The 104,827-nt window shown below is 34.4% G+C and overlaps 12 protein-coding genes and 1 pseudogene across 17 annotated transcripts; 5 read left to right on the forward strand and 8 right to left on the reverse strand.

The window, feature by feature from the left end:
- Nucleotides 1–6,593: 6,593 nt before the first annotated feature.
- Nucleotides 6,594–11,303, forward strand: LOC125056317 (myrosinase 1-like). The gene is made up of 6 exons (XM_047659360.1): nt 6,594–6,653; nt 6,824–6,960; nt 7,400–8,064; nt 8,802–9,110; nt 9,182–9,423; nt 11,121–11,303. The coding sequence occupies exons 1-6, from the start codon at nt 6,631–6,633 to the stop codon at nt 11,281–11,283; spliced, it is 1,539 nt and encodes a 512-aa protein (XP_047515316.1). The 5' UTR covers nt 6,594–6,630; the 3' UTR covers nt 11,284–11,303.
- Nucleotides 11,304–14,290: 2,987 nt separating this feature from the next.
- Nucleotides 14,291–16,902, reverse strand: LOC125056194 (myrosinase 1-like). Its single transcript, XM_047659196.1, has 6 exons — nt 16,672–16,902; nt 16,463–16,596; nt 15,654–16,315; nt 15,069–15,383; nt 14,665–14,903; nt 14,291–14,544 (listed from the first exon to the last, which is right to left on the reverse strand). The coding sequence occupies exons 1-6, from the start codon at nt 16,692–16,694 to the stop codon at nt 14,382–14,384; spliced, it is 1,536 nt and encodes a 511-aa protein (XP_047515152.1). The 5' UTR covers nt 16,695–16,902; the 3' UTR covers nt 14,291–14,381.
- Nucleotides 16,903–18,798: 1,896 nt separating this feature from the next.
- On the reverse strand, nt 18,799–24,075 carry LOC125056195 (myrosinase 1-like). The gene is made up of 6 exons (XM_047659197.1): nt 24,035–24,075; nt 22,477–22,604; nt 21,459–22,096; nt 20,431–20,739; nt 19,640–19,878; nt 18,799–19,008 (listed from the first exon to the last, which is right to left on the reverse strand). The coding sequence occupies exons 1-6, from the start codon at nt 24,055–24,057 to the stop codon at nt 18,900–18,902; spliced, it is 1,446 nt and encodes a 481-aa protein (XP_047515153.1). The 5' UTR covers nt 24,058–24,075; the 3' UTR covers nt 18,799–18,899.
- A 2,494-nt stretch (nt 24,076–26,569) lies between these two features.
- Nucleotides 26,570–32,607, reverse strand: LOC125056278 (myrosinase 1-like). Its single transcript, XM_047659307.1, has 6 exons — nt 32,584–32,607; nt 31,055–31,223; nt 29,697–30,361; nt 28,679–28,972; nt 27,745–27,983; nt 26,570–26,727 (listed from the first exon to the last, which is right to left on the reverse strand). The coding sequence occupies exons 1-6, from the start codon at nt 32,605–32,607 to the stop codon at nt 26,586–26,588; spliced, it is 1,533 nt and encodes a 510-aa protein (XP_047515263.1). The 3' UTR covers nt 26,570–26,585.
- A 653-nt stretch (nt 32,608–33,260) lies between these two features.
- LOC125056279 lies at nt 33,261–34,084 on the reverse strand (annotated as a pseudogene).
- A 739-nt stretch (nt 34,085–34,823) lies between these two features.
- Nucleotides 34,824–60,182, reverse strand: LOC125056105 (probable G-protein coupled receptor 158). 2 transcript variants are annotated; one of them, XM_047659043.1, is made up of 11 exons: nt 59,910–60,182; nt 49,785–49,925; nt 47,327–47,842; nt 45,537–45,767; nt 44,967–45,035; nt 43,704–43,871; nt 42,677–42,880; nt 40,532–40,735; nt 39,791–39,988; nt 38,273–38,293; nt 34,824–37,247 (listed from the first exon to the last, which is right to left on the reverse strand). In XM_047659043.1, exons 2-11 carry the CDS (start codon nt 49,905–49,907, stop codon nt 37,104–37,106), a joined length of 1,878 nt encoding a protein of 625 aa, XP_047514999.1. In that variant the 5' UTR covers nt 49,908–49,925; nt 59,910–60,182; the 3' UTR covers nt 34,824–37,103. The 2 variants fall into 2 exon arrangements, with proteins under 2 accessions (XP_047514999.1, XP_047515000.1); XM_047659044.1 differs by lacking the exon at nt 38,273–38,293.
- Nucleotides 60,183–61,499: 1,317 nt separating this feature from the next.
- LOC125056241 (rab3 GTPase-activating protein catalytic subunit) lies at nt 61,500–90,746 on the reverse strand. Its single transcript, XM_047659274.1, has 4 exons — nt 89,412–90,746; nt 88,996–89,180; nt 63,494–63,755; nt 61,500–63,281 (listed from the first exon to the last, which is right to left on the reverse strand). Exons 1-4 carry the CDS (start codon nt 90,660–90,662, stop codon nt 62,520–62,522), a joined length of 2,460 nt encoding a protein of 819 aa, XP_047515230.1. The 5' UTR covers nt 90,663–90,746; the 3' UTR covers nt 61,500–62,519.
- Nucleotides 64,225–88,908, forward strand: LOC125056240 (leucine-rich repeats and immunoglobulin-like domains protein 2). Of its 3 annotated transcripts, XM_047659271.1 has the most exons (6): nt 64,225–64,428; nt 85,333–85,500; nt 85,853–87,409; nt 87,479–87,815; nt 87,894–88,019; nt 88,124–88,908. In XM_047659271.1, exons 1-6 carry the CDS (start codon nt 64,426–64,428, stop codon nt 88,384–88,386), a joined length of 2,454 nt encoding a protein of 817 aa, XP_047515227.1. In that variant the 5' UTR covers nt 64,225–64,425; the 3' UTR covers nt 88,387–88,908. The 3 variants fall into 3 exon arrangements, with proteins under 3 accessions (XP_047515227.1, XP_047515226.1, XP_047515228.1); XM_047659270.1 differs by having other exon boundaries at nt 87,479–88,019; XM_047659272.1 differs by lacking the exon at nt 87,894–88,019.
- On the forward strand, nt 68,261–70,192 carry LOC125056244 (myb/SANT-like DNA-binding domain-containing protein 3). Of its 2 annotated transcripts, none has more exons than XR_007118025.1 (3): nt 68,261–69,139; nt 69,337–69,569; nt 69,784–70,192. XR_007118025.1 is itself a non-coding variant. In XM_047659278.1 (3 exons), the coding sequence occupies exons 1-3, from the start codon at nt 68,960–68,962 to the stop codon at nt 70,176–70,178; spliced, it is 786 nt and encodes a 261-aa protein (XP_047515234.1). In that variant the 5' UTR covers nt 68,261–68,959; the 3' UTR covers nt 70,179–70,192. The 2 variants fall into 2 exon arrangements, 1 of the variants encoding a protein (XP_047515234.1); XM_047659278.1 differs by having other exon boundaries at nt 69,359–69,569.
- On the reverse strand, nt 70,193–72,057 carry LOC125056242 (putative nuclease HARBI1). The gene is made up of 2 exons (XM_047659275.1): nt 71,389–72,057; nt 70,193–71,009 (listed from the first exon to the last, which is right to left on the reverse strand). The coding sequence occupies exons 1-2, from the start codon at nt 71,689–71,691 to the stop codon at nt 70,227–70,229; spliced, it is 1,086 nt and encodes a 361-aa protein (XP_047515231.1). The 5' UTR covers nt 71,692–72,057; the 3' UTR covers nt 70,193–70,226.
- Nucleotides 90,747–90,823: 77 nt separating the features above from the next.
- On the forward strand, nt 90,824–95,651 carry LOC125056243 (CBY1-interacting BAR domain-containing protein 1). Of its 2 annotated transcripts, XM_047659276.1 has the most exons (8): nt 90,824–91,088; nt 91,196–91,355; nt 91,948–92,097; nt 92,878–93,102; nt 94,405–94,443; nt 94,655–94,777; nt 95,072–95,176; nt 95,426–95,651. In XM_047659276.1, the coding sequence occupies exons 1-8, from the start codon at nt 90,952–90,954 to the stop codon at nt 95,477–95,479; spliced, it is 993 nt and encodes a 330-aa protein (XP_047515232.1). In that variant the 5' UTR covers nt 90,824–90,951; the 3' UTR covers nt 95,480–95,651. The 2 variants fall into 2 exon arrangements, with proteins under 2 accessions (XP_047515232.1, XP_047515233.1); XM_047659277.1 differs by lacking the exon at nt 94,405–94,443 and having other exon boundaries at nt 90,826–91,088; nt 95,426–95,643.
- A 1,910-nt stretch (nt 95,652–97,561) lies between these two features.
- Nucleotides 97,562–98,329, reverse strand: LOC125055928 (heat shock factor-binding protein 1). Its single transcript, XM_047658686.1, has 2 exons — nt 97,983–98,329; nt 97,562–97,818 (listed from the first exon to the last, which is right to left on the reverse strand). The coding sequence occupies exons 1-2, from the start codon at nt 98,076–98,078 to the stop codon at nt 97,666–97,668; spliced, it is 249 nt and encodes an 82-aa protein (XP_047514642.1). The 5' UTR covers nt 98,079–98,329; the 3' UTR covers nt 97,562–97,665.
- Nucleotides 98,330–98,449: 120 nt separating this feature from the next.
- Nucleotides 98,450–104,409, forward strand: LOC125055927 (cell division cycle protein 23 homolog). Its single transcript, XM_047658685.1, has 8 exons — nt 98,450–98,574; nt 98,728–99,174; nt 99,378–99,726; nt 99,941–100,120; nt 100,457–100,621; nt 101,162–101,408; nt 102,692–102,878; nt 104,210–104,409. Exons 2-8 carry the CDS (start codon nt 98,755–98,757, stop codon nt 104,396–104,398), a joined length of 1,737 nt encoding a protein of 578 aa, XP_047514641.1. The 5' UTR covers nt 98,450–98,574; nt 98,728–98,754; the 3' UTR covers nt 104,399–104,409.
- The last annotated feature ends 418 nt before the right edge of the window (nt 104,410–104,827 follow it).

The raw sequence follows: 104,827 nt of genomic DNA on the forward strand, positions 1-104,827 counted from the left end.
TAGAAGAAGGCATCTCAGTTATCGTGATCCGGACGAAGAGGCAAGTTTATATACTTCTTATCAAGAAGCAAAAAGGGCTCTTCGGTTGGAAATAGCTGAAGCAAAGGATAGGGCATGGAAGGAGCTCCTGAACTCTTTGGATCGTGATCCTTGGGGGCGACCGTACAATATTGTCATGAGTAAACTCCGTCCCTGGAGGCCGCCGCTAACATCCACAATGGAGCCGACGTTTCTGGGGATGGTTGTTACATCGTTGTTTCCTTGTGATTCTACTCCTTTTATTAATGTTGACTTCGATCATTCAGAAGATATTCCTGAGGTGTCAGAGGGTGAGTTAGGGGCTGGTGTTTTTAAAATTCAAAACAAAAAAACCGCTCCTGGTCCAGATGGATTGCATGGAACGGTTTGGGCGCAATCTCTTAATAATGGCTTATTTAACAGATTTCGAGATCTCCTTTCTGATCTTTTGAGGAAAGGCATATTCCCTAATAGCTGGAAAGTTGGACAATTGCTTCTTCTTAGGAAGTTCGGGAAACCGGTAGATTCACCTTCGGCCTATCGACCTATTGTTTTACTTCCTGAGGTGGGCAAACTGTTTGAGCGAATAATTGTCTCGCGCCTCGAGAAGCATCTTCAGACTATTGGTCCAAATCTGTCTGATACTCAATTCGGTTTTCGGCGTGCTCGCTCTACAATTGACGCTTTAGCTAAGTTAAGGGACTTGTGCGAAGAAACTGTCTCTGGGGGTGGGGTTGTGTTGGCGGTTTCGCTAGATATTGCGAATGCGTTCAATACTATTCCCTGGAGAGCGATTATGGATGGTCTCCTTTATCATGGTGTGCCTGTGTACTTACGTCATGTAGTAGGAACTTATCTCTCTGATCGATCGATCATTTATCCAAGTCGGGAAGGTTGGAGATGCTATCAGGTTCGATGTGGAGTTCCACAGGGGTCTGTTCTTGGGCCCTTTTTGTGGAAGGCCCTTCTTATTCATTATTGAAGACTCGTTCATTTGTAATGTAAACTGAAAAACTAGAAATTTGTCCCGTACATAAGTTGTTGTGGCAATTAATATAATGTTTAGCTTCAAATCACTACGATGACATCATATCTTGAACCGCGCTAGCAAAGTTATTCAGACCGCTAAGAATATATACAACTTTTCAACCTTAGATCCTAGGCTCTGTTCTGATTAGGCCGCCTTCACCGGCAGCTCAGTCCAGTGAGTCTGTCCGTGGGGTGGTCCGTGGGGACTCCCTTGACCTAATCGTAGGAAAATCCCATTTTTAGGCAGTGCTATGTGTGTAATAATATACGTAATATATTTACGTAAAATAATATTATAGCCGATAGGCCTAGGGCCAGCCGGTGGCCGGCTGCAACAGTAGGCAGACGTAATCGTGAGCCTAATGGTAAAGGTATAATTTAAATAAATATTGCATTGCATCGTGCTTTATTATAACATAACTAATGAGATGCCATAAATGCATAGAAATTAATGTATGCATTAATTAATACCCGTTAAAGTAAATCCCCCGATAAAAGTAATGCCGATTACACTACTTAAACCATAGTTATTATGTAAATGTTAAATATAAGTAAAACCACACGAATCAAACATAAATGTATAAAAAGGTCTTTAAAATGTGGCTTTGTTCGAAATGTATGTAGTCCATTGAATGAACACTAACGGCTCATGCCCACGACCCGGTTTTTAGCCGGGCCTAGATCCGGCGAAAAACCGGGACTATGTCCGTATGACAGTCTTGTATCGGACACTATGACGCCATGCACACAACGCCGGCGCTAGCTCCGGCTTTCCGCGCAACCGGGCACGGTGCTCGCCGCGTCTACGCCCGGTGCGCAGTGGAGTATGGCAGTGTATGAGCGCATGTACACGAGACTGGGCCTACACCCGGCGCGTGCCGACTACCTACGCAGTACGCACAACGCAATATTATATTATATAATTATTGAAGTCGACCAGGAATTATTAATTGAAGATATACTACGCGCATATTTGTTTCTTCATGTTTTAAAGTTTGGGTTCCAAAATATGTAACATTTTTATAATGTTTCTTTTTTCATTCGAAAGTACTTCTTAAATTTCTCGTCATAGTTGCTTCTGAATGAGCGTATGAAATGTACCATGATCTTCTCTTTCTGTTAACATGGGAGGTACCCAATGTCGTCTATGTATTTTTTCTCGTCTTTTTTTAGCTTTTTATACATGTACCACGCAATAATACGTTGCCTCTTTTTAACACTCAACATTTTATACGTCCACAATTATTCATTAAATGAAAAGAGCGTATGAAGACGGCACCTCGATGAAACCGGGTCGTGTACAAACCGTCTTGCATGCAAGCTCGGACGGTTTCTACCCGGCGGCGGGCAAAAACCGGGCCGTGTTGAAACCGTCTCGTGGGCATGAGCCCTTAAGGTAGATTAGTAACTGTAATGTATCAAAAAACAGTGCTTTGAGTTAATTGACTGATTAAAGGAAGCTTTAGTCATAAATGTAAACTAAATAAAGTAACCGTTTTAATATGTACCATGTAATGTACGTTTCAATGTGCAGTACCAAGTATTATTAATTAACCACCACTATGTGCTATACTGGTTGTTAGGCGTGCCATCTTTCAGTGGTCGAATCCAGGCTATAAACCGATTTCACTTATGTGTACGAATTTAAGACTTGCTTGTAAAAATAAGAATAATATGGGGATATATAAAATAGGAAAATCGTGAGGGAATAGAAACTCCTTGAGGTGAGATTCAGAATGGAGACTAGAATTATGACATGACAATTATGTCATTTATTACGTACGAGAGTCAGACTTAACGTCGTCTTGTTCTTAATGTCGCAAGAGAAACTAAAAGAAAAAAAAAGTCAACTTATGCCGTAATGTGTAGACAAGATCCATAAAGCTGTGCCATTGGATGCCTGATTTTTTACCATGCCACTGTAGAGAATAAAGACTACACTATGTAGGGACATAACTATTATTTATAATAAAATTATACAATAAAACACTTACCGGACATTTTAGACTTATCTCGTGTCAGGCCATATTAAACAATCAATTATAAATAAAGTCAGATTTCGGTTCCTTTTGTTTTTTTGTTCACCAGAAATCCGTTGCCACGTTACACGACACTGCGACATTTTTACCACAACAAAAACAAATGAATTAATTTCAATATGGAAGCTGACGTTTCCAGGTCGTTATGTGAAATCGTTGTCAATGTACAGTTTTATCGATACATAGGAGAGGTAGGAGTTAAGTAATTTTGGTTGTGTTACTAGCGTGTTCATATTACAAACTCTTCAACCTTATAATATGAGTATAAATACAGTAAGGGAAATGCTATTATGTTATCATTTCCCTTAAACTTATCTTTTATTTAATTATTATACATTATTACCTTTACTAGATCGAATTTTCAATGAAATTCATAAATAAACAATTTATTACGTCATTCGTGATGCTTAAAAGAGATAGCATATTAGCCAATAATAATATATATTACAAGCAATATTATTATATAATATAATAATACTGCTTATAATCTGGAAATATTATATTTTGTATTTTTTATAGACTTTAATAGAAATAAACGTTAAATCGTTCTTTATCACGAAGATCCATTTCTTGTCAATTTTTTTTGTAAATATCGAATTATCAATCTTCGAAAAACACTCAACTTATATAATAGATTATGTATCTTTTTAGCTATTCTTTTTAGATGAGATAAAATGTTATATAATTTTGTTTTTCTTGATAGGGGTTATCATGTATATCTTGGTATCAAAAAAGTGCCAATTCTTTTCATATCTAAGGTTTAGTGTTTTATTTGTGTTATTTTATCTGACAGGAGGTAAACTAAGAGGCCACTTAGAGTTTGGTGATAACCGCCACCCTGCAACACCTGCGACACAATAGGTTGCTTGCAAGTATGTTGCTGGCCTATAGGTAATGGTACGCTCTTCAATTTGTTCAATTTCAAAAATAAACATTGTTTCATGTATGACTAGAGCAGACCTTATCGACTTCAGCGTGTGAGTCTCTCCCCTGAGGTCGTAGGTTCGATTGTGCACCAATGGACTTTCTTTGTATGTGCGCTTTTAACATTCGCTCGAATGGTGAAGGAAAATATCGTGAGGAAACCGGCTTGCCTTAGATTAAAATAGTCGACGTCGTGTGTCAGGCACATGAGGCTGATCACCTACTTGCCTATTAGATTGAGAAACGATCATGAAATAGATACAGAAATCTGAGGCCCAGACCTAGATAAGTTGTAGCGCCACTGATTTATTTTATTTATTTGTTATTTTATATGAACTTTAATTTTAAGAAATAAACGTTTAATCGTTCTTTATCATTAAGATCCATCCAAAAAGACAGATCCCAAGTCAATATTATTTCTGTATAAATATCGAATAATCAGTACTTTAAAAAAACCACTCAACTTATATCAAAGATTATGTAATCTTTTCAGTGAACTTTATCTTAAAACCCCAAACAAATACAAGATGAGATAACATGTTATATAATTTAGTTTTTCTTGATAGGGGATAATATTTATGGGGGGTATTAAAAGAATGTGAATTCTTTAAAATATATAACATAACCTCCATCTTTTTAATTGAGGTGAACATGCGTATACACAGTCCCGCGGCAAGGATGTCCAGCTTGACACGGGACCTGTGGGGCTGGGTCTACATTCAAATCCTCAGCCCTTCACAGTTCACACGCCCTTAAGATGGGCCCTCGGGGTTCGCCAGGCATTCTACCCAAGACACCCGGGCTTATCCGACATAGAGAGCTCATTCATGACCTGCGGTTCCGGGCTACTCGAGATCGAGACCCCAGAACAAAACCTGCCTATCGTTACACTTTACCATTGGGATTTACCTCAAAAATTATCAGACCTGGAAGGTGTAGCTAACCCTTACTTTGCTGACTGGTTTGGGGACTACGCAAAGGTTTCATAGGAACTTTTTGGTGACAGGTTAAAATACTGGACCACGATTAATGAACCGCATCAGATTTGTGAATTTGTATACGAAAGCAATTGTATAGCGCCGGATGTGGTTCTAAATGTTATTGTATTGGTATAAATGTAGTAAAAATTTACTGCTGGCACATGCTAGGTCATATCGGAATTATGATGAAGTATTTAGACAGAAGAATTTAAGATTGTTCAAAACAAACCAAATCAAATCAAAACGTCAAAAAGAAACACATATTAAATGCTTCTAATTTTACACTTACTGCCAGTTCCCAAATCAAGGGCGTGGGATGAGGTTTACTATGCGTTTGTTTATTATAGCATAGAAACAATGGTCTTCAGAAGATGCCTCCTGCTGATAGAGGACAAACCTAGGTTTTTAATTTATTTTATTATTATTAATTTACTATTTATTACTTAAGATATCATGTGGAACATGGTGTAACGGTTGCAGAACCTTACATACGTTGTGTAAAACAAAAAAACTTGGCGATTAAAAAGAGTGGCGGAGAGTTTATTCCCATTTCTTACGCCCTTGATTTGAGAACTGGCAGTAAATGTAAAATTAGAAGCATTTCATATATATTTATTTTTGACGTTCATAAGGTAACACACCTTTATGAATAAATGATTTTGAATTGAATTGAATATAAAAGTTATTATCCATCAATTTATTATTGGGGAAACGGATCAAGGTGTAAGAAGAATTTTATGTTTGTATTCGTGCCAGATATTTACATGAGATACTTAATATTCATTTAGTAATTAAACAGCTGTTTCTCTGTTAATACAATGTATTTAAATAATACTTAATACGATAATATATAATGTTTTGCAAACACATTGGGCCGTCGCGTTGGTCTTTCATGCATCGGATATAGGTTTTGTGAATTGAATCTTTGCCGATATTTGTCCTGTTTTTCAGTTGCTGAATCTTAACATAACAAAATTATTACATATTAATTTCATTTTATTATTATTTTTTCTTAATTAGATTATATTATTATTCATAGTAGAATTAATAATATTCAATTAGAAATGAAATATATTATTAAGAAGTTAATACTTGTGTTAGAAGATATCTGGAAGTACTAATCTGTATACAAAATATTGTAATATTATTTTAATTTATATAACAGGGGGGAAAACGGGCCGGAGGCTCTTCTGATGTTCAGTGATAACACTGCCCATAGACACTGTCATTGCCAGGAACTCGCAAGTGCGTTATTGGCCTTTTAAGAATTGGTACGCTCTTTTCTTGAAGGACCGAATTGGTTCTTAATTAATTCTTTAAAAAATACTTCAGTGGCCAGCTGGTTCCACACAGTGGTAGTACGCGACAAAAACTGCCTTAAAAACGCTCATCTAGGTGATACGGGTGGAATTTTGGTTGATTGTATTGTGTATTTATTAAATTTTTCTTAGTGAATACAAAGATAATACAGGAAATAATCTTAATGAATAGTATCAACGAGTTATTAATAATAAGACACGGGTTTTTATACATTAGATTTAGATATGTCCATCATGAAAATATATCTATAATATTATCAGACCTACCTATTATATAAAAGAATGTCTTACATTTATTAAAGCACTGTTTCAAAAGCAACGATGGCTCGATTAACAGGACTCTTGTAAGTACAAGTAACGATTAAATAATGATTAAGCATCTTCTTAACTATTAAATAAACGATAGTACTACGCACACAATTTCTAGTAAATGTATATACTTCATCTTTAATTTTGCTTTATTTTGTTTACACGTAACGTAATTTAATTACTTAATTATTACTATCCGTTTTAGTTTGGTCCTGATTATTGCCCTATCATATGGAAAAGATTTAAAAAATATTCGCCATGAAAAAAGAAAGTTCCCAGAAGGATTTCTATTTGGCACGGCCACTTCGTCGTACCAAGTAGAAGGAGCTTGGAACGATGACGGTAAGGAAATATTCACAAATATGATTTTGGAAGTAGGTATATTAACCAATTTTAGTTTCCAATCATTTTCTGTAAAAATCTTACTGAACATCTTTTGCATAGGGTGCAAGTAGCTACCAGTGGCGTAACTATACCATCTGGGGCTCGTGGCAAATTCTTTTGATGGGGCCCTATGAGTGCGTTCCGTTTAATTTTAATAAACTTCGAGATTTTCAGCGTACTCAATCACACGTCGAATATGTCCCACTAATAACCATAGGCCTCCTCTCTTAGGCGAGATGGAATGGTCTGTAGTCCCCACGCTAGCAATGCTTATTGAAGACTTCACATTTATCCATAGAACATAGACCCTATTGGGTTGGGGGCCCGTGGCATTTTGTCAGCCCTGTCACCCTATTGTTACGCCACTGCTAACTACTTACCTTTACCAATTTTTTAGGAAAGGCCGAAGGCATCTGGGATCGTTTGACGCATGCGAGACCATGCGCAGTAAAAAACTGTGATACTGGCGACATTGCAGGAAATTCCTACTACAACTATAAAAGAGACGTAGAAATGATGAGAGAACTTGGACTCGATTTCTACAGATTTTCTCTCTCCTGGCCAAGAATTTTACCGACTAGTTTCTCAGACCAAGTCAACGAAGCTGGCTTAAACTACTACAATAATTTAATCAACGAAATGCTTAAGTATAACATAGAGCCAATGATTACGCTGTACCATTGGGATTTATCCCAAAAATTGCAGGATCTTGGTGGTTGGACCAACCCACATATAGTTGACTGGTTCACAGATTATGCAAGGATTGCCTTCGAAGCCTTTGGAGATAGAGTAAAATTCTGGTTCACAATAAACGAGCCGAGAGAAGTTTGTTATCAAGGTTATGCTGGAGCTTCAATGGCGCCTTTGTATAACATGTCTGGGTACGCAGAGTATTTGTGTGCTAAGAATTTATTAGTAGCACACGCGAAGGCCTATCACTTGTACAATAACGAATATAGACCAAAACAGGGTGGAACAATAGGAATTGTGGTGAGTGCTACCTGGCATGAACCAGAGACTGAAAACGATATTGAGGCGGCTGAAGATGCAAACCAATTTGAGGTAAGGGTTTTTCATTCCCTTCCACCGAATCCCTTAGTTCTATTTAAAAATTAACACACAAAATTAGTAAAACGATTTGAAAAATATTATTTAAATTTATAATAGGTCCCGTAAATCGTACGTATAGTATGTATTCGCAATCTTCTTTGCCAAGGTTTGTTATATTTTACTTGAGCTTCTATAACTTTTTAGTATAACTTGTAACTAGGTCCGCATAACATTATAGCTAGTTTTATTAGAAGTTTTCTTGGGTATTTGGTTTTTTATAAAATATATACTTTTATAAAAAATGTAAATTAAAATCTTTATACGAAATTTGATAGGTAATCTGCCCTGCGATTCTGTAACTCACTTCACGAACTCACACAGCGGTTTTCGCATCGGCGGTCGCTCTCAAATCAGTCGTGAAACAGTCATTTTATGATTTGGCATTCTGATAAACAATAAACTACAAGCTCCCACCTTTTCAGAATGCCAAATCATAAAATGACTGTTTCACGACTGATTTGAGAGCGACCGCCGATGCGAAAACCGCTATGTGAGTTCGTGAAGTGAGTTACAGAATCGCAGGGCTGAACCACTCCTGGTACCGGACCAATTAACGTTAAAATGAAACTTTAACACGCCCTTGGAAAATAACAAAACGAGTAAAAAAAAGGAATTAAAGATTTTTTCTAGTTATTATAAACTATTAGGAGTCAAGAAAATATCTTAAATTCCTAATAATAAACTTTTAGTGGGGACAATATGCCCATCCCATCTTTTCCGAAAGCGGTGATTTCCCAGCTGTTATGAAAGAAAGAGTTGCAGCCAATAGTGCAGAGCAAGGATTCTTTAGATCAAGACTTCCCGAATTCACAGCCGAAGAAATTGACATGATTAAAGGAAGTTCAGACTTCTTCGGTCTCAACCATTACACTTCTTCCCTTATTGTCAGAAACGAATCTGTAAATGGATACCATGTATCTCCATCTTATTATGATGATATGGGCGTAATAACGTATAAATCTAATGAATGGGAAGATATTGGGTCCCCTTGGCTAAAGGTATGTTCTTAAAACTCTGATAGGGTCAGGTAAAATTCTCTTAAATACTATTTTACCATTAAAATTTTAAGGTTGTACCCGAAGGTTTCTACAAACTTTTAACTAAAATCCGGGAAGATTATGGTAATCCCCCAGTTTTTATTACTGAAAATGGATGCATGCAGATAACTGCGGGTCTTGAAGATGATACCAGGGTATCGTTCTATAAACGTTATTTAGAAGCCATGTTGGATGCTATGGATGAAGGATCTGACGTACAAGTTTACACTGCATGGAGTCTTATGGACAATTTTGAATGGATGCAGGGTTATAAGTAAGTATTTGAATTGGGTTACGTCTACTATTTATATAACAATGAGTGATACAAATACAGAAAACTCCTCTATCCAAAACAATTCCGATTTTTAATTGGCAGTAATTTAAGGCAAAATATATGTTACGCTACTTTTTGATTGTTTTTATGCAAGGGATTCTTATGTAGTAAAGTAGCTAAAGAATATATTTTTTGTATAAAAACATACTAATAAATCCCGTTTATTTCTTAACTTTACAAATGTTGTATTGTCTTTGATTAACATAACCCTTACACATTTAAAGAAAAACGCTTTTTACCGGATTAAAGTTATGTATTATTATAAATTTACAACTATTTGACATAATTTTAAATTTATCCGACGTTTTGCGTGCTCTACAGCGTGCGTGGTCACGGTGACTGAAGACAAAAGATGTTGAATGTCAAAAAGTATCACAGCTGCAGAGAAAGTTGCATTATCTGTATTTATTTCCCCGGAGTTGGTATCGACTAAAAGATGGAGGGTTTTTGGCAAAAATGGCGGTTGGTCACTACATACGCTTTGACCAACCGAAAGTACTTGCGAAAGAGAAAAGATTCTTCCCAAGATTGGAACGCGAAGCCATTGAAATCAAAAAACACCCCAATTTCAATAGAGAAGACGGCCTAAAATTGTCAAACACCTGGGATCCAATAATATCCAAATTAAAATCTCAAAAAGAAAAACAATCCGCGAAAATAGAGGACACCGTGAGCCATTTTTGCCAAAACCCTCCATCTTTTAGTCGATACCAACTCCGGGGAAATAAATACAGATAATGCAACTTTCTCTGCAGCTGTGATACTTTTTGACATTCAACATCTTTTGTCTTCAGTCACCGTGACCACGCACGCTGTAAAGCACGCGAAACGTCGGATAAATTTAAAATTATGTCAAATAGTTGTAAATTTATAATAATACATAACTTTAATCCGGTAAAAAGCGTTTTTCTTTACAAATGTTGAGTATACAGATTAGATTTGGTATATAATGTTTTTTTCGTGTTATTCGATATCCTAACTTCCTTCAGTACCATTGATCGGAACCCCTTCACGGGTAAAGACCTCCTCCAGCTTTTTCAAAATAATCCATGACTTTCTTTCTTCAGTCGATTCGCTAACGTTACTATATCTTCTATCCACCTTTATTAGGGTTCCCTTTTCTTCTTCCACTTGGTCCTTTCCATCTTGCATCTTTTATATCAAATGCAAAACGATTGATTGTTATTGTCACTTGTACTGGAGAAGTATATAGAAGACGTTAATGTTGAAAAATCGCCATTGGCTATATCTTGAAACAACTATAATATAGTGTATGTTATGCTGGCCATAGACGGACTGCATGTTGTAGCCGAGACCGACTGCTCTAGAGCGGTCGCGTTGAAGTCGTACACGACTGCAACACGACCGCATTGTACAGTCGACTACGACTGCTTGGAGCAGTTGTGTTCGACCGCAAAATAATACTGATGCGAGTTCATTTACAAGATGGAATTAGATGAAGAAACACTGCTACTTGTACTATTATTATGCAAGCGTAGGCGTAGAAGGCACCGTAGTATGTGGGTGCGTCCAATACTACAATCAAGAGAACAGCATGGAATATTTCATACTTTGTATCCCCAGCTGAGAGAAGACACTAAAATGTTTGCCTATAATTGAATTTGTTTTTTTTTCAGTGATCGATTCGGTCTGTATGAAGTAAATTTCTCAATTCCGGAGAGAACGCGCACAGCACGCAAATCTGCATACTTCTATAAAGAACTCATACGTACCAGAGAACTTGACATGCATTATGAACCGGATATGTCTGTACCTATGACTATTGATGAAGGCCATTAAATAACATATAATTGATTGTATATATGACTGTTTATTTTGACATCCTTGTAAGTGATAGCATGATTATGGTGAAAAATTCTTAATGGCAATAATTTTTCTTAAATTACAATTGACTCGGATTTTTTTTCCAAAGTGGTAGAATATTCGATAAAAATTAAAATACAAATTTTAAACTGAGTTGTCCAGAACAAACCGTTTTTGTTGCCAGTATGTTCAATAAAATATTATATGGTATGTATTATGTAACTCAACTGTAACTCACTTTTCGAACTCACACAGCGGTTTCCGCATCGGCGGTCGCTCTCAAATCAGTCGTGAAGCAGTCATTTTATGATTTGGCATTCTGATAAGGTGGGAGCTTGTAGTTTATTGTTTAGGGCTGAGCATATTCGCTGAGCTTTCATACATTCTAAATTTCTCAGTGAAACAAGAAAGTGTTTAAGATTATCTCATTCATTTTCGAAGAGTCATTCTTTAAACTGAAAAACTAGAATTTTTGTATATAAGTTGTTGTGGAGATTCTTACAATGTTTCTCTACAAATTACGACGATGACATCATCTTGAACCGCGCTAGCAAAGTTATTCCGACAAGGATATATACATCTTCTCAACCTTAATTGCTGGGCTCTGTTCAGATTAGGCCGCCTTCGCCGAAGAAGCTCAGTCCAGTGAGCTTCTGTCCGTGGAGACGCCCTTGTGCTAGTAGTGGGAACAACCCATTTTCAGGCAGTGCTACGCTCGCCATAAAAGCCTATACTGAGCTGTCAAGGCACTTCAGGGCAACAGCGATATTCAATTAGAATAAAATATAATAGCCACTGGGCTTAGGGGCCATTCGGTGGCCTTATAAGTGCGACGTAATTTGTAACAAAATAAATAAAAGCTTATAATAGCAGATTCAGACATCTGTGACACTGATTTTTTTATTAAATTTTACTGCTTTTGTCGTAAAACAAACGAATTTTATTTTAAACAAGCAACCCAGCCTTGCGATTCTGTAATTCACTTTTCGAACTCTCACAGCGGTTTTCGCAGCGGCGGTCGCACTCAAATCAGTCGTGAAGCAGTCATTTTACGATTTGGCATTCTGATAAGGAGGAAGCTTGTAGTTTATTGTTTATTACAGTGGCATGTGACACTACACATAAATAAAGGTGTACACTGTACATCCTACTATGTTAATGTTTATAAAATTCACTTAATTGCAATCTGCACATTTTGAAATATTAGGTTGGGGAAAAAGTCTTTTCGCATTATACTATGTATTAACTTGTAATACAATCTCTTTGGCTATACTAATATGTATCGGTGTACGCACAACGGACCAACCACGAGTCTAATTGCGGAGAAAGGAGTCCTACTACTACTAATATGTATTTGCCTGTTTTTGTTATCATTGAAAGTTGAGATTTTAAAGAAGATAATTCCAAATTCATATCAGGATAATGTGTGATTTTTATTTATTTTTCGTACCGTCAAGATAAGTGAATCTAATGAAGAAATTCGATACATTTTAAAATCTTACTACAAAAAAGGTAAAAATGCAACCCAAGCCGCGAAAAAAATTTGCGATGTTTATGGACCTAGTGCAGTGTCTGTGAGAGTAGCACAGATTTGGTTAAGCTTTTTAAATTTTTTTTTTAAATTTTTATTTTTTATTTTTTTTTTTGACCATCAATTCTGAACTCTACTGCGAAACACTGATGAGATAAAAGCGAGGAGGAGGAGGAGGAGAGATAGCGGCCGAATTAATCGACAGAAGAGGTGTGGTTTTTCATCAAGATAACGCTAGACCTCACACATCTTAAGCCACTCAGCAAAAATTAAGAGAGCTTGGCTGGGAGGTGTTGGCACGAGAGGACTGCCAAAACCAATTGTCGCGGTATTTTGATCAGAAGCCCCAAAATTACTATAGAAATGGGATCATATCCCTCCCTACCTACAAGATGGCAAAAAGTTATCGAACAAAATGGTACCTACATACTTTAGTTAAATGTTAATAAACTATATTCAAAAATGTTGTGAATTTTCTTGAAAAATGCGAAGAAACTTTTTCGCCAACGTACAATATAATGTCACCTTTAAAACAAATACATTTACAATTTTATCCCAATGGACAACGGTTTCATTAACGATTTGCTGTAAAAATAAGTAATAATAAAATGTGTTTAGTAAAACACGATTTAGCATTAGCATTTTTAGATTAGACTAGAGAATATCTTTTCCTCCAGAAAAGAGTTCGAGGTCTTAATTAACGCGAACGCACGCGCGATTTTTTTGTTACTATGGAGTATTAATGTGAGACACGAATCTCGAGTCGAGATCTCGTGGGATGAAGAATAACAGTCTCGCGGGATCTCGGTATTTTCGAGATCTCGGGATCAACTAAAACACGATGAAAACTGCTGACATATATTTATGAGGTTAGTAAGATTCGTATTCGTAACTATTAAAAAATTTATAAAGAAAGTCTTAGATTCCTGTCTCCCATGTCTATCTTTTGGGAGCCAAACTTGGATTTATAATTAATAAGTAGAAAAATATGAACGTGTCAAAGGGCCATGGAATTATACTCAGCGTAAGATAAGAAACTTAATACTTTCATAAAAACTTATAATATAGACGCTATTAAATACTGTAAAAAAGAAAAGTGGGCAGGATACAAGATTTGACGGTGCAACTTGGTATAATAAAATATCGGTTTGGCCTGGTCCGTACAGAAAAGTAAGATAGAGCAGGCCACTGGAAAGATGGTCTGTTTCAATAAATTAATTGAAGCGAATGTATGTAAATTGAGTTGTGTAACGTTAGTGAAAATTTAGTTTTTAAGAAAGTGGTTAAAGATGAAAGGGCATCGGAATGAGAAAAATGATGTGGTGTGATCGGTGTAAATTACTTGTTGTTTAGGAATAAATAGGCTTTTTTTACAATTTACTACACACAACTGAATGTATCTATATTTGAATTATATTGAAGTGTGAGTTGTATAGAAAATAATTATCGCAATTTGGTCGCAATAAGCATTTATTTTCAAGGTCCTAATCAATTATTACTTTGTTTATTTTTAGTATAATCTTGGCCTAAAAAGTAAATTAAATTAATGGCCAATATCAATTTCCATGGGAATGGACATGTCAGGTTCGTAGTGAACGTCTAAGGTGCGAGTACGAAGAAGATCCTTGTAGAAATAAGCCGACTTGCGAGGAGTGCGGGTGCGTTCGTCAACACTGTAGTCTACTTCATACAGGCCAAAACGGTCGCTAAAACATAAAAACATTACACATAAACCCCATATAAGGCATAATACGAACAAACAAAATAAAAAAAAACATTATGTAAATTGCAGCGTTCTCTCAAAACCTTCTTAATGAATTACTTACTCGTATCCATAATACCACTCGAAGTTATCCATGAGACTCCAGGCCGTGTATAGTTGGACATCGGATCCTTCCTCAATGGCATCTAACATTGCAGCCAAGTAGGACTTATAGTATGACACCCTAGAGTCGTCCATAATACCAGGATTAGTTGCACATCCATTCTCTGTTATATAGACTGGTGGATTGTTATACTCTTCTCTAATTTTGTTCAAAAGCTTGTGGAAACCCCATGGCACAACCTTGAAAGCAACGATTTATTTAAATTATCAACAGTAATCTGTTAAAAAACATTATATAAACCATGTGTGCATCCGATGACTCAATGAAAATCGAAAGTGGGCTTGCATCTATAAATACTGTATTTGGAGTTTATAGCCGTTCTATAAATAATAAAAATAAATTACCTTCAACCACGTCGTCCCTGGGTATGATCCAACCCAATCAGCTGGTTGGTATAAAATAGCGTTTGCGTCATCATAATATGATGGAGATGCATGATATCCTTCTACAGATTCGTTTCTATATACGAGGTTTGTAGTGTAATGGTTTAATCCAAAGAAATCTGAACTTCCTTTAATCATTTCTACTTCATCAGGAGTGAATTCTGGCAATCTCGATCTATAAAAGCCTTGTGCAGCACTTTTGGATGCAATGTTATTTTTCATTACTGCTGGCCAATCACCAGTTTCCGAGAAAATAGGGTTAGCATACTGTCCCCACTAAAAACATTTTAATCTTTGACATTGAACGATAATACATTTTAATAATTTTAAATTGTCAAGATTACGTTTCTATTACCAGCAACCTCACTTTAAAAATCGGTTAAATATACATTCACTTAAACTATCTGTCCATAGGTCCATAGTAATATAAACAAAAAAAGACGCAAATTCTGTCGCAGAAAAGAGACAGGAAGGATCTCTATTTATATAATCCCGTAATGGACTATATTAGTGTCTATTAACTGATCAAGAAATAAAGCTCCTTACCTCAAATTGCATAACGTCCTCGGCTGCTTGAGCATCCTTTTCCGATTCAGGTTCATACCAAAGTGCACTTAAAACTATACCAATTTTGTCGCCTTCTTTGTTAAACTCATTTTTGTACATGTGATAAACTTTTGCGTGTGATACTAATAAATTTTTAGCACAATGATATTCAGCATAACCAGATATATTGAGGTTAGGTGCCTTAGACATGCCAGCGTATCCTTGATAACATACTTCTCTCGGCTCATTTATGGTGAACCAAGTTTTTACTCTATCACCGAATAGTTCGAAAACATTTCGACAATAATCGGTAAACCAATCTACCATGTTAGGATTAGTCCAACCACCAAGGTCTTGTAACTTTTGCGGTAAATCCCAGTGATATAGAGTAACCATGGGTTCAATGTTATATTTCAACATTTCATCAATCAAATTATTGTAGTAGTTTACAGCTTCTCTATTAATATGATCTGGGAAGCTTGTAGGAAGGAGCCTAGACCAGGAAATAGAGAACCTATAGAAATCTAGTCCTAGCTCTCTCATCATTTCCACGTCTCTCTTGTAGTTGTAGTAGGAGTTGTCAGCCACATCACCAGTATCACAATTATTTATTACGCAAGGCTGAGTGTGACTCAAACGGTCCCAAATGTTTTCGCTCTTTCCTGAAATGTATGTAAATTATAAATAAAATGGCATAACTCAATGTTGGTACTACATTCGTGTAATCCCCTAAATCGCTATGTTCTACTGGACGTTTGATATTTTTTTTGGTTTTATTTATTAGACAATAACCAAAATCAAACACATACCATCAACATTCCATGCCCCTTCTACTTGATAGGACGCAGTAGCAGTACCAAATCGGAAACCATCAGGAAATTTTCGTGTCTCGTGTCGTTCGGTTTTTAACGACTTCCCATAAGCCAATGTAAAAATCAACAAGCTGAAAATAATACATCAATACAATCTAAAAGTGTAGATAATTATAATGTTTAAATCAAAGTTACTGCATACTTACCAAAGAAAAGTTATTTGACCCATTATGAATAACTAGGTACCATTGTATGATTAAAAAACATATGACACAAGTTATTTATACGAGAGAAAAATTATATTCCTGATAAGAAAAATTGATGATTGACGTATCTTAACACAGGACTAAGTTCATTTTGTCTTCTTTACTTGTTGAAAATACAGATACGAACATTACGCGCACATCCGACTTTAATCTTACTTCTACAATTCTAATACAAAATAATCTTAAATTTTCTAAACACAGTAACTTCTACATTATTATAGAAATTTTGAGACCTATAAGATGTCACACACCTTGCACATGTAAGATACATATAAATACGAGAAACTTTATTTTTGGTAATAATCAGTTCACCGCGTATTTAGCCTTATTCAAAGGTAAGGTAACATCATTTCATAACTAAATGTGCATACAGAATTAAAATTAACAATTGATTAAGATTAAGTTATGCAAGATTTAGTTTGCTTTGTAAGTTGGTTAACTTACGCTACTGTAAAACCTTTGCGCCTTTAACACATCTGCCTAGTTATTGCACCTATAAGCTTGCTGCTTTCTTTCTTTAAATTAATTGTATTGTCATATGAAATATATTATTCAAAAAGATAACTATAGATAAGATAATGATATCTTGACTGTCAATATATTTTTTTTAAAATCCAATTGCATCCTATTTTGACATCTTAAACACCGATATAAGACACGAAAAAACATACGCATCTTGTGTGTATTGATTGAATTAATTGAATATAAAAAAATATTTAAAAATTTAGATATAGCCGGTTTTTCATTACTAAGGCAACCAAATACACACAAAATAGATAATAAAAATAAATAAGGAACAATAACTAATTAACACTGTTTTTTGTTTTGAATTTTAAAAAGTGGTAATGGTCTAAAAAATTTAAGATTGGCGGTATCAGATTATACCAACTACCATTACGTAGTGATGTGTAAAGAAAACATTTAATTATTCTAAAGATTTGATAATAAAACAATTTTTTACCGGATTGAAGTTATGTATTTACAATTACTTTTCATAATTTTAAATTTAACCGACGTTTCGCGTGCTTTACAGCGTGTGTGGTCACGGTGACTGAAGACAAAAGGTGTTGAATGTCAAAAAGTATCATAGCTGTAGAAAGGCGAATGCTACACGCTCGATATTTATCGTGATATTTGGATCGTGATCCAGAATCACGATGTGTAGTACAGGCGTATCACGATACGTGATACGGATCGCTGGATTTCTAGAAATCTGAAAATCCACGATCCGTATCAATTATCGTCGATAAATATCGAGCGTCTAGTCTCTGGTCGATATTTATCGCGTCACAATTAATTCTGCCAGCGATGGAAGAGGACGCGCATATTGAGTCGGCGCCCGCCGCACTTCAAACAAACGACCAAAAACACTTGAAAGAATTTATACTTGTATTAGAAACACTACCTGAGATATGGGACAGCTCAAATCCAAACATAATTAATAAAGTGAAAAGGGCGAATGCGTATGAGCAGCTGCTTCAAATTTTTAAGAAAATTAAACCAGGCGCGACAGCTAAAGACGTGATTGCCAAGATCAATTCATTAAAATCGAACTATAGAAAAGAATTAAAAAAAATAACAGATTCGAAGCGATCGGGTCCTGCAGCTGAAAATGTATACAATCCAAAGTCTTGGGTATTTCATATGCTGAAATTTTTGAATAAAAATGAAAAGCCGATTGATAGGGTAATTTGATTTAATAAATTCAGATGTGTATATTTTTCTCTATCTTGAAACCAATGCTATCGCTAATATAATAGCAACGCAAGCTTTCTTAATATTGTTACTCATTATTATAACACGAAACGTACGAGTGTACTCAATGAAATTTACCGTCGTACTGACGCGATTCGTATCGAGTGTGTAGTATACTAAAAAAATACAAGATAAATATCACGATAAATATCACGATAAATATCGAGCGTGTAGCATTCGCCAAAAAGTTGTATTATCTGTATTTGTTTCCCCGGAGTTGGTATCGACTAAAAGATGTTTTATTATGAAATGTGTGTATGTCGATAAAAGACAATAATATATTCTAAAGATTCTAAAGAAATAATAGTTCTGTTACTTAAATATTTTTATTTAAACAGATATAACAATTACAAAAGTAACACGATAAATTAGCTTTAATACTGTAAAGTTCAATACTTTTATCAAGTTCTCTATCAAACTCTACGCGTTCGAATAACTTTCTTATAATAGAAAGCTGAAGCTCTTGGGGTTCTTGTCCGTGTTGGGCTGTTGAAATCCACTTCATACATACCAAATTTATCACTGAAACGAAAAAAATATTGTTTCGAAATATTGTATAAGTAATAGTGAGACTGGCCTGAATAGGAATGTAAAAGTTCTTCGTTACAGAAAATTTTACAAAAATATAATAACATGCTACGGGTATAGATATAGTATTTGTTCATAATAGGACTTCATTCGGATACATTTCACGAAATCGGACCTTAATGCTCGCCTTCCACAGCGAGCGGAACGGACCCATTACGGACTCCGCTATACTCGTAACGATGATTTTCATACATTTGCTTCCACGAGCGCAGCGGAGAGGGCGAGTTGAAAGAGTCACATATGAGGTTAGCGAGTTGACCGAGTTTCCCACGGAAATGAAAATGAAAATGTATGAAAATCATCATTACGAGTATAGCGGAGTCCGTAATGGGTCCGTTCCGCTCGCAGTGGAAGGCGGGCATAACACTTAATACCAACTTGTCTTGCTTTATCTAGAATTAACTGAACCCCAGTTATTAAACACTTACGTTTATTCGGTTGAGGTGTGATGGTATAGAACCTTTCTCAATATAAAAAAATCAATTCGAACCAGTAGTTTATCAGATTAGCGATTAACCAAACAAACAAACACGTATATTTTAGATTAGAAATGGATTTTACTTACTGATAACCCATCATCCATTCGAAGTTGTCCATCAAACTCCACGCAGTATACACTCGGACATCAGAGCCCTCTTCTATGGCATCTAACATGGCATTTAAATACTTTCTATAAAAATTTACCCTCTGTGTATCTAACAAGCCAGGACCGGTCGGACAACCATTTTCAGTAACATACAGTGGAGGGTTTCCATATTCTTCACGTATTTTGTTTAATAACTTATAGAAACCCCAGGGGACAACCTAAAACGATTTCCAGTATTAATCTGAAGAGTTTTAAACAATATAATTCATACCCTTATAGACGTACTTATCCTACAACAAAAGTGTCTTCCCAAAGTAATATTCATATTTTTTTTAATAGAACAGGTGGTAAACTGACAGAAGGCTGAACTGTTTTAAAGGTATACCGCCCCGCCGCCTATGGACACTCTCCAATGCCAGAGGGCTCGCGAGTGCGTTGCAAGCCTTTTGAGAATTGGTACGCTCTAGACACTAACTCAAACTAGTTCGGAAATACTTCAGTTGGCAGCCGGTTCCACAGAGTGGTGGTATGCGGGAAAAACTGCGTTAAACAACGCTCAATTGTGGAACGACAGCCGTCGAGGTGATACGGGTGGTATTTCGTATTCTGCCTCGACGTCCGATGATGAAACTCAGCTGCAGGTATTAATCCGAACAACTCCTCTGAACACTCTATATGTTGATTGTTTTCTTCATTAGGTTTGGTTCAATTCAGTAGTTTTTGGGTTTCGCAAATAAAACACTTAATATTAAATTAGAAAAAAATATTACTTTATGCCATGATGCTATAGTTTTCTCCCAGGTCTCCGGTTGATACATAATAACGCCAGTATCATCTTCATACGATGGAGATGGAAAAAATCCTTGAACAGAATTGTTTCGGTAAACTAAGGCTGATGTATAATGATTTAATCCAAAGAAATCTGAACTGCCTTTAATTAGTTCAACTTCTTCAGGCGTGAATTCTGGTAATCTGGACTCCGTTAATCCTTGAGCTGCACTCTTAGCTGCGATTCTGTCTTTCATTACTTGTGGCCAGTCGCCAGTTTTTGAAAATATGGGATGAGCATACTGTCCTAGCTGAAAAGATTATGCCATTATCTCCTATTTAAAGGTATGAAAATATTTTAACAATAAGTTAGTTTGAAAATATTGAAAAGTAATGTATTGATACCACTCATATAAAATACAATATTATGTGCCAGCCTTGCGATTCTGTAACTCACTTTTCGAACTCACACAGCGGTTTTTACAGCGGCGGTCGCGCTCAAATCAGTCGTGAAGCAGTCATTTTATGATTTGGCATTCTGATAAGGAGGGAGCTTGTAGTTTATTGTTTACAGTACCTTAGTTATTTATTATGTTATTAACACTTCGTTGCATTACAAAATACAATAAAAATTTAACATAATTAAAAGTAAAGAAGGGCAACTGGCGGCCTTATCGCTTTCGAGCGATCTCTTCCAGGCAACCACTGTGAGAAAATTTTATATATATATTATGATGGGTAATCACAGATTACCGTAAGGACCAAGTCGTGGCTCCGCAATATTAGAGAATGGACGGGAGTGGCCAGCGTAGAACAGCAGATGTGCTTGGCGAAAAATAAGAAGGAGTTTGACGAGCTGACTGCCAACCTCCAGTAGTGGAGAGGCACTTTAAGAAGAAGAATCACAGATTAATTAAAAGAAATCGGTCAATGAAACTGCATACGAAATACGTCTGCTTTAGAAGGTAATATGGAAAATAGGATCTTTGAGTGATTTTATTAACTGTAATAAATTAAAGTATATTCTTACTTCGAATTGTAGTTTATCTTCTGCTGCTTCGGCATCCTTTTCACTTTCTGGTTCATACCATAAAGAATTTAAAACAATTCCGACTTTACCACCATACTTAGCTTTGAATTCATTTTTGTATACGTCGTAAGCTTTTGCGTGAGCCAAAAGCATATGTCTCGCACAGATATAATCATCAAAACCAGGTTTCTTTGACTTTTGTATACAATATTCACGTGGTTCGTTGACGGTATACCAAGTTTTAACCCTGTCACCAAATAATTCATAAAGGACCCTCGCATAATTAACAAACCAATCAACCATTTTTGGATTAACCCAACCACCAAGTTCATCTATTTGAAGCGGAACATCCAAGTGATGAATTGTAACCATAGGTGTTATGTTGTACTTTAGCATTTCATCTATCAATTTATTGTAGTAAGCAACTCCTGCTTCATTAATATTATCGGGTGAATTGGTTGGAAGTATCCTATTCCAGGAGATCGAAAATCTATAAAAGTCAAGCCCCATTTCTTTCAGCATTTGCACGTCTCTCTTATAATTATTATACGAATCGGCAGCAATGTCACCATTGTCACAGTCATGTATTTCACATGGTTCAGCATGACTCACGTGATCCCAGACACTTTCAGTTCTTCCTGAAAATCGTAATCAGTTAAAACCAAGAACGCTAATTTTTTTTGTGAATATTAATTCGGGCTATGAAAATAATTTTCATTCTTTATTTTTGTTATTGATTTGGGGGTGTGATAATGAGAAAGCTAGCTTGACTGAATAAATGGACGTAGCTGCAAATACTTGTCACGCATCATGTCGCATAACAATAGTGTGTTGGATTAGAGGTGCTGGTGACGAAATATTATCAATCGAAACGTGTCGAAGTTTCATATATCATTCTAAATATTCACCCACCTGGAAGAGTTCTTTAGTTAAGCTGACAGGGGAAAAAGTCTACATTGAAACTTTCATGTAAATACTAAAAGAATAATGTTAGACAAAATTATAAATTCACTCTTACCATCTTCATTCCAAGCTCCTTCTATTTGATATGCAGAAGTTCCTGCTCCAAAAAGAATGTTATCAGGAATCTTTCGCCTAAAACGATGGATTTGCTCTCCCTTCGTTAATGATAGCACTAGATATACACTAAAAAATATTAAACATATGTAAGGTATATACAGAATTTAATACATATAATCGATTATCTGAAACTAGCTACTAATTTATAGCTATTCTTACATTGATATATGGATTAAAAGACCATTTTCAAGCTACGTTGTAGTACAGTATACATTTTTAACATAAGGAAATTTTCTCAAATATTGGCTAGAAAACTTACACGGTCCAATATTTCAGCACCATTACTCTTGATTTCGATCTACGCTGTCAACTCTTTCAAATAAATTTATAAAAATTTACCATTATTTATATAGAAATAAACAAATTCAATATTTGGGATACGATAACTAAAGTCTATGATAGATGAAGTTATTATTATCACTCATAGGAGTGTAATAAACCTTAGAAGTACGGTAAAATTTGTAACAAAATAAATTAAAGATTAAGAAAACAGATACAGACATCTGAGGGGCGTCACTGACTTTTGATCGAGTTTACTGCCGTTTTGGTAAAACTAATTTTATTGAAGTGAAACTTCTTTATCGGGGTTGGAAAAAAATTTAGTGTAACATTTTTTCGTTACGCGTCACATTTTTACGTTACGCGCCATGTTGCTTTTTGAAGTCAAACTTCTTTATCGGCGTTAGAATGAATTTTTTATCGACGTATGGGAGAAATTTTGTAGCAAACCGTCACGTTTTTCGGTTACGCGCCATCTTTTTCTTGTCCCTACCACGGTTGATCCGAAGAGATTCGAAGCCATTAATAACAAAAATATATAATAACGTTAACAATGATAGTAATAATTCTATTACAATTAATGAAATTCTGTAATAATCTTAGTAGTAATAAGGTAAAATGAAATAATTGTATTTGTATTCATGTCTATGATAATAAAAGCCTTTTGTTAAACTTTATTTAACCAATTTTGTTAAGTTGCATATAGTAAATCATTTTTCGAAAAATAAGGTCATAAAGAAGTTTCACTTCTTACGTGTGTACACCTAGTACACGCACACCTTTTTTTTTCTCCAAGCAACGCAGAAGAAATTTCAAAACACGCAAAATTAAGCAAATTGGTAAATTATAAACCTAAAATGGCTTTTTTAGGTTTGCGTGTCACTTTACACATAAATAAAGGGGCACATCCTACTAAACACTGTACGTCACATTAGAAATACGTTTTACCATTTTTAGAGAAGACTAAAGACTATCTTTCTTATCTTCCTTGAGAAAAGAGTGCCATTAACGCTTACGCACGCGTGATTCTTTTGTTACTATGGAGTAGGGAACGAAATATCGCAAACGAATGAGATCTCGTGGGATTAAGAATTACAATCTCGCGGGATCTCGATTTTTTCGAGATCATGGGTAGTTTTCCAATTGTTTAAATCGAACAACTAACACACGATGAAATCAACAATCTTACTCTAAGTTACTGCACTACTGCTACTTACCAAAGAAAAGTTATTCGAGCCATTATGAATAACTAAGTCCCATCGTATGATTAAAAAACATATCTCCCAAGTTATTTATATGAGATGAAAATTGATATTCTTGATAAGAATCAAAAACTGATTGACGTATCTTAATGTACGACTAAGTCCACTGAATTTAGACTTGTTCTCTCGTTGATATTATAGATAGGAACGTTACTACCAAGTGCACTTTACTCTTACTTCTCTGAACAAATCCAATAAAATCTGATAGTTTTGCTTAAGTTTAATTGTAAAGGCATTTAAGAATATCCTTAATTGATCTTCAGAAAATATTTGCTCTTCTTTAAATATTTCTTAAGTTTCGAGAAGGTATATACAATATGAGATAATTTATCACTAAACTGTAGGGAACACCAGCCAACAGTCAAGCTGTTGTAGCTGTAGCTACTTTAGATCCTGAAGCAGACAACCCAGAGGGCTTTGAAAAACGAATCGAATATCGAATGCATTGAGCTTATTTTCTTATGGAATAGGATCTCGCTTTCGGTCTGAAAGACTTTTACAGTTCAGGTAGAGCTGATGGCGAGAATTTTAAAACCCCTAAGGCATAAATGTTCCCACGGCTAGTACAACAGCGTTTCCTGCGAGACTCGGACCTTGACCATCGCGGTTGGACACTAAATAAGCAGGACCAAAGTGGATTGTGAAGCGTTAAGCATGGAACCCTGCCTTCCTCTGTTAAGGCGGTATTTTACTCTGGTCTGACAGGCTGGATTTTGCCGCTCGGGCAGATTGTGGCTGGTTGGTTGTAGCTGTGATTTGATCATACAGATCCGTTAGAGTCTTGTGCATAGAGTTCAGTCGGGCATCGTTTTATAAAAGCCGAAAGCTTGTGTGCATTGTGTGCCCGCATTTTAGTTGCACAGTTGTAAGTAGTTAGCCCCACCGCCCGATAGCACCACTATCGCAAGAGCATTGGCATTTTTCATAGCTTGGAAAATTCTCGTAGACAGCTACCGTTAATATTTCAGCCAAATCGAACACGTAGATTTGTTTTGACCGTGTGTGGAAGCGAGCGTGTCAGTCAGTGATTCGATTCTTGTTTTTGGAGGGGAAAACGCGCAGCGAAATCAAATAGCGCTTGGATGCGGTGTACGGCCCCATTTGGCGAAGAAAAAAGGTCTTACATCAGGATAATGCACCGGCTCACACCTTCGCACTCACCACGGCCTAATTGGTAGAATAAGACTACTAACTGCTGCCATATCTAAAGTAATCTCCGGGTTTAGTTTGGTGCAACTTCTTTTTATATCCAAATTGTAAAACGTCATTCGCCGGTCAGAAATTGGAGTCGAATTGTTTTGAGGCGGTTTTAGAAGACGATTTTTAAGACGGGTTAAAGACGTTGCAACATCGCTGGGTCTCAAAGGAGGTTATGTTGAGAAATAAATCGCCACTTTACCAATTTTATTTTTATGTTTTGTAGGCTAAGTACTTATCGGACCACTCTCGTAGTATACTACTGTTTACAAAGAATGTCTGTCTTATTACAAAATTTATTTCAATATAGAAAGGTGGATCCTGAAGCGCTCGGACTAGTAGGTACTCTAAACGTTGTTGTACCCAACTACTTCTTGTGCATAAAATAAAAGTAATATTATATTTGCTAATAAATACCACTAAAGACTAACTCAATATTCCATGAATAAATGTGGAAAAAAATTCTGCATTAAAACATTTATTGTTAGAAAGTCATAGAATTTGTCATTAATCTATCGTTCAATTTCAATTTTAAAAATCTTCGCAAGCTTCTTTATTTTTCTAGTATTGGGTAGATACTATAGCTATAAATTTACCGTTCCTATATATATTACTATAAGCGTACGATGGCTCGATCTGAACCACCGCCGCACTCTCGAAATGAAACTGGAAGTGGTGTTGTAAAATATGTTCCGTTTATTGGTCGAACGTTAATGATGGTCAAACAAAATTACACAGCGAAGCAAGCTTATGAGAGTTTAAACGTCCGACTGGCACGGTTGCGTAAATCTATTTAAGTACTTAAGAATACGAATATCTTTAACTAAGGCCTAAATTTAGGCCGGCAATGCACTCGCGAGCCCTCTGGCATTGAGAGTGTCCATGGGCGGCGGTATCACTTAACATCAGGTGAGCCTCCTGCCCGTTTGCCCACCGTTCTATAAAAAAAAACTACACGCTGGTAAAAGGGACTGGCTGACCCATACTTCCTCTACCTTACCCACCGACCGCCAGCGTCGTTTACCAGCTTTCTAAACTATAATCTTCGTTATCCGTAACTGTTACTATGTTTTCATAGTTTTTAATATATGTTGGCAATGTCATGTCAATTTCTTTATGCTATTTTTATAGATAGGATAAAAAAAATCGTCCTCCGGATTTATTTGAATAAAATATAGTTTTTGTACACGCTAGTTTAACTTATAATTCCCTTAGATAAGGTTAATAGCTTTTTTCGTTAGTTTTATGATAATTATCGCATTTATAATTCAACTGAAAAATAAAATAACACCATAGTAATAATAAAAATTTAATGTATAATAAAATTAGGTTCATAGTGCAAATCAAGGCTCCTAGATCGCAGAATTTCTTTGTACACAAATGCCGATTTACGCGGAGTGCGCGTGCGCCGAGGACTGCTCATATCCACTTGGTATAGCCCGAATTTGACTCTGTAAGAATGTTAGTAGTTAGTAACACATTTTTTCATTCATTATATTTCATTTGTTTTAGGGGGCGTCCATAAATTACGTGAGGTGTTTTTTTAAATTTCCTGAGACTCCCTCCCCCCCTGGTGAGATGTCTTGAGATTTTATTCAACCCGGAGGGGGCCCAACCCCCAATCTCACGTGAGATTTTCAAAATGTGGGTTTCTTACGTAAACGCGTTGAAAAAGAAAAAAAAATTGCTTCGTGCTTTTATTTACGACTAAAACAAAATAAGTGAATTGTTGAGCGTTAAGGTATGGAGTTAGCGGGATGTTGCAGAGATGGCCTTTAGGGTCAACCGTTTTCCTAAAAAAAAATTTTCAATCAGAAAAAAAATTGCGTGATATTTGCCGTACCCCCCCCCCCCCCTCTCCAACGTAAGATTAAATGAGATTTGACTCGACCCCCTCCCCCCCTTAAACACCTCACGTAATTTATGGACGCCCCCTTATACATTTTACTATCATATTATTTACTATATTTTACATAATATAGCTATATTTTCATATAATCCCGTGGTCATGGTAATTTAAGGGCTCAACGATCTTAAACGATTTGCAAAATTTTAATGAAATCTGTTAAGCCGTTTGGTCACAATCTTTATTCGTTCTTACAACAAACAACATATTGTATCATTGGCCTACTTCATACCTGCTACTACAAGGAAGACAATAATAAAGACAGAGAAATAATAGCTGGAGATCTGTGTTCGATTCAATAATATCATTAGCTATAGCCTTATTTTGCAAATGACAACATTCATACAAATATCTATCAGCAAGACAAACGCTAAAACTTGCAAGAATATTCTGTACATTCTGTACGTTTGTACATTGAATACAAACGTAAAATTAATATATAAAATAAGAAAGTAGGTGTTAGCTCCATATTAAATAAATTTAAACTTTAAAGTTACAAAGTATCAAAACATGAATTACTTATTTTAAATTACTTTGCTACTTACTTAACGTGAATACTTACGAATATCCCTTCAACCACTCGAAGTTATCCATAAGGCTCCATGTGGTATAGCCACGTACATCACAACCTTCGTCCATGGCATCCAACATAGCACTAATATACTGCCTATAATATGTTACTCTGTCATCATCTTCTAAGCCACCATTATTGCCTCTACCGTTCTCAGTTACAAATACTGGTGGGTTTCCGTACTTCTCGCTTATTGATTTCAAAAGTTTGTAAAATGCCCATGGAGAGCCCTATAATGTAAAATGTTATATAATGTTTAAAGAACTTTATTTCTCACTACAAACATTATTTTTTATTTACATGAGAAATTTAATATTAAGTATATACGAACGAGATACACGTCGCCATCAGCTAGCCCAATTTTAGTCTAATGGGCCCATTCTGATGTGTATCTTTAATGCCCTTTTGAACTGATCAATCACGCTAATGTTACCAACCTTAGACGGCAACCGATTAAACAATTGCACACCCACAAGTTATCAAAATTAATAGTTAAACACGTTGAACGAGAACTATAGTAGTTAATTTAAAAAAAATATTTATGTACTTCTTAACAATAATTATTTTTATTTTTTACACAATTTATTACACAAGACTTCATTACTAACACTGCTAACAATTACTATTATTATTATTTTTTTCTACTAAGTATTATTACATTCTTTTTCTTTATTTTTTGCGACTGAGGCGCAAACTAGCTGATGTGGTCTCTGGCAGAATGACCAGCGCCGTGGGACATTATGCTCCTCAGCATAATGCTGAGCCAGGGCCAATTACAGCCACAGCACACACGAATTGTACGATTCACATGAACCGAATGGGAAAAGGGGAAAAAAAAAATTTTTCTTTGATTATTGTTATTTTGTGTTTATGTGTGTGTATGTTTGTTTGTAATAAATGACATGTCTATGTCAATTTATCTTACCACGATTCCTTCTCCAGAATCCTTGTTGTACGTTATAACACCAACGTCGTCAAATATTGATGGACTTGCGTGATAACCTTCCACTGAATTATTTCTGTATGCATATGATGCAGAGTAATGGTTGAGGCCAAAGTAATCTGATGTTCCTCGTACATATTCAATTTCCTCAGCGGTGAATTCAGGCAACCTGGACCTTTGGAATCCCTGCTCGAAACTTCTGGCCGCTATTCTCTCTTTCATTACAGGAGGATAGTCTCCGGTTGCCGAAAATATTGGATGGGCGTAATGGCCCCACTGAAACCCGTTAAGGATATTATTCAAAGTTAGAAGTATTTATGGATAGCCTTTTACGTAATAATTAGGAAAATAGGTATATTTATCCCAACCTAAACAATGTTTAATATCGAATACAACAATACTTAACCAACAAAGGTTCAGAAATGAGACATAACCCTAAGGCCTACAACGCACTAGCGGCTGGCCGCGATGCGGTGTGCCGCTGCGGTAGGCCGCACATCGATTTTTACATGAAACCGCACGATAACGACGCACTGATTTGCGGACAACCATAAACCGCCCGCTAGTGCGTTGTAGGCCTTACTCTCGCACGTCGAAAATACGGATGTTGGCATTCAGGAGTCATAGGTCGCTCTAAGTCTCGATTCTGAATCTCACACTTGACTGGGTGTCTCTAAGCTAAGTAAGTATTGACTATAAAATATAACTCTATTCATGTATATTTCCATTAAAAACAAAACCAAGTCTCGCAACGCAATTCTAGCGTAAAAAGTTGTGAGATCCATACTACGTCGGTCAATTTTTTCTTTGATTTCTTCTGTCTGCTACTACTGCCTTAAAGTTATGATGATCGAATCAGTAAGTGACAAAATTTATAAATTTGACTACTCCTGAAAGTACTGGTGGAAATTAAATTAGGTTCACGATGTCACTACTTCAAGTATGACGATATATCTATGTTCAATGATTTGAGGACTCTTAATTTAATAAAGATACTTACATTAAATTCATTACTGTCGTTCGCTGCTTCAACATTATCTTCGCCATCAGGTTCATACCAGTGAGCACTCAGAGTTATAAATATTTCTCCACGTTGATGTTGTCTGAACTCATTATTGTAAGTGTGGTATGCTTTAGCGTGTCCCAATAATAAATATTTCGCACACAGGTACTCCCCAAAACCTTTACTATCAAGCAAGGGGGCCAATTCCTTCTCACCGTATCCCATGTGGCAAATTTGGTACGGTTCATTTATAGTTATCCAATATTTCACCCTGTCCCCGAATAATTCAAAAGCTACTTTAGCATAATCTCCAAACCACTCAACAATGTGTGGATTGGCCCAGCCACCGAGTTGTTGCAAGTTTTGGGGCAGGTCCCAATGAAATAATGTTACCATTGGAGTTATTCCGTTTTTCAGTAGCTCATCTATCAAATTGTTGTAATATTGAACACCAGCCTCATTAATTTTATCAGTGAATCCAGTTGGGAAAATTCTCGTCCAGGAAATGGAGAATCTATAGAAATCAACTCCGAGCTCTTGTAGCATTTCTACGTCCCTTTTATATAAATAATATGAATTATCTGCAACATCACCAGTATCACAGTTTTGAATAACACATGGTGTTTGATGGCTCAAATGATCCCATATGTTTTCACTTTTACCTGAAAAAATGTACACAATTTATATATCTATAATTATTGTCATTCTAAGCAGACGATGTAGGCATAATCCGACCGTAAACATAAGCTTTTCATTTATACTATCAGTATATTTTATATATTACTAGCTGACCTGGCTAACTTCGTTCCGCCCTACAACCTTATAATATCGTTGTTACTTTAATTTAACTTATTTTAGGATTTTATTAATGTTAAGTATTACATTAATACAACTTTTTTGCAAATACAGAAATGTTTTATTGCTTGCCATTGCGAAAGAAGAATGGCAGTTTTACACATTAGGCATCTTCTCTCTAGCGTCAATATAGCGATACTGCATGTTAAGCACTTTCTGATATCCAACATCTTTTGATCAGGATCAAAGCATGGTTATGCATCTCCTCATTCACCTCAAGATCGGAATTTCTTGAACTATATATGTTATAAGTGTTGTAACAAACACGACTTTCTTTTATATATATAGATAGAAGATATATTGCTAACATTCGTAGGACTTGACGACACTTAATAATCAATACAAAAACAAAACACAACATAAACTTTACAAACGTAAATATTTGAATTTTTGTGATTGATATTATACGTTTGATAATACAATTTTCTTCCAAATGATGTCGTGGTTACATTGATACATTTGTTTCAATCAGATTTGTTCTGCATTAGTGATTTACATACCGTCTACATTCCATGCACCTTCAATTTGGTACGATGCCGTTGCTGTTCCGAAGAGAAAATGATCAGGAAAATTGCGGACTTCATGGCGTATCCTATGGCCTTGTGATGCTGATAAACAAAGGCATATGGCCAACCTAGATGGAAAATAAGTCAATAAATAATTCGACGTCTGGGATGTGATTCATAAGACCAAAATCCGAATAGACTTAGCTTAAATTTAAACCATAATAGTATTTAAAAACCTTGGGTAAAGTATGATATTTTAAAATAAACCTGTTTTTTTATTGGATAAGAATTCAAAGACATAAAGCTTACTCGGTCACTTTATTAGATATCTCGATTGTACCAAGATATCTAATAAAGTCAAGCGTTTTGTACGAAGTATTACTAAGTTCTTTTTGTAATCTAAACTAAATCGGAATTGATGCCGAAGTGTTGCCGAAGTAATTAATTATTCAATAATTGGTATTCAAACTCCAATACAAGTACTTAATTTGTATTTGAATTAATAGTTTCAGATTGGTATGCAATAACCCAAAAGTAAAAAACCCATATCACGCATGAATAACATGAGCAATACATAATACAACTACTTGTAACTACTGTTGAATACTCACATAATATGTGGCAAAAGCATCCTTAGTAATTTCACGGGAGGGCGATGTTTTTATATTTATTACTATCTTATCTTATTTATCTCTCAGAGTGTTTCTTGAACCTTTTGACACCTCTATCTAAGAATCTTGATCGTGAAACGATATAATAGTGAAACCTATAGTAAGTTACGAACTACGAGGAGTGCGTTCTTTCTACGTTCAAAAAATTCATCTGCAAACAAATAAACAAAATCATAAATAGTATTTAGATTCATTCACGTCCCAATAATTACATTTTTCTTATGTGTCCGTTCATAGATATTTCAGGTAAGTCAGCACCTGTTAATCCAAAATAAAAAGATTTCACTGAAAATTGAACCTCTGTATTTTTTGCACAGTTTCCGTAACACCCAGGCAGTAAAGCTTAAGTTACGACATAAGGTATGTTTGTTTGTTTGAACGCGCTCTCAAAATGATCGACTGGTTTTGTAAAATTATTTTTGTGTTGAAAAGTCCATCCTGGAAGGCTATATAACAAGCTTCGGCCTCAGATTTCTGTATTTGTTTAGTGATGAATTGTTTTCTCTAAAAGTAGGTGATCCACCTTCCACACAGAAAAACTCGATTTTTTGGGTCAAAGACATGACATGCCGGTTTTGTGACGGTGTTTTCCTTAGACAGAAATATAATAGACAGAAACTCATTGGTGCACACTCGGGGATCGAACCTACGAACACCAGGGATTCGTCGTCGTCAATTCTTTGCTCCTAGTTTGTGTTTTAAAAATCAAGTAATAGCCCAAATAAGAATTTATTTGATTCAACGTTTGTTCTGCAATTTATTTTAAACACAAAACAAGAAAATATTAGGTTAGATTCTTCAAGACATTATAGATTGTAATAATAATAATAATAATATATTAAGACAATATGCCTTTGTAACTTGTGATACCACCATGGTACACATTTCTAAAAATTTCTCTACGAAACCTAGGACTTTCGGGTTCATGATTCACTAATTTCCTAAGAGCCCAGAACTGCCAGATCTTCGTCATTTTATAAAAGCTGAAAGTTCTTCTGTGCGTGTCCCCTATACAGGTAAGAACGACCAGGGACTATAGAGTTTGGGTAGTGGTTACTTTGGCAGGACACAGGTAGTAAAGGTGTATAAAATAGTACCTTAAATTCGTTATAGTATAAAGCTCAATTTTTTTATATTTTATTAGGGATAACTTAAGGAATCTCGTAATCCATTGCCAGACACTTATGACAGTTGCAACCCCCTGCCAGACACCCCTAAACTTTAATAAATTATAATTATACTTTCGTTAGAGTATAAAAGCTATATTTTATATATGTTACTTGGGGACCTATGAAAAATGTTACCTCAATAGCCGGACAGTTTTAATGGTTTTTACTCCTTGCCAGACACATTTAAAGTCCGCTGTAGGTCCGAGCGCGAGCGCTTAGTCGATTGCGATCTTTAAAGATATTTAATAATAACATTATTTTATTACGCTCCTAGCCATGTTATATAAAGTAAAAAATGTAATTTTATTATTATAAAATACAAAACAACTATTATTACATGGAAAAAAATATTTATTCGTTATCGTCGATAATTTCATTTTCTTTGTCGTCATCTATATCGCCTTCTTCGTCAGTTTCTGATAAAAAATAAAAAATGTTATTCAGTTATGAATAATTAAAAAATTATGTACATTAATTTGTCATAATAATAACATACCTGATTAAGTTTTGAACGAATCACTAACATAACTTGGTAGTTGATCTCCTGTAAACCATTTGAATTGGTATTTGCCATTTTTCAATACCCAGCTGTTATTGTCTGGTTGATATGTGGTTGGATTTTTCAGATGAGCATTATTCCATATGGTACATACATAATTTGCTCGCAGAAATTGCTGCAATAGCTCGCTTTGGCATGGTGGTAGATTTCTGGCGTCTAAATTTCGCAACTTCTTCCGGTCAAAAGCTTCATTTACATCGGTAATGTATACAAATCGATCAATATTTGTAGTCTAGCGTCATCAACACCAATAACATTAGGGACATTATAAACACTGCATATAAATCTCTGAATAATATTGAAGATGTTTTGTTGGAAATCTAAATTTTCAATTAATTCGCTGTTGCCGTAGTTTTTGAAAGCTTCCTGGTACTCGGAATATTTTTTTAATTTCTTGTATGGTATCGATTTTCCTTTTCTGAAAAACGCAGGGTTAAAATCACTTGGCATGAAATCCAGGTAAACTTTGACAAATCAACTGTCCCAACTTTGCATGTATTTTAGTTAGGTCCACATATCTTAAGTTATTGCCAGTACCCGTAAGCATCCGAACAACCGAATCACTTTTAAGATGATGCATGTTACCAAGCATTATAGCCGCAATATCGGTATCAGCACTTCTTATTACTATTTTTTTACCCTTGCGAAGTAAATAATCGCAGTCGACTAAGCGCCCTATCTCACTCGCACCCGCTAGAACAGTCGTTACCTCGCGCTCGGACCTACAGTAGACTTTCAATGTGTCTGGCAAGGTGTAAAAACTATTCAAACTGTCCGGCTTTTGAGGTAACATTTTTTTATAGGTCCCCAAGTAACATATATAAAATTTAGCTTTTATACTCTAACGAAAGTATAATTATAATTTATTAAAGTTTAGGGGTGTCTGGCAGGGGGTTGCAACTGTCATAAGTGTCTGGCAATGGATGACGAGATTCCTTACTTTATCCCTAATAAAATATAAAAAAATTGAGCTTTATACTTTAACGAATTTAAGGTACTATTTTATACACCTTTACTACCTGTTATCTGCCGAAGTAGCCACTACCCAAACTCTATAGTCCCTGGTCGTTCTTACCTGTGTAGGGGACACGTAATAAGAAGTTTCAGCTTTTATAAAATGACGAAGGTCTGGCAGTCCTGGGCTCTTGATCTATAAGTATTATCTATAAATTATAAAAAAAACTGAAATTGCAAAGGTATTTTATATTATATTATTGATCCCATAATCCCTCTCCTGCCATCGCCGGATTTGAACCCTACATTAACCAACAAGTTCTAAATTGTTCATACTACAAAGGCAGTGATTATGACGGAATTCCAGTTTATACTTCCTTTCCAGTGTAATAATAGTAAAATAACTTGGGTTGGATAATATAATTTTATTTATACATAAAATTTCAATTACATGGACATCTTATCCCCTTATCGCACAGATTAAGCTTAAAAAATCAACAAACTGCCACCGAACATAGTATTTATAATATTAATTATATTTACAGATTAATTCTACACTTATAAACACATACTATGGCCTAACTAAGACAATGTTAACACGTATCTTTCGCCGTAGTTAAGTTATTTCGATTAATAGGTAAGAAAATTTGATTTGTATAAAACAAGGGTCATGTATGATCGGGTCTTGCTTTATCAAACATGTTTAATTGCTTAGTCAATGAATCTCAAAATCTGTATTAAAACTAGATGTTATAATAGATACGGTCATATGATTTTAGTCTCTAGGTACTCTAGTTGCCCTTGGCAACAGAAATAGCAATGGCACGAATATTTTAGTACTTAAATAGGTAATTTGATAATCAAATGTTTCCTTTGACCTTGCAGGATGGTGGAGTATGTTATAACTGGTTTTTTGAAACGTTCATGTAAAATTATTTTTCATTAGTAAAGCTTTGTCGTACTTTATTGCTTTAAAATATTTAAAATAGCTTTACTAATCTTAAAGTTTTTGATTAGACATATTTCGAAAAATCATTTGTTCAATACAAAAGATTTAAACAGATTATATGGTTCTTATAAAACGTTATATAATTTGCAATACTCTATAAAAAAGTTTTTTGTCAAAAGTTTGTCTTACACAAGTGACTTATCAGTTTAATATTAAACAATAATGTACTCGACACATTTCGGCGCTAAATGTTTTATTCACTATAATATATTATTAATATTTTTTTCTTGTACATCAGTGATAATATTATAAATCATAAAAGAACGGAAGAACGAACAAAAAACCAATTTAATATTTTTTCAAACAATCTTGAAAAACCGTAAAACTTGAAATAAAACGCTTATACATTATACTAATATTGCTTTCACTTACCTTATAATCCAAATAACATAACAGTAACAATAACAAATATTACAACATACATAACCATCTAACAACTATAAATGTAATGGATTATGTGCGCGTTACTTTAGAACAATGGAAACCACAATTTTAAATTAAACCATTTATACACAGTGGTCTGTCCAACTCCTATGTTACCAACTAAATAAAATGACTAGAAACCAAAATTATAATTACACGAAAGTTTACGCATTCAGGGTCACTATAAATTTTATTCACAATTTTTTAAAATTCCGTCGAAGAAGAATTAATTTATCCAATATTTTTTCGCCAATACACACTTCATCGAGATGGATTTAAACCTTTGCTACATTTATTTTAAGATATTAAACAAAGTCTGGTATAACAGATTTCAATTTATAACTTAAAGTGAATACAATAATAAATTGGAGCTACTAAGACCTTGCGGTAATTTTATGAGGTCAGTGAGGCTCTGTTAATATAATTAATATTATAATGCATAATTTATGCACGCACGTTTTGTTAACTAAATACTTTTAAGGCGTTATTTAGAAGGTGAACAAATTTGAATTAATATGATTAAGATTGCGTCAGCATACTTGTTTGTTACTTCAAAAACCCAGAAACAAGGTGTCTGTGTCTTATATTCCTTCTAAATGAAAACATAATTTTTACATGTTTCGATTCTAACATTATTAACATCTATGACTTTGCCAAGACATTGCAACAGGCGTGACCTATATAAATTGACCAATTTAAATAATATTAGCTCACGCTTAGTTGCGAGACTTCTGGCAGTGTGTCTGTCCATCGGCGTCGGTATCACTTAACATCAGCCTTGCGATTCTGTAAACAATAAACAATAAACTACAAGCTCCCTCCTTATCAGAATGCCAAATCATAAAAAGACTGCTTCACGACTGATTTGAGCGCGACCGCCGCTGCGAAAACCGCTGTGCGAGTTCGAAAAGTGAGTTACAGAATCGCAAGGCAGGTGAGCCTCGATTGTGGTTTATTGGTTAATTTAGTGGGTCACGCCTATTGCATAGTATTCTTCGTGAAATACCCATAAGTTTCTGGAATATATAAGAAAGATTAGTTTTGCAACTACGTGTAAACTAGGGGCACTGTATTTATCATGCAAGTAAGACTTTGAGTAACAAAGTCATTTAGTTCAAAATACGACTAACAAAAGTCTTTCAATACAAAATGATATTATTGCTATTCTATAAGGTTAACAATTCAACAACGTATTGTCCATGCAAATGAATAAAACACTCTTTGGTAGCACTAATACCATCTTAAAACAAAAATTAGGTCACGCTTGAGTATCACCGTCAGTGAAATGTGATGGTCCTTCGACTGAGCACACGGAGTCTTCGGGTGTCCTTGAAGCGTCACCGGCTTCACTAACTTCAATACCACTAGCCTTGTTTCTGCCCCCACGCCGTGCTTGAAGCGCCTATACAGCATAACATATTTTAAGAATACCCTCACAATATAATATATTATCTTGTGTTAAAATCAGCACAGCGGTAATACTGATTATTCATTGTATAATTGACGGCTTTAGCATTAACAATGTAGACTGCTGGCGCCATCTAACGACGAAACCCTTGATTAATTTCTTTTTAGCGCTGTAAATACGAGGTATGATAACTCAATGTTGAGATGTTCTGTAGTTACTGTCATATTTTTACCAAAATGTCATACAATTTTGTTGTATTTTCAAGCGATAGCACAAAGTAAGCAAAGTCTCACAACGATTACAACCAATTACAAAAAGCTTTCTATTATTCGAGTTTCTATTATTCAATTTAAAAATGCTTACGTTTTATTCCATATAACAGAAAAATACGAAATAGATTATGTTAAGAGAACATATTGATCCACAACTGAACATTTATCGTGTATAAATTTATGAAGATTTTGTGATAATCAGACGGACATATTCATACTATAAGCCTTATTAAATTTTTGGTCCGTTTTTTAAATTAAATTAAATTTATGTGATAACATACAATTTTTGACGTGACAAAGTCTAATAAATCGATGAACGCCGGCTGCACGCACGATAAAGTATGACGCAGTGTCCCGTTACGCTCATTGTCTCGTTACGCTCATTGTCCCGTTTCGCTCATTTATACGCTTGGGCCGCATTTGCTCCTTCTTTCTATCCATAAAAAATTGTGTAAATTGAATAAAAATTATTAAATTTACATGTTTTGTTATGACGTTGTCACGTTAAACTATAGTTAAAGCGAGTTCTTTTGCGAAATATGCGCGTTAATAAAGAAGGCTTATAGTACGTCAATGAATAGTTAATATTTAGATTGGTAAGGGTGCTACATTGCTGGTATCCATCGGAAAGCACAACACACTGGGTCAGCAAAGGTCAGTGCTTGGTGGAGTCAGTTAGGGGAGAGCAGGGCTAACGGGGGCATGCGTGCTCCGAGTGCACATGCTCAATATGTCATAACACCTTACCTTTTCTCGGCTGCCTTTTTTCTACGTGGGACGGAATGGAATATGAAACATCAAATTAATGATTCGGTCAAGGTTATTTTAAGAATTTTTACGTCGAGAACTTAGCTTTGAAGGACGCATTTTTAAAATAACCCTGATTTGTGATTAGTTTAGGGATGGTTAGCACAACAGATGGACAAATGAAACAAAAATCTAACATATATATATGTATAGAAATATAATAATTATCGTAACTAGATATGTATATATCCTATGTATTGTTCAATTAAAGATTTACGATTACCATGAACAAGAAGAATAACGTAAAATAATCGTCAGATTCCATTTTATCTTTTGGTATACAACAAACAATTCTTATCAAATACTCAAGATATTTTTAACGTAGGTGGTAGAAAATAAAGTAATCATTGTTCATCTTGAGATAACTGTCTTTCGATGGATTTAAAGTTTAGCCTGATAAGATTTCCTGCATCATTTTTCTGCTTAGTGACACGAATGAAATAATAATTTTATAAACAAAATAAACTACCTATACTAAAATTAGTCGAATAGTGTCAAGAAAACCCGGGTTTTTCGGGTTTTTACTTAATTACTTCTCCTATGAATTGAGATGTTATTGTATTGTTTCAATACACAGGTAATATGTATATTTGTCGTTATTTTAGTCTATTTTATAATATTGTCGTCTAATTAGCACCAACATCCGTATATTTTCACATTATGTATTTATATATATATATCAGTGACGCTACAACCTCTTTAGGTCTGGGCCTCAGATTTCTGAATCGGTTTCATGATTAATTTCATGTTAATTTTTAAATCTAATAGGCAAGCAGGTGATCAGCCTCTTGTGCTTGGCACACGCCGTCGACTTTTTGGGTCTAAGACATGTCGGTTTTCTCACGATGTTTTCCTTCACCGTACGAGCTAGTGTTAAATGCGCACATAGAAAGAATGTCCATTGGTGCACAGCGGGGGATCGAACCTACGACCTCAGTGATGAGAGTCGCAGGCTGAAACCACTAGGCCAACACTGCTTTTTTTTCACATTATTTATTCTGATGAGTATTGGCTTTAAAAGATTTAAATTAAATATTCATAATTTCCAGCACCCGCCAAAAGACTTATCTAGCCAAGATGGCGGCCTACCAGTCCAAATGACGTACCATGTCTGTAAACGTAATATTTTTACGTGTTAATTATCATTCTAAATCTAAGCAAATACATATATGTATTATATTTCGATGAAAATCATTCTCCGACGTATTTAAACTCCAAGAGTATTTAGATTAGATAGGCAAAGACATTAAATTCACAAACATGCTACGCTATCGATTCGACTAATCTGTGACCGTTTTGTAACTAACGTGCGTATAAATATTTCAAGTTATAGATTATTTAAATAAATTAATGATTATTTGCAAGTTATTTTATTTTTCAATAACGCTTTTTAAAGCCATACTTTATATGTATTACTCTCAATAAAACGTATTCTTTCAGGTAGATTATAATACGTACTTGTAAAGAGAATCGTCGATGAGGCGGTTTTCTCCCGCCTCTCCTCTTGCTGATATGAGGGTTGTCCGTGCGCAAGGTTTTGTTACGTAATATCTCCAGCTGGACGTAAAGCCTTTTCAGCTCAGCCCTGAGTTCTTCAGGCGTGGGCTCTTCTTCGGTTTCAGCGGCGAAACCTTCTGCGGGACCTCGACGTGACACCTAGATTCAAAGTTGTTTACAAATATTGACTATTAACTCAATTAATCCGTTCTTATTAAAGTGACAACATATAATACATCCCAAGATATACCTGTGTCATAAATTAAATATTTTGTATTTATATTCTACTATTTTCTTCTCTTTTGTATATATAGTATATATACAAAAAAATCAGTGGCGCTACAACCTCTTTAGGTCTTGGCCTCAGATTTCTGAATATGTATCATGACCATTTTTTTAAATCTAATAGGTGATCAGCCTCCAGTGCCTGACACACTATGCCGACTTTTTGGATCTAAGACCAGTCGGTTTCCTCACGATGTTTTCCTTCACCGTTCGAGCAAATGTTAAATGCACATTGAAAGAAAGTTTGTTGGTGCACAGCCGGGGATCGAACCTACGACCTCAGGTAAGAGAGTCGCACGCTGAAGCTACTAGGCCAACACTGCTTAAATTTAACTATACACAAGAGTAATTCAACTTTGTTTTACTTATACCTTGTTAGCTTATTGTCACTTTTTATTACCCCTTAGTATAACTTACTTCCTGAGCAAGCGACCTGGCACGATATCCGTGCCACAAACGTGGCGCCAGCACACAGGCCAAAGCAGCGCCTGATGATAAATGAGCTCGAGCTGCTGATACAAGGGGTGACCTCTCAGGAGCTGCCCCCGAAATCGCCGCTAGACGCCAAGCGAGACCACTGGCGCCCTCTACCCATAAGGCAGATGCTAGCCACCCTCGTTCCTGAAGACGTTTAAGCTCATTACAATAAAAAAAATATCATGTGTCCAATTCACACGTGGTAGAAGTGAAACCTTCAAAAACTAAGTTTTTATAATTAAAATATGTAAATTAGACTTTTTCTCTTTCTAAATGTAGGATCTTTTCTTTAAAAAAAAACATGTTTTAATGTTAAATTTTAATTTATAACTTTAATATCAATCTTTATTTGGTAAAAACTAATATAATAAAAGTTTGAAATAAATTCACAAGTCCAACGTGGGAGAAAATGAGATAGGAAGCATTATACAGTGTATAAACTTTAAATTAAGTAAACTTTAAATTAAGAAAATTTTAAATTAAGGTAGTAAGAAGTTTTCACTTCAAAAAGTTTCTATAATTAATGATATTATGTGAATAAAATTGATAAATTTCATCTAATTTTATAATTGAACTACTTACTTGACTTACTTATTTAATTTTTTGCACATCTGTTTTTTTTATTTCAGAAAATGATCAAATACACACTAATTTAAAGTTTATACACTGTATAATGCCTCCTATCTCGCTCTCTCCCACGCCAAATCCTATTAATTTATGTGTCTGTCTCTTTTTACTGTCGCTTTTTCCGTTGCATCCGGTTTGAAATCACAACGATTCTAAAGAAGTTTCACTTCAAAAGTTCTTGCTTATATTAAATTACCCAATTGTTGCCGAAAAAAAATTAGGAAAATTTATACTGGCGAGCTGACCTCCGTTCTCCTCGGTCTAATAAACTTTCATATTCCAGCCAGGTCTCGATAATGCAATACATTTGATTTGCCTGTTTCGAATACTTTTATCGGGTTTCGTGTCCCCATACATAGAAAGTTTAATTCCTATAACTTATTTTTTCAAAGTTGATATGTTATCGTGATCCCCTACTGCTTTCAAGCGCCTTTTAAAATCGCTGTTATAATCTTTTGTGTACTATAAATTTCTGTGTTTACACTTTCGTGTCTATTATTGGTTTATTTTTATTATTAGTTGTGTTACTCAAACTATTATTAAAACAATATTTTATCTATGAAACAATTTCGGGACACTACTATAACTGGTGTATTTTTGAAGTGAAACTTCTTTAGGCGCATGAGGGTAAAAGTTTTAACGTCACGAAGATGTGCGTTTTTGTCGAAGAAAAGGGGGGAGAACGGCGAGAGTGAGTTGAGAGAGAGTGAGAACGGCGAATTACATTATAGAAATTATATTTTTAAAATTAAAATTTCGTAAAGAGAATTTATCAAATATTAGTAGTATTTTATGTTTATTGAAATCTTAAATGACGAATTTCAAATTAAAATGCCACGTGTTTTAACTATCGCAGAAATAAATTTAAAAATTAAATTTATTATTTGTATTAACTGTCGACACTTTTAATATTTTACTGACGATTAAATTCATTAAATTCTTAACATATCTTCCTTTTTCCCTCCCTCTAAGTCTCGGAAATCTAAAGTTTTAGATTTGTATATTTATACATGAACAAGAGTTAAAAATTAGTTTGCCAAAGAAGTTTCACTTCTGACATGTGTACTTTGTATTTTTATTTACATATCTTGTATTTGTGATGTATCTGTAATTTTTCCATATTAATAGACAAAGAAGTCCACCAAAAGTATTTATATACGTCTAGTTAGTCATTAATAATAATAAGTTTGACGGAAGATCATAAAGTTTCTGGTTTATTTTACGCCATCTTTGAAAAATAACTATGGTAGTTTAAAAGTTTAAAAGTTAGCGGTGTTTGAACAAAATCGTCCCTTAGATAAGCAGGTATAGCTGTTCGTCCTGCGCATGCGCTCTTTTGTATATCCACTCTATCACAGTTTGAGAGATAGACTAGAGGAAGAAAATTTCTGTATACATAGCAAAACTCAATAGAGATAAAGCACCGTGACCAAGTCAGTTTGGAAAGCAATATCAGACCTGAAAGGGCACATTGGCATTCCTCGCTGCATGTGCTATCCGAAGACCAGCAATCAGCAACAGAATCTCGGCTCCAGCTGTGACGTGATGCCAGGCAGGGTTTGCGCATCCACCCCCGATGTCGTCTTCGCAGGCGGAAGTCGCTGTGAAAGCAGCCAGATAGCAACTAGCGCCTATCATCATGGCTGCTACTATCCGTAAGACCTGGAAATGTTTTATAATCATCGCATTAACATCGATAAAAGGGAGTGGATAAACAAATAAAATATAATTTATATTTTATAAAAATATATATTTTACGTGATCAATACCTTCATAGATTTCGCAGATGTTTAAAATGCAAAGCAGTGATTTAAATTAACTAAAAAAACTCATTAATCGGTAGTTATTAAAACTAATTGATAATAAACTCTTATTTTGTTCCCTTTCGAGTAGAGACTCTTGGGCCGTGTGGTTCAAGTCCACAGGCGCTAATTAAATATTTAAGTTGACGCCTGGTAGATAGTACCCCAGTTGGAGCTTTCTTTGCTCATCGAAAAAGTATCTCAATATAGTGAGGAAATGTTAAATGTCGTACACTGCCACAGGGACCAAACTTTTCAAATTTGTTTTAATTTTCTATTTTTCCATTTTTAATTATGAATATTTACTATATTAATATTTATTAACTTATTAAGAATATTTTGTGTGTGTTGGAAACAAATCGATCTAAATTAATAATAATATTTTTTGGCAGATGCAGGTATTTCTCTATGTTAATTAAATTTATACATTTTTATTCACAATGCGTAAATACTTTAATAGATACTTAGAAGTATTATTCACCATATTTAAAAATATACATACTCTTCTGATTAGAAATATCGTAACGTGTCAAGTAAAGTAACAATAGAAAAATGAATACAGTATAAGATAAAATTCAGTTATATAAGAACCACGAAATAAATAAATAAGAACTATTATAACGCCTAAAGTACAGACATCTAGTTCAGAACCCAATTTTATTTCTACATTCTGTGATAAGTACCTCCGCATCTCTAGGAGTCCATCTATGTGCCTTCCTAGTCCGAAATTCGGCTAATAGAACCCATAATCTGAGAACTACGGACCCGTAGCACGCTACGAAACCCAATTCTCGTAGCCATGCACCTGTTACGCAGCGCCATTGCGCCCCAGGTATGTACTGTGCGGCTGCCTGAAAATGTTTAGGTACTTAATAAAATATGATAATTTAGAAAAAATATTTTTTAAGTTATACTTCTTTAGGCGCGTTATGAAAAATTGATGAGAGTGAAATTTTACGATGCGCGCGCACCGTGACACAAAATTAACAGAATGAAGTTGCCCACGGTAGATGCTACGGCATTGGACATAATTTAAAAACAACATTCGAATAATAATAGAATTTATGTTACACTTAATGTAAGAGAATAATAATAAATAATTATTAATTAAATTTTTCAAATGTAAACTGAACTTTATTGACTATAATGACTCCTTTTCCAGTCTTTGATTATTTAAGTGTAATTAATTATTTTCATGCAATCAAAACTATTTTTAATAATGCCAAAGAAGTATAACTATTATATATATACTATATTCTTACGCGCGTACATAAGTACACGCACCCTTTTTTTGTGTATATTTTATTTTCTCAAAACCTTTTTGGAATAGACGCTTTTTTGGCTAGCTTTTTATATAAATGCATTTGAAATTCAACTTCAACTATTACAACAGAAAGTTTACAAAAATATATAGAAAAGTTCTTTAAGAAGGTTTTGTTGCACAGCTGTCCTCTTGTACAGCTTGCCTTTGTGGCACAAAGGTCTCCTCCAGCTACTTCCAGTGCTTCCTATCTCTGGCAAGTCTTTGCTACAAAGGACCAGTGCCTTTTTAAAGTCATCTGCACACTGCACGCATGATCTAACTCTCCTCCGGTTGGTGTTGTAGCGAGGTGTCCATTGAGTGACTTTTTCGACCATTTTGCTCTCTGGCCTCTGAGCAGGTGTCCTGTCCATCTCCATTTAAGCCGTTTGGCTCTGTTGGACCACTAAACTTGGAACACTTAGCAAGTCACAAGCTTTTGACTTGCGACTTCCTTAGTGGTCCAAGTTTCGCAGCCGTACGTTAGGATAGGTAAGAAGCAGGTGTTGAAGATGAGTTTGAAATATTACATTATTATTTTTCCTACACCTTAAATCGTATTTAAAAATGGTGCGTAGATATATAAGAAGTAATTACACTCAAAGTTATCAGATATTATTATTTGATATTTTACAAACTTACTTACCGAGCCGTACATAAACATTGCTCCGAGGAGAACAACTTCTAAAACAGTCCACATCCCCATGGCAACAGCCTGAAAAATTGGTCGCCTTTTTTAACTGTATTATTTTAATATCAATATCATAAGACTAACTAAGTCGATACTATGAAAAATACATTTACTTGATAATATTCAACAGATAATCAACCTGCAACCGACGTCTTGTTAACTGAGTTATTGTTAAGCCAGAATTCGAACTAGAACTCTTTATTATTTACATACCAAACCTTAATTAATAAAAACAAAACATTAAATATTAACTATATTTGAGGATACGTTAACAAGAATTGAATAAACGAATGCTACGTATTTAAATTTAACATTAATTTAAACTATTTTAGTTTTAAGCATTTCAATTGAACCTACAGGTTATAGGTTTCTTGAATTCTATAAAATTAAAAATAAGTCAACAATGTGGTCTTAATTAAAAAATGTTAACTTATATAATCACGTCAACCTTAATCATAAAATAGTTAACGGTTTCTGCTAAAAAAATAATAGAACTAAGAAAAATTACTGAAAAAAAAATCATACCTTGCATTTTCTCTTTTTAAAGATAATAAGCCCAATGATGAGACATGTAAGCATGCCGGTAAGATTTGCAGCTAATAAAGCTGCTCTATAGGTGTCTGGTAAGCAGGCCGTGGCGTTACTCCCGAAGCCACAAGGCGTGCAAGACAGCTTCCCGATCTCCATTAATTTAAGACGAGATAACCAGCCTCCACCCTCTTGGTGCCAGTGATTGGAACGGCATTTGCATTGGTACTGAAATTTATTTATTTTGAAAGTTACACTGCATAGATTACATTTTTTTACGAAATATAATATAAATCATACATTTAAAGACCAGTGTAGTTTATATAATAGAAATTGTAGTCAATTTAAAGCTAAAAATATTTTTAAATATGGCGAATGTGACAGTGACTAAATATAATATAAAAGTACAATAAATTATGCTTTAGACATTGATATACAAAAAACCCAAGATGCACAGTCTCGAATAAAAGTAACGCTCGAAAGTGTCCCGAAACACTATTTCTGTCCCTTTCTATAACAGTATGTCTATAACAGTATATGTTACAAGCATATATTATTGCAAAATCAACCTTACGCGAATTGCTTAAAGTTGTTATTACAACGCAGTGTATACGTACTTAAAGCAATAAAATTTTACGACCGACCGTGGTCGGTAGGACAAGGTATTGAGTGGAGTCGAACATGACTTTTTTATTTACAACTATTTAACATAATTTTAAATTTATCCGACGTTTCGGGTGCTTTACAGCGTGCGTGGTCACGGTGACTGAAGACAAAAGGTGTTGGATGTTAAATAGTTGTAAATTTATAATAATACATAACTTTAATCCGGTTAAAAAGTTTTTTCTTTAAATTAAAAAAAAAATGTTAAATTGGCTACCTCCAGACCTACACTTTATATAGCGTAAATATATTTGTCAAAAACTACACACAAAAAAGTTCAAAAGTACATAAATTTATTTATAAAAAAAAAACACAAATAACATCGACTCCACTTATTACACGCGAGACTATTTGAAATGAGCGCACAATTTCGAATGTTGCGTTCATTTTTTGAGGACGGTTTTTAGACGTTGATTGTGCATCTTGGGTTTTTGTATATCAATGGCTTTAGATATTACATTGCATGCAAGGTAATTAAAAAGATTCGCTTAGATATTAATGAGTTAATTGTATAAACAATTTCTTATTCAAACAGAACTCGACAGGTATTTGGCCACAATCTCACCTGATGTTAAGTGAGATGCGGCCTATTGGAGGGCACAGCTGTCCAGAATATGCCTATTTAACAGCCGATTAACCCATTAAACTGACTAGGGAAGACAGAAGGGGAGAAGAGAAGTAGTGGAACTCCTTTGATGTTTGTACAAGCAACGACGATTAAAATCGTGCAGGGCGGAACTCAACAACAAAGGGGCGAAACTTTTGTATTATGTTACTTTTTCTATAATTATTTTTTGTATTTTTATACATATTCGGATAAAATTACGCTTCAATCGGAGTCTAGTTAGATCTGTTAAACCATTTAGAAGGAATAAGTCAAAACTTTCACTGAGCATGTAGGATTTGAATTTTATAACTTATCCATATTTTTATATAATCCATTATACGCATTTAATTTGATAAATAGCCTTGGTTTTGAAAATATATTGCGTCGACCCCATTAGGGTAAAGGTGAAGGAAACGCGAGACATATAGCCTTCGTGTGTAAATGTAATTAAGCAGGTAGGTAAAAAATACATAAGCCGCTCATATATTTATAACATTTTTGAATGAAGAATTAATACCTCCAATTTCTGGTCATTACTTCCGGGAAGAGCCTCGCACGCAGTTGTCATTGTATCGCACAGTGGTGTGCCTCCCAGCCACTCATTCATAGCGTCTTCACACGGTAATGTTGGTAAACTGCGGAAAAGTGCAGCCGCTGCCCTCGTGGAACCCGCTCCCCTAGCTGCTGCCGTTCCACCCCACCAACCTGGCTCTCCTTCACAGGAATACCAAGCATTGGACCACATGACAACACTAGCATTCCAAGCGGAAGCCAGCGTACGCCAGAACGGCTGCAATGTGACCGAGTTGTTCTGTTGAAAGACAACGAGGCGAGATGGTTCCGATATGTATAAGATTCCTAGATGTAATTGCGGAGCTCCAAGCGCAACAGCAGCTGGCGGTGGATGGAGAGGAGTTCTGGAGGCTGCCCTAGCCAGGGCTGAAGCTCTGGCTTCATCAGCCACGCCTTGGTCTACCAGCTCTGATAACGCACGGGCTATTTGGACAACGGCGGCCTCATATTCACGTATATTCTGAAATTATTTTTTGAAAAATGAAATATACCTACAACTTATTTTATTTATGCTCTCAAAAATCACACATGTTAAAAAGCGGACAATCAAATACTTATGAAGATATGTAAGGTATAAAGGATCACACACAAATTACATGAGAACTTATGAAGGCGCTAACCAGATCCGTCCATGCAACTTCCTGACAATCGAAGAATATAATTACATATTTGTATCTACTATTTTCAATTTCTTTATTTTAGAGGAAATCGTAGTCGTCTCTTTCGTATATATACTTGATAGTTTACAAAAATATGTTTTTCAGCCTGAGTCGTAAGAACCTTAAAATTTTTTGAAAACCTCAAACGCTAGGCGACAAGCTACAATCTTTCGAGCGTTTTCTAATGGCGCGTCTAAACGGGCCATGTTTTGCTGCAATTGATGGCTGCACTGTTGGCCACTAATTGCTGGGCCATTACAAAAATATTTTAATGCAGCTGATGGCCGAACAATCTATGGCTGGGCAATGTGTTGCAATATGTCTGCAATAGTATGGCCCATGATGCAGACTCCTAAACGGGCTACACAAACCGGCAACAATGGCTGACGAAATCACAATCATTTTTACGTAGTAATCTTATGGCGCGTCTAAACGGGCCATGTTTTGCTGCAATTGATGGCTGCAACACTGTGGCCGGCAACATTGCAAACAATAGCAGCCACACTATGCAATATTGCAGTAATGTCCCGGCCATATAGCCAAACATGTTTTGTATAGCCACATATGGCCGATGTTGCCCCGATGGGTGGCCGGACGATCGCTAGGCTATCGAATTCAACTGCAATATTGCACAGCCAGTTCTCTTGTTGTTTCAGTCACTCCCTTTGTTATGGCATAGTGTATCCTTTTCTACGCGACATGACGTTTGCTTTGAGTGAAGTGTTTTGTGCTTTATTCTGTGTTTTGCGATCAGCTGTATTTGACGTTAGATTAATACGTAAAAATGACTACTTTTGACATTCTAGTTCTTGAATAATTTATTATCAAGACTTATTTCTAGACTCAAATTGTCTACAGTTTCACGCCTATTTAAGTAAGGTCGAATCCACAATCTCTTCTTTTTCTGTTTCTTTTTTAAAACAATATAAGCTGCTGCGACAAGTGTGATTTCGTCAGCCATTGTTGCCGGTTTGTGTGGCCCGTTTAGGAGTCTGCATCATGGGCCATACTATTGCAGACATATTGCAACACATTGCCCAGCCATAGATTGTTCGGCCATCAGCTGCATTAAAATATTTTTGTAATGGCCGGGCAATTAGTGGCCAACAGTGCAGCCATCAATTGCAGCAAAACATGGCCCGTTTAGACGCGCCATAACGTCAAATACAGCTGATCGCAAAACACAGAATAAAGCAACAGGCACACTTCACTCAAAGCAAACGTCATGTCGCGTAGAAAAGGATACACTATGCCATAACAAAGAGAGTGACTGAAACAACAAGAGAACTGGCTGTGCAATATTGCAGTTGAATTCGATAGCCTAGCGATCGTCCGGCCACCCATCGGGGCAACATCGGCCATATGTGGCTATACAAAACATGTTTGGCTATATGGTCGGGACATTACTGCAATATTGCATAGTGTGGCTGCTATTGTTTGCAATGTTGCCGGCCACAGTGTTGCAGCCATCAATTGCAGCAAAACATGGCCCGTTTAGACGCGCCATAATTCAAACTTCATCGAGAAATTTTCTTCGCTATTCTATAGAATATTTCCATTACAATAATTGACTCAACTTGGCTGGCATAATACACAAAGAAACCTAAAGACATCTAACGACGAAATTGTTATAGTAGTAGTTCTTTCGGTTGATGTTGAAAGTTGCAATGACGTAGATGAAACCTCAATATGGGTCACAAGCAATCTGTTTTCCAAGTTTATTTATTTAAATCAAATTCTTACTGGTGGTAGCGGCGGCGGCCTCCTCAGGTTCAGGGTATCACATTGCTGGAGCGCGTGCGGCGGGTCGGCGGGCGCGGCGCACACCCACGTGACCAACGCCAGCGCCGCCCACCGCGCCCACATCTCTCACCTCCACCACACCTGAGGGATATTCATCTAAACAAATGACCTGGAGGTGTTGGCGAGGTTGATTGTGATTGGTCAACTATACTAGCATTGTCTTCTTTAACGGAAACCCACGTTTATGTGTTTAAAGAATGATCTAGAACGATTACAGACGCTACACGAACCACTATCTTTTAGTATAACCAATCAGTTAATCAAAAGGCGCCATTGTTTAGCTTATACTCAATCTTCTGTGTCGTTTTTGTTGTAAAAAGATTTCAGTATTTTAGTGACGCAAAGAAAGTAATAAAATATCGTAAATTAACTGGCTCTGCGGTTGTTCAGCGGCGGTCAGTATTGGTGTGTAAAATATAGAATGGTAAACTTTGATAATTTTTGTTAAGAAAACTTCGTAAGAGGCGGACTAACTGTTTTAAACATAATTTTATTTTAGTTATCACTTAAATCAATCAAACATTCATTATATTCATACTTGTAGTCTAGTAGTAGTAGGCAAACAAGTTTAAAAAAAAACAAAACAGTTAACTAGATTACTACAGAAATAAAGTTAACTGAAAAATAAATATGATAGAGTAGGTACATGGATATTAAAAGCAGGTAAGTAAAGTTACTATTAATATTTTTTGGATTTGAGTGCATGCACACACACATATACATGTTTTGTTATGACTCATTATGACTTTTCGGTGGAACCTGTGATAACCTAAACCTGTGATATGGATAGGCTGGAAGGCCTAACTTGGAAGCCAATCTCCCAATTCCTTCTGTTAAGAAGTGTAATCGTATTGTTTAATTCAAATGTTATATGGGAGAAAAAATAAAGTAATTATTCTCCTAAGAATTTATCGCTATCATATCAGAGACCATATTGTTTATTTCAAATGTTATATGGGAGAAAAAGAAAGAAATTATTCTCCTAAGAATCTATCGCTATCATATCAGAGACCATATTGCTTATTTCAAATGTTATATGAGAGAAAAAATAAAGTAATTATTCTCCTAAGAATTTATCGCTATCATATCAGATACCATATTGTTTATTTCAAATGTTATATGAGAGAAAAAATAAAGAAATTATTCTCCTAAGAATTTATCGCTATCATATCAGAGACCATATTGTTTATTTCAAATGTTATATGAGAGAAAAAATAAAGAAATTATTATCCTAAGAATCTATCGCTATCATATCAGAGATCATATCGAAGATTGAAGTCCTGCAGCACAATGGCTTTATATCGCTCCCAATAGATTTCCACGGCTATAAGGGTATTAAAGATCCGTAAAGGGGATCGAACGTTCAATTTGTAATAAGTACATAAGACCATATTACTGCATTTGCCAGTTTTCGGATTACGTTCGCAATTCGCTCAGATATAGCACTCGTTAAATTCTCGATTCCCAGGAGTTGTACATTTTGTAAACCTGTTGAACATCTAGTATATTTTTATCCAGTATTTTTTATTTCAAACTAAACTTCTATCTTCTTCTTTCTTTTTTTTTCTTCTTCTTCTTGATGTATAAGAGAAGGGTCAAGTCAAAAGTACCCATAATCGACGAGCATGCATGGTGAATGAGAAATTGGATGAATGCGAGTGAGATATGTCAGTACCATAACAAGTGAAGATCTTTGCTCTGTGCCTACCCCTTCGTGCTTATATAAATAATACTTTCGGCGTTGGTAAATTGAAATGAAAGGCTATATCCGAAAGTAACCTTAAAATAAATCAGGCTAATTGCTGATTATAATTAAAGTTATATGTATTGCGTACAAACTAAAAATATAAATTATAATTTAAAATGAAAAATATTACCATTATAATCTAAGACGCAATAGTGTTGAAGGAATTTTCTCACAAGAGAACATTCGGTTCTAAATACGATTATACGATATCGAGATAATTATTGAGAACTGAAAAATACAGCACACGAAAAATTATGAACAATATTTTCGTCTAGTTTTCTATAGATAAGTCAAGTAGACGTTATAGAAGCGAAGATATATGTTCATGACTATAAACATATCTTTTATTCATAATGGATAAGTCTATTTGTGCTACGACAGACATATAATGTAAAATACAGCACATGAAAATATATACAAACTTTTCTAAAGTTTCGTCAAGTAAATAGAGTCATAGATTTCATTTACAAGACATTTTATGTAATTTTACGATGAATAAGCTCATGAATCACTCTTAAGTCACGTTCTTCTCAGCGTTTTTGATATCTATAAACGTTTTTATTAGAATTCCTTTCCATAAAACCTAAGGTTAGTCTATCTCTTTTTTATATATAAAAGGGGGGTCAATGGCAACGGAAACGTACTTACAGGACTGGGCGTCCTAAAGGGCAGTGTTGTGCCCATGGACACCTATTTTTAGTGGGTGCGTTGCCGGCCTTTGAGGGAGGAATACACTCTAACATTGAATAGTCCACCGGGAGTCGATTAGACAGATTGCTGGTTCGCAAAAGAAAGTTCCTTGTGAAACGGACTGTGGAAGACTTCCAGCCATCAAGGTGATGATGATGAAATTTTGAATTGATACGGCTCATACGGTGTTGTAACGAGGCAGGAGGGGTCAATCAAACGATTCTTCAGAACATCACCTGTCTCTGCGTAGAGAGAGAGTATCAAGCCGATCAGTTATACGTTGGAGATTGATAATTGTACAAGACTTTCGCTGAATTTGGTCAAAAGGTAGTTCTGAGCACCAGCCGAGATGTAGGTAAAATAATGCAATAAAACATTATGGTTTTTTTTTTTAAGTGACGTTCATGAGCGAAGTAGCGATATGTTATTTGATTTACATGGCGTGTACACTTATTTCATTCCCTTTATAAGCAAGCCCTAGCTCCTGACTAATGACCTGTAAGGGCCTTAACCTGTCGGTCCAGCGAGCACAGCATCGGCCTCGTCTTTACCGGTCACTACAAGTTTCATGTTTAAAATACAATTTTAATCTGAATGTTAAAACGAATCCTTGTGAATAGGTTCTTTTAATATGAATCCTAATGATAAGAAAACTTCATTTGTAACAAAATAGGTGAATAAAAATATGTGAATAAGTAAAATAGTCATATTTCTAGTAAGTACTAATTTTAATATAAATTTTGAGATATAATTTTTTATTGTATAATTTGAATGATAAATTATTAACTTGAATTAACCTTATCCTTCAATAAAAAATTTTTTCATACAGTCAATTAACAGCATATTATACAGGTACACTTAACTATACTGAATCATAATTATTTTTTCTCGTTACTAAGGCATAAAACCGTCTTAGATTAAAAAACTTAATGTTAAAAAGAAATCAAAACAAATGAATAACTTTTTATCGTGAATATATTGCTTTATTAACCAAAACGAATATTTTTGAGTGCAATAGTTCACGGGCTGTTGACAATCGTTGAACTTGGCTATGTGCCAAGCATAGCTATTGCAACAGAGGTTTTGGAGACTTTGAGAGGATTTCGTATAATCTTGATATGTTTATATTATTCTCTATTTGCCAAGTGCTGTTTTGGCATTTTATAAACCTAAACATACTAGCTTTCCATTGCGTAACAGAATTGGGTCATATCTGCATCGTTATTGCTACGAGTTGTAAATTTAAAAAAATTGGCGCTACATTTCTGAATCTGTTTCATGATCATTTTTCAATCTAATAGGCAATTAGGTGATCCCTCCTGCGCCTGACACATGCCGTCGACTTTTTGGGTCTAAGACATGTCGGTTTCCTCACGATGTTTTCCTTCACCGTTCAAGCGAATGTTACATGCGCACATAAAAAGAAAGTCAATTGGTGCACAGCCGGCGATCGAACCTACGACCTCAGGGATGAGAGTCGCACGCTGGAGCCACTTGGCCAACACTGCTCACGAGTCGTAAATGCTATAGAAAAAACTCTTACATGTGTCTTTTACAGAAAAATCTACGATATATGTAGATATAGGGTAATTCGGGTAATGTAAATTGTAATTCAAATATTAATATGTAATGTTATTAGAATGTTAAAATAAATAAACATAATATAACATTTCCATTTGCAGATGACTCATTAAGGATGATTGTTGTTTAGTTTGATAAATATTAAAAGTCCAAATTCTTAATAGTATTGTTTGTTTACACAAAGTAATTATCAAGTATTATTTCCTCCTCCGCGATGTGTTTTATTTTATCTGTTATAATTAGCTTTAAGTAAAGGCAAACGCCGTGAACAAAAACCAAGAAACCAAAATTATGACGATTAAAGAACTATATGTTTATAGCACCTGTATCTTTTTTTTTGTGTTCTAGTGTATCTGCAATTGGCTATCAGCCATAATCAGATATTTTCTGAGGTTAATATCTTAATTTAAAAAATTTAAATAACTCTCTCCATAGTAGCTCGTAATAGCGCGTTTACCCATTCAAAAGGGAATTAAACATACATATCAGAATGAACCTAGTAGACTAAAATTGGGACGGCTGATGGCGACGTGTATCTCGTTCGTAGGTATATACAATATACATGTTAAGTTTCTCATGTAACTTATTTTATTTATTTCATATATTTACATTCTTTTTATGTAATGAGAAATAAAGTTCTTTAAACATTAACACAATCGCAAGCCTTCCGGAAGTATCAATCCATGATATTAGGTGAGCCTCGTGCCAATTTCTATATACATTGATATACTATTAAGGTCGATCTTTAAAAGAACTCTCATATATTTCTTAGAAACAATAAAACTCATACACTCTAATAAATATTTATGTGCTTTACGAAATGCTCGTAAAAACTAAACAGATGTTGTTAATATTCAATGTATAATAATCGTCAAATCATCTGTTTACCTGATATAAAGCAGTGGATTTATTTTTGTTCGGTTACGTAAACAGTTTCACAAGAATAACCTTGGAATTTTATTACAATGGTTAATTGATGGTAACCGCGACTATTTGTGGATAGCAACACAGCTGATTGGTATCTAGTGTAATGGAAATGGATAGGCCATACACTCCGAAGGGATCACGATCATATTCCCAAGATGGCGCTTGATTGGAACCCGCAAGGAAGGAGGAAGCGTGGCAAACCTGGCGCCGTACAGTTGCAGATGAGGCAAAGAGAGCCGGTAAGACTTGGAGCGAGGGGAAATATGAGGCTCAAGACCGAACGCGATGGAGACTCGCCTGGTTAGTATTGCTTTTTTATACAAGTATAATTTCAACTTCAAAATACGTTTTTCATAAAATACATCGTAATTGCACTATTATAACTAATGTACTTTGTCTCTTTTCATCCTTACGTAAATACTAGTTGACAGTAAGAGACGAAAGATTAGTAGTTAAAAGAAATTTCAATTATACAGTTCAGTTTTGTATCGAGCAGCCCGTACATACAACGACCAATATTTATGCGGAATATGGTTAAAACTAGTATTAAGTATATACATATCTCAAAATCACCTGCATCATGAGCATACTCCACATACACACCTTCACATACCCTCACTTTTATACCATCACACATCACAGCCAAATTAGGTATTACTGAGTTAAATGTATTGAATATTTTTTATTGTTTTTTCCCTATTCTTTATGTTTGAACCTCATTGGCTATATTTTAAGCGTAATTGTTTGATTTATATATATTTTTTGCTAGCTGTATTATTACGAAATAAATAAATAAAATACAGATTATTTTTTTATTAATATCTAGTAAATAAATGGTAATTGCACCATTGTAACTAAAGTACTTTGTCTCTTTTCATCCTTACGTAAACACGGACAGTAATAGACGAAATATTACAAGTAAAAAGAAATTGCAATTATACAATTCAGTTTTACACACAAAAACGTACAAGTACGTACTTTGTACAAGTACGTACTTTGTGGATTTTTAACAATTTCAAAGAAATAAACATAAACACGTTGTCAGATAGTAATTTCTAATAAAAACTACTTAAAGAAATTTTAACGATTTAACTGATGAATGATAAAAAAAACCTGGCATAATATTTAAATCAAAATAAACTAAAGAAACACTTACTTAATATTAATGGCGGTGAATCTGTATTCTTTATGTGATAAAGCAATTTCGTTAGCTCTCTAATTAATTGGAGCCTACGTCAGACCACTCAAGTTGTAATGAAGTGTTTTCCGATTCTGTGTCACGCAATAAGCCTGAAACCAATCCCCATCCCACTCTTGTATCATAAAAGATAGCAGATACACATGGTACCGTATTTCAAGGTTTCAAATAGGGGACAAGGGGCATCAACATTAGCATAGGCATGTATGAATATCCAGAAGGAGAGATGAGAATAAGCAGATCGACCATGGATTCTTTATCAATTATATAACCGTACACAGTTATACACCCTTTATGGTTTTATGTTTATTTGTATTAAATTATGGTAGATAAATTATTTATTACACTTATGTATCTAAAGGGACTTCACGCGAAGTACATACATATATCCTCACTTTCACACAATCACACGATACAGCCGATTTAGGTATTAAGTAATTAAATATACTTAATTATTTATTGTTTTATTCCCTTAAAAATTAAAAATTAAAAATTAGGTATAATTGCTTACCTATATATTATATAGGTAAACAAGTACACTTATGAAAGTCAACAAAAAAGATTATAAATTGATTCTAAATTTACATTTACTATATATCTTTAGTATAATTGTTTTTTGTTAATTTAATTAATGCTATGAAGTATGAAAAAATAAAGAGGAAACGTCCTCGATATCAAGTCTTTTGTCCCAGAGGCTTTTGTTGTTATAACTTTTGTAATCTTGAACGATATGATCGTCATTCTGTTATGAAATAATGATATACGAAACTGTAATATATGTATGAATCTGTATCTGAATATTTTAAATAGATCTGGCCATTTATAAATCTGTTTATTTAAAAAAGCATGATGAGTTCGCCAACGGACATTATAATGATCATACGAACAAGAAGAAACTATAATCAGATCGAACATTCAAACCAAAAAACCAGCGGTTTTATAAACTTTGTTCCTGGAACCAAGATTCTGTATCTTGATGAATTTTTCTTTCTTTATAGGTAAATTCCTAAACCTTCTGTTCTCAAGCCGTGGTATAGCTCCAAGGCATGTCAGTTCCGCCATTCGAATTACGCGAAATATGTATTGGTGACCAGCCGTAATTCGAACTCACGATCACGATTAGGTACGATTTATCATGTTCAATTATCTTCAGTGTCAAAGTGAATTGATATTCAATAGCTATTTGACGTTTACAGAACGTGTACGAATAAGAAAATACGAAATAAGTAATTGTTGTCAATTTAATAAGCAATTGTTTAATATTTATAGTTAAAAATAAATAAAATAAAAACTTTGTTGGTTTTAAAAAGTAAAGTAAAAGAAATTGTAACCAATATTTATATAATATTATATTCCTTAAAAGTACTTTCAGTTGTTTATTAATGTATGAATTATGATACTTATTTACTAAGAGTCTCCAATAAAATGTGATAATCAGTTTGACGCAATTATCTTTTTTGTAGAATGTTATTTTATTTTTCGACGGTAATATACATTTTATAGCAAAAGTATGTATCAATTCTGAATTACTTTTTAATTATTATTATCATTATATACAGACATTAGTGTCGCTTATGCCCGCCATGTTTTTTCCCAATAAGATTCGCATTATCACTATTTATTGAACACCCGTCGTAAGTATTTTACCCTTAGATTTGTCGTATAAGTTTTTCACCTGAGTATGAAAATACATAAAGGTGGGAACTGACCAAAGTTACGAGGTGTAATGTAGCATTCGCATCGAGCGTGTTACGCATCGAGCATGTTACGCTGTGTTCTAAAATCGGCGTAACATGCTCGTCAAAACTCTGTGCTCCACTTTCGCCGCCAGTGTTCACGAGATGTGATAGTGATAATGTTGATATCTTTCATTCTTTTTAATTATTGTTTCATCCAAATTAAGAAGAAGAAAAAATGTTACTGGACATAAAACTTATTTAAAAACACAGGCGTATGAGGTGGTTTGTTATTAATTGCAATATTAAAAACCAAATGATTACTGGACAGTATAAAAACTTTGTACGCAGGTCTCGATTTTGAAGAACTGTTGAATTTAATTGGACCAAAAGTACTTAAAAAAGACACAATTTATAGAAAATCATAATCATGATCACTCGCGACGAGCGACGCGTAATTACTGAACCGCGTAACAGTCAAAGGATTCGCCAAAAAACCGACAGCCGGGTGGAGCACTCAAAGCGAGCAACGAGCGGCTCGTTGCTCGCTGGTTTCCCCGTAAAGGTCGATTTACATCAAACGAACATAGAGCTAGAGCTAGAACAAGAGCATTCTTTCGTAATCTTTTAGTGTAAACGAAAACTAGAGGTATCGATTTACATCAAGCGAACGAGCATTCTTAGAATATTCTATAGAATCTTTGCGAACGCACTAAGAACAACGAAAGAATGCTCTACGCCTGTTTACACTAGAAGAATTTGATGTAGTGGGGATAGAATGAGCATTCGCTCGTTTGATGTAAATCGACCTTAACACGACGTACTGACTGCACGAATGCTCGCTGTGTAACATTACATTACATGTTACATTACACCTCGTAACGTTGGTCAGTTCCCACCTTAACAGAAACAGGCTATGAACACGGGTAAGGCGGTGACGCTCCACTGATCTCGAGATACGTGCTGTCCACTTCAATAATTTATACGAATCTGTGAGTATGCTTACTCAGGTGTGCGGTACCTCGTACGGTATAAAATATGCATCTCTTTCATATGGATGTGTTCGAATAACGTTTCTCGTTTTCCCCGATGTCTATATAAATAAAAATCACGGAGCATCACGACTTATTTTTCGTTGTTAGAATTATTTTTAACAGAAGATCGGGGAAAGAGGGCATCTATGTCTCAAAATAAACTTAGTTATTGTATAGTAACAGTATTTGGCAATACCATATTCATTTCAAGTAGGATACAAACTAATATTGTTTTATGGAGGTAAAGGTATTTCTAGAATATTTTTTAAGTCATAATCTTATTTTGTCATATGCGCTATCAAGTACCTAACGTCAAACTGAGATACTAAAAAAAGAGTGATTTTTTTTACATAGTTTCACTTCTTAGAAGTCCGACAAGCTACAGAACAGAAAAATAGTATATTTACGTAGTCTAGTTCCTTTGGGACCAACTCAGCTACTGAAGTGATATTTATATTTAAAGACAAAGGTCAATTCTTTAAGAATTCTTAAATCCTTGTACCTAGACTACTCGAACCTGATACAATACATTCCACTAATAATATTATGACTGAGACAAACATGTAACTGATTTAAGTCTAGGAAACTTATATATGTAAATATTTGAAATCTATATAAGAGCACGATTTGGCATTAAAAAATACATGTTAGTCTTTTTCGCCCTTCAAGCATTTTCAAAACTATATAAAAAAAATGATATCTATTAAAAATAAACTATTTTCCCCCTACCCCTACCCAACTTTCAACCCCCTTTTTTTAATAGCAATATTAGTTGTCTGTGCCTATAATGGCAAAACGTTTGCCGTCAAATAAATCTACTATAAAAATTGCCACAGTTTTAGCGCACAGATTGATAATAAGATTTACTCTACAGTCTACATCAATTTTGTTTATTTTGACGTGTAAATCGATAACATTATTACGATAGACTTCTCATGACATGTGTCCCTTGACATGTCTGGAACTAAATTGATGAATAGAGGAACTACGCTTTAAAAGTACCCCCAAAAGTTAAATCAACAGGCGGAGAAGAATGACATTCTCATTCGTCTAAGGAAGGTCAAAGACATTAGACGTAGCATTGCCTGTACAATCGATTTCGTATAACGGGTAGTGTTGTGTTCGTCTTAAATAGCTGAATCGAATTTAGCAAATTTTCACATAGAAACTTTACGTAGATAACAAAAAAAAATATGGTAAAATCAAACTCACGTGTGCTTTAGACATGACATCCATTTTCCTCAGTTCGAAGTCAAAACCACATTGATAAGCACGAATCAGGTATACTAGGTACTTCACAGTAACACGAAAATCATAATTGGAAATTGTCCGATTTTTCACAATTGATCTCAGCGAATCACAAACAACGTATTGAAATATGACAAATATTGATACACACTAGGTTTATTTGCAATTATTACTACTAAACGGTGTTTTTAATGATTTTGGCGTATAGAACGTGCAAAGAGGCGATTCGGCGCGCCACTGAGCGTTATCCCGATTCCCGATCATCTCGGCACGCGTGTCGCGCATGCGTCGGGCATCCTCTAGCTTTTATTGAAAACATAGAACGCTAGGACATTGGAAAAATCCTCGAATATTACTAAAACGTGCCTTTAAAAGTATAAATCATCTAAAACCGGAAGAATATCAGTTTTACATATTTATCTAGCTATCTAAGGTGTCCTATTTCGAAAATTTATTTGCGATCTAATAAAAATAAATTTTATTACAAAAACTTTGTACCAACGCGTTGATAAATACTTATCTTACTACCTCAGAAGAGAGAAGAATAATAATTCCGGTGTGTAATAATTATATTCACATTTTTACATACTTGCGATATTTCAAAATAATTATAATATTAAACGTGGTATACGCATAGTTTTTCCTGTTCCTAATATCACAAACTCATCGAATTATAAATATAGATATGTATACTATTATTATTCCCTAAAAGGACGGCAACGCATCCGTATCTGTGGATGCGTTGCCGTCCTTCCATTTTCCTCGTGTGGATAAAAAATATAGTAGCGATGACAAAGCGCTCTGTATACTATATGTATACCTGGATATATCCTGATAAATGTAACCTCAAATCCTCTCTGTTGCATCATGCTGTATCCTAGATGGATTTAGAGGGTAAATAATGTTCTCCACACTGATTCCGCCGTGGTGTAAGAGTATGCGGACACAAGCCACTATTACGATTTAAGTCCCACGATTAGTATATCTGCAGCTTCCCGGTTTTGTAGAGCTTAGACAACATTCAATACGTTTCTGACATACGGAAGTAACAGCTATGTTTCGACTCTGAATCTTCCCTTGGAGTTCCACATACCACTGTATGGTGCTATGGGCATTCCCAGCTTGCCTAACAAACGAGTATTTCTTTATTTATTAAGGATACTAAACAGATACATCACTATACAGAAAAAAAATGTAAAACATAAAATAAATAGACACATTGGACATATCCACAAAAAAAGTTTCACTAATAAAAAATACAATTCAAAGTTAAACAAGGCAAAACATGACAGCACAAAATTTAACACTAAACTAGCAGCTATAAAAAAATAAAAACAAAAAAACACAAAAACAAAAAAAATATATTGTCATTGCACATAGACATCATTTAACAATATACTAAGCCTAACTATAGACAAACAAGTAAATTAAAACTTACCTAATTTACTAAAAAGGATATTTAATATAAGAAAGTGTCCAATAACACTACGTACAGTCTCTATTACCACTTACCTACGTTTTTCCACTTACCTTATATGGTGGAATAATAAAATATTCAAATTTAATCATTTATTTTTAACTTATAACTGTATAAAATTTTCAATTTACAACTTTCATTATAATACATATTGACAACAAATTATCCACGAATTGTATCTTTAGATTTCTGATTTATAATGATATTCTTGAATAGTAGCCTAACTTAATTTTGATTACCAAATATTTTATTATGAAATTATATTAGTTTTAGTGTCCTTCAAAATTAGTTTTTTTACTATATCTAAAGCTTGGCAAAAAGATTGTTGAATGTTTTGGCAAGTAATAAATTATACCTTAAATTCATCAAAATTAGTGGAAATTTTTAAAGAAACAAACCAATTTACTTTAGCATCTTTGCCTGAGTTTATTTATAAGGCGTTGTATGTTTTATGATGTAAGGCCATGATATAACAAAATAAATACAAATTCAATTTTATATTTAATTATAGTTCGGCTGTAAATGTACTAGAAATAACGTAAAACTTTTTTCTGTTTAAGCCATAGCTAGGACCACAATGTTGGCCACATTTAAATTCATAGATTATCTTAGACTTTCTCCTGATTAAAGAAATTATGAGTTAGTATCCACTTTACAGATAAAGATGGCGCTGATCTAAGTTAATAATTCCTTATTTAGTCTAATAGGATAAACTTTTGAAACATTGTAATTAACAACTCTAGTCTAAGATTTCCAATAAAAAATCTATACAATTATCTAGCGTCCTACGAAAGTACTTAAAAGGCATTGCAATAAAATACTATTATAATCGAATAAAATTTAACCTAAATTTATTAACGGAGAACGTAATAAACGCGTTTAAATCTATGAAAATAGTATTTTTTTGAAAATTTTAATATTCGTAATAAAAAATTAACAAATTTATTAGGCAGTCGAGTGTTCATAGCATATTGAAACAAAAACGTTATTTGCATTGATATGCACCCTAAGGACTCCTAAACCTAACCCCTTAAAATGACCTAGGACACCTGTGAAGCACTCGAGATACTAGTAGAAATTGACTCAATTTCGCGAAGTTATAGACAAACAATTCGCTCAGTAAACGCCCCAATAATTGTCATCTCATTAGAGAGAGCGGCTCGCATAACCTGTGGCCCCACAGAATCCTTAACACGCAACGTGAACTCCTTCCTTGAGGGCGCTGGAAGCAAACCTCCCATCGCATTTAAAATTCTCGTTCTACCCGCGACATCTAGTGGTTCCCCTTCGGCACTATTACCCAACACTTTACGCACACACTTCGATTTACACACTTCTAACTCGGCCTCAAAGAGATCCCGAGCGGCCATTTCGCATGTCCTACGCGTGTCCAGACCGCCCACGCTGGAGTTCGTCCTTACAGCACCTTCGGCTTGGGCCTTAGCTGCACCCGCTCTTAGAATACCCGGTAGCAACAATTCAACTACCGCTTCTACAGTCCTTGAACGAAGGTAGTGTAAAACTTGTTCAGCTTCCCGACTTTCGTCAAATAATCTTCGTTGTCTCGCCGCCGATACAGGCCGTGCAACGCTCCACGCTTCAAGCCATGGATTTCCAGGTAATAACATACGATCGCCCAAACTACCACCATCGTCTGGCTTCCAGTCCCTTGGAGAGTACCATCGGACGAAATCACAGAGTTCTGAACCCGGATTTGCTGCTTTAAAAGCTTCCATATCGGATAATAGCGAAGCACTCATCATTCTCGCTCGTAGTTCTGAAGCTTTTGCGTCATCACCCAAACGCACCATTAGTTCCGCGTCCTCTTCTAACTGGTCTTCGGTTTTTGGGGCAGGATCCTGGAATGTAAATGTTTTTTTAAATATGAATTACTAAGACTTTTTATTTAATTTATTTGTTTTTTAGTATACGAAAAGAAAGTTTTGATTAACTTTCTCTTTTGCCAGAAATGTGTAAGTGTTGATATTAAATGACCGTGAAATGTATGACACGGATTTATTTATAACATTACTTTAATAACCTGCAATCAAACAACAGCTGATATGTTTACCTGCGTACGCGGAACATATAGAGGCTCTCCATTTTTCAACGTCGCATCTTCGAGACGACTTAACCTCCCCGCAGGTTTATTCCAGGGTTCATTTACTTGTTCATCATTATCTTCGTCGTCTGTACAATCAAAAAATTCCTCTTCAGAGGAATTCCCTAAACCAGTGTTGGAATTTTCAAGCGCTCGTTTAATACAACAATTTAACAGCTGCAATTTCTGATGTAAAAGACACGTTCTGGCATTCGGTGAACCATCAGTCAATCTGTAACAAACAACATTTATTTTATAGCATGAATTTACTAGACACATTCCAATTATTAACAAGCACGCTAGCATTCACGTAAAACCAACATCATTATAACTTTCACTGCGGAGGCAATTTGAAGAAATAAATATATGACCTCAAAAGATTGCGTTAAAAATACACCGAAGCTTTGGGGAAATTTCTCTTTCGTATGCAAATCGTGTAATTACAAAATGAAATTTAGTGCAACTGGAAGTTCAACATAAACATTGGATGCACCTTATATGCACCTCAGTGATTTAAAATTCTCTTGTTATGGCGCGACCCAGATACGCGCCAACGCTTCTTAAACCGTTATTGAAGTGAATTACTAATTCACTGGCATTCCGTTGATACGTTAGAAGAGTTTCTTTAAGATCCCTAAGCTTCTAATCGGTCGGTGAACCGTTTGTTTACCGGAGGTGGACGAGGTATCGGGTCAGATCTTTGGTGGGGAAAGCTGTGCGTACGCAGAGTTACCCGCAAACGTACACAGCGTGCACGTCATGGAGCTAGCGAATACATAGTACCGCTATCGAACTCGTTAAGTGATACAATGTGCAAATAATGACAAAACCGTGATAAGTAGAAATACAGTAGTGTGTGAACACAGTGATTAATCAGTGACAATTTTCTGGAGTTCGTTAAAATGGTAACTTTTTTAATTATTACTTGGACAATTATATTGATTATATTTTTAAATTAATTAGTATAATTAAATTCAATTATATTGCAATAATAAAAGGGTTTAGTTTTTTTTTAATTGATAGTTTTATATATTATTCACAAATATCGCTAAATATGCGGTTACAGTATAGTAACACACAGTTTTAATGACATTCCGCACGCAAAGTTTTTAATTGTTTAGTGGTAAAACCAGAAGCCAAATAAATATATGTATTTAAAATTGAACTTTTAGAAGCTATACGCCAATGCTTAATAACTTCTGTTAATTGTGCATAATATTAATTTGATTTATTGCCAAAAACAGATAACATTACAAACACGTATCCTAGACTCCTGATGTCGAGAACTGTATTTCTGGAGCTTTTGACTTTCCATATATTGTGTAGCAATATCGAGATTTAAATATAATAATTTAATAATAAAACAAATGATATTAATTTACCATAAGAAAAGTTAATATATTATTAAATAAATTATATTTTGATAACGTTCTATTCTATGTTACATATTATTTTATTTTGTTTGAAATATATATTTCTAAGACGCAAAATCTAGTCTTTTTGACTTGTTTTTTTTTTTAAATTTGACATTCATATCATGCTGTCAACTTTAGAGTTACGGATATTTTAACGATCTATTCTAAAGAAATATAGAAACAAAACTTTCTTTTAGGTGGAATAGAATCTATCAATCACGTTATGCATTTTGACATCTGAATATTAAAGCAAAAAGTCTATAACGTATTCACTATTCTCATTGTCAAGTGTAGTTTTTTGCAAATTTCACTTCCCTATAAAAGACAATGCTTCATCTAACTGTTAACAACGAATAGACGTATAACACATTTTCAAGCTAATCACTCTAAATTAGTTCACCGTTTTCTTTTGTTTTCAAATGAGGGTAGTATAAAAAAATCTTTTGTAACTGACATTACTGCTCTTCGCAGAGAAATTAGGAATTTTGCGACTATACCTACCTAGTCTTCGGTTCCTTAGTGGCTTACTGCACACGCTATGCGTTAATCTGGAGATTCCTGACGATATGGCTCTACCTTCTTAAATACTTTGAATAACATAACATTTATTGGCTATTATACTATACGTTTAAGAATAATCCCTCTACCTTCCTTAAAGATCAGCATTTTGGTTAGGTACCATGGCAACAAAATGGAAACGATATTGCCATGTAACTTTAACACGTTTAAAATGTACTTCTTTGGTCAAATATAGCAATACAAAACTTCTTAAAACATTTTCTCTTTGTCGAATACAAACATCTATAGAAACAATCGTGTAAAGACGATTTCCGTTCATTAGTATATGCGCACGCGACGTCTAACGAAACCACTATTTCTTCATTAGGAACATTGACGAGTTGATACGGATACGCGAATAAAAATATTATATAAATACATCGTTAATTGAAGTTAATTGAGTTTTAAACAACAACCAATTTCTTGATTAAATAACTGACCAATTAAATATAAAAAAAGCATTTAATATAATCAAATTTACTTCACAATTAAAGATGTTTGAAAGAATCGACTTATCTGACTTGGTCATATAAAAATTAATTGTTTATTATAAATATTTAAGATTAGAACTAATTTTATCTAATTATTCTTCTGTTTCTTGACTGCTGTTATCCTTTTTATTAATAAACGTAATGTATAGTTGTATTAGTATATTTTCTCATGTAAGTTAAGTAGTAAAGTTCTTAATAAGCTTAGATTGAAAACTAACATGTAACCCAATTACGCGCGTGCACGTTTTTACTACACGGCGTCTAAAGGTACTTATAGAGATCTCTACGATACTAATTTGAGACGTAGGAAGAAAGTATAGACTTCATTTATCTTCCTCAGTTGTTCACACCCACTAGCCACTGTAAGATTAATGGTTCAACCGGACCAATTCGTCTTTGGTGCATTTAAAGGGCTAATATAGCTTTTAATAGGCCATAAGGTGATACACCTTTATACGTCTAATAAAATCTCGTCGTAAGTTAATTAAGATCACAAAAGCAGCATGTAGCGTTTGTGAAAACCAATGTGTCTTCCAACCAATAAACATACATAATTTTAAATATTAAAATTTGAATTATTCACTTAAGAAACATAAATGTTAGGTTTTAGGAAGTAATTACTAGGAAATTGTTAACGAAACACAGTAAGTAAATTTTTTAAAACATATTTCGTAAACACTGGTCTACGCTAAACTACGCTCCGTTGTGAATTTTTAGTCATTAAGTCGTACTTAGCACGAAGTATCGACTTTAGTTGTATATTATAATACTACTATATAGAATAATATTAATACCTTAGACTCGTTGCTTACCGTTTGCAAGCTCAGCTAACCGAATAAAAATTCAATATCTTTTAGGTCTAGGCCTCAGATTTATTTTTCTGTTTCGTTATCATTTTTGTATCTATGTATCTTCAGTGCCTGACTCGACTTTTTGAGTTTAAGACATGCCGGTTTACCCACGATGATATCACGGAACTCGACAAATCACTTGAAAGTTATGTTTTCGAAAATCGTATAACATGTGCATGAAAGAAAGTTATTTTCTACTGATGCGCCTCTCATGAGAAGTGAAATGTGACATCATTTTAGTCATTTGCATCGGCGATTAGAAATCGATTTACATACAATAGCTAGACAGGTCCAAGTCTGGTTACGTATGTTACGGAAATATAATACTTGCCTCATATAAATAATTTTTATTCATAATTGATTACATAATATTTCGTCTTTGGATTACGCGAGTGATATTATAATTTTAAAAAATCTTTTTTCGGGTACCTACTACATTATCAGGATTACATTAAGTTCATGTCATTATGGTCAACATTATTACACGACCTCCAACGTATTGAAGGCTATCTCCTCGCCACCATTTTCAAATCCTTCCCCGCTATCCCTTTTGTTCTATCTACCCAGGCCCCACTGTCACGCGAGTTCTACTAAATGCTCTATATCAATCGTAGTCTAATGACTACTTATATAAGTCCGCAAGTTTTTAAAATATTTAATTTTCGATAATTTGAGGAATATTTCCAAATTTTATTAAAATAAATGTATTACAGGTGAATTAATACAAAAACGCTAAAGTAACTAATAAGATTCTTTTCACAATTTTATACTATTTTACATCATTTCAGTGATAGTGATATTCTATTGTCTTCATATATAAACATGTCTATAATAAAGGCAAAGCAATAATAATAATAAAATAACATATAACATATTCATAAACTCCTTTTAAGGAGATGTCTCCGCGTTAATAGTGAAATTCTCAAAGAATAGATTTGACGCACCTTTTCGCCATGATTCACCAGTCATTCCAAATATGGTATGTAAGTAGGTTACTCAAAGTTTACCGCATTCCTATGTCTGAAAAGACAATTTAAAAATCCAAAAGATCAGTTTCTAATTCCTGATTATTTGTCCCACAAAGTGGTGGTGCGCGGAAAAAACTGCCTTAAAAAACGCTCATTTGTGGAACTTCATCTGCCGGTTTTAATCCGAAGAACTCCTCTGAATTTAAATTCTATACCTTAAATATTATTACTGCTTTGATACATATAATAAATAAATATGTACATGAAATATCAAACTGCGTAATCTAGGAAGACAATATGTGTCGAACGGTATTTTATTACAAAAAGACAAATATTGTAGGTAATCTAAAAATGTAAGTACAATTTGTCACGCACTCTTCGCTATCGAGGTCAGATGAGCAGTGCCCGAGTGTAAAAGCTGGGAAATTTTCTTTAGAATTACTTAGGGCAAAACTTAGGGTGAGATCTATAGTCCGCACTTGGACTTTACTCTGACTTAACTATCGAGCTAAGACACAGTCGGTATTTATAGAGCAAACTGCGAATCCCTCCCTAGTGTTGGCTTAGCTTAATCTCAAGTCCACGAAATCGACGACTTACCAAAAACTTTGACTATAAGCCTAACAAAAATAATGGCCTAAAATTTGCTCTACCATCATATCTTTTACTGGACTTTTTATTTTTGTCGGTTTTTAATGAACGGTGTTGCCATTTGGTATCAGAGTTCCATAGACTTTGGGAAAAATAGAATTTGAATTCAAAGAAATTTTAAATGATCTTGATAAATACCTATGAAATGCATGAAATAAAATAATTACACATTATTATGGTATCTATTGTTGTTTATTTACATTATTTATATAAGTGTTCAACCCCATTTTTGAGAGATCTTATAAATAACTGGTGTGATATCGTATCTGTCATCTGGCAGCACTGACATATGTTGACAACAAAATTCAAACTACATAATATAAGCAAACCAACTTCGTCTCTACTCTCTCGCTAATCGCTTCACATCCGTTGACCGTTATTTTCGATTACCTGAATCTTCTACCTTTTATTACCTGACGACCTTGCTTGCTCAACGGATTTTGTACCTGCTTAAACGACTGACCACGGCTATTCTCACTCGGACCGGACTCGCTCACAAAAAATGGATAAAAAAAAACAGAAGCCTTACTCGGAATATGAGAGGCAACTGCTTGTACAGTTGGTTCAGTCAAAGATTGGCATTCTAGAGAACAGGAAGACGGACGCCGTTTCCCAAAAAAAGAAACACGAGGCTTGGGAAGAATTAGCAATAGAATTTAATAACTCTAACGTGTCACATACTGTAAGTAATCCACCAACATACACTATCTATAAATATCAATATGCTGTACGATAATTACAAAGATAGATATATAACTAGAGTATAGTTAGGTACAAGGATAGAATGAGCCAAAGCCAAAGCAATGCTAATGTAACCTTGGTGGTAAATTTTGGTTTGATAAAATTTTCATGTTTGTCATATGAACTTTTATATTTCAGTACAATTTTTTTTCGATTTTAGGCTGATTCTAAACAATTAAAAAAGATGTGGCAAAATATGAAGGCAAAAGCTAGGGATGCCAAAACCCTTGAAGCCCAAAGGAAGAGGACAGGAGGAGGACCAGCACCGCCTGAAATGGGGCCAATGGACACTCAAGTGATTGCAGTCATGCCACAAATAATGCCATCAATAGATGTGCCAATAGACTGTGACACATTAACTACAGTAGAAGGTAAGATCATTTCCCAAAGATATAATTCCTCATCATTTTCAACCTACTCACATCCACTGCTAAACATAGGCCTCTCCCAAAGTATGTGACAACACTCTGTTCTCACCCCTACCAGACTTCTGGACAGGTATATTAGTTGACCTGCATGTTATCTTATTCTAACCAATAAAAGACATACCTATATGATAACTTATTTGACTGTTTACTTTTATAGCTGGTACTGGTTATGACAACGACGGTGAAAGCTGGAGACCAAAGAGGGCAAGAGTGTCCAGTATAGAGGCCACACTTGAATCTGTAATTCAGCCGGGAACAAGCCAGGACTGGACTGATGAAGCTGGGTTAACGGAAACCAGTGTTGAGGTCACCACTAAAAGTGAACCCTCTCAGCTATCAGCTACACCATCAGCGATCAGAAAAAATAAAACTTCATTTGAGGATATTAAAAAAAAATTGCTGTGGCAAGAGTTAGACAACAACAAAAAAAAATTTGAGATAGAAGTGGAACACATGAAACTAAAAAATCAGTTAGAAATCGAATTTCTTCGACATAAATATAAATTAGAACTAGAAATTTTACAGTTTAAAAAAGAATCTGAAAATAAATGATTAAAATGAAACAATTTTTGTTTTAATTTTCTTTATTACCAAACCAACCTAGTTAAATTGTGCAATCACAGATTGCCGGAATGCTAGACCTGTAGTAGATCTTTCATTGTTTCTGTGTTGTTCGACTTCTGGTGTTTGATCAGTAAGATCACCATCGTCATAAACATCCCCTCTCTGTATACCTATATTATGTAATACAGCACAAGCTATAATTATGTTGCTGGTATTTGTCAATTTTGATCGTAGTCCTCTCTGCAAACATGGAAATTTCTTTTTCCACACTCCGAAAAACCTTTCAACAATATTCCTAGTTCTCAATTGAGAATAATTATAATTATTGTCAGCTCTTGTTTGTGGATTCAAAAGTGGTGTTAACATGAAGTTCAGTGCTGGATAGCCGCTGTCACCTACTAAAACTCCTTCTAGTTCACCATTTACCAGTCTTGCATACGCCTGGCTGTTTCTAAATATCCTGCTGTCGTGTGAACTTCCAGGCCACCTAGTCACTATATCAAATATTTCGAGATCAGGCCCTATTATAGCTTGCACATTTACAGAAAAATACCCTTTTCTATTCCTGTATGCTTCAGAGTGGGTGATACCTCTGGGTCTATTAATTTTAATGTGGGTACAGTCAATAGCTCCGATTATATTATTTAGGCCATGGTGCGTATTAGATTTTCCTAATTCTTCAAACTTCCTTTTGACTGTGGTCATATTTCTTGGAAAATTCACAAATCTAGGAAGTAATTTACTCAACTCTGCGGAAACTTTATTTACAATTAAGCACACTGAAGATTGGCTTATGCTGTTCAAATCACCACACACCATCTGTAATTTCAAGGAATAATTATTAGTTACATATATGTTATGCTTCTGAAAGTCAGAAGACAAATGTCTTTAACCAGTGTGTCCTGCCAATGATGATGCATGGTGAAGAAACATCACTGACACTGGTTAAGCGAGCAATGGGGAGAGCTATGCTTGGTATTTCTCTGAAGGATCAAATTAGAAATGAGGTGATCCGTCAGAAAACAAAGGATACCAATATAGCTGTCTGTAAGGTGAACTGGCAATAACAATTTGTCCGATAGTGACCTAGAACAAGCAAAAATAGCATGGGACGCATTCTGGCCCACTGCACTGACAATCTGAAAGTACTGTCTATATCAAATCGAAAAACAATACATATTTATGACCACAATATTACCTGAAAACATCCAGTTGCATAAAACCTTAATGCAATAAGTATTTGCAATTGCGGTAGAATTGGCAATCCTCTGTTATTAAAAGGTTGTAAGTTTGTAATTATCAGTGGCAGGATCACATTTAGTACCGTGTGTTTAAAAAAACGGTACCTTCTTTTAAATTCATTCTCACTGTACAGCTCGAAAGGATTTTGGTTGTATTCGTTCCGAACATATAGCTTAGGCATACGGGGATTCATATCGGCTGCAGTTCCTAACGTTTCAATGTTTTCTATTGAAGTTAGAACTCTCTCTATATTCTCCATTGTCACTTTCGATATTGAAAATTCGTATCAAAGCCAAAACACAAAACGTCACAGTCCTTCAGGAAAGCGTAGGTCTTAAGTAGGTATACGGGATCGGTACAGGTCCAAGTCACAAAGCCAGTCGTTGTTTTAATAAATATTTATATGCTCAAACAAACAGAAACAGAGAAGTGAAAAAGCGGTTGAAACTTTTGAATTGTTGATACAAGTTCTCTGTTGCTGTTGCCAAAACAATGCGATCCGTTCTACGTAACAAAATTATTGCCATCTTTAAATACATTTTCTAAAGGTTACTCGTAAATTTCTAGTTATTGCAATAATAAAATAAATAAATACATAAATAACAATAAATTGAAGATATATGTGTACCGTTTTAGATGTTTAAATATTTGTTATTGTTTACTTTTTTAAAGGATAATAAACAAAGTATTGCATGAAATGAAACATCAATTTGTATTTTGACATTTGCTGTCTTAGCTTGGGCTTAGCTTAATCTAACCGTTAAAATGTCTATAAATACGAAATCATAGTTTAACCTTAGGGTACACTAAGCAAAGTTTTTCGTAAGGTAAGTCTGAGCAAAGTCCAAGTGCGGACTATAGATCTCACCCTTAGAGTCTAGACTATTTAAGAAAAACATTTATCGTACATTACATATGTGTAACTCTAGCGGTTTTGGCAGTGCATTCCACAATAGCTCGCAGATGGTAGATTTTTTCCTACTTACTTGATATTTTGGACAATGCCCACAATATATTTATAAATTGTTGCCTGTGTGTTATTCTGATGTATAATCTATATTATTGTAAAGTTACAATAAAATCCATTCAGTAGTTTTTACGTGAAAGAGTAACCAGCATCCATCCATACTTACAAACTTTCGCGTTTATATTAGTAGGATATATCATGCATACTGGGGGCAAATACGAGAATTTGCTCCTCCATCATTAACGCATCAGCGCATATCAGAGTTTTTACACGCATCGCTTTTACAAACAGAATGCGCGCTCATTCTACTTGTAAGATTCAATTTACTTTACAATCACGTTTCCTCATTTTCGGAAATTTTAATCTGGTACTGAATATTCACCAAGTCTTTAAGAAGCAGATCATCTTTCATCTTCCATAACATATTATATAAAAAAATAAATAAAAAAAAACAAAATTAAAAAATAAATCAGTAGCGCTACAACTTCTTTAGGTCTGGGCCTCAGATAGCTGAATCTGTTTCATGACCATTTTTCAATCTTATAGCCTATAGGCAAGTAGGTGAGCAGCTTCTAGGGCCTGACACACGCTGTCGACTTTTTGTATCTAAGACATGCCGGTTTCCTCACGATGTTTTCCTTCACCGTTCGAGCGAATGTCTAAGAATTCTTTTCTAACGTAAGACACCAATTAAATTTAAAACCCCTCAGTCCCAATAAATTTGAAATCAGGTTCATATAACACAATACAAACCGGAAAATGAAGAGTGTATTCCAACAACCTACTTATACTCGTATAACCTAGAAACAAACTTAAACTTTGACCTTAGTTAACTAACACAAACTGCCACATTATTTGCATATTCATAACTTTTATTCAACGTGCCAATTATTTTTTATAAATAGTGTAGCGACACCAACAAACTGCGCTCACAAAACACTGCGATGACGTCATACCCGAAAACGCGCTAACGAAGTAGTTATTCCGGCCGCTAAAGATATATACAACTTCACTCTCGAGGCCAGTAAGTAGATAGACCAGTCTGGTCGAGAATCCTCCCATTAGGTTAGAGGAACAGTACACTATCTCTACGCAACTATCCAACCGATTCCAATGCGCTAAATACAAAGGTTTATGTTTCTGCATCATTGACTTCTATTCTATCCAGGTGGACCTCTAGGAGTCCAAGAGATACTCGATAAGGATCTACGATGGTGTGATAAAATACCAGTGTTTACAATTCGTAAGCGGTGCACGAAAGTCCACGATAATGAAGAACTAAAATGGAATGGAATCACTTTTTGGATTGTAATACTTCACTTCATCCACTCACAGGACATACAATTAACCAAACAACCCTTACTTTTTTCGAAAACTTTAATTTGTGGTTGGACTGAACAGAAATTTGTATAGTTAGATCTTCATGTTTTTATCGCCTGGGAATCTGTTAGAAATACAGCACCGAAACCAGCAAAATTTTGTATGTCGTCTAATCTACATAGTAAAATACAGTTACTTCCCGCGATCACTATCTTTAACGTTAAGTAGAAGTCGCATTTTATTATGTCTAATAATAGAAAAGCCTTCAAGAACATTTCGATCATAAACAATTTAAACTTCCACACAGACCATAGGATGGTTCGAGTTGCGATGTCAGGAATGTTCAAGAAAACAAGACGATTTCAAAATAAACAATTAGCGGTACAATACTCAGGTGACCCTAAACTATTACTTAATAATCTTCAAACATCTCTAGATGCCGCGGAATTAGAGAAGAAAGAATATCCATCGATACAAGAAAAATACAACCTATTACTAAATCAACTAAAAACAGTAACCAGAAAAACAAACAAAAGTATCAAGAAAGAAGTCTCACTTACAATCAAACAATTATTACAAGAACGAAAAGAACTTTTACGACAAAAGGAAATTAAAGGAAACCGCCAAAGAGTAACAGAAGTAAGCAAAAAGATCAGCGAACAACTTAGGAAAGAAAGAAAAACTAAAAGATCTAATACAATGAAAAGTTACATAGAAAAGACAGGAGGAATAAAAAAGGCATTGAAGGAGTTAAACTACAAAAAGGACTGGATACCAAGTATGAGAAAGAAAGATGGCAATAATACAGGTAAAAGACTCGAAATATTAAAAATCGCTACAGAATTCTACCGAAACTTATACCGAAGTCAAAAAGAGAAAGACACTATAAAAGAAAACGACGAAATAACTAATGAAGAATATATACCGGAAATAATGAAGGAAGAAACCATAAAAGCAATAAATACACAAAAACTCGATAAAGCCCCTGGATCTGATCTTGTTACAAACGAACTTCTAAAAGCAACGTTACCAGTAATCGCTCCAAGACTTACAGATATATTTAATGAAATTATCAAAACGGAAAACATTCCAGAGGATTGGACAAAATCTACAATTATACTACTACATAAAAAAGGTGACAAAGGAGATATAGCAAATTACAGACCAATCAGTTTAATGTCCAATATTTACAAAGTGTTTTCAAAAATAATATTATCTAGAATCACAAACACACTTGAAGAAAATCAACCCAAAGAACAAGCTGGATTCCGTAGACATTTTTCAACAATAGACCACATACACGCCCTTAGACAAATACTCCAGAAATTTAAAGAATATAACAAAATTTACTACATAGGGTTCGTGGATTTCAACAAAGCATTCGACACACTTGAACATAGATTTATCTGGGACGCACTAAAAGATCAAGGCGTACATGCAAAATACATACGGATACTGAAAAACGTATACACAAAAAGCACCGCACAAGTAAAACTAGAATCTATAGGCGAAGAATTTCCGGTTGAGAGAGGTGTACGCCAGGGAGACCCAATTTCACCAAAAATATTTGCAGCAGTTCTGGAAAGGATATTCAGAAATCTGGATTGGACGAATAAAGGACTAAATATAAATGGCGAAAATCTGAGTCACCTACGCTTTGCAGACGACCTAATCTTATTTTCGGAAAACCCGAAAACCCTAAAGGAAATGTTGCAACAGTTAGCGGAAGAAAGTAAGAAGGCAGGCCTGTCAATGAACTTAACGAAAACAAAAGTAATGTCTAACTCCTCACAAACAGAGTCCATAACAGTAAATGATGAAGAAATAGAGTATGTAAAGGAGTATGTGTATTTGGGACAGTTAATATCTACTGAGGAATGTATGCAAAAAGAAATAGAAAGAAGAATAACTAATACTTGGAAGAGATATTGGTCACTCAGTGAAGTCATGAAGAACCAGGATATGTCTATGAGGAACAAGAGGAGAATATACAATATGTGTATCTTACCATGCTTACTATATGGGTGCCAAACATGGGCATTGACAGAAGAACAAGCAAGGAAAATAAAAGTTTGTCAGAATGGAATGGAGAGAAGCACAATAGGAATTAAAAGAAAAGACCGAGTTAAACTAAAATGTATCAAAAACAAAACAAAATTTAAGAATGCATACACAACATACAGGTGCTTAAAGTGGAGGTGGGCTGGACATATGATAAGAGAGAAGAAGGAGAAATGGACGAGAATAATAACAGAATGGCAACCACGAGATAGTAAAAGAAACAGAGGCAGACAGACTAGAAGATGGGAGGACGACATCAAAAAAGTGGCGGGCCCAATATGGACGCGCATAGCGAAAAATAGAACAGAGTGGAAATCTTTAGAGGAGGCCTATGTCGAAAGACAAGCTGAAATGTAGAAACGACCGTTTACCGATACCGGATTTATGAAAAGAAAAGAAACTGTTAAAAGTTATAAACGTATTTGTAAGAAAAATTACTGTAAAAATAAGTTCAGCAATAAAGGCTATTTTATTTATTTTTATTTTTATTAGAAGTCGCAAAATAGCCACCGCATTAATCTATAGCCGTGTTTATTATGAGCTAGTCATCGTCACCGGAGAACAGGTCGTATGTTAAACAAGAATCTATATATTTTGTGATACAACTTTAAAACCTACCCATAATTAAACTCTTTACACCGATTAACAGTAACTAGACACAAAAAAACTTTTTTATAAAAAAAAAAAAAAAAAAAAAAAAAACTATAAAGTAATTTGACACAACACAAATCTATAATTTATTGTCTTAAATAATTGCACTCCCTGAAACGTCATACTCTTGCCGTAATTTGTACGAATTTTTGGCAAGGCAATGTAGCTTGCCCGCCTAGTCACCCGTCTTTTGTTTTTGGAATAATTAAATAAGTATAGATATTGTGAAATTTTAATCCATATTTTATGAACAGTGATCAGTTTTATCTGAACAAAGTCCCTTTAGACTAGAGTAAGGTTAGATTGAGGAGTTGATATTTAGCGCCAAGCATGTATGTAAAGACCATAAGGCACTTTAGTTTTAAGGTTTGTCGAGTCGGCTATTGCAAATCAATGTAGGCAATAACGGGATATTTTGTAATGTACAGCAGGAATTCATAAATAGCATCACGATCAGACCCGTCGATTAACGGTTGATTAATAAAAGGGTTGCCAACAAAAAATACTGTTCAAATTACCGGAAATATTACAAACCTATGTAAAGTTTAACTGAATTAGTTTTAAAATCATTGAATTCAAAGGACTTTGACAATGTTATAAACATAATTTCATCTTGAAATTTATGTAAAACTAGCGGACCCGACAGACGTTGTCCTGTCTTAACTATGAATATTGATTTCAAATTGGTATAATGAATTAAAAAATATTTCAGAAACAAAGTGTTTATTATTCTAATGCTTTATGTTATACAACATTCTTTGTTTGTTTTTCTGGCTCGCATATTATTATATGTATTATCAATATAATAACTCCGATCGAAGCATTTATTTTGAACGATATTCATTTTTCTTACATCCTCTGACGATATTTGCAGCACGCATTCTGTCAATGTTGTGTTATGTCAAACGCCATAAGGTTACACCAAAAAGTTCGAATTGTATCGTGGTTAAGTATTCTTGAATTTTCTAATGTTCCGCGCATTTTTTTTCTTTTTTTCTTTTATAAGAACCTTTTCCTGACAATTACAAACACAACAAAAAAAAATCAGACATATCGGTCGAGCCGTTTTCATGTGATGTCGTGACAACGGAAAACGGGTTTCATTTTTATATATATAGATAAAGTATCATAGGTCGAATTGATAAACACCATTGGTTTTTTAAGTGATTTAAAAATGAGCTTGTACTGTAATTCCTTGATAATATAGTCATGGTTAAATTTCAATTTTCTCACCACCAATATTATGTTCAATACCAATAGTAAACTCTAAGGTCCTTACTGAACTCACAACCTGGTGGCAAGAGAAAACGCGGTAGACCCAGGCTGCGTTCGTTGGATGGAGTTCTCTAGGACCTCGAAATAAATCGTGGTAGTGGTGTGGTGGTGAACTTGGGGACGCTAAGGCCAACAAGGGGCTAGGGGCTGTATAGCGATTGATAATGATAATAATAACCAACCGTAAACACTAGTAGATTTAATGAAGAACTGTCAAATGTATTCCGAATTACGAATAGTAACCCTAACGAGTCGTTTCTTAAAACCTAAGCGTTATTCTGATAATTACCGATAATCGAGCACCAATACTAATCCGCCAATAACGAAATATTTGACCACCGGAATTACTTGTTTATAACAATTACACTTCACAAAAACATTACAAAATTTGTCGTAATTAATATTTTGAATAATAAATTAATGCTTATCCGGAGATAATTATATTTATCCGGATCCCAATTGGATTTACTATAATTACAAATAATTATACCACAACTTTTTTTCCGGACAGGCCCGCTTCTCTAACTAATTAGTTAATTAGCTGGCATTGGCACTCAAAGCATCCAAATCCGATTTTTTCAATATCCTGAACGAAACTGTACAAACTAAATTGCGTGGTACTACAACTGAAATACGATGTAACGAACGTGGTAGCCCTACTTGCCTATCTTTAATTTATAAGTCGAGTCCAATTTAGTTAAAAATTTATGGCATGCGCCTGAGAATTACAATACCAAATTAGTATTACATAACCAATAAGTATTTATATAATAGAAATATGTATATTCAAAATGTAAATAGCCGTGAGCTAGAACAAATACATATTGATTTTTTCCTTTCTATGTTTCGTAAATGTTTGATCCTTTTTGTATATATTATGTATTCCATCTTTGATAAATGGTTTTTCTTATAGTTATTAAAGTTAGCTGTAGGAGCACGAAATGAATAATTAAAAATATTTAAAAAAGGAACCAATTTTGATGAGGATTTGACTGTTCCCTAAGGTACAATACCTGATTTAAAGGATTATCGGGATATATAATTTCCAAAGAATTTAATGACAAACAACTACCGAAGCCTAAACAAACTCACATATATTAAATTTCAGCAATATCACAAATATATTACCTTTTTTAATTGTCCGTTAATAAAGATAAATGTCTGCGATGTAATTTAATTAATATAATTTTGTTAATAAAAGAAAGTTATAATTTGCATTAGAAACATTGAAAAAGATAAGCACATTTCACTTTCTATATTACACAAGATTATTTAAATATAATTAATTTAAATGTAAGATTAATTTTTATATAAGTTTTAATGTTGGTAATTAATTTTGATACCACCATTGAAAAGTACTAAGCTATTGATTGTGGCTTCTCTTGCTTTTTTTTAATAAAACCGACTCCAAACACACCAAAGAGTATTTAACTATATCCCCATCCTGATCAATCCAACAGGAACTTGAACATACATAAAAAAATACACATACACATACAACGTATACAACCTTTAGGAGTACACTAATTATTGTCTTAGCGGTTGAATTTCCAAAAATTATCTCTTAGTAGGCTCCATAAGTACTGAATCAGACACGAACCAATCAAACATAATACGAAAATCAATTCATAAGTATCACCATGTCTCAAATATTTTTATTTTCATACACATGCATTTTCGTGGCAATGTTTTCCTTTACTAAGCAAGTTTTTCTTCAGCATGATGAGAAACACAGCCTTCAAACGATTCGATGTTGAGAATTTCCTATTTGTATTCTTCTACTAATTTTAATATTGGATATACATTTTCAGCGATACAATTACGATAAAAATAAAATAGATGTTGCAAGTCCATACGCGTCAGCGCCCCCTAACGGGATAAATTCACGGTTAGAAATCGCTACCGCTGACAATCCAGAACAAATCACGGATATTTCTTAAATTCCTCACGCCTCACTAGCGTAATCTTCTTATGAACCGTTCTTTAAACCCTGCATTATATTGGGAATTAGGTTTCAACTTCCGCGTGATTCTCTTCTTCATTTTGATATGAAAAAATTAGATATAAATAATATAATATACTTATTTAAATAAAGTGACGAATATTGTGTGTAGAAAACGCTGTGACGATGTCTTACATTAAAATATATTTCTAAATAAACAGTACACTGTACAATATACTTTCGCACAGATTATTTATTGGTAAAAAAAATAAAAGACACCATACACAAAAATATATTGCCATTTGCTATAAACATAGTTTTTCTAAATATCTATGAACAAATATATTTTCACGTACTAATCCATATAAACACGAAATCCTTTGTTGAAAGTCGTATTGTGGCTCTAATCAAGATCGACAAAGAAAATACAAAGCAAAACGTATTGTTTAGCGATACGATAAAATCTATTCGAGTCACGTTGTCATCAACGTAAACTACAGCTACAGTTTAGTGTTCCCATTCATATGAACTTTAACGACTTGTTTTATTTATTATCTGTAGATTTTAATTTAAACAGTGTGAACTGTGATGATTGAAGTCCCATACCAGTTACCACAGAAGTTGGTCATTTTGCGTGTTTTAAAAAAAAGGTCATAACCTTTTTTTTGGACCAGCTGTGAAGGTTTATAATAAAATTGATATAAAGATTAAAGCCTAGAAAATAGAAATCAAGATCTCCCACTTCCCAGCAACTCTTAATTTAAATATTTTTTTATAATTTATTATTTAATATTTACATCATGATAAAAAATAAAAAAGTAAAAACATTATGTGATTATGTGATAATATATCAACAGTCAATTGTCATTATTACAATAACATATAAATTCTTAATAATTTTCGTAATATTTTGCTAATCTTCACTCTTTCAATGTATGCCGTATGGTAAATAATTAATAAATTTAAAAAGGTTTAAAAATGGGGTCAGAAGGTTTTTAGCCCGTTAAAGCGTAACATTCGGTGACGGACGTCACGCAGACGCGTGATAAAACCGATCATCATCCCCCGTTTGGTCCTGGGAAAGGATACATTGTACAAATGCTATTCAAGGTTTATCGAATACGAGGAGTACAACGCTACTGCGATTTATTGTACAGCCAGCACCATCTCTCGGCGTGAATTCGAACTACTTTCAATAACGTATGTTGTGATAAACTATAACGCGGCGCTAGTTTCAGTTCTTTCACATTTCATTTATAATTACGAAAACTATCCACCGGAAACAAAGCTATAGGATTCTTAAAATAGGAGCAAAACTCCTATTTTTTGAAGTCGATTAATAACAAAACTACTATATTAATTTGTATCTTAATTGTAAAACATATGGAGAATTCAATATTTTGATTAATCCAGACTTCCGTGGAATATATTATGGAATACGTAATTTTAGGAAGTTATTATACTTTCCCAATGAACATCTGTTCATCTTTCTTTTTTTTCAAAAATAATCACAAATCATTATTAAGAATGGCCAGTATACTTAATAAAACGGAATTTTCTAAGATGAACTTTACAATCCGTGATAAAAGGAACCAATTAAAAGTTATAAGCCGATTACGCAAGAGATCTTGAAACGTGACACTAAGTTTTGAAAACATTGAAAATTAAAAGTAAAATCTAATTTGAAAAGGCGGTAATAACTTTTAAAACCTATACTAATATTATAAAAAGGAAAGATTTGTATGTTTGTTACGAATTGGCTCAAAAGTACTGGACCGATTTTAAAAATTCTTTCAACATTTGAATGCTACATTATCACTGATTAATATAAGGTATTTTAATCGCAAGAAAAGAATAAGGATTCCTATTAAAATTACAATAATGCTACCCAAGATGTTAAAAAAATGCCTATAAAATATATTTCTATTGATGACAGAACAAAAAAATGTTTCATACTATTAAAGAAAATATAAATATCTACAAAAATGTTTAAAAAATAAATGTACGCCGCTAATATTATAATATACGTAATATAATTAAGGTACTCTCTCTGCTAAATTGTGGCTCCTTAAACCGAACTGTGCAGTAATACGACAGAAATAAGCAGCGTCTAATGGCTTCAATGTGCAAGTCTCATCCCATATCAGTGAGGATTTTACACTTTCTCGTACGTACGAAAATCTCATGAGGAATCTGGCAGGCTTTAGACCCAAAAAGTCGGCGTCTGTCAGGCATAGAAGATATATAAATGTCCTTATCGTCACTGTAGAATGATAGCCTCGTATGTCAAAAAGCCATTTTTTTTCTTACAGTCTTATCATTTAACTGGTATAATCATGAAGTGAGGACTTATTAATGTTTTTAATAAATAAGTCCTTTTAATCATCCAAAACTATGGACAAAATGACATAATAATATTTCAACGAACAATGACAAAATGAAACAGTTTTTTCGTTTCCTGTAATGTTTGGTTCTCTGGACATACGAGGTTATCATTCTAAAGCGACGTTATACCTATATTATATATATACTTCATTATTAGGCAAATTATGAGACAGAAATCCAAGGCAAAAGTGGTTGTAGCGCCACTGATTTAATTAATAGTACAGAAAAATTTATATCATCCATATTTATTACTTAAAGATACGCAGTTTTTTTATATTTGTTTTATATATTTTAGCTGCATTCTTGGGTTAAAACCAAGAAAGATAGTAAAAGGGCAATTAATTACATTTATATAACCTCAAACCGTATTCGTTCGTAAAATTCATAAGGTTCAACCAAAATATTTTATTAAAGTTACAGCGTTTTGAGTTTTAAGTTAATATGAAAGTACTGCTTATCGATTTCACCTTTACAAACATCGTTACTGTAATGTCAACAACAAGCGATTTATAAAACACGTATTAAACAATCATGTGTATTTTCTGAAACTAAAGTCCTAAAGTTATAGTACTTGACTACGGAATTAAAATGTCTTTTTACTTAACAGAAAACCGATAGGGTTCAGCTAACATCACAGATTTTTATAAGAATTAGGGTAAGATTCAAGACTATGTATGTATATTGTGGTATTTCTTAATCTATTGTAAAAAGGCTTACTATAAAGTTAACGATCTAGTTGATAAAAGGGCCTGGGACTAGTGCTAGACAGGCTACTTCTAATTAATTTGCGATATTTGTTTTAAAATAAGTGTTGTTTGATGATTTGCTATTTTATAAGAGTACCGAGACTTTTTACGCCCGCTTTTTCTCTCGGCCTACACCCTGTCTTTGCCGATCAGTAGGGATTAATAATTAAATGACGTGGAATAAGTGATACCTGTATCTTATGTTCCATAATAAACATACATATGTATTTTATTGGAAACGACGCGATCGATGTCTCTGTCACCGTAAAATTGTAAACACCGTTAGATTGTAATATATCTCGCGAGATTGTAAACTGTCGAAAGATTGTGAACCTCAACGAACTGCTTACAATTTAAGGTATTATTATTCGGTAGTTATATGAAATTGTTGGGAAGTAAAATTAATCTGTAATTGACCAAAGAAGTTTGAATGATAACTAAGTTAGTGTAGTACAATCTACCGAATAATAATACGTTAAATTGTAAGCAGTACGCTGAGGTTCACAATCTTTCGACAGTTTATAATCTCGCGAGATAGATTACAATCTAACGGTGTTTACAATTTTACGTTAACATCTCTATATCAAATGTGAAGTGTGTAACACCATTAGATTTTACGTTACTACATAATTAAAAACGTTTCCAAGACTCTCGTATAATGTGTTATTAAGAAGAAAATCTTAACACAAACTGGTTTGAAATCAAAGGCCACGCGAAAGTGATTCGGTCACCTAAACACCTTGTCGGCTTGCGTTTACCGTTAACAGCGAAATGCTAACTCGTCGAAATGGGCTAGTGTTACGGTCACAAGCAGTTATACTATGAGGCCAAAGAAATGTATAATGTAGTAATTAAACTTTCACATTAATTATGTTAAACAATTGGCAATTACTACCAAATAATATACATAAGAAGCCGCTAGAAATTACGATGAGATATTCTCGTCCTAATTTTTTCAATTTAAGTAATGGTAATAATGTCTTTAGTATAATTTGTAATAATAAATTCCTAAACTTGTTTTCAATAGAAATAAGAGAGAGGTATCGATAAACGTAAAACAATACAAACTAAATAAAATTAATATAAAATTCCTGAAGAGAAGTGTTGGCAGATTGGCTTCAACGTGGTACGCTCATCCCTGAGGTCGTAGGTTCGATCACCGGCTGTGCACCAATGGACCTTCTGTCTATTTGCGCCCCTAATACTTACACCGTACGGAAGGAATTGTGAGGAAACCGGCAAAAAACTTGTCTATGAAATAAAAATAATCATAGAAACTGACGCTCAGAAAAGATTCTAGCGCCACTGTATTATTTATTATTATTAAGTTTCCTGAAAGGCCTATAGCTAATAAAAAAAAATACGTCTTACCTAAAATGAATAAACTAGTTTAAACTAGGAACGTTTCTATTAACAGAATTTAACTTGACCCTGAATCAAACTTATTGTTAACACTATCGAATTCTTTTTCACATAAAAAACCAGAAGCCACCGATTTGTTAAAAAGAATCAACTACACAGTATCATAACGTAAAAGTAAACATATATTTTGTATTCCTTGTTAAATTTTCTTTAATTGACGTCATTATATAAAATATAATTAAATTGTTCATATGGTCCGATGAGCACCCGACACGTACCTAGCATTACGGTGAGGGAAAGCAAGTTTTCCGGGCTGCTTAACCTACGATACACTTCTCTCCAACGGTCTATTCATCGCTTGATTGCAGCTCATTATATGCACCATACAATTCATTATTACGCTAGACAAACGTCGTCTCGGTAGAATTGTGATAAGTGATAACCTTAGGTTACAGAAGTTAAATGAAAGCAAAACTGATTAATAAAATCAAAGACAAAATAAAAATAAAAAAAAATGTGTGCGTGTACTAGGTGTACACACGTAAGAAGTGAAACTTCTTTATGACCTTATTTTTCGAAAAATAATCTACTACATATATGCAACTTTACCGAAATTGGCTAAATAAAGTTAAATTAGATACAGTTTCACAAAAGGCTTTTATTATCATAGACATGAATACAAATACAATTATTTCATTTTAACTTATTACTGTACTATTATGTAGTACTAAGATTATTACAGAATTTCATTAATTGTAATAGGATTATTAGTATTACTATCATTGTTATCGTTATTATACATTTTTGTTACTAATGGCTTCGAATCTCATCGGATCATCCGTGGTAGGGACAAGAAAAAGATGGCGCGTAACCGAAAAATGTGACAAATGTGTGTAAATTTTTTTCCAACGCCGATAAAGAAGTTTCACTTCAAAAGATGGCGCGTAACGGAAAAATGTGACGCGTAACGAAAAAATGTTACACTAATTTTTTTTCCAACCCCGATAAAGAAGTTTCACTTCAATAAGAATCTGTGGGTTTACGTATTATAGAACTGTGTTAAAATATGTATTTTTAAACGGAATATTAACATATTCATAAATAAGCATAAGAACACTGTTTTATTAAGGAAATAAGGTAATTACAATTCAACGAAATCAAATGTTTAATAGTTCCTTTCCTTGCTTTCAGGATAAACGCATTAGCCTGCGTATTAAAGTATGGACAGTAACGGCATTGTTCGTCACACTTGGTGCACGAGGGCAAGGACAGTGTCCGTGGAAGGAAACGCCAGCCTTGCAGGACACGTGCGTATGCGCTTACAACTTAGCGAGACAACTGTCGGTGCAGTGTGATCAGGTAAATTTTATCATCATTCATAAAATCTAGGGACCGAAATTCGTTACCCGCTCATGTTCTTGGATTTTTTAAATTGAATAAACCTGAGTAATTACTTATGATTCATCGGGATATCAGTATTTTTAGTTTTTAATGCGCCGTAAGCCCCGCTAAGGATCTATAAGATTACATTTGACTTGTCTACACGAAATTTTATTTAGTATTTATGACTTTTATAAAGTTTGTCTTTAATTTTTAAAAGCTCTACTGACAATGTGCTTATCGTAACAACAAACTTATAATATTTCCAGAATTAATGCATCTTAATTAGATGCCTTTTAAAACCTGGTTAATCTATTTTCTTTGTTTTCAGGTGGATTTTCCAGCCCTACTATTCGCTCTAAACTCCAGCGCACGTAAAATCACTATAGATCTACTTTATATTAATAATTCCACTGTTACCGAACTAACGGACGATTTGTTTATAAATCTCGCAATACACAATTTACAAATATCCAGTTGCAAAATTAAGAGAATTGGAGAAAATGCTTTCAGAGGGCAGGGCCAATTTTTGAAAAACCTCAATCTTCAGGATAACGAACTTACAGAGGTCCCAACAAAAGCTTTCGGAATACTGAAAAGTCTTTCACTCCTTGACATATCAAAGAATCGGATAACCTACATTAATGATAACGCTTTCTTTACACTTCAAGAGTTAACTACATTAAAAGTTTCGGACAATAACGTGACATTAGCGCCCAACGCTTTAGCTGGAATCGAAACTTCACTGAAAAATCTTAATCTAAAAGGCACTAAACAAAAAACAGTACCAGAATGTATTCGGGGTCTTAAGAATTTGGCGTTCCTTGATCTATCCCAGAATGGAATCCGAGAATTGCCCGGCCCTGATGGAATTAAGATCTTTGAGGGTCTAGAATCTTTAACGGCATTAAATCTTGAGAGAAACTTGTTGGTTAACTTAAGAAAGGACGCATTTTTTGGTATAAAAAACACGTTAAGCTCTCTCAGTCTTCTCAATAATCTATTGCCGGAGTTTCCAACTGAAGCCATAGCAACTTTGACAGAGTTACGAGTTTTAGATATCGGTTTCAACCTATTAAACAAGTTACCGACGGATGCATTTTTAATGAATCCGTTAATAACTTTATTGGCTCTAGATGGTAACCCACTTCCAACTGTCCCAGAAAAGGCTTTATCTCATCTGAATCATACGTTACGAGGTCTCAGTTTAGGTGGGCGCTTTTTAAATTGCGACTGCCGTCTGAGATGGATAATCGAATGGATTCGTAACGGCGAACTTCAGGTTACATCTCGCGAAAGAAATCCTCAATTTTGCGGCTATCCTCCACACTTTCGTGAACGCGGATTTTATAGTTTTGAACCAAATGAACTTATTTGCGATCAAGATATGGTGTCATTCATGGAATCACAACCAACCACAACAAAAAAGGTTGCAGAACTCCGTACGACAACGTCAACAACAACCACGTCAACTACGACGCAATCAACAAGTTCTGTACCGATAACCTCAACAACTGTTTCTACTGTTAGTTACATCAAAAACGAGACGTCTAGCGTACCAACAACAACACCAAGCACAACTACTAAAACTACTTCAATACCATCATTAAGAACCGCGGCACCATCCTGGCGCCACGCTCCCAATCAAAGACCACCATTAATAATGAATTTTTCACAACAGAAACCAAAAATAGACGATTCAAATGAAGTTATCGTTAAGAATGCATACAGGCAGGATAACTCTGTTATTATTCAGTGGGATTCTGATGTAGCCAATATTTTAGGATTCCGCGTTGTATATAGATTATTTGGAGACAAAAGTTTTAAGCAAGGACCACCTCTAGAAGCGAGCGAAAGGGAATTTAAAATTAAAAATGTTCCATCGCAGGTACTTGTTACTTATTCCGAAAAATTTATAAAAACCTAATTGAGGCTATATTTTTTATCTATTTTCCAGGAATGTATCGTCGTTTGCGTCATTTCCTTGGAGGAAGTACACGTCAGTCCAGAGACGGTACCATATTCGCAATGCAGAGAAGTTCGCACAGTGTCCGCTGCAGCTACCAATATGGACAAAATTACTATAGCAGCTAGTGCTGCTATATGCGGGACTATCGTGGTAGCAGTGCTTATTTTCGCGGCTGCATCACGTAGAAGATCAAGAACAATTCATCGCCTACACACTCATCCACCAGAGAAAATGCCCAATCCTTGCTGTGGGGGTCTCACCGGTACACCAAGTCCCAATGGTCCACTATCTTCGTTGACAACAATTGGGGCGTTTGGAAAACAGCGTGAGTGGGACCAAGTATCGGCTTATAGTGCACGATCTATTCCGCGTGCACGCTCTTTCACTGAACCAGCTGTTCCAGAGCCTTTACAAGGCCGACCAGGACGGGCGCGGTCACTGGCAGATGGTCAATCACAACATAGTTATTCACAGTCTGCTCGCTACGGCCCGCCTGGATATCCTGCAAGCATGTTAGGATCGAGAACCGGTAAGACTATGTTTTCCTATAGTTTCCTGCTTTGTCTTTCCGAACAATACTATTGCATTAATAATGCATCAAGGTACTTTTTAATGACATCTACTTGTTTACAGACCTTCGGCAGTCTCGCCAGTCGTTAGGTGCGGCGTCAGAAAGAGCATCACGTCTGTCATTGAGCGGCGCTGCTGGCGGGGCAACGAGTGGCACGGCTGGGTCTAGAAGGAGACCTAGATCGCGATCACGACCCGCCAGCCGATACAGCGTAGGTTCTCTCGGCTTAGGCTACTGTGATACGTCTGACAACTGGACCGATCATGACATGGACATTTATATGGCACGAAATCCTACAACACGGGGCGGCCTCGTGCCATTATAGCGAACGAAAAGCACGGCGTTGGGGGATATAGAGCGGGTTGACAACTATACACCGCCAAGAAGAGCCTGCAAATCCCGATGCAAGCACGAAGCACATATTCGCCCACGCCGACGCACTCAATGTCACACCTGCGAGGCTCATGATCAGGACTCAAGTGAAGATTTATCGTGGGATGCATTTAAGTGTCGAAATAAGTGAGAAACGGGACTTAGAGGTGTATCAGTTTTAATCGGTTCAACTTGTACATATTATAAATTGAGTACTTATTAAATATATATGCAAAAATAAAATAGGATTTATGTGTAAGTAAAATTATTAATACTTTTACTGTCTGGCTAAAGACTGTTGTAGATATGTTGTTTGTCATGCAAAAATTATAGAATATTTTATTATAAGATAATTTAAATGTATATATAGTGTTATTTTTATAACATCTAGAAGCAGATCCAAAATGGTGCTATATATAAGAAATCTGTTAATAATTATTGAGTTTATAAATGTAAATAAATTCTTTACTTTGGATTTTTGTTTTCATTTTACTTTGTACCTTTTAATCCTACTAATAACATAGTCATAGATATAGTACATAGTTTAGAATTAGATACTTACCCCTGAATAAGTATTCTATGCTCCCATCTATATTGCAGCTCTTGAGTAAACTCATACCATAAATGGGCAAGATAAGGCAATCCACCAGCTGATATTAGACTGGCCGCTGTTACCGACAGTCTCCAAACCAAGCCATCCACAGGACTTGCTTTTAAATAGCTACAGAGCCTTGTCTCACCATTTTCCTGGAGCCAAATTAGAATCAAAATATTATTTTTATGTTAAAATTTATTTCTGAAATATAGTTGTTCATTTTTTACCCAATTTAAAAAATATATATGTCAGATAATGTAATTTTAAAAAGATTATATAGAAAAAATATGCTAACATTATTGCACATTATCATTTTATATCTGTTTTCCATCTACGGCATAACTAATATGATTAAGATTTTACGTCTTTGAATAAAAACTTACTTGTTTGTTCTCAACTTCCAATTGATCAGGATAGGGATAAGAACTATTGGCCACTGCATCAGGGAACACATAATACAACATAGTCATCAATAAATCATCTGCTATAGGACCTTTAAACTCTCCAACTGTTGTGTTTTGCCTCATTGCTGCCTTAACCAGTTTTGATATTGTGATGGGGGCTTCAGTTATTTTGTGCAACGGATTTACTATGCCTAAGCTTTTACTCAAACCTAGCACATCCATGATCAACTGCTTGTTGTCTAGTAATTGCATAACCCTGTCTATTGTCTCTGATAATTGACCTCGAATATTATTATGAATTTTTATTGTTATCGTCCAAGTTGGAGCCATTAAAGGGTCAATGTCAGAAAAGGTAGACGAATCAACTATGGCACTCTCTCTAAACTGTGGCCATATAGCATTAAGGAGAGCACTCTGAATAGGACTACTTTCCAAGCCAAATGGAATTTCGATCAGTTTCTTAACATCAAATCCATCAATTGACAAAAATTCATTTGATAATAATCTTTGTCTCCATGCAAAAGTATCAGAATATTTTAGTTCATATGAAAATTTTACTGAAATAACAACAGCATCCAGTGGTATAGGTGAAGAGATTTTCGACTTAAACAGACCAACAAGACCACTAAGGTGAGAACACTGATTAGAAATTCTTTCCAAGTGAATTGTGTCAAAGAAAACTTTAAAATCAGTGTCTTCGTAAATACCTAAGTATGTATGCTGCCAATGGTCCCTTATTTTAACGAAAAAAGGCACACCACAGTCAACATTCGCAAAAGCAATATTTACAGAACTCATAACCAACTTAATAACACTTCCTTCTACAAGAGGCGATCGAGGACAGAGCATTAGATATCGTTTTAGGCCGAACCAATTAGAAACAGGAAACGCACTTCCATCGGTGTCATCCATAAACTTTGTTGTGGAACCCCATAAACCGTTTTGTATATCTTTTAGTATGCTATGATCATCGTTATTATCAGTCTCTTCACAACCTCTTAGAGGTTCTAAAGCATGATAAGTCAATCTGAAATCTAAGCCATGTAGTTTAATATCTTCCGCCTTAGTTAACCATTTCTTTGTGTAGTCGCTAAACTGTTTCGCAAGTTTTGATCTAGGTAAATGCCACTCCTGCATTACTTCCTCTAGTCTAGCTATAAACACTTCCCATTCCGATGCAGTTGTAAAATCTTGGTGATAAATATCATATTCGTCTATTTCCTCATTCATTTTAAAATTAAAATTATATTATTTGTATTTTGTAAACTAAAATAGGCAGCTGTTCATGACAGTGACAGTTCAGCGATGTGCCATATGTTAGTTATCAAATGTCACCTATTCAAGAAATACTTCTTTTAAAGTCATATGTCATACCACAGTTTCGCTAACATTACATAGTATAAATGCGTAAACTTTTGGTTGGACTTATAGGTTGTCATGACAACAAAAATATTCGAAACATTCGAATATCGATGTAAATAATTATAATATTTTTTAAGTGAAGAAAATACAATAAAAAATGTTTCGAGGAGATAATTCTCATTCATTGAGTTATGAACAACAGTCAAAGTTTATTTTGGATCGTATAACTAACGTAGAGAAACACTTTGGTGAACTTTGTGTCGGTTTCGGTGATTATACTCGGAAAACTGCTAGGTTTGTTGTTTTTTATGTAATGAGTAGTTTTAAAACCAAAATTTATATCATGTTTGGATTGCTTTACGGCTCACACAGCTTACGAAAATTTTTCACTTTTATTACAGATTACGTGACATGGGAGACGAACTCGCAAAAATATTTAAGGAGTATGCTAATAATGAATTAGTTAACAAATCCTTGAGTACTGGTTTAGACAATTTGTCTTTAACATTAACCGCTATAGAGGAATATAGAAACTGTGCTGTTCAACGCTTGGAAGCTAAGGTAATCGAAATCCGCTTATATATGTACTAAGTAGGTACTTACCTACTTTGTAAAACTGACACCGATATTCCAATTCCAATAATAATGTTTCTTATGACAAAAGAACATCTAAAGTACCCAATTTGTTCTGGGATATGAATTTGAACCGCTATTCAAGCAAAATTCAATAGAATTTCGTAAGTTTCAAACTCAACTAGTTAATTAGTTAAACGTCAGTTTATAATTTAATTTTAAAAAATCAGTGGCTCTACAACCTTTTAGATCAGAGCCAAAGGCTTGGGTATCTGCTTTATCGGCTTGCCTTTAGATCAGTAAATTTTTTCGGTCTAAGTGATGTCCGTTTCATCACGAGTATTAATTGCGCACATAGACAAAAAGTCCATTAGTGCACACCCGGTGTTCGAACCGACTAAAGGGACCTCAGAGTTCGCATGCTGAAGCCAATGATGCTCTAAAATTATAGTAAATATTGTAAAATTGTAATTAATGTACGTGTTGTAGTTTTTTTTTTAAATAATATATAGTAGTATAATAAAGATATAGTATTATAAGACTCTTTGACGCACCAAAAAAAAATACATATATAACACAGGTAATTGGGGAGTTATGCCAATACGAAAATATTTGTAAACACGCCCGCGAAGAACTGAAACATACTATGAGCGTTCGTGAGAAAGAAATGGCGAGGAAGAAGATTCTTGACAAAGCTCGAGAAAGGCAACCATTTAATCGACAACAAGTGGTAAAGAGTTTAGTTTTTCTCCTAATCCTTGTATTATGATTACTGCATGCTAATTTTGCTTTATATGTTCGCAATAAACCCAACGCAATGTGTTGAAAAAGGTTTTGAGGCCAAAGATAGATGGTATGAATATGGCCTTAAAAAAAAGTATTAATTGGTATTTTACACTCATTGATCAGATCACATATCCCTAAAGAGAGACTTGCCATAAGAGGACAATGAAACACACGCAAAAATGTGTCTGTCTCTCGTCGTAATGGGCTACATAATTATAAGTACGATTCTTAAACAATCATATCGAATTTACGAAAAAAAATCAGTGGCGCTATGACCCAGACTTAACCTCAGATTTCTGAATCTGTTTCATGATGATTAAATCTAATAGGCGATCAGCCTCCAGTGCCTGACACACGCCGTGGACTTTTTGGATCTAAGACATGTCGGTTTCCTCACGTTGTTTTCCTTCGAGCGAATGTTAAATGCACACATAGAAAGTCCATTGGTGGTGCACAGCTGGGGATCGAACCTACGATCTCAGGGATGAGAGTCGCACGATGAAGCTACTAGGCCAACACTGCTCCATCTAATTTACAAATGAGTCTAAATTACGAAAAAAATAACACAAATATCTACTATATTCTACGCTACCTAGCAGTAGCGCAAAATTGTCTATCTCACCAGCGAAGATAGCAATCTCCTATACACTTCTTTTATAATATGATTGATCTCTTATAAAAGCGGCAAAATAATATGAAACCTGACATCGTTGTTCTTTGATAGACATACGCCGAATCCGAGCTCCTCAAAGCATCAGCTGAGATGTCGCGTACAGCTAAGGGTCTCAGCGAGCTGACAGAGTTCTTTGAAAAACGCAAGTTGCAACAACTGAAGGGTCTACTCACAGACTTCGTGATGGTGGAAATGACCTTTCACTCGAGGGCTGTGGAACTGCTCACTGTTGCTTATCAGCAAATTGGTGATATCAACGATAAAGCTGACTTAGAGGTTGGTACGATTTAATTTATCTTTGTGACTTGAAGTTCGAGCAGAGTGGGCATAGTTGCTTTTTGACTCTGGTCTCTGAGATCGTAGGTTGCGGCATGCCTTATTGGCAGGCACAGAAGGCTGATAACCTAATGAACCAGAAATCGAATGCACAGACCTTCAAATGTCTAACTGCCACTATTTTTTGGCTTAGGGGTTAATGACGAGGTTCGGTTTCCAGCGAAACAATCATTGTTTCTGGCGATCGATCTGAATCGACGCATAAATGTGTACTGTATCTTTCCCATGTTCATTCTCCAATAGTCTAAGATCCCGCTGCAGGATTGGTGTGCTCATCGACTTTTTGTTTAAAACCAAATTTTTATGTTTATTTATAATTAAGAGAATATATATATTTACTAGGGTGCCTATCAAAATTTGGCCGCCATTATTTTTGGTAAAAAATTTCGTTTATTTATTTTTTAAATAAAATAACGTCTACATCACGGTAATTAATATGAAGATTCTAAAAAATCACGGTTGCCGTTGCGCACCTGGCCGCACCTCTTTGCAGCCAGGTGTAAACAGGTATGATTTCGATAAATTTATACGTTTGTAACCTATTTTTATTAATTATATGTCAAATTGAAGCTAATTTTTTTCTATTAATTATCATATAAAGTTGCTTAATTAAATCTGGCCGCAAATAAGGGTTACTGGCTGTTAAAGATAATAAATATTTAAGGTAGAGTGAAAGAGAGTTAGCGCGTAACATCATTTGTCAGACGAGGACAGCGATTGTCGGCTGTGCGACGCTTTGGTTTTAAACAAAAAGTCGATGAGCACACCAATCCTGCAGCGGGATCTCGTACTACAATGGATTAGTAGAATTTTACAGTTCAGCTAACGTAAGAGATATTACAACAATCTACCTAGATTATTCCTTCAAAGAATATTTTAATGGTATGAAAAGGGGGGGACGTGCTTCTCGTTTGAAATCTTAGCTCTAATGGGAAATAGCGTATTTACATAGCAAATACAACAGGATATTATCTAGTCCATCGTTTCTCAACCATTTTTATGCCGCGACCCACGAAAAAGCTAAAAAGTTAAGTAAAACAGTCTTGGGACCCCGTCACTGTAAAATTATTAATTTAGTTTTATAACACTACACTATAATAATTATTCTTTCCTTTAATAAACTAATCTTTTGTATTTATTATTTTTTAACAAACTGCGACCCCTTTTAAAACAAACTCGACCCTCGCTTGAGAAACGATGTTCTATTCAGATTATAATATCTAATTTGATGTTTTTTTGGAGTTGTTATTGACAGGACTTTCCGAAAAAGAGGAACCAACGGTAATTTTACTTTTTTTTTCATATGAAGTATTAAAATGATTAATATCGAACCATAATGAAACAACGGTGTTGTGAACATAACATAAACATAATTATTATAAAAGTTTTTAGGTAAATAAACTAAAGTTGCATAAAAAACAATTCATTTTTAAGAATTTTATATAAATAATTTAATTTGCTTATTCAAAAGCAATTTAATAAAATATTGTAGAACTTCAAGCGGAAGCTAAAGTCCCCAGAAAAGCCAGTGAGCACTGGTATTTCGGCGAGATCTTCTTCGCTTGCGTCACTCATGTATCCACAAATGTCTCCACAAAAAGACGATGACTCCTCGGTAAGTATTGAATAAAATCATTATATATATCATTAAGTAGCACACCTTAACTGGCTATAATAACGCCAGTTTAATGGTGTATTTATTTCGTTTCTTATAACAACATCGGTATGTATTCGTTCATTTCATGGTAGTAGCAAATTTAGTCCTTGGCACTAATGGTAGAACTTAGTCGAGAGTTGGCGCTAAGTATGACTGTCATATATGAAATCCAATATAAGGGAAATTTTTATTGTTATACTTACCCTCTACTTCCGCTCGTGTCTGTAGGTCAATGGTATGTTATTATTACAGAGTTTGGGAAAAATGCGTTCACCGGATAAAAATATGAAAGCGAGATCAAGCTCTATAGCAGCACTCATGAACCATTCAACTTCGAAAGACGAAGACACTGTTTCGGTATAAATTAATTATATTTTTTTACAAGTAATTTAATATAAAAGTTACGATTTATAGCGTAGGTATTTAGTCCGAGGTTTGAAATCGAAGTTTAGAAGAAAATATTTCCTGCAGTAGCAGTTAATACAACAGAAACGTGAAGCACAACTTGCATTTATACAGTTTATTACAAATGAGTAGACCGTAACTAAACGAGAGTGTGTATGACTATGACCTAAGTAGTATTTTTAATAATTATATTTTCAACAGGAAACAGAAGACTCTGAAGATGAAAGTTCTACGGAAGAGTCCGAATCGAAATAAATGTGTTTGATCATAGAGTACATTATAATGCCTTGTTTTTATATAATATAGACTAGTGTAAGTAATAAAAATGTGTTTTAAAATATTGTTTATAAATAATACTATCCACGCAATTTATTTATGGATCATTTGACACCACATACAGGTCATCGACGGAGGAGCTAATCATAATTCAAAACAAAAAACGCGTAAAATTTGTCCAGTTCATACAAGGATGTACCTACCTCTCAATGTTCAACTGTGAAAACGTATTTATTCCTTTTGAATTCACCCTATTTGAAAGAAGTCAAATTTACGAAACGTCAACCTATGGTTAATGGTTATATTATCATTTCAAGTCAGGATAACACACGCGATGCGATAGTTCTCTGATTAGATATATCCTGTACCGCCCCGTGCAAGACACGGACAAAATCGATATGTACCTACATTGACTTTTAAATTATTACTTTTGGTATATCTATATATATAAAAATGAAACCCGTTTACGGTGTCACGACATAACATGAAAACGGCTTGACCGATTTGTCTGATTTTTTTTTTTATAATATACCTTGAAATACGAGGATGGTTCTTACGGAGAAAAATTAAAAAAAATTGAGTGAAAAAGTCTAAAAACAACACTTCTATAATCCCATACAAAATATTCGTAATAATACTTAAAAGTCAATTTGAACTTTAATACCATAGCATAAAGTTCAAGTGTTAGTGGAGGGGTTCCGGGAAGGTAAATTTTTATTTTTTGACATAATGTATTTGTTGTCTTATCAATTTTCTTTTTTTTATCTTACTAGCTAGACCGGTGTCCCGAATAGCAGAATAAGTATTTTAAACAAATAAAGAATCGACTGTTAGGCGGTACGATGTTCGCCAGGCCAGCTAGTTATAATATATACATATATATATAAAACCATTTTTGTTGAACTGTCAACGTAACTAAAAAGTTTCGACGTAAAAAAATATGTTGACAATAACTCTTGTCTCAAAACAATTAGCCTTGTTATGTAGTTATGATAATTAACGCTTACTGCGTAAAACATGGAGGAACTACATTTGCTTCTTACTGAAACAATAATTGTTGAAGTTTAATATGGCGACGCGTATCTCGTTCGTATATCCATATTATACTAGCTGACCTGGCAAACGTCGTTTTGCCATGTAGGTATATCATTTATAATAAAAAAATAGGGGTTGATCGTAGAGGGGTGATGTAATTAGGGGTTGTATGTATTTTTAATATATATGTAATAATTTAGGGGTAGTCCACCCCTTAACATTTAGGGGGTGAAAAATAGATGTTGTCCGATTCTCAGACATACCCAATATGCACACAAAATTTCATGAGAATCGGTCAAGCTGTTTCGGAGGAGTTTAACTACAAACACCGCGACACGAGAATTTTATATATTAGATTAAGTATCTCATGTAAATAAAAATACATTTTTTTGTAATGAGGAATAAAGTTCTTTAAATATTAATATGCACATTGCACATAGTATACTGATTTATATACATTTATAAAAATTATTGTTAAAACTTATGAAAGATCTCAAATGCATCTGACAGTAATGGGCTTCTTACAACATTGAATTTATTGTAAAGTTGCGTACTTTGATCTGATTGTTATTTCATGGACCATTTTGATAAATACAGCATAGAGGTACAATCCTTCTGAAGAAAAATATACAAATGTTTTCAAAACAATTTAATGTGTGAAATTACAAAAAATATGTGATACAAAAAACTTAATCTAACACTACAATTAAAATACCTATTTGTGAATAACAATTATTTTCACAGCTGGGTTGGTTGCAAACAAACACAATTATGATACATTATGTTTCAAGAATTATATTATATTGATAACATTTAAATTAAATTAGGTTATAATATAGACGTAGAGTTATAAATACATGAAGTTAATTTTATTTCTTCAAAGTGAAAAATGTTTTAGAATATACATTATTTGTTGTTTGCTTTATTACTTAAAAAAAGGTTTTTAAATTTTATTGGTTCTTTTAAGAAGATTTCAATGTTTATACGAGTTATAAGAATTACAAACTAATTTGGTGTTTTTTTTTCATTATAATGTTTGGAATGAAGATTTAAATCTGCATTAAAAAAGACAATTCATGCATATTACTACAAATCATACACTATTTTATGACTAATGTCAAATTCTTATATTATTTTTCATTTTCAACACCTGCTTGTGTCATCAAATCTGTGATATTTTTTTCCAATTCATCAACACGAGTACCCATTTCATCTATTCTATTAATAATTTGGTCAGACATACTTTGAAATTTATCTTGCATGTTTTGTAGCAAAGATTGCACCTGAAAATAATTTTATATTCGGGTAATGATGAAAATGTATGTGTATTTTAATATGATAATGGGCATTCAAGTGAGAGATAAGAACTTCAATAATATTGATTAAAATTCAATATTAGGTAAACTATAGAAGGGTGTGAAGGCATGTTAAATTGATAATAACTTACATATTGTGTTACTTCTTGCATATTCTTCGGGTCGTTACTTGGTGTGTAGTTATTTTCTACGTCTGATGTAGGTTGCTCAACTTTTGGATCTGCCATTTCTCAAAAATACGATTGCTTCCTATGAAACCGCTAGAACTACTTAACCGTTGCTTAGTTCCCAACAAGTTCGACTTCGACTGATTGTTGAATTTCAATTCGTTCAACGTTATCTCATGCTAAGGCACGATTTTACGAAAATCGTTTTGAGCGAGTTATTATGTTATCCCAAAGTGTAATATTTCTAAATTCGTGATTCTCATTACATTTGAAAACACATCAAAAAACATAATAATCATACATTAAAAATACTGTCAAAACTCAAAACCACAGATGATTTACCAATACGTCACGTAGTCAAATTTATGTATTGTCAAAGTTTAAATTTAACTTGAAACTTGAAAGCGAGAAGTCAAGTTGACTTTCATTCATTCATTTGAAATTAGAAATGTCAATTGTATTAAAAATCTGAACCATTGTTCATCGTTGTTAATTTTTTTATTTACAACTTTGTTATTTCTGTCTAAGCACTAAGGAGTAACCTAAACTTTGATAAGTATGTTCGAAAGTAAACAAGTGTATATTTTATCTATATCATAAAAATCATTATATGTGTTATGTTGATGTCGCTAATAAACAATATACCAGAGAACTTTTTGTAACATTTCTAATAATAACATAAATAAGTGAAAAATATTGTGGATTGTAGGAAAGAATAACATTTAATCAATAAGCAATGCAGCCGCTGTTAAAAAATGATATTCAAATTGATTTAAACCAAGTACGACTGGATATATTACAAGAGATCCGTGAATGTAATGACCGGGGCTTAATTCAAACAGCTAAATGGTTAGCGGAATTAAACTTTGCGTTGAGAGATCATAAAATACAGTATCCAGAACAGCAAAATCCATATGACGATATAGCATCAGATGAACGTGAAGCATACAGCCTATCCAAATCGTATTTTGATTGCCAAGAATATGATAGAGCGGCACATTTTGTAGAGAATTGCAAGAGCTCAAAATGTGTGTTCCTGCACCGGTATAGTCAGTATATGTCCAGTGAAAAAAAGAGGTTAGATAATGCCACTGATGTTGGCACTGAGAATCCTGAATCAACACAAGTTTTACTTGATCTTTTGTCTTATTTTAAGGTGAGTTTTCTTACTAATTCCTAATAATCACAAGAACTTGGCACTAAATGTGACTCCTATATGTCAGAAACTGATTGATTTGAAAAACACAACTGCATCTTAGTGCTAAGTAAAAGTTTTGCATAGGTTTTTGAATCTCATTGATAATTTATTCAAGTATAAAGTAAATAAGTGCTCTCCATAATAGATAAGAATTATTGCAGGCAAATCAAAACAGCAATGATGGCTACCTACTCTACTTGGAAGGGGTTGTTTTAAAGAAACTTGATCTTAGAAGTCAAGCAGTGTCAGTTTTACAGTCATCAATAGCTGTGACTCCTACCTTATGGTGTGCCTGGGTGGAGTTAGCTAGTTTAGCAAATGAATATGAAGCTTTGGATACTCTGCAACTGCCAAAGCACTGGATGATGTACTTTTTTGCAGCTCATGCTTTTGTGGAGCTTAAACTGTCTGAACAAGCTTTAGAAGCATATACAGCTTTAGCTGCAGCTGGATTTGAAAAAAGCACTTATATTAATGCACAAATGGCTATAGCACACCATGATGCAAGAGGTAAATATTACACTACCTGATATCTGCAATTTATATTTTTAGTTAAGTTAAAAATATGAACTGAAGGGAGACACCCTTTTAAAATTAATGACAGCAGATGCCATACGTAACTGCATGACATTTCATATCAGCTCGTGATACGGCATTTTCACTATAAGCTTAAATCCAAACATGAATTTTGAAACCGCATGGTTATGATAAAACTATTTTACAGATGTGGATTCATCTCTAGCACTATTTAGAGAGCTGTACCAAAGTGACCCTTATAGATTAGATAATTGGGATGTATATTCCCACCTTTTGTACTTAAAAGAGAAACGAATGGAGCTAGCTAACTTGGCACAGAAGGCTGCTGCTATTGATAAATATAGGGTTGAGACATGTTGTGTTATTGGTAAGTCTATTTACAGAATATTTAATATTGTCTATTTAATCATTTTTATTTTCATATTTTTTCATATATATTTATTTACCTAAATTATATTTTTTGTAATTTGCAAGCATACAACATATGTATGTATTAAAAATAATATAAATAAAAAAACCAGACTGAAAGCAGATTATGCAGATGAATATATTTTATTAATTTATGAAACAGAGAATATTTTATTGTCTCATGTATATTGTTTTTGTTAGGCAGTCTATTTATAAAAGTTTCTATATTAAATTAAATATAATACAATGTCTATACTACTAGTTCTCAAATTTATCAACAATATCCATATTGTAGGAAACTATTACAGTCTCCGCAGCGAACATCATAAGGCAGTAATATACTTTCAAAGGGCATTATCATTGGACCCCTACTATTTGTCAGCTTGGATCCTGATGGGTCATGAGTTTATAGAACTACAGAACTCCAATGCTGCCATACAATGCTATAGACAGGCTATTGGTATGAATTTTGTTAATGCTTTGAAAAACTGCTTTTTATTAAGATTTTTTTTTATAACAATTTTTTTTTAGTATTATGGCCATATATTATTCTTCACATTGCATTGCAATACCGATCCCGACATTTTGTCATGTGTAATAATGTAATTGAAGGCTACTTATATGTTTTTGCATGCCATTTTAATTAGCTGATTGGTGTTGTGCTATTGAACTTGTGCAATCCATCTTATGCAACACAAAGATTATTTATTATTATTTGAATGCAATTTTGATGTTGTCCTCCCAATATCTATAGAGCAAATATCGGAACCACTGAATCACACTGTACAAAAACATCACAGTCCGTATTACTATATAGGGAGTTACCTTCAATGGTATTAATATACTTTTTAAAATGGTTTTTTTTTTAATCTGGATTGATACATATTGTAATAATGTATTTCTTATAAAATGAACTCGGCACGAAATATAGAATATATACAAAATGAAACTTTTATAATATGTATATCTTATATTTGTAACACATTTCAACATTGTACAGATGTCAACAGAAATGACTATAGAGCATGGAACGGGCTAGGCCAAGCGTATGAGATACTCGGTTTGAATGGCTACTGTATATATTACTACTCAAGAGCGGCTCAGCTTAAGCCGGATGATTCGAGAATGTTGGTATCTCTTGGTGAAGCTTATGAAAAGATGGACAAAATACCTAACGCGCTTAAGTGCTATTACAAGGCCCATAGTACAGGAGACATTGAAGGAATGGCTTTGTTTAAATTAGCTAAGTAAGTAATAATCACTCAAGTCTAAATAATCCTTAGTAATAACCTAGTAGCATCGTCTTGTTTGGGACCTGTTTACAAACATATTATTATTATTATAGCCTCTATTCGGACATGCCAGTATTTTTCTTTATTTTTCGTATATTGTACTTTTCTTCCACTTTTGGGTGTCCGTTTGCCTGATGGCAAAGGCCTCCTCCAACCTTCTCCATTCTGGCCTTTCTATGGCCACTCTACCCCATGTTGTTCCCGCGACTTGTATAATGTCGTCGTCCCACCTTTTTTGTGGTCTACCTCTCTTTCTCTTTCCATCTCTTGGGTACCATTGTGTGATTATTTTACTCCATTTGTCCTTTCCCCTGATCATGTGGCCTGCCCATTTCCACTTTTGTCTTCTTATTTTCAAAGTTATGTCCTGTACCTTAGTCTTTCCTCTGATGTTGCTACTCCTTACTTTGTCTTTTCTTTTGATCCCAGTCACAACAAACAATATTACTATTAGTTACAAACATATATAATTTCTTTAATCAGGGCGGTTCTTCCAAGTACTAGTACAGGAAACTGGCCAAAATGATCATAACTAAAATGTGGCCATTAAGAATATAAGCCATTATGTCAGATTTTTTTACTACTTCTTCCTTTTTTATGTGTCCCAGGATCCTGGTGTAGTGAGAACTGTGGCTTCTCAGTTACATACACTATGTAGCAATATGATAGTTTAGATATAAAACGAAAATTGAAACAAAGTTAAGAAATATACTATACTTTAGTAAATTATCCACATTGTCATGGTTAAAAACTTTCTCGTCAAAAAAAATATTATACATATAAAATCGACCCGCCGTATTTGTTGTCTGTCTTACAAGCATTGCTTTATTAATCTCAAAGACAGTGTACACGAGATTTCCTAGATTGGTTGGAAAAATCAACAATTTGTACAGATACCGGCAAAAATTTTGAACAAATGTCCTTGCCTGCGCAGAAGCGATTTTTAGATATAGTGTGGATCGCGTGATTGGTAAATCAGTTGACGTTTGGGTCCCGCGCTGCGTCCACGATGCGCAAACTTTCCCCCACTCCCTTGTTTAATGTTCAAGAAGTTTGCCGGTATCTGTATGAATGAACACCAATCCTTGACAAATTATATTTACTCCTCATAGATCACCCTAGATGATGGTGGCATTAAGATCCGATATAATATATTTGCGTAATATATATATTAGGTTTAAGTTTTTCACTGACAGATAAACGGAGGAGTTTGCTATAAAAACATGTGTTTGTTGCAGATTATATGAAAAGTCGAATATGCCGAATAGCGCAGCAGCAGCGTATACGGCGGCCTGTCAGGACCCTGTAAACGAGCCGAGCAAGGAAATGCCTGCTGCGCTTCGCTACTTAGCACAGTACTATCTCAGGTTCAGCCTATTGGACCACGCATCGCATTACGCATACAAATGCTTGGAGTATGAAAGCGTAAGTAAACTATAATATAAACATTTTATTTGGACTCCAGGTATAAGTTAATTAAACTTAGGAACAGTTAGTTTTTTTAGTTCATACTTAATCAAATTGCGAGGCCTCATCTAAGGCCTAAACAATATTATTTTGAATGCTCATGTCCTGCGTTGCTCCTTTTTATATATGTATTTTTAATTTTACTCTAGGAGCGAGATTAAAAACCGACACTTAAGGTCAGTACTCACATACGGTATTACTCGATCGAGCTGAACTGTCGAGTAAAACCCATGGCATGGGCTTTCGTTCACACATTGAGCATTGATCTATCGAGTGATTCGCCGTTCAGTATTCACCGAACCGTTCGAGCCAAAGGATGTCTGTGCGACAAAGGAGACGGTGGCTGTATTTAGCAAGTCTCACAGTGCTTTATAAGAAAATCTAAGAAAATGAAAAGAAAAAACGTTAAGCACAGCTAGTAATTTATCATAACATTCATTTCTCTTATTTTTGTGGGAGTAATCTTTGGGCTTGACATTCCATAAACACTCACACTGTCTATATGTGTTAATAAAGTCTTCTATAGCGCTTTTGGAATAAACTCGCAAATCTATTTATCTTAAAAACACGTGTTTCAATCACGATAAACAATACCAGACTGACGCTCGCCTCGCGCCACTCGCAGTGACGTACACACGTTCGAGTCAAGATTGACGGCTCGCTTCGAGTAGGTTCGAAGGAAATTACTTTCATTTAATTCCATCGAGTCGGCTCGGTGCGAGCCTTCGAACTGTGAGTTTTGCGGTCCACACGTTGATTTTTACTCGACTTCGAGTAAAACTATCGAGTAATACCGTATGTGAGTACAGACCTTTAGAGAGCTATGACTCCTGTCTGTCATAATCCAATACGTTGTTTTCGTACTGAAGTCTGACAGCGTCAAGTTTCTGAATCTTACCCTAAGCTAACTAGACTAGACTAATATGTGAAAACATTTGTTTAAAAAACTTGCCTAGTGACCGGCTTAATGCTGACAATATAAATAAACCTCATACCTAAATATAGAAATGGCTACGGAACGGAAATCTCTATATAGACTAATATAAATGTAGAATTTTTTTTGACTGTATTTCATGCAAACCCTGAAAGTGGTAATCTGTGCTGTATAAGAACGTCAAATATTAGAATTCTTAAAATCTATTTCGCTATGAAATATATTCAAATAGCATTTGTAGCAAATTGTGTAAATCAAACATTCAATAATATATTATTTCTATTATATTACAGAACCTATTTGATATTTTTGACTGAATGTATGTTTGGTGGTGATAGTATTTTACTCGTTTCAGACAAAGGAAGCCGGTAAAAACATATTAAAAACAATATCAGAGAAACGTCTGCAGGCCTCGTCGTCCAAGCCAGTCAGTATATCAGATTTACCAAAACGGGACATGGATTTCTCCGTTACGGAAAACTCTGAAACATCGGATCCCTTCACAACACCGACGTTAAAAAACAAAAGTAGGAATAAATTGTAATAAAACCTGAACGTGTTTTTTTTTCTTATTACCACTGTACAGCTTATAGATAACAATGCAATAACGACAAAACAATCAATCGTTTAAGTCTAGAATAATAAATGATTTTCAGTTTCATGGTAACCAAAATAATTCTTTGAATTATAAAAAAAAAATTTTATAGACAATATTCTTCAATAGTCCAGTCAGTCAAGACAATTAATTCATTATAATTCCAAAAGTTTTCAAATTTTGATGTAAGGTCGGGAGTGGTATTAAAACAAACTATAAAATTTTGCAACCTGCTCTGCGGTCCGGAACATTGTTAAAAATGCAATAAATGATAATTTGCTCAGTTCTTGAGACCAAAATTCCAAAAGTTCTGCAAAGTTGGAGTGGTGTTAAATATATTATTTTACATCACGTGTCAAATTTGCAACCAATTTAAGT

The sequence above is a fragment of the Pieris napi genome, chromosome 14 (genome assembly GCF_905475465.1).
Source record: "Pieris napi chromosome 14, ilPieNapi1.2, whole genome shotgun sequence".
NCBI lineage: Eukaryota > Metazoa > Arthropoda > Insecta > Lepidoptera > Pieridae > Pieris > Pieris napi.

Bases quoted from the DNA above. Each gene is read 5' to 3' on its own strand.
- LOC125056317 (XM_047659360.1), top strand. From the start codon at position 6,631: ATGGCTCGATTAACAGGACTCTT. The intron at 6,654-6,823 runs GTAAGTACAAGT...TATCCGTTTTAG, and splicing joins GCTCGATTAACAGGACTCTT to TTTGGTCCTGATTATTGCCC. The intron at 9,111-9,181 runs GTATGTTCTTAA...TAAAATTTTAAG, and splicing joins TTGGGTCCCCTTGGCTAAAG to GTTGTACCCGAAGGTTTCTA.
- LOC125056194 (XM_047659196.1), bottom strand. From the start codon at position 16,694: ATGGGTCAAATAACTTTTCTTTG. The intron at 16,316-16,462 runs GTATGTGTTTGA...CATACATTTCAG, and splicing joins AGGGGCATGGAATGTTGATG to GAAAGAGCGAAAACATTTGG. The intron at 14,545-14,664 runs GTAAGTAATTCA...TTTATGTTTTAG, and splicing joins GAGTGGTATTATGGATACGA to CGACCGTTTTGGCCTGTATG.
- LOC125056195 (XM_047659197.1), bottom strand. From the start codon at position 24,057: ATGGCTCGAATAACTTTTCTTTG. The intron at 22,605-24,034 runs GTAAGTAGCAGT...AATATTTTTTAG, and splicing joins GCTCGAATAACTTTTCTTTG to TGTATATCTAGTGCTATCAT. The intron at 19,009-19,639 runs GTAAGTAAAATC...TTTTCGTTTCAG, and splicing joins GAATGGATGATGGGTTATCA to TGATAAATTTGGTATGTATG.
- LOC125056278 (XM_047659307.1), bottom strand. From the start codon at position 32,607: ATGGTGGTATCACAAGTTACAAAG. The intron at 27,984-28,678 runs GTAAGATAAATT...TTTACATTATAG, and splicing joins ATTCTGGAGAAGGAATCGTG to GGCTCTCCATGGGCATTTTA. The intron at 26,728-27,744 runs GTAAGTATTCAC...ACATTCTTACAG, and splicing joins GAGTGGTTGAAGGGATATTC to AGTCAAATTCGGGCTATACC.
- LOC125056105 (XM_047659043.1), bottom strand. From the start codon at position 49,907: ATGTGGGCGCGGTGGGCGGCGCTGGCGTTGGTCACGTGGGTGTGCGCC. The intron at 42,881-43,703 runs GTACTTATCACA...AAACATTTCCAG, and splicing joins GGACTCCTAGAGATGCGGAG to GTCTTACGGATAGTAGCAGC. The intron at 38,294-39,790 runs GTACGTATTATA...CGTCCCACGTAG, and splicing joins ATCGACGATTCTCTTTACAA to AAAAAAGGCAGCCGAGAAAA.
- LOC125056240 (XM_047659270.1), top strand. The intron at 85,501-85,852 runs GTAAATTTTATC...CTTTGTTTTCAG, and splicing joins TGTCGGTGCAGTGTGATCAG to GTGGATTTTCCAGCCCTACT. The intron at 88,020-88,123 runs GTAAGACTATGT...ACTTGTTTACAG, and splicing joins CATGTTAGGATCGAGAACCG to ACCTTCGGCAGTCTCGCCAG.
- LOC125056244 (XM_047659278.1), top strand. From the start codon at position 68,960: ATGGATAAAAAAAAACAGAAGCCTTACTCGGAATATGAGAGGCAACTG. The intron at 69,140-69,358 runs GTAAGTAATCCA...TTTCGATTTTAG, and splicing joins ACTCTAACGTGTCACATACT to GCTGATTCTAAACAATTAAA. The intron at 69,570-69,783 runs GTAAGATCATTT...TTACTTTTATAG, and splicing joins CACATTAACTACAGTAGAAG to CTGGTACTGGTTATGACAAC.
- LOC125056242 (XM_047659275.1), bottom strand. From the start codon at position 71,691: ATGGAGAATATAGAGAGAGTTCTAACTTCAATAGAAAACATTGAAACG. The intron at 71,010-71,388 runs GTAATATTGTGG...TTGAAATTACAG, and splicing joins ATGCAACTGGATGTTTTCAG to ATGGTGTGTGGTGATTTGAA.
- LOC125056241 (XM_047659274.1), bottom strand. From the start codon at position 90,662: ATGAATGAGGAAATAGACGAATATGATATTTATCACCAAGATTTTACA. The intron at 89,181-89,411 runs GTAAGTTTTTAT...ATTTGGCTCCAG, and splicing joins TGGAAGTTGAGAACAAACAA to GAAAATGGTGAGACAAGGCT. The intron at 63,756-88,995 runs GTAAGTATCTAA...TGTTTGTTACAG, and splicing joins CATAGAATACTTATTCAGGG to ATTGACTGATGGTTCACCGA.
- LOC125056243 (XM_047659276.1), top strand. From the start codon at position 90,952: ATGTTTCGAGGAGATAATTCTCATTCATTGAGTTATGAACAACAGTCA. The intron at 94,444-94,654 runs GTAATTTTACTT...AAAATATTGTAG, and splicing joins CCGAAAAAGAGGAACCAACG to AACTTCAAGCGGAAGCTAAA. The intron at 95,177-95,425 runs GTATAAATTAAT...TATTTTCAACAG, and splicing joins AAGACGAAGACACTGTTTCG to GAAACAGAAGACTCTGAAGA.
- LOC125055928 (XM_047658686.1), bottom strand. From the start codon at position 98,078: ATGGCAGATCCAAAAGTTGAGCAACCTACATCAGACGTAGAAAATAAC. The intron at 97,819-97,982 runs GTAAGTTATTAT...AATTATTTTCAG, and splicing joins TGCAAGAAGTAACACAATAT to GTGCAATCTTTGCTACAAAA.
- LOC125055927 (XM_047658685.1), top strand. From the start codon at position 98,755: ATGCAGCCGCTGTTAAAAAATGATATTCAAATTGATTTAAACCAAGTA. The intron at 100,121-100,456 runs GTAAGTCTATTT...TCCATATTGTAG, and splicing joins TGAGACATGTTGTGTTATTG to GAAACTATTACAGTCTCCGC. The intron at 100,622-101,161 runs GTATGAATTTTG...AACATTGTACAG, and splicing joins ATGCTATAGACAGGCTATTG to ATGTCAACAGAAATGACTAT.